General features: G+C 39.6%; 1 protein-coding gene and 1 long non-coding RNA gene across 3 annotated transcripts; one reads left to right on the top strand and one right to left on the bottom strand.

Moving 5' to 3' along the window:
• Positions 1–48,351: 48,351 nt before the first annotated feature.
• Positions 48,352–120,761, bottom strand: LOC129177428 (uncharacterized). Its single transcript, XR_008569622.1, has 3 exons — positions 120,138–120,761; positions 71,154–71,190; positions 48,352–49,374 (listed from the first exon to the last, which is right to left on the bottom strand). It is a non-coding gene; the product is annotated as an uncharacterized LOC129177428 (long non-coding RNA).
• On the top strand, positions 76,576–101,404 carry LOC129177427 (MAM and LDL-receptor class A domain-containing protein 1-like). 2 transcript variants are annotated; one of them, XM_054768548.1, is made up of 49 exons: positions 76,576–76,796; positions 76,896–76,948; positions 77,062–77,136; positions 77,934–78,148; positions 78,236–78,311; positions 79,177–79,574; positions 80,238–80,802; positions 80,895–81,091; positions 81,161–81,550; positions 82,267–82,559; positions 83,057–83,322; positions 84,185–84,247; positions 84,401–84,538; positions 84,619–84,875; positions 84,965–85,049; positions 85,141–85,200; positions 85,363–85,497; positions 85,613–85,869; positions 85,963–86,047; positions 86,146–86,385; positions 87,682–87,819; positions 87,900–88,156; positions 88,246–88,330; positions 88,423–88,482; positions 88,646–88,780; positions 88,896–89,152; positions 89,246–89,330; positions 89,429–89,668; positions 90,956–91,093; positions 91,174–91,430; positions 91,520–91,592; positions 91,697–91,756; positions 91,919–92,053; positions 92,169–92,425; positions 92,524–92,608; positions 92,707–92,928; positions 93,024–93,161; positions 94,077–94,333; positions 94,436–94,520; positions 94,648–94,866; positions 94,963–95,100; positions 95,813–96,069; positions 96,148–96,232; positions 96,308–96,826; positions 98,375–98,583; positions 98,661–98,814; positions 98,903–99,252; positions 99,341–99,470; positions 100,859–101,404. In XM_054768548.1, exons 1-49 carry the CDS (start codon positions 76,720–76,722, stop codon positions 100,999–101,001), a joined length of 9,093 nt encoding a protein of 3,030 aa, XP_054624523.1. In that variant the 5' UTR covers positions 76,576–76,719; the 3' UTR covers positions 101,002–101,404. The 2 variants fall into 2 exon arrangements, with proteins under 2 accessions (XP_054624523.1, XP_054624522.1); XM_054768547.1 differs by having other exon boundaries at positions 91,520–91,604.
• Positions 120,762–121,366: the final 605 nt, after the last annotated feature.

Here is a 121,366-nt window from a genome sequence, read left to right as displayed (position 1 = left end):
TTCTTTAGTTTTCGTTACTTACTTACATGCTAACACCAACACAATGTCAAGCCAAAATGTGCTATGTAGGGGAAAATATTGAACTCAGCTTTGTGTTACAGGAGACAAGTGTTTTGATGTGAGGCCATGTGCCACATGTAACTTCCGACAAAGAGAGAAGACAAAGAAAAAGCAAAACAATGTGCATTCTTTGAGACACTTGTCTTCCTCTAGCTCTCCAGGTGACTGGTGTGTGTGGGAGTGACAAGAGGAAAGCTCTGACTCCCTTAAAGAGTCAGTTATCTGGCACCTCCTGTTGGTTTGCCTGTGTAAATATCTAAGCCTGAATATAGGATGACTGGCCCATTTTAGACTTTTTCTCTCGGGGAAAAATGTGATCAGTTAATTACAGTTAATTACTGTAATTTCCGGTGTATAAGACTCACCGGTGTTGAAGCCGCACCCACTAAATTTAGAGAGAAACAGATTTCAACATACGGTACAGTATATAAGCCGCATTGGACTGTAAACCGCACACGTCCACATCATATTGTGGCATATTGTGGCGCGTACGAGTCCGTGAGGAACAGGTAGCTCCTTATTAGGTAGGAGCCAATCAGGAGTTACAAGGGAACGCACACCGAGCTTGTTAACTCATCGAAAATCGGAACAGTCTGACTCACGGCGTCATCTAAGAAAGAACGCTAAAATCATCACACAGCAACTTAATACGTGAAAAATAGATAAGAAATATACCAATATGAGTGTAGAGTAAAAAAACAACTATTTTAACTTCTTCCCATCATGCATTGCTTCCCATCACAGCAGTTCATTCAGTTGCAATGACGACTTGCATCCACCGGTGGGAGCCCCTGCTCCCTCTACGGCCATTGCCGTCATTGCAACTGAATGAACTGCTTTGATGGGAAGCACTGCATGATGGGAAGTTAAAAGTGGCTTATACACTGGAATTTACGGTAATAAACCAAATGTTTGAGGTGATCTGGTGATTAGATAGAAAACAAAACCCATTTTGTTGAGTGGGAAGATGGATGGATAACGCTATTATTGATGACTGGCTCAGAATGTTTTGTCTGATTAATGCTATTGATTGCTGAGTGAGGTCATTTTGCTTTTCTCAGAAAGATAAGTCTTGTTTTCCAGTTTGAGCCAGTATTGATGTGAAACACATAAATGGCACATATGTAAATAGTTATTATTTCCTTTGTTTTTCTAAGAAAAAGTCTTCCGGACATATTCGTCTCCAAGGAATGAACAAATTGTACACAGCAAATTAGTATGCAATAAAATAAAAAGAAACATAGCCATTAAGTGAAAATGTTTGTGGGTATGTGACACATCCTTGTATGCTTTTAGTCAGTGCAAAAAGTCAACATGCATTTTCATAAACGCCCTCTGTTGGCACATAGCACTGTGAGGCGCCGCACGGCCAACGACTGGCTGATCTGAATATCAAAGGATAGTTTTTTATTCAGCATGTGTTGTTGTTTCCCAGCGTCGCTCCGACCCCACAGTCGCAGTCTTCTGTCAGGATTCACACAATCCCATCGTGAAATCTAAAATGATGCTGCCCATGGGGACCGATATCAAAGGCTTCACTTTCTGTAACCACAATACATCTCAGCTGCTCCCTGCCCTCTAAACTGAGCATCTGCATTTGTCTGATGGATGCCACAATTCCTTCTAATTGACAAATTAAATATAATATGACTGCAAAAGGTTAGCCTTACATTTTTTATGCTTTTATCTCAACAATCCCCTTGATGGTAACCAGCCAGGGATTGCATAAAATCCTTTATCTATTCCAGTGTATTTCCATTAACATCACCATGGAGCAGGCTGTCCTTTACTTAAACCATTTGCATCATTTGCATTCCATAGTGAGCCTCGAATGATTCTGGATCACAGCTCAAAGGGAAGAGAGAATACTTTTACTTCACACACAATTGTACTAGGGTATAATTGTATAGTATGTTTTATTTCATTTCAACCTTACACATGCCAAAGTATTGCATTTACACAAGTCATTAAGACAGCCAGGTGCGGTCAGGGAAGGCGCCCGTCATGATGAAAAATGTAAGAAAAAGAATTGTCACAACACAAATTAAAATACTGTATTATCCTTTGTCCATTCAACTGCACTATAAATGTATTTTCTGTATTATTCCAACCGTTTTTAGTAAGTAAAAATAGCTGATTTTGCACATTTCCTGATCAAATACAGGACAGGAACCTAGGATGAGGGTGCCACCAGCGTCTCCTCTCGACATAGTGCACAAGCCCAGCCTACCGTTTGAGTGCACTGAGTTGGATCATGGCCCCGTGCCCGTTTCTGTTTGTCAGCATGTTGCCAAAAACACAATATTGCAGAAACATTTATTATACACAATGAATTTCTACAGCCCATGTTTTTAATGTAAGTGTGACATTATTATTCTTGCTAATCCGACAATATAATACAAAGTAATGTCGTACCCTGAGGCACTGCAGTACACTCCTCTTCCTGAAAGGGGTGGGCATGAGCTGTAAGGTGCTTGTCATTGCCATCCTTCCATAGAGAGGAAAAGCCAGCAAGTCAAATCCATCCAAAATATTTTTATGCTCTGTTGAATGAATGAATGCATGAATTTGACTGTCAAGATGGAGAAGTATTAGTCCAGAAGGTGATCTGGACTTTTACAACAAAATATCAGATTTTTTTTCCTAAATAAATAGATAGAAAAAATAGAAAACATTTTTTACAAGCTCACACACACACACTGCAGAAAAACTACTTAACATTTTTGTTCATTTTATATACTTTCTTGCGATATAGTTTCCGTCTGCATGTTGTTGGAAACAGATTTTTCTTTATGTGTAGCTTTACACAGGAAATCTAAAAGAACAGCGCATTTAAGTTTGATGATGGGGATCATGTGAAAATTGTGCCTTTTAGTTTGTTAGTCCTTTTTGATTCCTCCTTCCACAGACTGCCAATATCCCTTTCTGACTTTTTTCTTATGCCGTATTTTATTTTCACACAGACATAAATCAATACTCCGGATGGATCCATCATCCCATTGTTTTTTAATTTAGTTTTAAGACAATCTATCTGTCCATCTCATATCCATGCTGAGCTGCACTTCATTTTCCTGACAGCTGTGAGCTTGATTTGTACTGGCAGCCATGTCATTGATTCCTTGGCACAGGCAGAACTATGGCATCTGTCTAGGCTGCGATATCTTCACCTGTAATGAGACAGCAATGCCTTTACGCTTTTCACTTGCCTGTCATTCAGTGGTGAATGGGTGAATTATTAATTAGAAAATCAATTAAATATTAAAGCAGGACACAGTACCACCCCCGGAGTGAATTTATACAAAACTTATATAGGAACAGCATAAATGAATTGAACCTACAGCTATATTTTATTCATTGCTGCAAGCAGAATTCAAATACTCTCTTGCAATTTATCTGCGTTAAGGGTACACCTTCACTATGCACTCGACTGGAAGAAAATTGGATTCCAGGTGAAATTGCCTGAGATATTCGAGCACTGTGAATGGTTTGGGTGTTTTTTTTTTTCTTGGATGACTTTGTGAAATTACAGACATGCCATACAGACTGTATTTGAGAAAAAAAATATTCAGTTTATTAATTGAATATATCTGTTGGTCGAGATTCTTTTGTGCCCTCTGAATCTCAGTTTGAACTTTTCGGGGCAATTCTATGCTTTACACTATGTCTGTCAAATGGTTAGAATTTTCAATCAGATTAATCACAGTTTTTTAATTAATGACCAGTAATTATGATAAATCACCATTTGGAACGATGCCTATTTTTACTGTATTTTATTAACAGAAACAGGACAGGACAGGATTATATACAGTGGTGTGAAAAAGTGTTTTCCCCTTTCCTGATTTGTTATTTGTTTGCATGTTTGTCACACCTACGTGTTTCAGATCATCAAACAAATTTAAAAATTTGTCAATGGCAACACATCTGAACAAAAAATGCAGTTTTTAAATGAAAAAAATAATTTAACTGAGATTGAGATCGATCACTCTGGAAAAGGTTATAAGCCATTTCAAAATTTTGGGACTCCAGCGAACCACAGTGAGAGCCATTATCCACAAATAGCAAAAACATGGAACAATGCTGAACCTTCCCAGGAGTGGCTGGCCAACCAAAATTACCCCAACAGCGCAGCGACGACTCATCCAAGAGGTCACAAAATACACCACAACAACATCCAAAGAACTGCAGGCTTCACTTACCTCAGATAAGGCAAGTGTTCATGACTCCATCATAAGAAAGAACCGACCTGCATGGCAGAGTTCCAGGACAAAAACCACCGCTGAACAAAAAGAACATTAAAACACCTTGATGATCCCCAGGACCTTGAGGAAAATACTCTGTGGTCTGATGAGACAAACGTCAAACTTTTTGAAAAGTGAGTGTCCCATTACATCTGGCGTAAAAGTAACGCCGCATTTCAGAAAAAGAATATCATACCAACAGTAAAATAAGGTGGTGGTAGTGTGATGGTCTGGGGCTGTTTTGCTGCTTCTGGACCTGGAAGACTTGCTGTGATAAATGTAACCATGAATTCTGCTGTCTAACAAAAAAACCTGAAGGAGAATGTCCGGCCATCTGTTCGTGACCTCAAGCTGAAACGAACTTGGGTTCTGCAGCAGGACAATGATCCAAAACACACCAGCAAGTCCACCTCTGAATGGCTGAAGAAAAACAAAATGAAGACTTTGGAGTGACCTAGTTAAAGTCCTGAGCTGAATCCTACTGAGATGCTGTGGCATGACCTTAGAAAGTGGTTCATGCTGGAAAACCCTCCAATGTGGCTGAATTACAACAATTCTGCAAAGATGAGTGGGCCAAAAGTCACAGCGCTGTAAGAGACTCATTACAAGTTATCGCAAATGCTTGATTGCAGTTGTTGCTACTAAGGGTGGCCCAACCAGTTATTAGGTTTGTCAGGTGGATTTTCTTCTCCCTTAATAACAAAAAGTTTCATTTTCGGTTCAGTTGTGTTGTCATTGACTAATAATTAAAATGTGTTTGATGATCTCAAACATTTAAGTGTGACAAGCATGCAAAAAAATAGGAAATAAGGACGGGGGCAAGGACAAACAAGTGCAGTTTTCCTTTAAGTTTAGACAAGGGCTGTCAATCAGGTAAAATATTTAATCGGGATTAATCACATTTTGTCCATAGTTAACTTGTAATTAATAGCAGATAGAAAGAAGTTTGTTTCTATAATAAGGAGGGATGTAAATGTCTTTGTTATAAACACATCTAGATACACGAGTTAAGACACGATTCAAAAACTATATATTTTAAAAACAGAGCAATATAAACAGGGTACAAACGATACAAATCTATTCAATATGATTCAACCGTTACGTTTGTTGATGTAGACGTTAATCTTACATTATAAAATAAAAAAGCCAATTGTATAAAAGTGTCATTCTTAAAATGTGCAATGATTTAAAAAAAAAAAACACACAAAAATTAGAAATGAAATAACTAGTAAATATCTACATCTTTTTATGTAAAGGGATACAAATTTTGGAAACATGGGCCATAAATAGTTGGAAATCCCACAATTTTTGCATGTTCAATGTGAGCGGCGACTTGTTCCAGTTTATCCACGGTCCTTGAATGCACCATTTAACTTTGCAATGCACCTTCTCCCACAATGCACAGATAAGACTACTTACTGTATTTTCTGAGGGGGGGTTTCACCTCGTATTTGGTCTCAGATGCTGATACTATGTGGGAATGCACAAAGGTAAGGTTTGATGACCTTATTGTGTGCTAATGTGCACATTTGTTAGTGCACCTCGCTGAAAAAACAAAGTCCTGCAGACTCGTACTGGCGGATGGTGGCTCTGTATTCAATTAGTGCTTTTAATTTTGTTCCTGTCATAGTTTTGCACAATACATAATAAATAAGATGAATCTGATCTCTATAGTGTACATATGTTACGTACTTCGTGACAACTAGACACGAATAACTTTGGTCTTGAGCCATCTGCCAGGGCAGTGAAGCCACACTTACCATTCAAAACACCCTTTTCTTTGCCCATTACTACTCAATGTTTGATCCTGCTTCTGGCTTCACATCAGCCGCCACGCCGCTGCGTTTCCTCAAACTACGGTGTGGGCCAAGGGTCAAACAGGACGTGCGCACGTTAATTGCGCGTCAAAAAAATGTGTGCTGTTAAAGGAAACTTGCGTTAATGCGTTAACGGGTTAACTTTGACAGCACTAGTTTAGACTAAATAAATTGAAGGCTAATTACAACTCGGTAGCATGCTATATTTAAAGCAGCGGCCGTCTCTTGTGTCCCTGCAGTGATCCCGTAGCCTGCGCCATGCAGTTGAGCAATGTGTTGTAAACAAATAATATAATAGGGGTGCAAAGGTACTACAGGGGTCTTATTTCATCTCGACAGGGCTCTAATAATAGTAAAAACCATATTTAGAAAGACATAAAGAACTTTTACTTTGCGGAAATTCAGTTATTGCCGTCAGGTCTGTAACCAATTAACCGCGATAAATGAGGGACATCAGTACAGTGGTTAATTTGCATGACAATGTTAAAATGTTACTTAAAACATCACCTGTAGTGTTAATAAATGTTTTATTGTTTAACTGATTGATCCTGGAACATATTGATGGGCAACTTGTCTGAATATACAAAGTACCTGTCTCACATGACACTACTAACCAACAATACTGACCCAAGGCTGGATGGATGAGCCGAATAATCCGCTTTTCCATACAAATGTGCTGACTTTGCCCGGCTTGCCACGTCAGCTCAGCCCTTCTAGGGGAATGATGGAATTTGCATTTCTATTACAACACAGCAATCCTTCAGAATGTGCGTCTGACTGGCGGCGAGCTGACGCCTGCTGTCATAGAGCAGCTATAAAGTCATTTTAAAAAAATCACCATGTATGAAACATAATGAGGGAGCATAAAAGTGATTTTTATATGCAGTAAATAAGCTTGCTTTTGAATCAGTAATGAAACTGATGGGGGGGCATGTGGAATTAAATTTCATTCCCACTCAACAGGGAAAAATGTCAGTGTCTATGGAAATAAAATAGATTAAGTGTTTTTTTTTAATTTTAGAAAAGAAAGCCAGTGAAATAACACAGGCCTGAACTGTGTGCCCACTTCAGCTCCCTTTGTAATTATTAATTCCATATCTGTTAATTAGTAGCTGCACTTGTTAAATGACCTCTGAATCCTCCCGCTCTCTCCCTGCAGCTCCCGCTGCCTGGCGACACAGTGGCAGAGAGGATCAGAGCGACACAGAGAAAGATAGGGATTAGAAGAAGGGCGATGAGAGAGGACAAGGTGGACGGGTTTATAAAAAGTCAGATAAAGTGTACGACTGAGGAAAAAACACACAAGCTCTGCTTTCTCTGCAGCCAATCCCTGGTTTATGAAGGTAAAGAGAGAGTTTGGAATGGGTTTTTGCCGTTGTTGTAGCCAAACATATGTGAAAGTGAAGATAACTCTCACATGGTGCCTTACACAAAAGATTCATATAATCGATGAATGGAGAGCAGACTTGGGTATCGCATGCAGAAGGCAGCCTAATAAATTGCCAGGATGGTACAAGGGAGGATCACTGTGAGGTGGAGGGAGGATTGGCAGTACAAGTCCACTCACAGATTATTTATTGATCGCATATTCACAGCCAGAGTGAGCCGGTATGTGTCTTAAACCTCTAAGGACATTGGATGAATTCCTAGCAAACTTCAGTATGGCCTCCCTATTTAACATACAACTCTATCACATCTTTCTGTCTTTGACCGTCTAATTGGGCTGCAGCTATCAATTATTTTAGTAATCGAGTAATCTATCAAATAATTTGTTCCACTAATCAAGTGATCGGATAAAATACACTTTGTAGCCTCAATGCGTACTTTAGGGAAACTACAGTGGAACCTCAGTTAGCGTCCACCCCGGTTAGCGTGTTTTTCAGTTTGCATACATTATCCAGTTAGCGCCTCTGGCGCGCCTCTTGTATGTATGTATTTTTTATCACAAAACCTGTTAGCATCCTAAGATTGCTAACAAAATGGCAACTGGAACCAGAAGTCAGCTATGTCCCCTGACTATGATGCCATTAGCGGTTGACTCTCAATAATGTTAACAAAAAACATGTTTTTATAGTTTTACAATTATTGTTTTACATGCATAAAACAATTCTAAATGCATAAAAATTACAAGTGAAAGGGATAAAGGAACATTTAAGGTTTCTTTTACCTTCACTGAAAACATGACTGTTCCCAAAGACATTATGTGACAGTGAGATCAACACTTCCTGTTTTGTAATGAGTTCTTTAGTGAATTCAATATTGAATTCTCACTATCTTTCATGAAATGCAGGCACTTGCAAATTCCTTTGTCTCCATTTTGGGTTATTGAGGTGAGAAACATTATTGAATTCAAGAAATAAGTCGTTGCAAAACTGGAAAGTGGAGTTGAAGAGGAAGGTGTTGATCTCAACAAACAACTAATTAGCATTAACATACACACTGTAGACATAGTAACATGTTCTCCCATGCATTTTAATAAAACTTTAATTATGTGAGTCAAACATATAATATGACTTTAGCTGCCAAAATAGACTTTTACTTTGTTTCTGGTTGTTTTCTCTGTAAATTCAGTTCAGCATTGTAATGCCAGTTCCGTTATCTGTCTTTTTGAGTTTGAAATGATGCCATGTCGTTTCCTCTGGGCCACTTCCTCTCTTTGCCTCTCGTCACTGTTTTCCTTTGAAACATTTTTCTCTATTGCCACTCTCCGCTGTTCTCTGCCACACAGACAATGGCACCACAACAGCATTCTCATATGCGCTTTATTGCAGCAGCCGTACAGAAATAATGCGGATCGAATTTTACAATGAGTTACAGTCATTAAAAGAATCATCAAAGCAACAGAATACAAATCATCCATCCATCTTCTTTCCCTTATCCGAGGTTGTGTCGCAGGGGCAGCTGCCTAAGCAGGGAAGACCAGACTTAGCTATTTTGTCCAGCTCCTCCCGGCAGATCCCAAGTGATTCCCAGACCAGTTTTGAGATATAGTCTCTCCAACTTGTCCTGGGTCTTCCCAGAGACCTGCTACTGGTCGGACATGCCCTGAACACCTCCCCAGGAAGGCGTCTGGGAGGCATCCTGGCCAGATGCTCGAGCCACCTCATCTGGCTCCTCTCAATGTGGAGGAGCAGCAGTTCTACCTTACTTCTAAGAGGAGCCCAGCCACCCTACAGAGAAAACTCATCTTGGCTACTTGTACACGCGATCTTGTCCTTTAGGTCACTACCTAAATCTCATGACCATAGGTGATGGTAAGAACATAGACTGACTGGTAAACTGAGAGCTTTGCCTTTCGGCTTAGCTCCCTCTTCACCACAACGGTGCCGCACCAATCCGCCTGTCGATCTCACATTCCATCCTTCCCTCACTTGTGAACAAGATCCTGAGGTACTTAAACTCCTCCAGTTGGGGCAGGATTTCATCCTCCCGGAGATGGCACCCTTGTCCGAGCGAGAACCATGAACACGGATTTGGAGGTGCTGATTCTTATCCCGGTGCTTATTCTTATCCCGCTTCACACTCGGCAGTGTGAGTTGAAGGTCACGGCTCCACAAAGCCAACAGTATCACATCATCTGCAAAAAGCAGAGACCCGATCCTGCAGACACCAAACCGGAACCCCTCAACACCCTGGCTGCGCCTAGAAATTCTGTCCATAAAAGTAGTGAACAGAATCTGTGACAAATTGCAGCCCTGCGGGGTCCAAACCTCACTGGAAACAGGTCCAAGTTATTGCGGGCAATGCAAACAAAATTCTAACACCAGTCATACAGGGAATGAACAGCCTGAATTAGGTGGTCCGAAACCTCATTCCCGGAGTTCTGCCGAAAGAATTCCTTGAGGAACACAGTCGAATGTCTTCTCCAAGTCCACAAAACACATGTAGACTGGTTGAGCAAACTCCCATGCACCTTCAAGGACCCTGCCGACCAGGACGAAAACCAAACTGCTACTCCTGAACCCGAGATTCAACTATCCGGCGGATCCTCCTCTCCAGAACCCTTGAATAGACTTTATCAGGAAGGTTGAGAAGTGTGATCTCAAGATAGTTGGAACAAGCCCTCCGGTCCCCCATCTTATCTCTTTCTGTCCCAGTAGGGGCAACAGTTCTTTTACTCCAACCGGCAACGACAAATTGTCTATGGAGAAGAGGGATTGTGGGTTGAGAAAGGAAAATTGGGAAACACATGCAGAAATCAAGCAGAGACAAAAAATACAGGCAGCTAACACTGTCACAGAGCTTGTCTGGCGGTGGATATGCCTGTAGTAGTGACGCGATTGCGAAAGATAGCGGTGACATGGGTGATGTAGGTGACGTAGACACAAATGCGTAAATACAATGGCAGTCGAAGCAACAAGCAAGTGGTTAGCGTTGCTGAGCGGAGCCTGACACCAGAGCCTGACACCAGAAGCTGTTCATAGTCGAGTGACTCAGAACCCAACCATGATTCTTCTGAGGAGTGGCTGCTGTCTAATCGGTCAGCAGCAAGAATTCATTCCCACATCCAGCAGACCCCACAGTCACTCTGTTTGAATTTGTTTGAGCTTCTTTTCGCTGTTTTTTTGGTCAAAATCAGGTGTTTTTGCTGAAACTACCCTATGTTCTATAGGCAATATCTAAAGACCGAAAAATTAAAGAAGAGAGTCTAAAGTTTTAGATATTTTCAATGTTTATGTAGTCCTAAAACTCAATATTCTGTGGGTCTTGAAAGTTCAGCAAAAATGCCAAAACCAAAAATTCTGGCAGTGGAACTCTCTGCTCTGAGCATGGCTGGCAGTCAATGGGTTAAAAAGGGGGACCACCACCCTGGTCTGCCAATCCAGAGGCAATGCCCCCCTGTCTGCCAATCCAGAGGCACTGCCTCGATGCTGCAGAGTTGTGACAACCAAGACACACCGACCACATCCAGGGCCTTAAGGACCTCCAGGCGGATCTCATCCACACCCAGGGCCTTGCCATCGAGCTTTTTGACCACGTCCGCAACCTCAGCCCCAGAGATAGGAGAGCCCACCACAGAGTCCCCAAGCAGTGCTTCCTCATTGGAAGACGTGTCGGTGGAATTGAGGAGGTCTTCAAAGTATTCCTTCCACAGGTCCACAAAATCTCAAGTCAGGGTCAGCAGCACACCACCCCCACCATACACAATGTTGATGGTGCATTGCTTCTCCCTCCTGAGATGGCGGATCGTGGTGCAGAATGTCTTTGAAGCCGTCCAGAAGTTGTTCTCCGTGGTTCTTCTCCCATGTTTGAGTTTTTGCCTCAGCGACCACCAGAGCTGCAGACCACTTGGCCTGCCGGTACCTGTCAGCTGTCTCTGGAAATGTCTCTGTCATGGGCCAAAAAGGCCCGATAGGACTCCTTGTTCAACTTGATGGCATCCCTCACCAATAGTGTCCACCAACGGGTTCTGGGATGTCCGCCGCCTCCTTCGGAACATGGTTGAAGCTCTCCCAGAGTTGGGAGTTGAAAGTCCTTCTGACATGGACTCTGCCAGACATTCCTAGCAGACCCTCGCAATGCGTTTGGGCCTGCCAGGTCTGACCGGCATCCTCCCACACCATCAGAGCCAACTCACCATTAGGATAATGATGATAGGTTGACAGCTCCGTACTTCTCTTCACCGGAGTATCCAAAACGTGGCTGCAAGTCCGACGACATGACAACTAAGTCAATCATCAAACTGCGGCCCAGAGTGTCCTGGTGCATGGTGTGGATACCCTTATGCTTGAAATAGAATACAAGTCAAACGTTTTTCTAATCAATAAATCATTGCAGCTGTAACTACAACTAAGTGGGAAAAATTCTAATTACCCCGACCAAACCTCAAAGCAAGTGGTATTATCTTGATTAGGTTTGAAATTCCACTATGGAAAAATTTGTGTAAAAATTGATATTACATTTTTTTTGTAATAAAATGTGAATATATCTGAATGTTCTGAATTCTTTTTTCCATGACAATGTGTTGAGCACTTGTGCCATCGTGGCAATGAAGCTCAACTTCCCATACATGATGTCCTGTTCCTCTTCTTTAGACAGCAAACTAGTGGAGACGGAATCTATAGTGCATCTGCTGTTTACTTCCAAGTAGTGCACTTCATTTTGCCAAAGTTGCTTAAAGACACAATTAATCAAAACATGAATTCTGTCCTTGCAATATGAACCAAGTGGAGTGGTAACAAAACAGATCCAGTATATGGAGCTGTACCTTGAAGGTGTTTATGTCAACTCAACAGAACTCTCATATCAGCAGAACAAAACTGACACCTTATTATTTAAATAATTTGGGGATTTATGCATTTACTAACTTTGCTCGATACAAGTGACCAAAATAAATGACTTTGTGATACTCGTAAAGAGCTATGGCACAAACATTTACTCCTGCTAATGAATTGACTTGCAGTCTGATAGAAATTCACAGCACATCCCTTCATCTGTGCCCAGCAGATTCTAAGGTCTGTAGTTGGGAAGGTTCCTTTCCTGAATTCCTGCAATCATTGACTTCTTTCTCTCAAACAAATAAATACAGCATTTTATAGTTGATAGAGCACAATATGCAATGTGAAGGAGAAAAGATGTAGTGCATATCCTGGTGTCATCAAATGGTTGTACTCAGCATTAATGAAAGATGAGCATTTGCTTCACCCCCTAATGTGAACACAGAGTTTTCAGCACCATCTGCTATTTGTTTTATTCTCTTTCCATGCCTGTGTCACAATGAAGAGGCTTTCAAAAGCTTTGAAATACTAAAATGCTGTCACTGCTCCCATTGAGACACAACCAGAATTCAAATTTAGAAGGGGACAGGGTAAAAAAAACAAAACATATGTGTGGCTAGTTCTAATGTCCAAAGGATCTAAAACTTGTATTGCTACTAACAACAATAAAGTTATACATCTGGTAATGTGTGTCTCTAATATACAGTTGTCCCTCGCCTTCGAAGTTCGCTGCGTCACTCCATCATGATTTCTCAAAAATATATTAATTAATAAATCATGCTGTTTTGTACGGTTCAGTACGGCCTATTTGTAGTTTAAAAACATGCATACTGAAGCAAATATGTCATTTTTTGCTTAAATTAAGCATTTTCAAGCATAAAAATTACTAACTGAACCAAGATAAATATACAGCATATTGTATTCAGAATACATATTCGAAGACACAGTGAATTGAATGTAGTATTCTCCACTGGTCACTCGGTGTCAGTAATGTTACTCTAATGTTCCGTGAGACACACACACACACACACAGCAGACTTGATTGCCAGAACAACAGGCTTTTATTGCAGGTTTGAATTATCTCACATCCGGCACAATAATCGCTAATAGAAATATGGCCTACTGTTGCTGCAGAAAGTTGTAAGTGGCAGCATTCTGATGAAGAAGGTGAGAAACACGATTGAATTGAAGATAGAGCTCATAGCAAAACAGGAAGGTGGTGTCCGAGTGGATCTCTCTTCTCCTCCTCCATTGCTCATCGCCATCTTTGTCAACAATCAAGTCATTAGTCAAGGTAAAAGTGACATTAAATGTTCATTTATCCCTTTCATTCGTCATGTATATGCATTTTGAATTGTTTTCTGCATGTAAAACTATAAAAATGTGTTTTGTTTTAACATTGTTGGACGTCTGGAACAGATTAATTATATTTGCATCATTTCTTATGAGAAAAATTGATCGGTTACAGTACGTTTCAGTTTGAGTCAGACCTTCTGGAACACATTAATAATGCTAACTGAGGTTCCACTGTACTTCAACACATCTCGACCTAAACGGAACAAGTCAGCGTCGACTTAAGCAGGCACTAAATAATAATAATAACAACACAGTGGGCCAGTGCTTGATGAGTTGTTCGACATAGATCCGTTGGCGACATACAGTAAGCGTTGCACTGTATAACTAAGGTCTAATACATGCTTGATGGATGTCTAATACAGACTAATACATACCATCGTGTATATCAGGCATTACTACTTATCAAATTGTTCCTGCCACATGTCCAACAAACACACTGAAAATATCAGCAAAACATTTAAACCTAACAGACCGAAGGATTCATCATTGTCAATACCATCTCAGCAACAGACACACTGTTGCTGTTCACACACCTCCTGGGGTGACAGGGCTCCAAATGTGATGGATTATATTATGATAGCTGTGCTACAACGTGGTTATTTATATTAATACCGAATTGTGCACCCACACAATGCATGTTCATTGTGTAAATGTTTAACCAAAGACATGCTTCAATGAAATCTTCGAAAGACTTTGAGGAGTGGACTAATGCTATAGAAAAGCATGCTTTATTTTGTAGGAAAACATAGCTGATAAAGAGCACTATAAAATATGAGATTGTAAAAGAAAAAATAAAAATGAAAAAATGTTCCTGTCTAAACTGAAAGGACGCAACTGCTCCTTTGAGTGTAATGCGTTAGATGCTGCAACGAAAACAAGTGCATCAACAAACAACCTGCATGATGGACTCAAGGTGATTTGTGCACATGGTTTCCAGGGACAATATAAAGCTTGATTGCAGGTCAAGCCAAGCATGAAATTTGTGATTGGGATGAGCTGTCATTGTCACAGTGATTAATAACGTACTTAATGGACAATTAAGTAACATATTAAGGTGGTCGTGATGGTTTTTCTCGTCGATCACTTTCAGACAAGAGTTGAACCTGAAGAACTGAAAGTGAAAACTATAAAAGCTGTCAACACATTATTGATGATCCAAAACAAGCCAAAATGAAATATAAAGTCAATTTGTGTTAGAAGAGCAAGTACTTACAGGGATTAGCACTTCTGCAGTAACTCAAGTAACTCTAAACTAAACAGAAATGGGGTAGTGTAGAGATTGTAATATCACTACCATATTGGCTAAACTCAGTATATTTATCCCTGGAAAGAAGTCTGAAAAAGATATCCTATACAGGGGGTTCTTGGGTTACGTACAAGTTCCGTTCCTAAACAGTGATGTAAGTCGGTTTTGGTGGAAGTCTGATCTTCCACCAAAATTAACTCCAAAGTCACTCACACTGTCCACAGAACAACTCAAGAACATAAAAAGTAATAAAACACAAGAATTCCATGACAGAGTAATAAAGCTCTGGCAACATTTGCATTTCAATAATAAGACCAATAATAAGAGTCTGCAGATTTATAACAACAGGTGGTGCCAAATGACTTGAGTAAAATAGAGTCATCCAATGACACTATTCTGGAAAGGTGGCCTCCAGAAAGTGCAAATAAGTATTAACAAGACTAATGGGCATCTGTCCTTTGGCTGAAATCTTCAAAGCCAAGTAAAATGTCCTTAGCTCTTTCAACCTAAATTGAAGAGTTTGATGTTGCATTGACATCAACTAGGATTTCCCAAAACAGCGGGAGACAATCAATATGCTCCCCCGCCTCCTCCAAGAAGATGAACTTGAAACAGCAGAGAACCCACACATATAATTTCTCTCATGAGGTTCAGCTCGCAAGTTCATTAGACCAACACACCTTTTTTAATTACTCCCACTATGACCACTTTGTAACACCCACAAGGAAAGACAAAAAAAACAAGTTGTGTAGATCAGTGAAGATTCGTAAACCAATCATTCACCGAAGCACTGAATTAAGTCGACTCCACGGGACTATACCATACTGCATCAGACGATAAGAAAATGGCTTTTGCTTCTTTTTAATAGATATGTTCATGATCTGTAATGACACAGGTCGCAAGTATGGAAATGTATGGAATTTGATTTGATACATTTCCAGGACCGGAAATGTATGGAAAATGGAAACTTAAGTGTGCAAAAATATTCATGTTTCCAAGACGGTTAAATGAATGGATGTGAAAGATGTTTGTGTGAGAGCATACAGTGGGTGATGCATCCCAGAAAACATTTGGGAAGATCGACAAGTTGAATGCTGTTATCCTACTCCAAACCTTTGTATGAGCTACATTACCTAGCTATAATCTTCTAGAAATTATATGCTGACATAATGCTATACATATTCACAATATTGAAAACAAACCATTAATTCCATTTATTACGAGGGCTGCAACTAACCATTATTTTCTTAACTGATTAATCGGAAGCTTGTTGTTTCGATTAATCGAATAATCGGTTAGGCCCTAAACGGACCAATACAATAAGAACCAAACGCAGTTAGTGGTTTGGTCCGCATTATATCAGAAAATAGCAAAAATGCCCATCACTGTTTTCCCAAGGTAAAAGCTGATGTGTGTGAATATCTTGTTTTGCCTAAAATACAAAGATAATAGGTCTGCTTTCATGTACTGTATGACTAAGAGCATTTAAAATATTCACATTAAGAGGCTAAAATCAGAGGATATTGAAATCTTTTAATTAAAAAAACAATTGATTGAAGACCAAAATAGTATCATTAGACTGCAACAATTGATCAATGAATTGATCAAGTCATCGATCAACCATGCAGTCTAATAATACACATCTATTTACTGAGTCTGGAAAAAGTCTGGAATTTGAATTTTGAAATGTCAAATCCGTAGGCACCCTGATGACAGACGTCTCACAAGCCTGCTGTGACCATATACAAAAAGCAGCAAAGCAACAAATCCCTTCATTTAAATTGAGGATTACTGTTTCTATGTGTCTCGCAGATATTTTGCTGCCTGAGAACCACAGGTAACAGCAATTTCTTTGTTCACTATCTGTTCTCACTCCCACACTGCAAATGCCCATTTGAGAAATCCCTCTGCCACATGGCTAAATGTAAGCGTCGTGAAGAGAATAATCGGTAGTCACCTGCTGAGGGTTGTCAGTTGGATCTTTGAATACCTCAGGCAAAAAGACACATCAGCATAAAAGGAAGCCATTTTTACATGTACGGTATATCCCATGAATGCAAACCTGTTCTTGTTTTCCCTTTTTGAAAGAGGATCTCCACCATTTTGCTTACTGTGTCTAAAGATCAGAGTTAGTGTCGTGGCAAATAACGGAGCACAATCACGAGCGGGCACCGCGGGCCGCGGGGGGTTGGTGAGGTGTGTTTGAAAAGGAAACTATCAATTCAGAAGACACAGCAGGAGACAACAGCTACCCGCCGGCTATGAGCTCATTACAGGACACATAAAAGAACTCCTCAGAACGCATTGGAGTTGTTCTCATCAGGGATCACACTGACAAAAACTAGAAAACACCAAGGTGTCATTTGGCAGACTTAAATGCGTTCAAGACTATGATCTATTTTGATTGTGTTTATTGTTAACATGACACTGTCAGAATGATGTTTAAATGTTTTCATCACAACAATTCATAGCTATGAAATCATTAACTCGCAGTTGCTCCGGGAAAGGCCTGAGGATTTGGCCAAAAGCACTCATCTGCGCTTTTGAAATAAGTTTCATGAGGATTTCAAAAAAAAAACTTCAAGGTAATTTGTCAAGGTAATCAGTCAAGGGTTATGCCCACAACACAGCAGAGAAAAAACCTGATGATGAATCAAATTTGTCTGTGAACTTATAATTATAATTTGTCTTATCATTAGAATTAGGAGAGTTTCTGCTTTCTTTGTTTTGGGAAATGTGCCAAATCTTCACTGCCTCTGCCAGGCAGCTTGTAATACTGTTACTATTGACTCTTGGATGACTAAATCTTACCAGTAACAAAAAGGAAACAAGACATATTTGACCTTTTAAGATTTATTCTTTGAGCAAACGGCAGTCAAAATCAGTAGTGTGTGGAAGAGCCCTACGCACCCATAACAGATATGGTGTTGACAGCGATGCCGCCCTACACCATAACTCTACAATGAGGTAAATAGCACCTGGGGAGTGCTGAAAAATCCAAAATAAGAGCCAACAGCAGAAGAACACTAAGTACAGTTCTGTCCTGCTTGAGTGGTGCTAAAGAGGATGCAGTACAGTAATCCATGGTTTATCACGGTTAATTGGTTCCAGACCCAAACATAATAAGTGAATTTCCATGAAGTCGGATTCCCTATTTTGAAATGGACTAGCTTAATAGTTAGAGCAGATATAGTAGACATAATAAGAGTAAAAAAGTCATTTAAGACATACATATGACTCGTGCTTATGTATGTTGCTAGAAATGTTACTATATGTGTATAAATGTTACTGAAAATGTGTTATCTCACGGGAATTGAGTGACGGGCGGACAGGAAGCGACAACGTGGGTTCAGAGTTGAGTTTCAGCTCTGCGTGAGTAACAGCCGCAAAAGTAGCCTATGTTTTTATTAGGGATTTTTATATAATACCCTCGTATTACCCAATATAGTATACATAATAAGAGTCAATAAGTCATTTAGACATAAATAAGACAGTCAGGGATTCAGGGTTGAGTTTCAGCATGCTGTGGGTTACGGCTGCAACCGTAGCCCGTGTTTTTATTAGGGATTATTGTGCCTGTTGTCAGATAATTCAAACCTGCAATAAAAGTCTTTTGTTGCGGCGATGATTGTGTGTCTCACTGAACATTACAGTAACATTACTGACACCTAATGACCAGTGTAGAATACTACATCATTCCGAGCGTCTTCGAATGCGTCTTCCGAATGCCGTCTGTTCATTTAGCCATTTTTATGATTGAAAATGCTTAATTTAGACATGAATATGTAAAATTTGCTTCAATGTATATTTTTGACAAATACTGTAATAGCACCACACAACAGCATGATTTATTAACCACAGTATGTTCTGTTTTGTCTGTTTTATTTGTCAATGATATTTTTAATCACTACTACACTTATTATCAACTCTTCATTCCTTCGTGAGTACATAGTCTATACTCACTCATTATCCAACTATGGTCTGTTATGTCTATTTATACTTAATTTATGATGAAGTAGTTATGGTGACAAGAACTTAGACTTAGGAAACATGCATAACATTCTCATACTCAACTCTAGCTTAACAAAGGGGAGCTGGTACATACAGTAGTTGTAATTCATAAAAAGTGTGAAATTGTAAAGACGTTCCCCAGTTCTGTTTCTTCGCATGCTACAAAAATGTGCTCCTAAGAAGTAAGACGTTCACCACTTCCACAAGCAGGCTCCTTGTCAGATATACCGAGGATGACAAGTGGTTATGAAATGTAGTACTTAAGTAGTGGCGGTGTGGGAGGAAGCGAACATCACTCATGAAGCAGATACATATTTAATCTACTCTGATAATGTATTTTTATCCCACTTATGTACGACTTCCTTCCAGCTCTCTTGTAGCTTAGTTCAAAGTCAGTCTTTTAAAAAGTTGGAGATTCTACAAGTAAAATCTTCATCTCTGCCTCTCCTCTTTGCTTTGTCGGTTTGAATGAACAAAACTGCAGGAAGAGACGAACAACTGGACCAGACACTGGATTTGTTTGTGCACAACCCAAGGCTTAACAAAAACAGTCTTTATCTAAAATGTTCTTTATGGCAAAACCATGACCAAAACCAGTTAAAGTAACTGCTGAGACATGCAGAAGGGGTAGAATTAAATAAGCTCTGCTTCTTTTGACACCTGAATTGGTGTAAACGTGATGTCCGAAACGAATAAAAACCATTACCATTACCAAACCATATACTTCACCCATGGGAGACCATCATACCGTGACCATGTCTCATTGCAGCATCTGTTGCTTTGTCCCAAATGTCCACAACCATCTTGAGAACGCAGATTTTCTTAAAACACATTGCCTGCGTCTGATTTGATGTATGATGTGATGAACGCTGACATTCAGCTGAGTGGGGAGGCAGTGGAGAACAGCTCTGCATGACAAGGGCAGAAGGATGACAGAGAGAGAGAGAACAGAAAGGTTGCTGAGAGAAAATACAGATAAGAGTGGAGAGTCAGGGACTTTCGATTAGTTAGAGGTTGGCATTTAATAACAAGGAAAGAAAAACAAATGAAGGAAAGCAACTGGTCAACTGGTTTATGGCTACAGAGGAAGAGTGCCCTCTAATGGGTATTCCAGTAAGTAGTGTTATAAAGGAATGTTCCCAAGTGGGTGAAGTCTGTGCTATTAGACCTTAACTTTCCAAAATGCAGACCCTCATTTAGTTCTCTATTGGATAAAGCTTACACCATGGATCATCATAACATGGCCACAATCCATTCCAGGTGTCAGCTTCCGACTTTCAAATTAATAGGGAAACACTCTAATTAAGCCCCGTGCTTGGCAGCCAATTTCTGAGTATACCGTTCCTCTCACACAGATTCGGCTTGGATAATGCTACAGCTCAACCGTGACCCTGAACCAGGATAAGTGGTTTGAAATGAATGAACAAATAACAAAAAGGATCAAAGAATATTATCAAGAAAAAAAATACAGGGCCTGCATCTTCCCCACCCCCATTTGTGCACCACTTCACTGAACACCATATTTGATCAGGGGGTATCCATAGGAGGCTCCATTGCCCTCTCTGACAGCTCCATCTCTGGCCCTGCTGTCTCAGCAGCAAGCCCCCATCCAGACCTCATCATAACTATCATTGTTCTCACTCAGTTTGTCTGGCCCTGACTACCAAGGACTTGCCTCCATCACAACCACACAATCTCAATAAGTGTAAACAGACATAATCAGAGGGTATCTTCTACCTTTTATGATGTACCTTTTTTTCTCGTCCTAGTGTTCAGCCACAGCTTGTGGCTAAGATAAAGTAGGAAGGTAATACGTCAGACTGGAGAGTCCATGCTGGGCTAATGACAAAGACAAAATTGTAAAATTGTCCTGATACGCTTTGTACTTCCTGAAGAACAACTGTCTAAGAAAGGGGTGTCCAAAGTGCAGCCCAGGGACCATTTGCAGCCTGCAGCTTGTTTTTTTGTTGGCCTGCGGCACATTGTAGAAATTAAATTAAAACAAAACAAAAAAAAAACAGTAAAATTGGAAACAGAGCAAAATGGCAAAATGTAAAGAGAAGAAGCTGAAATGTTCATACTAATAACTAACAATAAAACAAAACGTTGTATTTAAATGTATTATAAAGTTGTTTTTTTAGCCTTTTTTAAAAAATGTAAGAATATATAAAAATATAAAAGTGATCCCCTGCATCCTTTGTTTTTTAGTACGTGGCCTTTGGTGGAAAAAAATTGGTCATCTCTGGTGTAAGAACATAAACAACAACGCTGTGCTATAACTAGATTTCCACAAAACGTCTAACATAATAACAAGGTAGATAAAGTACATTCAGAAAATGTTGTAACAAACTGTGATTAATCTTAACAGAGAACACTGCTAGCCAATGGGACAACACTTAAGTTGTACCACATCTGTATAAATCAGCTGTATAAATCACACGTTACACCACATCATAGGGAAGACTGCAGATGAGCAGTCAAAACTGAAAGGGAAGAAAAAATAACTCCGGTCTGAAAAAACAATTGTTTGTTTTCAGTATAAACAATATGGGACATTTTCATTGAAATCTGAGATTTTCAAGTAATTTTTTAAAATTCTGCAAGGGACCTTATCCAACTCACTCAAATGAAATTTTTTGAAACCAAAAAATATAAGAACACCACCAAAGACTAGCATATATGTTACCAATGGTAGTTTAAAAGAACAGATTGTACCAAAAAAGTTCCAAAGTGTGGAGGGCAAACGCAGCAAAAGCATGATCCCCCCATTTTTTGTATTTCATCCTTGGGACTTCTAATGTTGTGTGTTGAGAAGAGCGCAGGGCCCTGGAGTGGTGACGGACAGTTAAAAGCTTAGCCAAGTATGTTTGAACACAAATAAAAGGACTTTAAAATTGATTCTAGACTGTACCTGGAGCCACTGGAGAGAACAGAGAACTGTAGTGATATGGGCATATTTTGGAGCATTAGTAAGAAGGCGAGCAGCTCTAACAATGGCTCTAGCAATGTTAAAACCATATTTAGAAGGTCGTAAATAGGTTTTCTATGCTCTGACTACAAACTAAATTTATAAGCATGGATAAATTCGCCTACCAGGGTCGGGTGTGGAACAAATTAACCACGATAAACGAGGGATCACTGTAGTTACAGAGTCATGCACTGCCATTGGTTTGCATCTGTCACAATATGGGGTTTGGTGGGAGTAGATGGACTGAAAGTATGAAGACACCTGACATCGCAAAACTAAAAATCAACAGTCTAAAAACTATGACACCATAGGCAACAATGCTGTATCATTGGGGCAACATAACAAGTGCATATCATTAAATAGAGCAGCACAATCTTATCAAGCTAATTAAGAATCCCAAGCCTCAACATAGTCAAAAGAGCGATAAAATATATGGCACATTAACAAGCTTGTTATATATGAGCAAACTCTGGTAAATTCTTGTTTTTTATTAAGAGCTGCTTCCGAATCCCTACGGCGAGGTCATACAAAATTAAAAACAGTGTGAGACCATGTTGAGGAGGTCGGGGGGGGACATTAGTCTGGGCTGTCTCCTCCAGTTCCCGTGTCATGCCTGGTATTGCCTGGGACCACAATCCAATCAGACAGATGGAGGGCTGTTTGAGGAGCAGAGAGGTTGCTGCCCCCCTACCCCTACCAACACTGCTCGAAAATACTGGCACCTCTTGGATTTAATTTCATTCACAGTATGTTAAACTGAAGTGGCCGCAGAATGCACCTCTGGTCTGCTTTGGCATTTTCGAGTGTTTGACCTATTCTCATACTAAGGAAGAGTTGTGCGTGACAAAAGTCAAAAGTTTTTGAGACTTGTATTCGTTCTGGAAAGTTAACTTCAAACAATACGTACATACGCATTATTTTTCCACCTGAATGTCAAGGTCTTAAAAATTTGCAGATGACACCAAGTTTTGATGAACCACAACATTTCAGTGCTGCCTAAAAATAACAAAAACAGTCATGGGTAATCTAATGAATAGGTATTTCAAACATTACAGACCCATAAATTAGAGACAGGCCGCACGGTGGGTGAGTGGTTAGCATGTTGGCCACACAGTCAGGAGATCGGGAAGACCTGGGTTTGAATCTCCGCTTGGGCATCTGTGTGTGGAGTTTGCATGTTCTCCCTGTGTGTGGGTGGGTTTTCTCCAGGTACTCCGGTTTCCTCCCACATTCCAAAAAAAATGCATGTTAGGTTAATTGGCGACTCCAAATTGTCCATAGGTATGAATGTGAGTGTGAATGGTTGTTTGTCTATATGTGCCCTGCGATAGACTGTCAACCAGTCCAGGGTGTAGCCCAACTCTCGCCCGAAGTCAGCTGGGATAGGCTCCAGCATACCCCCGCGACCCTAACTAGGATAAGCGGCACAGAAAACGGATGGATGGATGTTTGAGGCACATAAGGCTAAAGGTAGGATACAATTTCATGATAAGCCAATCAGTGCCAGATGATGTAAATAGAAAGAACATGCATGTGAAATGTACATTATGCCACAAAGCGAGTAACTGTAATCTTATGAAACATCTCTCTACGATAGCTCCCCTCTCTCACAACCGTAAAACTGACTCAAAAATCTGAATTTGTTGATATACTTGAAGGTTTCTCAAAAATGTAATGCAAAAATTTCTTTTCCTGGTAACTAATTACATTTATGAAGGAGTAATTCCCTTACTAATTCAATTACTTTTTTTAAAGTAACCTGTAACTATAACTAATTACTTTTTTAAACTAATTTGCCCCACACAGTCTATAGCAAGGATCTCAAACTCAACTCGATTTGAGGTAGAGTCTGTTTGAGCCTGGATCGCATCAAGTATTCAGTCCAGAATCACGTTTCGGTGACTAACTTGGAGGAGGTCATTACGCAACATCACAGAGTCGTAAAAGAAGTAACGCTATAACCATCATAGAGCAACATAACATGCAATAAGTATAGGCAACACATACACGGGGAAACTACTGCTACCAGTGGAGGATAATTTGTTAACTGTAAACATGTAACTTTACCAACTGTTTATGAAAACTCCCCTCGCTGGGAGTGCTTCCCGCTTCCCGGCATGCTTCGCGGCACTTGTTTAGTAAAAAGTTGCAGAAGTTCCATGTTTAGAGTTAAATGTAGTTGTTTATTATTCGCCGTAATAGTAGTAGTTTCCCTATGTATGTTGACTTACCTGTTTTGTGCTGTCATTTCTGTGTTGGCACCGTGATTGTGACTGTGTGACAACTTCATCGTGAGCTCAGTGGTGGCTATTTCTTGTCCAATTAAAGAGCCTCTTTCGTTATGCAAGCTAAAGTGCCTCACACTGTGACTGTGGTAAGTGTTCTGTGTAGGGACTCCCCCTGTTCATTTCACTGTGTGACAAGCTCAACGAGAGTTCGAGGCTGGCTACTTCTTTCTTAAAGAGCCTCTTCCTTTAAGCAAGCTAAAGTTCCTGTCACCATGTCATGTCACCCCCAATGCCTCATGACTTTATGCTCCACGAGCAGTGCACGCTCATCATGTGCTGTTAGTACACACCCTGCCTTCATACTAGCAAGCGACCCCGACATGTTCTGGCCCAGACAAATTACTGTGTCTCTCTCCCCTCTGTTCCATCTAATTCCTACCCAATTCCCCCAAGAGGTGTCTGTCTGTCTGTTGTTTGCCACAACAGCAGCTTTCCACCTGCAGGTCATTCTTACAAGGTTCCTATGAAGGTCACAGCTGTCAGGTCATTACATTAGAGCATTGGGGCCACCAAAACAACCACGTCATCACCATTGGGGAAAGCCAGGGAAGAGATTGGATCACGATCAAGATTGGGTCTGGTTTGATATTTAAGGGTTGGAAAATCACATATGGTTACAGTTGGATGATAAAATACCATTAAAATATTTAATATAAGAATAGAGTTGTACAGGACTATGTATTGATCATTGCACATCACTGTATCTTGATACTTTTGGTATCGTTGGAAAAATATTGTGATATTATATTTGTTATTGGGATTGGGATATTATTGTAATGTGATTCCCACAGCTAGTACCTCACTCTTCATTTGGGTGGACCTCTGGTGTGATTATTGGCAAACGTAGTGCTATACTGTATTCTGATTAGAACAGGGAAAGCAGAGAAGACACCCAGTTGATTATGCTTTTCCTTTTTTCCATCCCTTCCATCCCACATGCACACATGTGCACACGCAAATTATAATATAGTGGGATAAATAAAATGGGGACAATACAGGACCTCACACCTGTCACGCCAGCTGTGCTCAAACCTGATTGTCGGCCGTTGCGTCACCGTGGATATTAACATGTTTGCCTTAGAGTCACAAACTAGTCAGAATTGTGGGTTTGAACACTTTGTCCAAGGTCATTTTCAAGAAATATTAATACAAAAATGTAATTCATAAAATAATTAATAAAACATAACCCACACAGTGGCAAGCGGTAATGAAAACAGGAAGTAGAAAAGTTACCACTTGGGATGCTCCGTTCCAATCATCCCTGAGTGAGATTGGCCGATCGATGCCGATCACAATTATTAACTGTACATTTTTCAATTTATATATGATGAGTGTTATTAGCCGAGGGCGCCATATAGCGAGGAAAAGTTAGAACAATTCCAAGGGCCGCTGACTGCCAGGGCCCCACAAAAAATAGGCCAGTATTAAAAAATAACAAGGGGGGCCTTTAATCTGAAAAAATGCCCCATAAAATCACCTTAATTTAGACAAATCATATTTCACTTACTTTTTCAAGAGAACATACTGTATATATCGCTTGTGCAACTCAGAGAGGATGAGACTTTCAATGTGGGAGTACATTGTCTGGTGGAGTGCTGGCAGGGCTATGTCGTGAAATACTGTGTACTGCAGGGCTCCAAGTGAGAGAGCAGTCGGCGGAACTCGGTGTCTTCCATGCTGAGAAAGGCTGGTCGTCTAGTCTAGTCATATATTCAGTTATTTTCCAGGTTATGTGTGTAGCCTTCTGAGTGTTACCACGTACGGGTGAGTGTTGACTATGTTCGTTGCCCTTTGACTGAGTGTTGCTGCTCCGCGAGCCTCGAAAACTCAGCATACTCTGTTAAGTGTTTGTTTTAAATTAATGGTATGATATTTTTAGAATTTTTTGTTGCATGTGTTGCAGGATGCAAAGTTTACATCACTCTCGCAAATGCCGTATAAGTTCCACACAGCAGACATGTTGGGCAGGGGGAGGGGGCACTAGCCAAGCTATTAGAGCAGGACACTACACTGCACACAGGGATCTCTGCAGGCCACAGGTGATCGTTTTTTATGTTTGACATTGAAAGGCATTGATCGGCACATGTCAGTCCTGTGCTTTTCCACGGAAATTGGCCAACACTGATCGGTGGTCGATCAATCAGAGCATCCCTAGTTACCACAGTAAAACCATTAAAACAGTTTTGGTTCGAGTCATTGACTTATTTTGCAAGCTTTAAGGTGTTATGGTTCCTGGATTTTGTAAGAGCAAAGGTGTTAAAATTACTTGCTTTCCACTCAGTCTAACAATGTACAATGTATGATCCAAAATCTAAATTATTTTCCTGCTCATTTAAGGGGCTTTTAAAATTATATTAGATCCCAGTGGGGCACCATAGTAAGTTTTTTTTAATAATGTCAAGTTTTTTGTTTTAAATGTCAAGTTGTGTACATAGTAAATCTGCATTCTTCTCCTGTTGGCCAAAACTCTTGGATTCCGCAGCCTCTCCTTCGATCACATCTACCACACATTTGGTACAACATTTAAAACATAAGTAAAGGCCCTTATAACACAATAATAACAACTTCAGTGTATGCCCAGCAGAATGGACATGGGAAAAAATTGGCCAGCCAATGAAAGCAGTGTTGTGCTTTAAACCGAAAATGTCAGACATTTTAATTGAATTAGTCCAGCTGAGTTCAAGTTGTTTCCAAGAAAGAGGCGCACATACAGAGCAGCAAGCTGCTCACATGGCTGCAGAAGAACAGAATGAGCCAGCGTCTTATCGCCACAAACAGACTGCACATTTTTAATGAATAATTAAAAGCACCAAAAACATTGGCGCACGCATCTACAACAATTCTGCTGATGCTGTTGCAGCTGTGTTTGGGGACACTTGGAGGAAAAAAAACATTCATTAAACAAGCGATCGCTGATTGTGAGTTTAACACTAAGTAGGCTGTCTTTAGGAGGAGGCCTGAGCAGTGCACTGCTACAATATGACTTGGCAGAAAACCGATAATGGTAACAAGCATGCAAAAGTTAGTTCATCCAATAGTTACAACAAAGCTTCATTATGTCCTTGCCTTTATCAGTCTGTAACTTTTGTTATCGTGGTTGTATTCTTCCTGTTTCTAACAAACATTAGATTGCACCGATTACGCCCTTCAGCTGTGGAAAAGTCGTTCAATCTCAAAGAGCTTCTACTGATCCCATGCATGCAGTGACGTGCAGTGAGGTTCATGCTTTTTGAAGCACTGACTCCTTTTTAAAAAGTTTAATACAGTTTTTAAAAATGTTAATACAGGTTGCTCATTAAGAGGATAGCAAGCAAAAGAAGAGAATAGGTCACTTTGGTTAAAAAAAAGTTTTCAAATTGTTTTCAAATACTATTCCCATGGATTCATTTTTTATTCAATGAAAAAACATTTGTTTTCTTACTTTTTAACTGTATAGGAAGTGCATTCACCCTATCCTTCTCCAGGAAAAGCTGTAATACTTTGTTGTAAAAGTCTGATCAGCTCCTGGTGAACTTGGGTATATAATCCTCCATATTGGCAGTCAAATTCATTTATACATTCATTCAGCAGAGCATAAAAACATCTTGCATTTTACTTGCTGCTAAACAGCCGGTGCTGCTGTAAAAAAAAAAGTTGGCTTTTCCTCTCTATGGAAGGAAGGCAACGACTACCACCTTCCAGCTCATGCATGCCCCCAACTCTTCAGGATGAGGCGAGTACTGCAGCACCTCCTCGTATGACATCTCTGTATTTTATTGTCCAATTAGCAAGAATAATGTCACTCTTACATTAAAGACATTAGAAAGTCATGGTGTATAATAAATGTTTTTGCAACGTTATATTATTGGCGACATGCTGACAAACAGAAACTAGGTGGCGCCATGATCCAACTCAGTGCACTCACTGAGTGCACTAAAGTGGTAGGCAGGGATTGCGCACTAGGTTGAGAAGAGATGCCCGCGGTAGCCTCACATATTGTATATTTAGGATATAAATTATTCAAGCATTCAATCTATTCATCCTTGACTGCTGTGTGAGCTTCTTTTTTCATCTGGCAGGCATTGTTTGTCCTCTCCCTGGCCTTTGGCTGCCTCATGCTTTCTGAATGCCAATTTTTCAACATTTCTTTTCATTTCTCTTTTTTTCTGGTGAAAAAGCATCCCACTGAGAGTGTGACCATGTCTGGTATCCTCAGTGTGTGTGCGAGTGAGAGAGAGGGAGCGAAATTGTACACCCTTATAGTCCTAAAAAGGCCTAAATTCTCTCACTGAGATTCATGCAGCATTCACAGAGAAAGGACATGTCCAAGAGTAAAAAAAAAATAATTGATCAGCATTAAAAAAATGTATTAGGTTATAACCACCTAGTTCACAAAATATCGTGGAACTTGATAAACACCAGCGACGTGTGGTTAGGGGAGGCAGGTGAAGCAGAGCCTCAAAATAAATATTCATATTTGTCGATGGAACTGTATTATAAAAGTATTTTCTGTGTGATTCCAATCTTTTTAAAGATTTCATTAAGTAAAAAAATGCTGAATTTACACATTTCCTGATCAAATACAGGGCACAAACCTAAGATGAGGCTGGCAGCGTCTCTTCTCGGTTTAGTGTGCAAGCCCAGCCTACCGTCCAGTTGGATCATGGCGCCTGCCAGTTTCTGTTTGTCAGCATGTCGCCAATGATATAATGTTGCAGAAACATTTATGATACACCATGACTGGTAAACGACAAATGTTTCTTCTTTTTGGAAATAAATAAAATAAAGACTACCAAAACTGAATTATTCTCTTCTCTTTCTTGTTACCCTTTTAATAAACAACCAGTATTAACATTTTAAAAAGATCCAAAGGAGTCAGTGCCTCACCAGCCGTGTTACAATTACAACTGAGAGATGAAAGTTAAAATTATTTTTGGCTATTTTATATTAGATGGCAAAAATGAGCATTCAATTGAATAATGCCGCCCAAAACGTTGCTCAGTGGATGTAGCTCAACCTCCCATAGCTGTTATCTTGTCCTTCTTTCATCCACAAACACCTACGCTTGTTGCAGCTAAGTAATGCACTCTATTTTGCCTCAATTACTTCAAAACACAATTAATTAGGGCAGCAGTACATGGCTCAGAAGGTAGAGCCCGTCGTCCAGAAACCAGAGGGGTTCAAACCCAGCTGGTCACAGCTGTCACTTCACCCACCTTGCCTCCAGTTCCGCCCACACTGGCGTATAATTGTGAATGAATGTTTAGTAGTTGTCGGAGAGGCGGTTGGCGCAAATTGGCAGCCACGTTTCTGTCAGTCTACCCCTGGGCAGTGTGACTGTGGAGGGAATGAAATAATGGGTTCTCAGTGGAAAGCGCTTTAGGTGTCTAGAAAGGTGCTTTAAAAATCCAATCAATTATTATTATTAATATACAGTACAGGGCGCATGGTGGACTAGTGGTTAGCATGTTGGCCTCACAGTCAGGAAATTTGGGGGGGGGGTTGGACATTATAGCCATCTAATTGATCTTATTTATTATGTATTGTGTAAAACTAAGACATGAATAACAAATTAAAAGCACAAAATGCATGCCGACCCACCATCCACCAGTTTATTACATCGCTGACGTGTGTGGTACAAGGCAGTGCGCTAGCATGAATTAACTTGAGACAAATGTACACATTAGCACTCAAGAAGTCATCAAAACTTACCTTTATGCATTCCCACATAGTATCAGCATAAATAGGTACAAATACAGTAGTAGTCTATCTGTGCGGCATGAGATAAAGTTAGCACACGCACAGTGGACATGCGTCAAGTGAGACGGATGTAACAGAGAGAATCCGGCCACTTTTCAAAATAAAACATAAAATTAAAAAAAAAAAAATGAAATAATGGAAATAATTTTTTCTTTCTGTGCGGCCTGGTACCAAATGACCCATTGGGGATCACTGGCATAGAACACCTGTTTACGACCTTTAAAACAATTAGGGCCCTCTAGACATGAAATAACACCTATATAGTCACCTTACTTTACACTCATATTACCCAATATAGTAGACATAATAACTGTAAATAAGCCATTTAAGACATACACTAAAAGGACTATAAATAAGACTATATAAGACTATCAGTAAGACAATAAAATTTATTCTGGATGTGTGGAAGACAGGAAGTGCATCGACAGAATTCTCAACAATTAAATGTGAGTTAACACAATTCACTGGCTTGATTATCCAGTAAATAGATGAGTTAGCTTGCTAAGTATGTTGCGACGTTGGCACAACAATTGGGTCTGATTTTTTTGGTCTTTTTTTTGCCACACACTGTTGCCACATCCTGTACACCTGAGTACTGCATCAGTAATACGACTGGAATTACACAAGCCTAGGTGGACATAAAAAAAATGTCTGCTGTTAAAGCATGTGAGGAAAATCCAACACCCCCCTCCCTTGTGTGCTCCACTCTTGAAATAAGAGGCACTCAAATGGTCAGTTTTGAAGTTCCGTGTTTTTGATTTCCTAAACAAAAACCCTCCTTCCTGATGGACATGATACCGTCTCACACCCGCCTCTACATAGATGAGCTCGCCCCGTGTATTCCTTCACCACTTCACAGAGAACAGCTTTGTAAAAAAAAAAAAAAAAAATAGTGGTGCAATGCCCACTTTTTGTCAGTCAGCTACAGACTGGCAGTAAGACTGGCTGGTAAGTTTGATCATTTTGTTTTCCCCCTCTAGTAAATAACCTGTGACCAGTCGGACAAAGACTGAACGTCCCTTGAGAATGTATTTCAAAATATGTTCACATGGTTTTCTTGGTGATTCAAAGACTCCTCTTCTGACTGCACACAAATATTTGACCTCAACCCTCCCCTTTCAGTGACTTCACACTTCAGCCACCATGGAAAACCTCGCAACCGCTTTCTTACTTTTAATTCTGCTACAGGATTCTCCAAAGAGTCCCTGTCAAAAATGCTTGAAGGATAATCAATAACAGGTAAGGACTGCGTATTTACAATTCGCCGCCTTTTGAATTTAAAAGAAAAATTTTCTGCAGTGCTGCGACAAAAACAAAGAAGACAAATTGAGACGATTTTATTCGGCAAAAGTGAATGGCAATGAGGGGGAAACAATAAGTACGACTAACAAAAGTTTACACACGTGACTGAGACTCGCTTTGTAATGCAAAACATGACATGCTCCCCACTATGTACTTATGCATATGTCGACTTGGGGAAATCCTCATCCAGACACTAGGTGGTCACAAATACCTTTATCGCTTTCTATGCATATTTAATTTAAGCTGTTGTAATTTCAATATATACAGTACATCAGAAACAACAGTTTACTGAATGTTTATGGTAAGCGTCATTTCCACTGAGGAATCATCATGGCGTTGGTGCCAATGTGATCATAATCCACTGGAAGGTGAACTTTTGATGTTTTTCACAGTTTAATTTGTCATATATATACAAAGCCGCATGCGGTGTATTTATCTGTCCTGCAATAGCTGAAGATACCAGTATGTTTTCATTATTCTCTTTACAGATGCTCCCCTTCCATCGCTCTAGCTTGTCAGCAAACAGGATGGCCACGAGCTAATCTTATCATCATAACAGTACATGTTTGTTGTGCCATTGTGATTACCTCAGAGCCTCCAGAGGACATGTGCGAAAGTACACACCAGAATAAAAATTAGGACACAGAGAAGTAACCCCATGATGATTATTTTGACTTTTTAGCACTCAGACCCGTTATACCACAGGTGTCAAACACAAGGCCCGGGGGCCAGATGTGGCCTGCCAACCCTTGGAATAATGCATGTCAATAATGCACTTCACCTTCGCCCTTCTAAATGTATTTGATCTGTCATTTTGATAGAAAAATTGCGCTGCATGCGGTTCTTCTAAACGTCAGTATTATCTAATCATGCAGCAAGATATTCCAAGCATTTTTCAAAAACAAATACTTGAAAGTCTGCTTGTCACCATGACATTCTCACTTCACTTCTCATTTCGAAGCAAGTTATCCATCAATTTGTTAGTAAAAATATAATAATCTAATGCATGGGCAACTGTTTAATAATATTATGAGGTTATGGTCATATTTAGATTCATAAAAACTGACGGTGACAAGTGGCCCTCTGAGGGCAGCCGTAACTGCGATGTGGCCCTCAATGAAAATGAGTTTGACACCCCTGCGCTAAACAAAGGGAAATGTATGAAACGTAGCACCCATAGCCTGATAAAGTACAGTTTGTTCCGAGACCTATGCAGACCTATCACATTTCATCAAAATAGTTTTTTCCTAATTAGCATAGGGCTCACTTTGTTTTGGAAGGCTGGTAAACTTACAATTTGTGGGAATTGATTTTTACATTGATTTACATTATTCCCATTGAATTACTGTGTTGATACTGATACAAAATAAAGTGACTCTCAATATAAGGTATATTTCAAGTCCTGTTTTTGTAAAAAAAAAACAAAACATGTCTTTAATCCAAAATAAAAGGCAAAGTTGTGAAATAACTGGTACACAGAAATAAAAAAAATGATATATAGGTGGTCCTCAGTTTATCGCATTTCATGGTTACGTACATGTGCCCATAAATTAATTAAATACTTAATTTTGGTCCGTAACGGGGTACTTGCTTGAGAACTACTATCATCAGCAAACTCAACTGTCCTCTCTGCAAGCAGAACCTAGCTGTGAGGTCCACACCCCCACACACAGTCAGGACTCATGTTGCATTCAGAGACATCCCCCCCAAAAATCTCAAAATTCTTAGATCATGGCATGTGCCAGTTTTTGTTTGTCACACTGTCGCTGATAATATAATGTTGCAGAAACATTTATTATACACCAATTATTATTACACATCAGTTTTCTATGCTGCTTATCCTCATTAGGGTCACAGGAGTATGCTGGAGCGTATCCCAGCTGACCTTGGGCAAGAGGCGGGGTACACCCTGGACTGGTCGCGAGCCAATCGACTTAACGTCTTTAATGTAAGTGTGACATCATTACTCTTGCTAATCGGGCAATAAAATACACAGAAATGTCATGTGGGGAGGCGCTGCAGTACTTGCTTCATCCTGAAGTGGCGAGGCCGTGCGTGAGCTGGAAGGTGCCTGTCACAGAGGGAAACCCAGCGTGGGTTTTTTTGACAGCAAGTCAAATGCATTATTTTTATGCTCTGTTGAATGAATGAATGAATTTGACATCCAGGATGGAGATGATCAGCCTTTTACAGGAAAGTACAAGAACTCTTCCTTGAGGGTGCATGCACTTCATACACAGATGAAAGGTAGGACCACAATTGTTTTTTGTAAATAAAAAAAGTAAGTATTTACTATATAGGTATTAGAAATTTAACTAAAGTGAATTATTCTCCTTTTTTTCTTGTTAACTTAATGAGCAACCTGTATAAGCAAAAAAAAAAAACTCCAAAGGAGTGCCTCACCAGCCATTAACCTCACCACACGTCATTGCCATCTCTGTACAGTATGTCAGCATGTTTCTGTTACCAAGGTATATGCCAGTACAATACTGCACACATGGCCGACTGTAACCTGCTTCTCAGTGAAGGGTAGATTTTCTCTGGCTCCGGGTGTTAATATGATAATGCCTGCATGTCTGTCATGCATTCCCCTTGAACTATGGGCCATGCTTTATCCAAGGCTGTATTATACCCACTATACTGCTTTCCCCACAAAGGACTCACACTGCCACATCATAGAATAACAGGGTGGGAAATTACAGGCTGCACTCCTCCTCTCCTATGTAACAACTTTATTCAGCTTTCGGTGAAGCACCCTGCATGGTTTTCAAACAACTGATATAGGAGATGGATTCAACTGAGCAAAATGAGCCAATAGCACAGAGAACCCAGTGCATCTCAGCCAGCGTGACAGTAACACATTATGGGGGCTGTAACCTATCAGACTATATCGACATATTCATTGCATTTGCTATATGGCACAATGGTCTATCATTCCATTTACAGACAGCCAAGATGATGAAACCTTAAAAACACAATATTACCACTTTCAAACGTTTCTTAAATGGATAGAATGCATGGAATAAACTAGGCTGTGCACAGTGTCATTGGAAACAGAACACTTACAGTTGCCGTCCAAGACTGGACGTCAAATGTTTGTGGGCGGTTTGTCAGACATTCAAAATTCATGCCTATTGAGAGTGTAGTGTCTGTTGAAAGATAAAATGTATCTAATTTGAAGCGGGACCACTGCTGGAAAAAGCAGCATGGACCAGCTCCCATCATGACCAGCATAGACCAGCATACGCTGTGTTTTTGTGCTGGTCACCAGCATAAGATGCTGGTCCACCACACCAATGTTCATTCGAAGGTACGTTACAAGTCCTGTTAACATATCTCATACATACAGTATGTTATTCAAAAATTGGCTTGTGATAATTTTCATAATAAGCTTAACATTTTCCACATAACTCCAGTCACAAAAGGGCTGCTAGCTAGCTTGACGCTAAAGTTAGCTTTGTTGTGCTAACCTCAATTCATTAGCTTATGTGTGTGTTACTGTTATGTGTAGAGCATGCAGGGATTTTTGGCCAGGCAGCAAGTGTAATGCATTGTCATATTGACCCATGTTTGAGTGGCTGTCTGAAACATGGAGGGAAATGTCCCCCTGTGTCCAAATGAACAGCACTCTTTTGCTTTTGTAACGTTAGCGTGCGTGTGTGTGTGTGGTGTGTGTGAGGTACAGTGTTAGGGGCTGAAAAAGAGCTGAAAACGAGTGACGCCGATTGTTGTTTAGCAAGCAATTTGACATGAAAACCCATAGGCCTATTATTATTCTAAGACTTGTAGTGACTTGTAGTGACTTGTAGCGACCCTTTGGATTTATTGTTGCATGCGACAACAGACACCACATTAGCCGCCTACCAAGCACGTCAGGAATTAGCACTAGGCTAACTACTATGGAGAATATTAGCCAAAGAAATGTGGATTGACTTACTGCCACCTTGGCACGCTTTTGTGGGTTTTTCACTTTTTATTTCAGTACTGAAACATTTGTCCCACGAAGTTTGCAGATCATCTGAGAAGCGAAAGCTCTTTTAAAAATGTGACCAAGTGTACTCGGTCTCCTCAAGTGTTCCAGCAAAAGCCTTCAACACAACGGGCAGGCATAATATAAAAATAACAGAAATTCACCTATAGAACTGGAGAATAACAACAGAGAATGCACTGTAGTGAATTGGAACTTCTGGGTAGGAACGTCTGGTTTAAACATCACTTGCTCCTCCTCCTCCTCCAGTCCCGGAATAAGTAAAGAAAATAAAAAAAAAAAAAACACAGTGTTATTTTTCATAACATGTGTTTTGGTGTCATGAGCACATTTAATGTAACATAACTTGTTAGGTTAGGTGTCCATGTAATAAGAGACACAAGTGTGCAGGGAAGTACCTCATACTGTGAATAAGAGCACTCTGCAGGCAGCCCTCTATGCCATGTTGTCATGAAGAATATTTTAAATTGTGTACGAAAGTGAACAGAAAAACAACCACCTCTTGCTCCCCCATTCACCTGGAGCCCTTCAATGTCTGCGTGCCATCGCCACAAAAAGCTTTCTAAAAATGGCTGTCAGAGCCTAACCATGTAGGCCATGATGATGTTAGCCATTTTCATAGAGGGAAGTAAGGGGGTACTTGGCTTTTTCAATAAACTTCGGGTGATGTGTTTTGTAATGCATTGGTTATACTTCACAGTAAAAAAAAAAAACAAACATTCTGCTCCTTCAGCAGGCCAGAGCACTTCTCCCTAAATTGCCTTTTCTCCTACTGCCATTCGTTATGCTTTCCACTCCGCTGCACAGATATCATTTATTTATTTCATGAAACAACAACCCCCGTCAAAACAAAACAACCTCTCCCACCCCACCTACAAACTGACAGCGGGACAAATAGACAGATGGGCAGCAGGATGCAAAGATGGATCAATGACAAATGGAAGAAGGCCACTATTGAGCTGGATAATTAAGATAATGAGAGAAAAAATTGACAGATCGTGGCGAGTGGTGCGATATTAACGTCCTACCGGTTGGCGCACCAGCCGAATACTTCACAGAAAGGTGGGAAAAATTGAGAGGGAAAAAGAAAGAGTGGTCTCGAGTTAGTGATTCCCCATTATGTGAAAGTCAATTTTCCCTCCTGCCTCTCTTTTATCTGGTGCCATTAGGGAGACTGTGTTTGTCTGCTGGCAGGGAAATTGGCCTGCTTTGTTTAGACTGGTGTCAGCTATAATGAAAAAGCGCCATCAACTCCAAATGGGGGCTGTATGCAGTGTCTATCTTGACACTCAGCAGATAATAACTATTGATTGCTATTCAGAGACAAGAAAAAAACGAGTGGAAGAAAGAGTAAAGGAAGACAGACAGGACGAGTGAGTATCCCGGTCAGCTCCTTGTGTCAACAGTAGATTTACAGTAGATTTTAACTGGGCGAGAAATACGCTATGATGAAGTATGTAATCAATTTGGGAGATCTCTTAAAGTAATCAGCCTTCCCATTTCTCTAAAACAGTGGTCACCAAGATCACCGGTCTCGGTCGTGAACCTGCGCAAAATATATGCTTTGTGTTCTTATTGGTTGTTGGTTTCAATATTTCAGCTTTTTCTCATTGTGCCTTTTGCTGTATTTTTTTTTAAATCATTTTAGCTGTTTTAACATTTTATTTTGCTTCTGCAGTGATGCAATGACAAATGAGCCACGGGCCACAGATGGCCCCTGAGCCGCACTTTGGGCACCCCTACTTTTGTGGCTCTTGGTCAGGGTTGGGCTTGTGGCTTTGGCTCCATGAGCAAACCCCAACTCTTATTTGGCTCGTTGACTCAGTGTAGCGGACGAGCGATGCAGATTGAAGAGAGAGGGGCTGCTCAAAGCGCTACAAAAGTCAGCCCTTAATGAGCGGCGGCGTCGTGGCTCAAAGATGTTTTTGCAGGTGTCTATGGAGTTATGTTTGTGCCTTAACTTTGGAGGTAGCAAAGGCAGATTTTGAACCCTATTAACGTACGATAATTGCTGTTGTGTCCGCAGGCACATCACTGCATGTGCTCTGTCACTCCCTCCCTCTCTCGCTCAAACTTTTTGCTAACGCGGGGGGGGGGGCGAGTAGGAGGAGGACACGAGCCGGTGTACTAGTGTACCTCAGGCCAGGTTTTGGGAACTGGGCTCCTTGCTGGGGGTTGCAGGTTGCTGCGGGTTGCTGCCTGGATAGCGGCTAGATATATGCATGTGGACAAAATGCAGACAGTGGACAAAATGCATGCCGGACCAAAGATCGACTAGTAGCTCACGTTCGACGGGTTGGCAACTTCTGCTCTAAAAGATAATAGCCTTTTCACTATTTTATTCTTATTCAAAATCAGCAGGAGGGGCCTGACCTCCATTTTTCAAGGCAGAGATGTATTTCTTTGATTTTACTTCCATATTCTGAATCCTAATTTGTCTGCGTTCCAACTTCTGCCTCTTTGCCTTCAAATTAGGCATGCTGTCTGATTGAGGAAGAGAAGTGTTCTCTTCACTGTAAATTCCACCTCACACTGCCTGCAAAAGGAAAGTCAAAGCTAATGTTTTAAGTCATCACCTCGTATGGACCGAATAAGAACCACAACTTGACGGCTGCAGGTTTGGTTCCTTCCTGTTCCACTTAAACCATGTTGGCTTTGCTTTTATCTGTGCACTCAGAATGCTAATGCTGAGACAATGCTAAGTAGCGTGCATCCTTCGTCAGTTATGCCTTGATCTGTGCCAAGAGCTCAAAGAAACAGCAAACAAAATCACCTGTCTATATTATTTATCCACTTTGTGCAGGCGGTTGGGAAATCCAGTTCTAAGTACGTCAAAAGTGATGCGGCCAATCATCAAGTTGACCCCAGGCAGGTAACACACAACAACTTGGTGCTCAGTATTAATATGGTGTGAAATTCTAAGACATTTTCTCTTTTTAGTCTATGGTGTCAGTCCTGGAATGCTAAAGCTTTTGGTGGTTTAGACCATGCTTCTTTACATGTGTATTACGGCTTCTCTGGGCCGTAAATCCCAGCACTAAATCCTGCAGATTGCTTAAGCAGCGTGTGTTCTACCTGACTTTTTCCAGTGCGACATCTACTTTGAGCTCTTGTTTTAGATGTACCTTGCCAGCGTACTGAGAAACACAATAATAACATTCATAATTGCTGCTTTTGATTCACTATTGAATCAATGTAATTATTTTTGTAATCTTATGGGTGTCTGCGATTGACTGGCGACCAGTGTACCCCGCCTCTCGACCAAAGTCAGCTGGGATAGGCTGCAGCATACCCGCGACCCTAGTGAGGCTAAGTGGCATAGAAGACGGATGGGTGGATGATATGTGTTAATCTGTTCACTTATGGTTCAGTTAGCAACTACCTCACCAAAGGTATTGATATGGACTATTTGTAGTTCATTTTCCAGTATGAACTACAAATGGGCAATAGAAACGATATACGATCAGGGTTCCTACGGATTTATATTTAAAAATGTCATACTTTTTCAAAACCTTTGCTCACCTTAAATAGATGTGTATCATTAGAGCTGCAACCACTAATCGATGAATAACTGATGAATCGATTATCCATTTAGACTATTTTGGCAGTCTTTTAACTATTTTAGGCTTTGCTCCCACGCCGATTTACATGTATATTTTGTGAGGAGATGCCACCACGAGCGGTCCACTGGGGAAATATTTTCCCACACAAGTGGTTGGGCCAGATTCCGCAGTTAACACTAGATTCCGTTAACGCAGAAATCATCGGGCCCTACACTTCCCTGCACATAGGGTTCTCTGGAGGCACCAATAGTATGAGCCACGGGTGATTGGTTTTTGTGATCGGCTTTGACAGGCATTTATCGATATATGCCAATCACACGTTTTTACGGAAATCGTCTGATACTGAGCGGTGGCCTATCGATCGGAGCATCCCGAGTTGACAATATATACAGTATAATTTAGAAATAATTTTTCAGAAAAGTTCTGCAAAGGACAAACCAAGCAAACCAACCAAGGTGGCAAATTCTCCCCAAGCGAGTCAGAGCTTTTCTTCCTGTCACTCACATACACCAGTGACCTAGAAAGATGCAGACACAACACAGACATCCGCTGGAAGAACATTCTCAATGTGCAACTTAGCAAACAGAAGGGGATGATGCTAATTTTAAGATAATGACGCACAGTCATCAAACAACTGTAACAACTCTAGCAGCTGAAAAGTAGAAAATCCTTTTTTTTTTTTACTGAAATCTACCAATTCTTTGAAACATGAGTTTCTGCCATGTGTGATCCAAATTGCACATTTAATTTACCACGAAAAATCCTTACATTTTGTCAAATATACAGTATATACTGTATACACATGCTGTGTTAATATTCTGTGCATAGGATAGATGACATGAGCACAGATCTCTAACATTTGCGTTAAGTTAATTTACCAGTTTGAATTGCACCTCAGGCTCTACCTGATTCAGCAAAAGAAATCTTGTTAAGTGCGGTCAGCTGTATTTCTCCTTGCTGCTTGCTGATCACTACAGCCGCAGGCCTTGACTTACGACATGATCGCTATGTGCAAGAGGCAGCTTTAACTCTGTATCACTACCCAAGAGAATAATTTAAGAACTGCTTGCACATCTTTCTGTCTGTCTCTGTTGAGAATACAACTTCTTCCAACAAAGTCAGGGAGTCCAGCTTCAGTCCCATCATCCCAATGTCACACACGCTGAAGCCTTCACCGCCAAAGGCAATGGCCAAGTGCAGTATATCTGAGGGCTGATTGGAGATTTTAACCACTGAAACCTCAATTCCTCAAATGCTCCCAACTGTCTAAGCCTAAAAAAATCCTGGTAAGAAGAGCTTTCTCACCCACCTGGGTAGAGATGATGCACTACTTGCTAAACACTCTCAGCCATCCCACCGCCTTTCACTTTCTTCATCAAGAAAGACTAAGAGATACACAAAATGATGTAGTACAACAAGTTGGTGTTTTGGAGTTCTGTGGATCGGCATTTTTAAAATCGCAATTCACATCAAGCTGCAAAAAACGTGCCTGTACCAACTGCTTGTGTTTAGTTTTTTTTCCTAAAAGGTCTTATATTCTGGTTGATCATTTTTTACAGTAATAATGTGTCATTTCACTGGAAAAGCCGTTTTAAAAGAGTTGTGCCTTTCAATGTTTACGCAGCAACAATAACAGCATATTCAAAAACTTTCACTCTGAATTTCATTTTTAAAAGTTTGCATTTTTACTCACAAAACCATCCATCCATCCATCTTCTATCGCCTATCTGAGATCGGGTCGCGGGGGCAACAGCCTAACCAGGGAGGCCCAGATTTTCCTCTCCCCGGCCACTTCGTCCAGCTCCTCCTGGCGGATCCCGAGGCGTTCCCAGGCCAGTTGGGAAACATAGTCTCTCCAACGTGTCCTGGGTCTTCCCACAAAACCAATGACGTAAATGTTAGAGGTTGTTTTAAAAAAATTACATACAGAGTCAGGAGCTATACTACATCCCAAGCACCTTGATTGAGTTTTGCCAATGATCTGCCAATTTGGACTTTAAATCACCATTTACAGTGGAAGCTATATAGTTCCCTGAGATCATGTAATTCAAAAATTTGCCACTAAAGTTGCAAAAAGTTGCATATTAGCATATCGTGCAAGACCTCAGTATACAGTACCTTACTAGACCTCAGGTCAGCAAGCACAAAGGGTTAACTCTGTGGGTGTTTTCTTTGGCCTTTTGTGACCTTTCTGCAACAAACTGTAACGCTCAAGGTCATCAAATCAAATGTCAACCACTAGCCATACAGTGGTGTAGTTTTTGTTATTAATTTGTTTCAAAGGATCTGTCTAAAAATGAATTGTATAAAAACAAACAACTCTTACACTTGGAAATAATTTAAATCCAATTAATCCGTTCTAGACACACCAATTCAAATGTATCTGTAGTTTTAATTTAAACAATTAATTTAAACAAAAGCGAAACTGAAACTACACTTGCAAGAACAGCAGGCCACTCTTGCTGTCCCTATGAGTAGTCTCAATTGCATCTAGGGAAGCACATATGTACGTGTATGTTGGTTACCCTTTACCCAAAGTTGAAGTCAGCAAATATTACCCTTTACAGGAATGCATTCGCCTGTTAAATTGTGGTTCTTTGTACAACAAGTGCTCATGTGGCCGATTCTGAGCACATACTCGACAAAATGAAACTACACTGCCAATACATCCACAGCCTGACGCAACGATAGGGGGCACTCCTTCATTTCAAAGATGGCCTCTTCTTCACTCTAGAACTCATGCATGGAAATTGGCCGCTTGATCCAGACACGGGATGGCGACCCAGCAGGAGTAGAACTACTTGGCAGAAATTGCAGAAAAGTGTGAGTACAGAATCAACCATGGGATCAAGGTTTCCTGCAGCTAACATAGTCCTCATGTTGCAGGCAATTGAAGTACCCTGTGGGCCTGCTCCATGTACCAGTGATTGGGATTTTGCTCTGTATGAAATTGATGCATGAAAACTGAGTCCCATCGCTTGTAATCAAGACATGTTCTGCATAATGGGGATTAAAAGGTTCTACTCTATGGCGTTCACTTCCACCAAAAACGCTGGTGGTTGGTATCTATGAATAGGAACTAGGAGGCCAATAACACAAACATTCTGAAGTAATAACTCTCATTTTTAACTCTGACATTACTGTGATCCACTAGGTAAAACAGTCACTTCACTCGGGGCACACGAAGGGGCCTATTCTCACGTTTGCATAGGTAGTGTTTGTCTACGTGTTTCCCTTATTCGTATTCTCCCATCCAGACTCCTGACACGCCCACCGAGCATTAAGCAGACTCATGCGCAAGTTGTGAATGAAGGCGGGCTTATGTGATTAATTGACAAAGGAGGCGGACTTTGCCATGATATCATTTTGGAGGTTGGGGTGTGAAAATCATGGAACATGGCGTCTTTCTAATACCTACGGATGTCATTGAAATCTGTAAAAAATATAAAGCGCACATTAACTTGAAATTTGAAAAGGTCTCATTCATTGAAGGAGAAAGTAACAGGTTTAATTGATATGTGCATTTCACCAAAAAGAATGTTTGGCTACCATGTACTCTATTGCATAGCCTCCTTGCCTGGGCTTTTGTGCGTGTGTATCGTCATGGTGACGTGAGTGTGTGTACGCTGGTGGGATGTCAATAGGAACTCCGTAGATGAAAGATTGTTTCACTTGTTATATCGTGCAGCGACCCTCAACTTATGTGTGATGTTAAGAGTTCTGGTTAGTCCAACTCTTTGTGAAACCGTGAATGAGACTGGAGGGCCTTTTTTTTGTGTGTGTGTGTGTTCGTGCGCGAGGGAGGGAGAAGGTGACAATGTGCCAGTCCTACATTTTTCTCATAGTTAGTCTGCTACGTTCTTGCTGATCTTGTTTGCCACACTTAAATGTTTCAGATCATCAAACAAATTTAAATGTTAGCCAATGACAACACAAAATGCGTTTTTTAAATGAAACTTTTTATTATTAAGGGAGAACAAAATCCAGACCTACATGGCACTGTGTGAAAAAGTGATTGCCCCCCAAACCAAATAACTGGTGAGGTCATCCTTAGCAGCAAAAGTGCAATCAAGCATTTGCGATAACTTGAAATGATGAGTCTCTTACAGCGCTGTGGAGGAATTTTGGCCAACTCATCTTTGCAGAATTGTTTTAATCGGAGGATTTTTGAGCATGGACCACCTTTTTAAAATCATGCCACAGCATCTCAATAGGATTTAGGTCAGGTCAGGACGAGGTCACTCCAAAGTCTTCATTTTGTTTTTCTTCAGCCATTCAGAGGTAGACTTGTGTTTTGGATCTTGTTCTGCTGCAGAACCCATGTTAATTTCAGCTTGCGGTCCTTCAGGATTTTTTGGTAGACAGCAGAATTCATGGTTCCATTTATCACAGCAAGTCTTCCAGGTCCTTAAGCAGCAAAACAATCCAGGACTACACTACCACCACAATATTACTGTATATATTACAATATATTACTGTTGGTATGCAAGATGTCTTCTGGCAAAATTGAGACGAGCCTTAATGTTCTTTTTGTTTAGCAGGGGTTTTTGTCTTGGAACTCTGCCATGCAGGATATTTTTGGCCAGTGTCTTTCTTGTGGTGGAGTCATGAACACTGACCTTAACTGAGGCAAGTGAGGCCTGCAGTTCTTTGAGTGTTGTTGCAATGTCTTGGATGAGTCGTCGTCACGCTCTTGGGGTAATTTTGGTTGGCCAGCCACTCCTGGGAAGGTTCCCAATTGTTCAGTTTTCGCCATTTGGGGATAATGAAACTCACTGTGGTTCGCTGGACTTCCTAAGCTTTAGAAATGGTTTTATTACGTTTTCCAGACTGATGGAGCTCAATTGCTTTCTTTCACTTTGTTTTGCATTTTGTGACTAATATTTAAATTTGTTTGATGATCTGAAACATTTAAGTGTGACAAACAAACACGCATGATAGCCATTCACACTCATATCCGCACCATCACCGAGTGGGGACTGAAGCCATGCTGCCTGCAATTGAAGTCATACAAGTCAAACACTAGACCATCAGTGACTAGTTTTTAAAATGCTGTGCATTACACGTATTTGTCACCCAATTCCACATTTCTTTCTCAGTTCCAAACTGCACCTTGCATTGTGGGTTGGATATAAGGCCAAAGAGAGATTGTGCAACCCATGCAATTTTTATGAAAATCAGTGGGGTGCAGGCCACAGTGTTTAGCTGTCACACAGCATAGCAGCAGGAGAGAGGGGAGAACATATAGGAGGAAAATGGAGGGGAATGGATACACTGATCTATTCAGCAGTTGGCTGCAATTGTTTACTGTTATTTTCAAAAATCGCCGAAATGTACAAGACCACTGTCACACTGAAATTATAAAGTAACCTAATATCTTGGTGAATACCTGATAAAATAAGGTACCTATGGAGATGGTATTATAAATTTGGGTACAGTATAGCAGATGAAGGAGAGTTACACGCACTCATTCAAGGGAGTGAAAGTCTTTAGTTATCAAATTCAAACACACACACACACATGCTAAAACCCACATATCCTTGTTAAATTGGTTTGTCAGCATCTTGCTAATGATGCAGGAAAAGCTTGTTTAATGAGTCCAAACAATGTAAAACACATTTATAAATCAATAATCCCAAAAAAATCACAAGCAATTGGACAAACAAAAGCATCCGGATCTTGGATTAATGGGATGAACATGCAGTTTTTGTCGTTTCAGATTGCATTTCCTTTCCTCCCCGCCGAGAACATTTTTTACACATCTGAGGCAATAATTGCTTGGGCCAAATTGTATTCTCAGTCCAACCCTGCGTCCTTTCACTTCTTTAATAACGTCCGTGTGTTGAACATTAATTTGAACGAATGAATTATTTTTTTTGTACTGACACAGAGGACCTGACGTAAAAGTGAGTACCTCTGCAAAGTGCTTGACAATCACAAAATAGACTTTTTTTTTTTTACCATTGAAGCCATACGGAAAACCGGATTGATAGGATTGTCACAATACGATGTGGCGATGACCCCAAGATGCAGAGACGGGAACCCAGAACAGGTAAAAGTCTTTTAATAATTAAGGTTGCAGGACAGAAAAAAGGAAACTTGCAGAAGCATGCAGCCAGGACACACACAGATGGTACGACATTGACATACAAGCAAGCAATGCTCCAACCAAGTACAGATGCCACTGGCCAAACTACATAATCCGCACACAAATTAGCGCCAGGTTCGCATAAGGAGGAATGTAAAAGCAGCAGAAAACCAGGTGGAACAAAAGAATTACAAAGTAAGAGCATGAAAACCGGAAGTAAGGAAATAAACTCTCGCTGTCATGCGGGCAGTCACGCAGGGAGTGACAAGGACAGACTAGAGGTATCCAAACTTTTTCCACCAAGGGCCACATACTGAAAAATGAAAGGATGCAAGGGCCACTTTGATATTGGTGTGAAAAAGTGTTTACCCCCCTTCCTTATTTATTTTTTTTTGCATGTTTGTCACACTAGTCGATGACAACACAACTGAACACAAAATACAGTTTTTAAATTTAAGTTTTTATTATTAAGGGAGGAAAAAAGTCCAACCCTACATGGCCGTGTGTGAAAAAGTGATTGCCCCCCGTTAAAATATAATTTAACTAAGATTAATTGAGATCTATCAGTCTGGAAAAGGTTATATAGTCATTTATAAAGCTTAAGGACTCCAGCAAACCACAGTGAGAGCTATTATCCACAAATGGCGAAAACATGGAACAGTGGTGAACCGTCCCAGGAGTAGCCGACAAACCAAAATTGCCACAAGAGCGCAGCGACGACTCATCCAAGAGGTCACAAAAGACCCCTCAATAAAATCCAAAGAACTGCAGGTCTCACTTGCCTCAGTTAAGATCATTGTTCATGACTCCACCATAAGAAAGACACAGAACAAAAACGGCCTGCATGGGAGAATTCCAAGACGAAAACCACTGCTGAACAAAACAACATTAACGTTTACCTCAATTTTGCCAGAAAACATCTTCATGATCCCCAAGACATTTGGGAAAATACTCAAATACAAAAATTGGACTTTTTGGAAGGTGTGTGTCCCATTACATCTGGTGTAAAAGTAATGCCGCATTTCAGAAAAAGAACATCATACCAACAGTAAAATATGGTGGTGTTGACTTTATTCTTATAACGTCATAACTTATGAAAACCTAATGTTCCAAAAACTACAACTTTATTCATTGTTTTGCTTGTTTCTCATACTATGACCTTAAATTTTTTTTTCTTTAATATATTTTCCTGTTAATATTAAGTTTATTCCCGCAAAATTGGCACTTTTTTCCTGTTAGAATATGACTTCTTTTTCTTAATATTAGGATTTTATTCTTTTTTTTTGCTGTGTTTTTTTTCCAACTATATCAACTTTCTTGTAAATGTTCTTCTCGTATTTTGATGACTTTTTTCACATAATATTTTGACTCTTAGAACAACTTAGAACAACCTCATGTTCTAAAAATTACAACTTTATTCGTTGTTTTGTTTGTGTCTCATAAGATTGGAATTTTTTTAAGCGTCTCTTTTCTTTACTATTTCAACTTTATGCGACTAAATTTACACAATTTTTTCCAAATGTTTGTAAAATTATGACTTTTCTCGTAATATTTTGACTTTATTCTTGCAAAATTACTGCTGATTTTTCAATTTATTTTTGCTGTTGGGTTTTTTTTAATTTTTTTTTTGTTTTCTTGTCACATTATAGTTTTAGAATGTGCCATGGGACAATCAAAAAGCCCACGGGCTGCACTTTGGACACTCCTTGGGTGAGACTTAGTAAAGAGAGTGACATCCAAAACGACTCTTTAATAGTCGTTCTAACGCAACAGAAACACAAGATCGGAATAAACAATGAACTCCATGTTCTAGCTTTATTATTTCATCGACGAGTCGAGCACGTTGGCTTTCCACAATTCCACTTGCTTTTTCGTCGTATCAATTTTAGCCTCAGGAGGGTTATTTTGAGAAATGGCTGAGCCGAGAACAAATCCTCTCTCATTGTTGTTGACTTATTCAGTTATTCGACCATGTGGCAAAATGGACGCACATTTATCCTCAAATGGAACCTTTGGCTCTGAATGATTAATTGTCAAAACTCCTTGATGGATGGTTTTAGCTGCAAAGGGCTCTTCACTGGTTCTTCAGACACCACAACAGTTCGGATATTAGGAAGACAAGTCAATGATAGCAAAATGATACTTTCAGTACTACCATTACTATTACTATTACACAGTGGTGTGAAAAAGTGTTTGCCCCCTTCCTGATTTCTTATTTTGTCCCACTTAAATGTTTCAGATCATCAAACAAATTTAAATATTAGTCAATGACAACACAACTTAACACAAAATGCAGTTTTTAAATGAAACTTTTTATTATTAAGGGAGAAAAAAAATCCAAACCTATATGGCCCTGTGTGAAAAAGTGAATCCTCCCTAAAGCTGATAACTGATTGGGCCACCCTTAGCAGCAACAACTGTAATCAAGCATTTGCGATAACTTGCTATGAGTTTCTTACAGCGCTGTGGAGGAATTTTGGCCGCTCATGTTTGCAGAATTGTTGTAATTCTGCCACACTGGAGGGTTTTCCAGCATGACCCGCCTTTATAAGGCCATGCCACAGCCTCAATGGGATTCAGGTCAGGACTTTGACTAGGCCACTCCAAAGTCTTTGTTTTGTTTTTTTTTCAGCCATTCAGAGGTGGACTTGTTGGTGTGTTTTGGATCATTGTCCTGCTGCAAAACCCAAGTTTGTTTCAGCTTGAGGGCACCACCGTATGGCCGAACTTTCAGCAGAAATCATGGTTCCATTTATCACAGCACGTCTTCCAGGTCCTGAAGCAGCAAAACAGCCACAGACCATCACACTACCACCACCATATTCTGTGGTTTGTATCATGTTCTTTTTCTGAAATGCGGCGCTACTTTTACGCCAGATGTAATGGGACATACACCTTCCAGAAAGCTCAACTTTTGTCTTTTCCCAAACGTCTTGGAGATCATCAAGATGTTTCTGGCAAAATTGAGACAAGTAATATATCTTCACTATTTTGTTCAGCAGTGGTTTTCGCCTTGGAACTCTACCATGCAGGCCGTTTTTGCCGATTATATTTGTTATGGTGGAGTCATGAACACTGACCTTAACAGAGGCCTGTAATTCTTTGGATGTTGCTGTGGGGTCTTTTGTGACCTCTTGGATGAGTCATCGCTGCGGTCTTGGGGTAATTTTGGTTGACCGGCCACTCCTGGGAAAATCGCTTTATAACCTTTTCCTCCCTGATAGATCTCACTCTCAGTTAAGTTATGTTTTAACAGGGGGACAATCACTTTTTCACACAGGGCCATGCAGGTTTGGATTTTTTTTCTATAAATGATAAAACGTTGCATTTAAAACCTGCATTTTGTGTTCAGTTGCATTGCCATTGACCAATATTTAAATTAGTTTGACGATCTGAAGCATTTACGTGTGACAAAAGAAATCAGGAAGGAGGCAAACACTTGTTCACACCACTGTGTTTTAATCATGTTTTCAATGTCAGTAAAATAACAACTGGTAGCTTGCGATAAGAAAAAGATTATTATATTGCTTAGCTGCTTTGCAGTGTTTTGTTGACTCATTGGTGTGGGTGAGTGACAGCCAAAAGAGCTTGGACTTGGAAATGTATATTCATGTCAGTCAATCGACCAGCGACTACAGAACAGCTGAATGTTTTCATGAAATCTTAAAGGCCCCCGGAAATATATCATTTTGGAAACAACTACTGTATGTACTAGTGGTTGTCCAGTTATGAACAAGTTCAATTCCTGCGGCGCATTGTGAGTTGAATTTTAATGTAAGTCGGAACTCATAGGTAAAAGTCACTCACACTGTACATAGAACACATGAAGGACATAAAACACAGTAATAAAAACACTAAATACAACAATAAAATTAAACAGTAGTAACAAAAATAAATCATAATAAATAACAATAAAAATAAATAAATAAGTAACCAATACGATGCTCAGTTATTGCTGTCGCTTTGAGGTGGCCTGAGCCAGTGATTGGATTCCAAATGCAGAGACGACACAGTCCAATGTACAGAACAAAAGTTTAATACAAAGAGTTCTCACCGGGAGTGAAAAACACATACAAAGAAAAAGGCAGTTAAACATAGTCCAAACTAAGGACAAGGCCAAGCCACTCGAAAAGGGAAAAAACACAAAGCGCTGCCAGGGAAAAAGGTCTGTCAGGAAAAAAACACTAATACAGGTAGAACCAAGGACGCTGCTGAAAAGCCAAGCAGGGAGCAATACTATGCAAAGGTACAGAAGAAAACGCCACTGCTGGAAAAGCCAAGCTGGGAAAATCTACTCACGGCACAGATAAAGCAGGTGACCAAAAAGTTACTTCACAAACAAGTAACATGCAGCATGGCTGCATAGCCAGAAGGTGAAGTCTGAGGTCCAATCTCACACCAAATGAGTCCTGCTGCCAAGCTTAAGTAGGCCAGGTGTGTGATTGCTTGCAGGTGAGCACCGGCGGCTGCACCTCTGCAGAAAGGCGGTGCCCTGCAACAAATGCCAGACAGGCCGTGAGAGGAGCCGCTTTTGTTTGTGTAATAAATAGATGATCGTCCTTGCAGCGTCCAGGTCGACATTACAATACGATCTTTATCCTTAATGGTGGTCGCTACAGTCGAGTGATTGACAGAAGTGTGGCCAATATTGACTAGTAACTAGTTCTCGAGTGAGTCTTGTGTTTACGGATAAAAATTAGCTTTTAATAAAATTATGGGAGCATGTGCCTAACCACGAAACGTCATAACACGGAACGCCGTAAAATGAGAAACATCCATCCAGTTAATTTGTTGGTATTGTATACATAACATAACTCGCCACTTCGCACTTCGAATTTTGCAGCGTCGCTCTATCACAGTTTTTCAAAAATGTATTAATAAATCATGCTGTTTCGTGGTTGAAAACGGTTTGTTATTTTTTTATGCAAATTTAAGCAAATTCGACGTATTTTTTGACTAAACTAAGCAATTTCAAGCATAAAAATTGCAAAATTAGCTAAAATACAAATATAAAGCCTTCAGAAAACGTATTCAAAGACATTGTGTTGATATGTAGTAGTCTACACTCATCACTAGATGTCAGTAGTGTTATGGTAATGTCCGGTGAGACACACAAACACCAGACTTCGGGTCTGGTGTTTGTGTCTGATCGGGACAATGTCTTTTACTGAAGGTTTGAATTGTCTCACAATAATCCCTAACACGGGCTACTGTTTCTAAAAGCTAAAACTCAACTCCACCCAACCCCCAACGTCACTTCCTGTCCGCCCCTACTGAGCTCCCCTAGCACCGGAACACATTTACAGCAACACACGAGTCTTAGTTAGGTCTTAAATGGCTTCTTTTCCTTTATTATGTCTACTATCTTGGGTAATAGGAGTGTAAAGGTGACTATAGGGGTGTTATTTAATGTCTAGACGGCTCTAATAATGTTAAAAAACGTATTTACAAGGTCGTTAACAGATTTTCTATGCTAACTATGAAAATATTCAATTTATAAATAAGGAATCCTACTTGACAACTTCACACATTCACATTCGAGTCTGGAACCAATTAATTAATTACTGTAATACTATTCAAAAAGTGTTCCTACTATTGTGAAATAATCACTCAAACCTTTTTGCTCACTAAATTCAGAAGTGAATGTGATTACATGCACACCTAGATAGATAGCTATGCTTTTTTAATCCCATGAGGGAAATTACAGAATTGTGTACTGGTTTTGCCACTGACCCGTTCCACTGCCACCAACAGTGCTGCTGTCTGTAATTGCAACGTGTCAGACAGAGCGGTGAGTGGAACCAATGCAGATGTGATTAGTCTGGCTAGGGGGTAAATGAAAACCATTATCCAGGTTTTTCCTCCTATGCCGCATCTTCATGCAAGACGCAGCAGTGGTAATTTGAATTGCTAAATCCTCACTCTCAACACTCACGCCGTGCTGGACAATCTGAGGGGAAGACAAGCTCCTTACCTGCTGAGTTTGTTTTGTTTTGTCATGTGTCCCAGAATGAACAGCATTCTGAAACAGCTGCTGTTTAACACATTGTACCCTGGGGGGTTAATGAGTTTGTAGTTTTGGTTTAAAAAGCAATAAGAAAGTAAAAAAAAAAATCAAAGCATTACTGTAGTAGTATCCTTCCCCTTCTAACATCCCAAATATGACCTCAGATTAGGTAGTGAACGACCAAGAAGGAATTTCACAGATTTGAGTCAACACTGCAAACACATTTGAGAGAATTTCAAGAAAAAGGCACGTTTCATTACAAGACCAAAACAGTCCAACTGTCAAGTAGCCAAGAAATTAGATATATTTTTTCACTGCATTTTTATTATTGTTATTTCACTGGCATTGAAGATCGGTTGTCTTATATTCAGGTCAATAGGATACACAGTAACACAATAACCAATTATTTTGTTCATCACTGTGAGCATTTTAATGCGTTTCTAATTATTTTTTATTGAGAACAGATGTCACATAATACAGTCCAGTATATTTGTCTTGGCTTTAGTTCAAAGTGAAGTCATATACTGAACATTAGGGGTCTCCAAAGTGTGGCTCTGAGGCCATTTTCGGCCATAGCCATTTTTATGCTTGAAAACCAAAGTTCTACTGTACTTCATTATGAGAGAGGTGTATTATTACAGAATATATTACACTCATTTGCTTTGTCACCTATAACACGAGGCTAAATAGTGACTTTCAATGTTATTGCAGACCTGCCAACATGTACACATTTTTCGTACTCAGCATGCAATTTGACTCTTGAATACACTTGTATGCTTCACAGCTCTCCAATTTGTTGCATTTTCCTGGTTTCAGTTTCAAGTTCAGTCGGTACAGTACAGATAAATAAATAGATATTATCAGTTCTCAATAATATTTCAAATCAAGGGGGCGGGAAAACATTTCTGTCCGCTATGGGGGCCATGAGAGAACATAATTAAGAACCACTGGTCTGTACTGACCTACAGTTGAAATGTCATCATTTTCATGACATTTCTGACAGTAGAGTCACTAAACATAATGGTGGTGATATGAAAGTAGTAATAATGTTTTACGTTATTCACAAAAGGGAGTGATCTCTTCATTGCAACGATAGAAGACACTACAGGCTTTTTGTCAGATGTTTTCTTTTCTTAAAGCTAAAAAAGGACAACAATCCCCAAATATGGATTAGTGTCTTATGCATATATTTGTACACGCAGTACGCAGTACACACACAATGTTTGCATCAGTGATTTAAGGAAAATAATTACTTCAATTTCCCTTAACGGTTATCTGTGCGTGACTTCCAGCAAATATTTCTGGGCAAGTTATTAGCACAAAAGTTCTCTGCAGTAAAGTTTGGAGTTTGCTTGCTAAATACCATCACAACACAGTGCAAACAAATATGTTATTCTCATTTAATGAGCAATGAAACATTGCATGCTTAGGAAAGCTTAATAGTACAAAAGGGGCCTATTCCAAATGATGAAAGAGACTCATTTTAACAGCAGCATGCCTGTGTGGCACAGAAAAAGAATGTGCAAACAAGAGGAAAAAATACTTTTTTTTTTTTTTAACTATTTGGACTCCATGAGAACACTGGCCCGAAACGGTGGAACCTCCAAAGTCAACAACCAGAATTTATTGGAAAAGTATGCCTCAAAAGTCAGGCCACCATCATACATGAACATCTAAATGATTAACTCCAAAACTGTGTTCTGCTTTTTTTATTTTTACTTGTTTTGTGATGCCACAACACCACTTGTGCTGCTATTCATTCCAGCGGTACATATAAGAACGCCACGAGGTAAGAGTATTGCTCTGAATACCTTCCTGCTCATGGTCCATTACATGAGGATGACGAGTTTGGCTTTTCATCTTATGATTAATTTATTTCTGTTTTTATACAGCTGTTAACTTACTTTTCTAACTTGCCCATTCATCCATCCACACATCTTCTCGCGGGGGCAGCAGGAAGACCAGACTTCCCTCTCCCCGGCTACTTCGTCCAGCTCTTCCAGGCAGATCCCAGGCCAGTTGGGAGACATAGTCTCTCCAACACGTCCTGGGTCTTCCCCAAGGCCTTCTACCGGTCGGACTTGCCCAGAACACCTCCCCAAGGAGGCGTCCGGGAGGCATCCTGACCAGATGCCCAAGTCACCTCATCTGGCCACACCAATTCGCCAGTCGATCTTGCGTTCCATCCTTCCCTCACTCGTGAACAAGACCCCGAGGTACCTAAACTCTTCCACTTGGGGCAAGATCTCATCCCCGACCCGGAGATGGCACCCTTTTCCGGGCGAGAACCATGGGCTCGGACTTGGAGGTGCTGATTCTCATTCTGCGCGTGTGCATGCGTTAAAATTTCCCTACAATGCGTAACCCTCTGCACAGTACACTCCTCCATGCTCTCTCACTTCCTCCTTCTTGTCATGTGTGATTTGTCCGTTAACATGATCCCTGCCGAGCTCTTATCAAATGCACTTCTGCCACCTTGTGGCCGTTTTTATGGCTTACAAGTGCTCTGAAGTGAAATGTATTAGTGGAGAGTTGCATCATTACCTCTTTTTGCCTCTCGCGTAAAAAAATGTTAAATACGCTGTTGGGATCGGGCGTTCAGATTATAAAACTGTATAAATATGTCTTTGGTACTGAATGAGTTAATATTTCATCTTTACGCTTCTAAAATTAATGCTCTTTTTTCCATTTTTGCTGTTGTTTTTTTTTTTAATTTTCTTGTTTTAATGTGCCCATGGCTAGTAAAAAACTAACCGCGGACCGAAAATAGACCCCGGGCCGCATTTTGGACACACTTGCCTTAAACAGTGGCTGGTCAGTTGAGGAAGGTTTTATAATGGCCACAATATGATCCTGGAAGGAATTACCTTATTGACCTGATAAAAGATGCTCAGGAATATAAGTCAGCCCCTCACTGATGTGAGTGAAGGGAGGAAAATCTCTGACTCGTTTGGCGAGAAGTCGTTTGTTGGTTTGCATATATAAATGTTATATTAGAATATACTGTAAGTCATCTTTTTCAGACTTTTTCATGGCAATACCGTCTTCTTTACTTTACCGAATTGTGTTCAACTTTGGAGGTTCCACTACACTTTTAGCTGTGCAACACAGTTACGTTTGGTAAATGGTTGAGTGCTGAATTCTGGACCCCTGTTTAAGGCAGATAAAAGCATGTCTGGATTTTAACAGTTTTTCTCCTTAATGCAAGGTTTACAAGGTTTAAGTAACGTCAACAACTCTGACCATGGTGCTTTAACGTTTCGCTAGACACTGAAAGTAATACAGCAAACAGCAATTCAATAAAAAGTGCTCCAATATATCTACATAAGCAAAAGCATAATAAGTCACACACACTGGGATGCAAACACACTGACACACACATGCTATCTAGACGTAGCAGGTAAATAAGCTAGAGAAGTAGTGCTGCATAGTGGGTAATGAGTGCTGATTGTTTGTGACGGTGCTGTATTATATATGGCTGATTTCCCAGTTGAGGAACGAGGGCTTTGCACACAGGAAAAGACAGAAAATGGGCCACATAGCTTCAACACTGCTCAGAAATAAGACAGACACAACCACAAACACCTCACTATTTAGCGTCAGACAGCAGACACGGGCAGAGAGCGATGATGTGAGTATTTTAAATATTTGGCGATGGCAATTCAAGTCTATTTGCATGGAAATGTGCACTGATACATTGGAGATGTAGGAGAAGAGGTGGCTGCTACTAAAGGGCAGGCGCAGTCAATTATTGATTCACAGGCAGTATTTACGCTGGACACTTAGCTTGGCACATTATGGAAAATTTTCCTTATTGGCCATTTCATGTGTTTCATCTACAATATATTGTTGTAATTAAGCTTTCTTTGACATTATTTTCATTTCTAACCATGTAAAATGAATAGATTTTGTTTTCGTATCGAAGTATTGTTGTTATATATGGATTACTGTATGTGTGTGCGTGCGTGTGGGTGTATATAGATATTATATATTAATTGTTAATAATTCAAATTTACATGTGTTTTTTTTGTTCAGGCAAGGCAGGTAAGGTATAGTTAGGAGGACAAGAATATAATTTTGCCATTAACCTTGCTCCAGCACACAATTGCATGGCCACTTGTTGCTAGGCAGACTTCATAGCACTCAAGCAGAACTGCCCCTGAGGCAAATGGAAAAAAAATGCAAAGTCAAATGATGTTAGTGTCGATTAATTTGGCAACTGAATAAATGCCATTAAATATAAAATACACCTTTTGAAAGAAAATGCCCCGAATGCATAGGAATATAGATGTAAAGAGATAAACGCTAACATAAACAAAGCCCAGCTACTAACTCAAATCCGTATGCTCATTTTTCCACCGCACCAATCAGAGCAGAAATATTCAACAACAAACCCCATTTCATCTGTAGACACATTGTGGGGCCACAAAGGCAGAGTAAACCATCGACTTTGTGGGTGGCGACCTAAGACTAAGATTTTGTTGATGTATTATGCCTAGTAAATTTATTACCTTTGCAAGTTGCGCCACTAAATTTGCCTTTGCAGTAATTTATCAGAGATGATGAGAAGCAGCACCTTTATCCTTTTGGGGACATGCTGCCGTGTGAATGTCTTATCTCGTCATTACTGTTTGACATATTTTCCCTTAAGGGGCCATAAAGTTACTGACTAAACATTTAGCTGAGTGATGTGCCTGAACGTGGTATATTATTTTTATGAGTCTGAACTTTTCAGATCAAAGCCTGTCATTGTCAGAGCCAAGCAAAACTAAAAGGTGGATACCTTCATATTCATGGTTCAGTGATCGCGTCCCCAGCAAATTTGTGGATTTTGGTCCAAAATATGAATTGTATTTTAATTATATATTATATATATAATATATTATATATTTTTTTAAATATTAATTATTTTTTTACATTATTTTTTTACATATACATTACATTACATTTGTAATATATATTTTATTTTACTGTATTTTTTTCTGAAAATAGTCATTTTTTTCTATAGAAAACACATTTTATTTTCCTATGCTGGAGCCTATCCCAGCTGGCTTCGGGCGACAGGCGGGGTACATCCTGGACTGGTCACCAGCCAATCGCAGGGCACATTTATTTATAATTTATCAAAAATATATATATATTTATGTATATGCATATATATATTTACATATATATATTTAATATTTGTTTAATTGTATTTATCACTGTAAATAATAATTTTTTTTTCCCTGCAGAAAACACTTAATTAAAATACATTTTTGATTCATCTTTATTTAATTTTCTTTTTCTTGATTTATTATACATGGTAGCAAAGCATATCATGTAAAGTACAATAATTATAGCATACAGGACAGCATACAGTAAAAAGTAACAACGTGACATCACTTTCTTACAATCTGGCGCCATTTTTAGGTGCATCCCACTGTAAATAGCGAGGATCGACTATAGTCCAAAGGCCCGACTATAAGACGACACTCCTTGTAAAACGACCCCTCTTTTTCAAGAACGGTTTTAGGGTAAATACATTTTCGATATGAGTGCATTACATTCATTCTTACAGTTGTATTAATTATATTGTATTTCTGATGTGCTCAACAGCTGATTGATGAATTGGCTTCATTGATCAACATTATCTCTGTTGTTGTGATCTTCTGGACACTTTTTATGAGTGAGTCCCTGTGTCGTCTCTCCAGGTGACCCACGAGGTGAAGTTTTTGGAGCCTCCTGTTGATGTTGCATGTACAAATCTCTTCACCTCGAATGTAAGATGACCCATCCTTTCAAACTGTCTTATATTCATGTACTAAGGCGAATCCTACAATGACCCAAAATCTGAGCCTCCTCAGATGTTTCACATGCCCAGGTTGTTTGGCCCAGACCATAACATGTGTCCATCCTTCATAGATGTCCTCACAAGTCTCAGCTGACAGGTTTATGCAAATATATCACCAGATGTACCACAGTTGCACTCATACTGCGATCTGTTTCTGTCATAAAGCCAGTTGTCAAACTGTCCTTGGGACTGTAAGTAGGGCAAACAAGGAGGACCTTGACCCTTGTCACCATATGCCTCTGCAGTATCAGTGGTCTAGATTCATTCATTGTAATTTCCATACGACGTCAACAACCAACACACACAATACAAGAGTCCTTGATCATTTATTTTGTATTAATTTGCTCCTTGGGCTTGGTAACTTCGACTGACCTAGAAGCATCCAGCTTGTCACTGACCGTGACACTACACCTGTCAACAGTGCCTAATTATCCTTTTCGTCACGGAATTGGCTTCTATCTTACCTTCTCCCTATTGATTTTGGTCATTTTGTACCTGAACCTAGTCATTAATCTGATTATGACAGTGTATGGGTCCAGTTCATTAGGCTGGGCCAGCTGTAACGGAGGCAGATGCCCACAGGGCCATAAGGATTTATCACGGAGCCACCGAGGCCTGAAGAACACGCCGCATAGGACAACATGGCACACAAATACACACACAGATCAAGCACTGAACCTTATTCCCAGAGAAGAGACAACATGTACAATACAAACATGTATTACTGTATTGACCCAAATATTGGAAGGTATTTTTCCATAGCAAAACTGAGAAAAAATTCAATAGTGGGATTCACTCTCTTGGGAACATTGCTGTCACTCGCAAGCTCCTTTGGACTCATAGCGGCTTATTTAGAGTTTGCAAAAATGCACAGACAGTAGTTGATGACTACTGTCTGTGCATTTTTGCACAGACACGAGGGTCCATTGTTTTGGCCACTTCATTGCATTACACGTACTGTATGTGCCTTACAGGCTGCCGTACCTGAGGGTGAACTAAGTATTGATAGATTTTGTCTTGGGGTGTGATCCAAGATGGGTGCATAAACAAACCAAGCACAGATACAACAGTTTGTTACACGCCCAAATTGCACACTAACACAAGCCAAGGCAAAATTGTAGCAAAAATTTGGGATGTTAACCGAAAAACGCGCTAAGCGGGGCGGACATTAACCGAGGTACCACTGAACTTTTTCCAGTATTTCCACCTACATTTCAATGAAAGTCCGCTTCTTCGCCCTTGTGACAGCGGCCATCGTAACAATGCAACCATGACTCTTATATGGACGCCACCTTCACCAGTCACTTTGCATTCACCTTCTGTGGTGAAGTGGAGGCGTGGAAAGGGAGTGACTTATGGCGGAGTTGCGTACAAGGGATGAGCGAGTACCCAACTATCTGTATCGGTGTCTGTTCACCCATCTAAATTATGTGTATCCGTATCTGTACTCGGACTGAGTGGTACATAAACCGGAAATGGCTGTGGTTTAACCAGAAACGGGTGGGGCTTAAAATCTACCCATTATTTTAAGTCTGAAATTGACATGGATTGTAGTGTGTATGTATGTAAGTGATCTGTAAGACTTTATTATTTAATTATTTTGTATTTATCTGTTTGAAGTTGGTGATTCATGCAAACATCCAGTGATGGCAAACAGGTAAGTAATCTGTCAGCCTTGTCCACTGTAGTTTTCCCAAAAGCATCACATTCAGTACTATAAGCAAAGTTCTCCAACTGACTTGTAACCAGCCAATCACCAGCCAAATTAGAAGCAAGCGGACAGAACAAACAAAAAAACACCGGCAGTGACCGACGCAACACAAGCCGTTTACAGCTCTGTCTTGTCAAATGCACCGCGTACGTAACAAAACAAGTTTACCAAGTAACTTTAGATACGAGCTGAGTTGAGGAAAACCTAAAAAAAAACCGTCCGGAATGGAGGCAATGACCAACACGACACAAGCCATTTTCAACTCTGTCTTGTCAAATGCACCGCGTACGCAACAAAACAAGTCTACCAACTAACTCTCAATATCAGACAAACCAAAACAGAGCGAAATAGAGAATGTGAGCTGTAGTCGAGCCAAACAAAAAGAGAGTCACTGTCTGCATTGCGTCTTTGTGTTAAGAGTGAGAGGCATGGCTCCTCTCTCTGACTGGAGCGAGTCTGTCTAGGGAGGGGCGACTGGACAATCACAGAGCGTGAAGAGTGAATACACAAGTAGTTACCCAATGAGGATTTTCCTTCATCACGATTATGGATAATGACGGGCTGTACTCGTTTCATGCTCGTACTCTGCAAAAATGCTTTAGCCGTAATGGATATTTCGAAAACGAGTATAAGGCTCATCCCGACTGTGTATGCACACTTCTACTCAAGGTGGGATCTATGAACCACAAATTGTGTGAATATTGTGTGGATGTGTGCGTACGACATCTTTTATAACTCAGGGTATTACACACATTTAGGGTTTCTGGCATACGCAGACTTTTAGTCAGAATTCCACACACATTTTTATAGATGAGGCCCCCAGAACTGCGTTTTTCTGCAAATGCTTCTTCTTAGCTACGTGATATCCCATAATTGAGCATGGTGGTCAAATAATGAGCCCAGTTTAAATCAATACAATGTGGCATCCTTGCAACAGCTTGTTTAATTTGACATTTTAAACGGACACATGTTTGCTGGTTGGGCAATAAAATGGTGACTGTTGTTCTTTTGTAGTGCACAAGATTGCTTATCGACTTGGAAATGTGCAAGGGGTCGTCTTACGTCAGTCTTCCAAGTCCTCCGGAGACTCCAGCACGTTCCCGTTTTACAATACACAAGATCCATCAAACGCAAAGTACACACATCCAAAGGAAAGCAGAATCTTGTCAACACTTGTTGTTCAACTCTTCAAAAAGCCATTTTAACCACACTGGGTCAGAAAGAATGTAAAACAGTAAAAAAAAATTGCTACAGCTCAGTAACCAGCCATTTTATTGCCCATTATATTTTAAAATCCAGCTTTTGCTAAAATGAAAACTTCTGAGCATTGGAATGGTCGTCATTTCTTTCAAACACCATTCTATTCTACACTATAAAGACGTTAAAGAAATGTTTCATTAGTCACTTAATAAGGCAATCAGTGGTGTAACATCCTTTCGGGTGAATTCACACTGCACTGTCCAATTCCAATTGTGCACTTCTATTCCATTTATGTGACTAATATGTGACAAACATCTTGTTTTCCCAGGGCATTTTTCACGTCCTTCCCTGGCCTTCCTGTTTTTTTTAATTTTTTGATAAAAACGATAAAAAATGTCTTAGTGTTCATTGTTTTTGATTGGGACATTAAATTGAGCGGTATTAAGGCTCTGCTGCATGTGACGTAATCCCTTTGGTGTTGCCAAAGCTGCAAAGAGCCAAAGAAAAAACAGAACATATGCACGGACTTCATCCTCTGACGCTGAAGTCTCGTAAAATTGAGGACATCATGCACAAAGACCGTTCAAATTCAACTTCATTCATTCAAGTTCTTCCGACTTCAGCATGGACATTCTTCCTGAAAAATATTGGTACCTAACAACCATTTGACCTCAGGTTCTTGTGTCGTTGTCTTTATGAAATCAATTTCTTTGTCCTGGTTTTTGGAAATCAAAATATGGTCACCCTACTATATTTGATATCACCGTCTTTTCATTTAAAGACCCAAGAGTTAGTTAGAGCATAGAATACCCGTCTACGACCTTCTAAATATGTTTTTAAACATTATTAGAGCCTCCAAGACATGAAATAACACCCCTATAGTCATCTTTACACTCGTATTACCCAATATAGTAGACTTAATAATAGAAAATAAGCCATTTAAGACAAATAAAATCATGCTCATTAGTATTGCTATAAATGTGTTCCCATGCTGGGGGAGCTGAGTGGGGTGCGGACAGGACATGACGTTGGGGGTTCAGAGTTGAGTTTTGGCTTAGTGTGGGCTGTGGCCGCAACAGTAGCCCCTGTTAAGGATTATCATGCCTCTTCTGAGATAATTCAACCCCACAATAAAAGCCTGTTGTTCCGGCAACCAAGTCTGATGCTGTGTGTCTCACCAAACATTACAGTAACATTACTGACACCTGGTGACCAGTGTAGAATACTACATATAATCACAGCATCTTTGAGTGTGTCTTCTATTGGCTTATATTTGTATTTTATTTCATTTGACCATTTTTATGCTTAAAAATGCTTAATTTAGGCCAAAAAAAACATAAAATCTGCTTAAATATGCATTTTGTAAACTAACATTAGGTTGTGTTCAACCATGAAACAGCTTGATTTATGAATATATTTTGAACATCCAAAGCACTAAGTGGCCACGTATCACTGCACATATCGATATTTTGTCCCACCCTATGAGAGAGTGTGTGTCAACTTTGAAGAAGCCTCTTTGATAGTTGACATTTAAACGTGACACAAAAGAAGACTGCTGTGTTGCTAGGATGCTTCTGTATGCGTCCCCTCAAAACGGAGATGTTTTCATTCTTCCCTACCTGAAGCAAATTCATTGTTATGAGAATATATGCAGATCAGTTTGTAATTAGAATACCAAACGGTTCGTTTTCCAATTCTCTAATTGCGTGCCTATGTGCATGTGCATACGCGTGTGTAAGCTTTGATTGGTCTTTCATGCGCCACTGCATTTTGGTCTGGCAACGTTTTTACTTTGCTCGAAGCTCCTTGACTTCTCTTCCCTTTCACTCATCTCTGCCTTGCTTTTTTTCCCATTTGTCTCTCTCATGTGTGGTAGCTGTGTGCCCCGGCTAATGTGAAACAGCATAGATGTGATTTCTAGAGCTCGGCTGGAGACCCGAACCTCATCACCAAGCTGGTCTCGGCTGGTTGTGTGAGCGAATCCTGGATGGTATGACTGAAACGAATTCAGCTGGAGACTGCACACCCAGTCATCAGTGCAAGTCGGTCGAGTTTGATTCCATGTGCACACAAAAGGACAATGAGAGCAGGGCTGGACAATGTGGTTACGAAATTGAGCCTGTGGAATGTGTGCTTGTAGAGCTCAGAGGTCCACACATACAGTATATGACATCACCCTCTCATATGCTACTTCTGCATTATTAATTAGCAGCCTTCTTTCCTCTGAGAGGTAAAGTGGTATTTAAGACCTTCTGGGTTTTAGCTTGCTGTGTCATCTTCTCACATCCTATCCACCACTTTCAGTAAAGCTATGGTTAAAATACAACATTTTTAAAGCCGCTATGATGTTATTACAAACAAGAATCAAATGATTACAACAAAAGATTTGCTGCATTTTCTTTCTTTTTAAGGCCCTGTGACACCTTGACGATTTAGGCAGCGCATGCCTGACGTGATCATTTTGATGGCATACGTTGAACTGCCGATGTTTTTTTTTTTCAATTTTGGGCGTATACACAGCGTATTCTTATATAGAACATTTCTATAACTTATAGACAACTTATATCAACGGATGCGTAACGTGTTGCCGGTGTTCACAATTTATGCCCAACGCCTGTCACACCTTGACGATTTAGCCAGCTCACGCCAACGTATGAAAAATTTGGCCAATACGCTGGCGTACGTCCAATAAGTTATGAGTAAGTTTTGTATAAGTTAAGAGCACTCTGAAGCACGCCGGCATACGTCATAGTACGTCCAAGTCGTCCAAAAATTTTGTGCATGCACAAAACATTTCGACGTATGACAACATATGATTAATACGTCCCGCATCCACGGGCAATAAGTTATGCGATCGTTGACGCCCGTTCACACACGTTATTTGTAAGTTACGTACAAGTCAAAATCCGTCAACATACCTTGAGACACAACTGTCTTGGCGAGTGAAGATGGAGAGGAGGAGAGGCTGTCGTGTTTGTATTTGCAGGTAAGTTTGCAGCTTGACCAGTAGAGGGCACTGTGACACTGGGAATGGAACCAACTTTTGATCACAAATCCATGAGTGGTAGCGTATGCAGCCTACACCAGAGGTCTCAGACTCGTGGCCCCCGGCTCATTCATTCATTCCTCCACTCAGCTGGGCAGAGGAGAAGCCGTGAAGCCACTGACTCCGCTCTGTCTCCGAAGAATGAATGAATGAGCGAGCGAACTAGTTAAGGCGGTGAGGCGTTGGACTTGCTGCTCGGCCGAGGTCCCGCCCTCGAGACCATATACCTCACCATGATTGGTTTGTTCGGCTGAGGTCCCGCCCTCGAGACCATATACCTCACCGTGATTGGTTCGTTCGGCCGAGGTCCCGCCCTCAAGACCATATACGTCACCATGATTGGTTCGTTCAGCTCCGCACACGACAAGTGTCTTTCATATCAAAGTTGCGGGCCACACGAATATTAATTTTTCATATTAAGACAGTGGCCGCAAACTATCGTCCCGCGGGCCGCGAGTCTGAGACCCGTGGTGTAGGCTGCATACGCTACCAATCATGGATTTGTGACTCGCTAATGCATTAATAAAGTTGATAAAAAAATCAAAAGTTGGTTCCATTCCCAGTGTCACAGTGCCCTCTACTGGTCAAGCTGCAAACTTACCTGTAAACACAAACACGACAGCCTCTCCTCCTCTCCATCTTCACTCGCCAAGAAGACAGTTCTGTCTCAAGGTATGTTGACGTATTTTGACTTGTACGTAACTTACAAATAACGTGTGTGAACGGGCGTCAACGATCGCATTACTTATTGCCCGCGGATGCGGGACGTATTAATCATACGTTGACATACGTTGAAATGTTTTGTGCATGCACAAAATTTTTGACGACTTGGACGTACTATGACGTATACCGGCGTGTTTCAGCGTGCTCTTAACTTATACAAAACTTACCCATAACTTATTGGACGTACGCCAGCGTATTGGCCAATTTTTTCATACGTTGGTGTAAGCTGGCTAAATCGTCAAGGTGTGACAGGGCCTTTAGCTATTAAAGGCTTGTCTGCTTAGTTGCAGGCCAACCACTTCCATCCTCGTCAATTTTCACCACAGCAGGCAATGGTTTTAAGAAAGAAAAAAGAAAAAAAAAAGAAAAAAATCCCACTGTTCACTCTTTTGAAGGACCACAAAGACCTTGGCTCACCAAGCATGAACAGAAGGCAACGTTACAGAGAAGAGCAGTCAACCATGTGTGATTATGGATCCTGCTGCTTTTGTTGGACAGAGCTTACAGGTCTTGCATGCCATTTTACTGATTGGCCTGTTGTTCCTGTAAATTCCAAGGATGGACTTAAGATCGGGGTTTGTTTTTTTTTTAAATGTCACAACCGACTAACCACTTATGACAACAGAACTGCATCACTCAATAATGACAATTTGATTAGTGGGTCCTCTCTGTAGCCAATGTGGAGATTAGGAATGTGGAGAATGTGCCAGGGAGAATATCTATTAGAAATATGCAACAGTACCACAAGTATTTAATTTTTTTGTTTTTACCACAGAACATGTCTAGTGACGCTTTTATTTAGACAAAATGCAGTTTAAAAAAAAATGTACACATAAAGTGGCAATTTGGTTAGTGTCATCCAGAACGTCAGTCGGACTTAAACCGGACACCCAAAAATGACAACCCAAAAACGTTTTTTTATACTTGTACATAAAATAGTTTTACATTCCAAAAAACAAGTCTGAAATGGATCTAAACACATTTAACATCACCTTTACCTTGATTGAAGACATGACTTTTGACAAAGACTGCTATGAAGCAGTGAGATCCATGCGGATTCCACCTTCGTGTTTTGCTGTGAGTTATTTCTTAAATTCACTTGTGTTTTTCACCTTATTTATCAAAGTGCTGCCACTTCCGATCTTCTTTGGCTCCATTGTGGGTTATTTCGCAGCCGTGATGAATAAGAAAAGCAGAGACTTGTGACATAACTGTGTTACTTAGCAAAGAACCATAGAGTCAACTGCTGATGACTTCATAAACGGGCGACGGAGCTGGGGGACTTCCAGGGATGTTTTGTAATAACAATGAGTTAAAAACACAATTGGACTCATTAACGCGACATTATTAACACGATAAGACATGCGCTATATTGTACGCTAACCTTCAAATATACTGTAAATGTGTACATTTTCCACATAAACCGAAAAATACGTTAACAGGGCGTAAGGTAACCAAGGTTCCACTGTACAGTCTATGTACATCTTACTATATTACAGTACATGGGGGAACGAAGACCTCAGAATCACACAACCAAGTCTGCCGAGGTTTCTTTTTCAGGCCAAACTGTGTTTGATTCATGGATGCCGTCCATAGTTTGTCATGTTGTTGTTCTTTAGACCAGTGGTCCCCAACCTTTTTGAGGAGGTCATACATTATAGCTTTCTAATTCCTCTTATTCATCATATATTTTGTAAAACTAGTACAGGAGCAACATCAAATTAAAAGCACTAAATGAATACAGACCCAACATCCATCAGTACGAGCGTGGAGTTTGTTTTTCAGAGAGAAGATTATAACATCGCTGTTTGATGATTAGTGATTAACTTCAGGCTGCGCAGCAAACAAATTCACAAATGATCACTCAATGATGTCATCAATCCTTACTTTTATGCATTCCCACATAATATCAGCATTTGGGACCAAATATGAGGTGAAAGAAACATGGGAAAAATACAGTATAGTAGTCTATCTATGCAGCGTCGGAGAAAGTGAGCACATGCACACAACTATGGTGCGTTCAAGGACTGTCGAACACAGTGGGACCTTGTCGCCGCTTACCGAAACACGTGTAAATGTAAACACATTTACATGTAAACATGTAAAAACTGTGGGATGTCTAACTCTATACAGTCATCCCTCGTTTAGCGTGGATAATTGGCTCCAGACTCGACTGTGATAAGTGAATTTGTGAAAAGTAGGTTTCAATGTTATTAAACAGAATATTTTCTTATTTAGAACATAGAAAACCTGTTTAAATACGATTTTGAACATTATTAGAACCCTCTAGACATTAATTACCACCCCTATAGTCACCTTTACACTACTATTATTCTTTGTTTAGACCACATTGTGCACACTATGGGATCACTACAGAGACATAAGACACAGCTGCCGCAAGCACAGCAATCTACCGAGCTAAGTAGTTAGCCTCTCTAATTTACTTAAGAAAGTGTTTCAAACAGAGTGGGCAAGATGGACAAAGTAAGAAGACATAAATTTACCACTTCCACACGGAATGGGAGGATAATTGTTTTTCACTTTATTATATCACACATGCCACGGCTGACTACATGCAGTGTGAAGGTCATGTAATATAACTTCATGAAGCCTGTTTGTGTGATTGTGAGAGTGAGGAAGAAATTGAATTCAGTCTTGTTTTGTTGCAGGGAAGTACGCTAAGATGAAGGCTGAAAAAATTCAGGTAGCTATCATGTAAGATTTTATTTAAGTAAAAGTTTAAAAAGATGAACTTTTGAATGAATCGAACTCAGGTCTTCCCGATCTCCAGGCTGTTACTGTGTTGGCCAACATGCTAACGACTAGACCACCGTGCGGCCCTATTTGAATAAAAATTTATAATCATTTGCATAAAATTCAATGTACTTATTTAAAAAAAAATGAAGTGTATTTTTTTATCATTGCAGCTGAAAGTTTCCCACGGACCGGTACCGGACCATGGCCCGGTGGTTGGAGATCACTTCTTTAGACAACAAACTACTTGAGACTGAATCAACAGCATCTCTGCAAGTAGTACTCTCCATTTGGCCTCACTTTGAGACATAATTAATCAACTATCAATTCCAGACATTGAAGCAGTTCTTTGATTATTATACACATCTCCAGTGGAGATGATCATAGCTGAGGCCATTTAGCAACTGTGCCCTAAATTCTTACAGCGACCCAAATATATTTTTTTCAACTGTTTTTTTTTTCTTGTAATATTCTTTTTTATTAATTAAATATCTTATATTGTTGATGTTATGGTATGAAGTAGACTACATTTACCAGCCTGAATCTTAGCATAGGCGGCAGTATTTTGCAGCCAAGGAGGGACAGCATCTTTGATTCAACAATGGAAGTGCTCATGATAGCTGACCCTAAAATAAATCACCATTTAATGGTATCTGTTAACTTCACCTTGAAGATGCCGTCATTCATTTCCTATTCCATTCTCGGAGGACTTTTGCTGATTAAGAGTTAAGTGTGCGTCGTGTTTGTGGAAGTCAAAGGTTATTCACTACGAAATCAAGCAAGCAGACAAGACGAGTACAAAGTCTCTCTCTTTCCTTGACCACCTGTATCCTTTCATCTCTAAGAGCATGGGGCTGTTGTCACGCACAAAGCTCGCAAGACGGAGGATGGCGAAAAAGAAAAACAATTAGTGGCGCTGATGGAGGCCGTGTGAGGTAATGAAATCGCGTATCTCATTGTAGCGTGTAATAGAGAGCAGTTTGAAGTTAATTGAGGGGAGATAGGACACTGGGCCACAGTCTGCCCGAGTATTGTAACAGGGCATGGAGCTTATCAGGGAGAAAATCATCCTTATCAGATTTCACAAATGAGAATTATCTTGCTTTAACAGACTTGATGGCAAGATTGGTTATTATCCTAATTAAATTCATATTCTTTTCATTCATTTCTGGAGTAGGTTAGTGGGCATGAATGAAGATCATGAAAGAAGATCCATGGTTTTTTTTTATGTTTATTCTACATTTTATATTTGTATTTCAGAATTAAAATAATTACGTCTGCCCAATTCATGCCACTTTAATGGAATTTCCATCAGTGGCAGATACTATTTGGGTTTTGAAAATAAGATGCAGAATGATTGACTCACCAGAGGCTCGGGGGGCTGAGGGACTTTTCAAAAAGACAGAGAGTGCCACCATCTGGTGAACAGGGGGAAAGGCACTTCACGAGGTAGTCACCAAAAAAAAAAAAATGCCTCAGGGTGACGAAATGTACTAATCCTTCAAAACAAGCCAAAACACTGACTTCGTGGCCTCACTTTCAACTGCTCTGACACCATCTAATTACTCAAGCTCACAGAAAAACTCACTTAATTGTGTAATAGCGCTTTCATTATTGAATCCACATTTAGCAGCTTGTTTACATACAGTACATATCATAATGCAGTTCCCGAAATAGCAAAGACAGTGCGACAATGTTCTGACAAAGGACAATTAAACATGCTAACAGTATTGATCAGGTCTGCAAGATCTAGTAGAGCGGAACCAGGGCGCCACGTTTAAGCAACAATGCAGTCAAACTCTGTGAAATGAACTAAAGCGCTGCAGGCAAAAAAAAAAAAAAAAAAAAAAACCTGCCGGATTGCACACGGTATTCAATGGTGCATGACGGGGGAAAGGACAAGTCATAAGAAAAAAGGAAATGGGAATGAAATATTTAGAAAATGCAACCAGGAGGAACACTGAACCGGATTTTGACTTTGACTTCTTTGGATCTTTGGTGCTTTCATTCACCATTTATTGGTGATATTTTATTTAAAATTCTTACTGAACGGGGTTCTTTTCAGTTAATAAAATGTCTGTGAAATACTTCTTATCAAATGTCAACGAATGTATTTTTCAAAAGTAGTCTTTGAAACAACTTTTTCACATAAATACACATACTGTATTTGCAAGGTGCATTTAGAGTACATTAATTCCTCATTTATTGTGGTTAATTGGTTCCACACCTGACTGTGATGAGTGAAATTCCGCGAAGTAGAATTCCTTATTTATAAATAGAATATATTTCTAGTTACAGCACAGAAAACCTGTTTACTTGTAGAGTCGCATGATGTAATAATGGTGCAATATGTAATAATGTAATACATATTCACATTATTATGTAATAACGCCACATTTCGTAATAATTGCTTGAACGCATTTTGTAATAAATTTTGCCGCATTTTGTAATAACTTGTAATAACTTTTGTAGTGTTTTTGGCAATATTTATTACAAAATGCGTTCAAGAATTTTATTACAAAATGCGGCAATTATTACAAAATGCAGTGTTATTGCATAATGACGTCAAAATGCATTACATTATTACATATTGCACCATTATTACATATTCCGGCTCTACAGACGTTTTTAAGATTATTGGAGCCCTCTTGATATGAAATAACACCCCTATAGTCATCTTTACACTCGTATTACCCAATATAGTAGACACAATAAGAGTAAATAAGGCATTTAAGACATAAATAAGACTCAAGCTCATGTGTTGAAGTGTGTTCCGGATGTGGGGAAGACAGGAAGTCACGTCGGGGGTTTAGAGTTGAGTTGGGTTATGGCCAAAGCGGTAGCCCATGTTAGTAGTGTTAGTGTTACTTCTATTATTATTATGTAATTTTGTGCCTGTTCCTGGAATAAAAACCTGTTTGTCTTGTGTTACATTACAGTAACATTACTGAAATCCAGTGATCAATGTATATATGTATATATATGAATACTACAAACAATCTGAATGCGTCTTATGAATGCCTTACATTTGTTTTTAATTCATTCAGCAATTGTTACCCTTGAAAATGCTTAATTTAGGGAAAAACACGTGCAATTTGGTGAATATGTATATATTCTTTTTACCAGTAGGCCATATTCAACCACAAAACAGCATGATTTAGTAATGGGCATTAATTGGAAGCGAGCAATAATTAAGAGAGGCTATTATTTCCAAAATGTAAAAACTCATCAACAACAACAACTTCTTTTTTAGCTTTAATATTGGTTTAAAGTGCATGAGAAAGTGTCAAGAAAAATGTGGCTCTCCTTGACCACATGTTTATTTATTAACAAGTATATTGTACAACACGGCAGCAACAGAATCGATGTTGTAATACTGTACACTCAGCATGACTAGAGTACTAGGGATGAGCGAGTACACCGCTATCTGTATCTGTATCTGTTCACCCATCTAAATTATCTGTATCCGTATCTGTACTTGGAGTGGGGCATAAACCGGATACATAAACAAACATAAATGGGTGGGGCTTAAATCTGTACAGTATTTTAAGTCTGAAATTGACATGCGTTGAAAAGAATCTGATCTGTAAGACTTAATTCTTTGTTAATGATCTGTGTGAAGTTGGAGATTCATGCAAACATCCAGTGATGGCAAACAGGGAAATGTTCACTGTAGTTTTCTCAAAAGCACCACGTTCAGTACTACGAGCAAAGTTTCCAACTGACTTCATACCACCAGCCAAATTACAAGCAAGCAGATAAAAAAAATATTAAAAAAACACCGGCAGTGACCGACGCAACACAAGCCATTTACACCTCTGTCTTGTCGGATGCACTGCGTACGTAACGAAACAAGTTTACCAAGTAACTTTACATATGAGCTGAGGTAAGGAAAACCTTCAAAAACAGGTCCGGAGTGGAGGCAGTGACCAACCCAGCTGTTTTCAACTCTGTCTTGTGAAATACACCGCATACGTAATGAAACAAGTCTACCAACTCCCTTTAAATATCACACAAACCACAATAGAGTGAAATAGAGAACGTGAGCTGGAGTTGAGCCGAGCAGAGAGTATTGTGTATGTGTGTGAAGAGTCTGTCTCGGGAGGGGCGGTCACTGTGTGTGACTGGCCAATCACAGAGTGTGAAGAGTGAATACATAAGTTACCCAATGAGGATTTGTCTTCATCACGATTACAGATAATGACAAGCTGTACTCGTTTCATGCTCGTACTCGGCAAAAATGCATTATCCATAACGGATGCTCATTTTAGATGAGTATCCAGTGAATGAGTGATAATGAATACCGCGGATCAGTTAATTGTAAACAACACGAAGGCAACATGCGTGTAACAAGCATAAGTTTCATACCCACAGCTGAGTAGTGCCACCAATATTTGAAAGCACATGCAGAGGTATATTTAGCTGCTGTATGGCCACTACTCATGGCACTTCAAATGCAGCTATTGCCATCTTGTGGAGTTCATAAAAACTACATCAGGAGGTTGCCTCCGGCCCACAACATTGTAGGTCAGACAACAATTTATAAGGAACAATATTGCATTTTAAAAGTCTTGATAAGATGAAAACAGTCCCAAAGACTGGTTTATCTCTAATGGGAAGAATCGCTCCAAGAAGGTGGAGCATCCCGGAACGCATCGGATCTGGAGGTGAATCAACAAGCTGATTTTCAGAGATGACGATAGCAAACAGGGACTTCATCTATGGCCTTGTCCACACACAAATGTTGTTGTTGATCTCAAACTTTTTTTTTGTAGTTACAAGACAGGCATTTATTGTGATTGCCATTCACCTGGTTCCACAGTCTTTTCCATACTCCTCGCTTTTGGCATTATGTCATTAAGCAAACGGCTGCACCCACTTCTACTTCTTGTTGTCAGGAAATACAATAGGCAGTATTTATATAACCTAACATTACATAATATCAGTCATAATGTACAGATGTCTGCTGCTGTGATAGGATTTACAGCACTACATACCAGCTGATCAGTGACGTGCATTAAGGGGAGGCCTCACCTGTCAGGATGAAAAATAAAATAACATAAAATAAATATTAATATTAGTACAATAGCATTTAACATTTTCTTCAGTAAAAATTGCTGAATTTACACAGTTCCTGATCACATGCTGGGCAGAAACCTAAGATGAGGCCGCCACGAACGTCTCTTCTTGGCTTAGTGTGCAAGTCTTGCCTAGCGTCTGAGTGCATTCGGTGAGTGCATTGAGTTGGATAATGGCGCGTGCCAGTTTCTGTCTGTCAGCATGAAACATTTATTATACGCCATGACTTTCTACAGATTCTGTAGTGTCTGTAATGTAAGGGTGACGTCATTATTCTTGCTAATCGGACAATATAGTCGTCCCTCGCCACTCGCAGCTTCACTCACTATCATGGTTTTTCAAAAATATATTAATTACTGAATCATGTCGTTTCGTGGTTGAACACCGCCTGTTATTAGTCAAAAAATGGATACAAATGTTTTGCCTAAATTGAGCATTTTCAACATAGAAAAGGATAAATTAACTAAAATACTTGTAGAAGCCATTTAGAAGACGCATTCAAAGACACTGTGAATGATATGTAGTATTCTACACTGGTCACTAGGTGTCAGTCATGTTACTGTAATGTTCAGTGAGACTCAAACGGCAGACTTGATCAGCAGGCTTTTTTTGCAGGTTTAAATTATCTCACGACAGTAACAATAATCCCTAATCCCGTTCGTCTTATTTCCGCCCCCGTGTAAATAACCTTGGCGTTTTTATTGACATCTCTTTTAATCTTGACAACCACATCAGTTCAGTGATCAAAGCAAGCTTCTTTCAGCTCAGGATTCTTGCCAAGGCGAAGCCGTACCCACCCATAAAACAATATGAAAGCGTCTTACATATGCTCATTTCCGCACGTCTGGGCTATTGTAACTCCCTTTGCTTTGGTCTTGTCCAGTCTTCCTCTCATAGACTTCAACTGGTCCAAAATGGAGCTGCTCGCCTGCTCACGGGGTTTGAACTTTATGAACACATTTCTCCTGTGCTTACTTCGCCTCCACCAGCTACCTGTTACTTTCAGGATTCATTTTAAGATTTTATTGCATGTTTTTAAATTCCTAAGTGGGCTACCCACCTCTTATTTAAGTGATTTGCTGACTTTGCACACTCCCACCAGAACATTTAGGTCTTGCAAGCAGTCTCTTTCACATTGTCCCGGGACTGAACTAAAAACAAGAGGAGACAGAGCTTTTGCAGTTGCAGGCTCTAAACTATGGAACACTCTCCCCTTGCAAATCAAAACTGCTCCTTGTGAGGAGTGTTTTAAATCAGCACTAACAACACACCTTTATTCGCTGCCTTTTAAGACAAACAGACATTTTTATCTATTGATTTTATTTTTGAACTTTTGATTGTATTAAATGTTTTAATTGTTCTTATAATTGTTCTTATTGTTGTTATTTTATTTTAATACTTGTTACATGTTGCCTATTTTGGCTATTTTATTGAATTTTTCTAGCATTTTATTTTCTTGATCTGTACAGCACTTTGGGGCAGCGTGAACTGTTTTTAAATGTGCTTTATAAATAAACCTTGACCTTGACGTAATACAAATCCCTAATAAAAACACGGGCCACTGTTTTTGCAGTAACCCACGCCAAGCTTAAACTCAACTCTGAACCCCCGACGTCAGTTCTTGTTCGCCCGCACTCAGCTCCCCTCGGGAACACACACAAGCATGAGTCTTATTTATGTCTTAAATTGTTTATTTACTCTTATTATGTCTACTACATTGGGTAATACGAGTGTAAATGTGACTATAGGGGTGTTAGTTCATGTCGTAAGGGCTCTAATAATGTTAAAAAACGTATTTAGAAGGTCATAAACAAGGCTCTTAACTATGAAATTATTCTATTCATAAATAAGGGTATTCACGTATCACGGTTAGGTCTGAAGCCAATTAACCGCAATAAACAAGGGATTACTGAACAGAAAAATATCATACGTGGAGGTGCTGTAGTACTTTCCTCATCCTGAAGGGGTGGGGGTGTGCGTGAACTGGAAGGTGCTTGTCACTGCCGTCATTCCATAGAGAAGACAAGCCAGCGTTTTTTTGTTGTTTTGTTTTGCAGCAGCACTAGCTGAAGACGAGCAAGTCAAATGCATTAAAATATGTTCATGCTCTGCTGAATGAATGAATTTGACTGTCAAATTATACTATCGTCGTATTATCTACTCAAGCTCACCAGAGGTTGATCAGGCTTTTACAACAAAGTATCAGAGGATAGGGTGCATGTACCTGATATATAAATAAAAGGTAAGAACACAAATGTTTTTCAGTTAACAAAACAAATGGGACTAAGAAGTATATGAAAACTAAATGTTTAACAAAAGCGAGAAAAAAAACAACCACACTGTTTGCAAAAGGATCTACAAGGACAATTCCATAGTCATGCACAAGCAACAATGCAACTTTAAATGGAACATCGCCTCTCTCGGAAGTATGGAACCAGGTAAAAGGATGTCCTTGAGATTTGTTAAAATGTCGTTTTTCCCCCCTCCCAAACGCTGTTTACTGAGGTGTTTGGTCGTTACATGTGATACAGTGATGCTTTCACATGAAAAGCCGTACAGCAAACAAGAGTTAATCATGGATCAGGGCATTTCTATTCCACAAAGAGTTGACGCTGCATTACTTTCATTCAATACTGGCCCTGCCTTCAATGGGTGAAGTTGATAACAAATGACCCTTTTATTTGTTTGCCTGATACATGCAGGACGTGTGAGGGCAGCTGCAGGTTTATGGATTTATAGGTATGCCATTATGTTGCCCTTTTTGATTAATCCTATGCAATAATCATATTTAAGTGTAGGCTTACATTGTAGTATACTACAGCGCTGGTTGCCACTTCTCACTCGGCTGGTGCATGGATCATTCAAACCTCTCTTGATAGTGAACGGAACGTACCTGACCGTCGAGGTCTTATCACCAGACCTGCAATCACTTTCCAGTAATCACACACACTTACGGTATTGAATGACTTCACAATTTCCCAATTTGCTTGAGTAACGCCGTACAATGAATGGGTTTTAGAGAGCAAATGAATAACAGAGTGCAACAAAACATTAACCAAGTATATATTTGAGACTTGAGTATATACTTACAGAGACTTACAGTATATACTGTACATCCAATTTCGTCTCCATTTACTTTAATGTCTCCATTGTCTTTCTTTATACGTCTCAAACAGCTTCGACGCATAAAATCTGCGTTATCTATTGAGAAATCAGCCCGGGGTCTCATGAGATTACAGCTAGATTATCTGAGTAGTTAAGCGAGTTGCCACATCGCCTTCCCAATCTTAATATATTCTATGATAATATGCCCAGTAAAGTCATTTATACTGTACATTTATAAGCAATAGATCATTTACAGCTCCTTAACAAAGAGTTTCTTTTAGCTTAGAGATTAATGTTTGTCTTTGGGGCCTCTCCCTATATTGACGCATACCGGCTGGTCTTCAGGAATGTAAAAGGTAGACGTCCCGCTTATCTCTCTCAGCACCTGCTTTTACATGATGCTGTGCTATCTTGTCGACACGTACTAAATAGCCTCCGCCGTACAGGAGTTGAGCTCTGTTTTGATACATTATCAGGTCAAACACATGGCTCGTTGTGTACTTATGCCAGGGCAATACTTGCATAAACTAGCAAAATGGCTCAACTGGATTTGTTTGAAAAAGTATTATGTGGCTTTTTGTTCATATTTGAACAGAAAATATCACAAGGTAACCTCATTAAAATTTCATTAGAGAAAATGCAGTGGCGTCCATCTGGATCTCGTTTTACACTCCAAAAACATGTTTGTGCGAACATATTTGAGACTTGTGCCGTAACTGCGTTAGTCAACTGCTGACGACATCATAGACAAGCGACGGAGCTGACTTCCGGTTCCTGTTTCCACATATTAGGAAGCTAATAGGCTCCTAACGGAAACGTTTTGTGATAAAAATACATTAAGAACACAGATGGAGTCACTCAGTGGATTAATAACATGACAAGACGTGCACCACATTCTGCGCTAACCGGAAAATGTACGCATAACGACGCAACGGTAAATGACGTAAACCGGTAAACATGCTAAAAGCGTAAAAAGGCGGTGTTTGTTTTGTGAGGAGCTGTATAAAAGGCACAGTTCATACTGCAAGATACGAATGAGTACTTGGCTAACGCAGAACAAACAGTAAACTCACAATCATTGAAGTTAAAAAAATAACAATAATGTTGTTGTGCTCCAATCATAAAATCACAACAATACAAGAAAAAAATGCACAGTTATGAGAAGAAAGGTCCCAAGAAGAAAGATGCAACATTAAGGGGGGAAAAATGGCAAAGTTACAAGAATAAAGACGTTTCCAATGTGTGTGTGTGTGTGTGTGTGTATGTATGTATATGTATATAATTAATTTTTTTTTAAAAGATAATATTCCCCAAAATGGAATCACAAATGTATGAGAGTAAAGGTTTAATGTTGCATGAATAAAGTTGTAATATTGCAAGAAAATGTTGTAAGATTACGAGAATTACCAGCCTTGTGTGTAGCTGTGTGTAAATGATCACACAAAGATAAACTTCACAAGATCCTTATCTGTACTCATTTAAAAACATTTTTCACTCCAAAAATTTTTGGAGTGCGACTATGGTTTTAAACTCAGTGGGGGAAAGTTTCTTGAACAATGATCACTTTATTTTCACAATATTTCAGCGATGTTCTCTGTGTATTCTACGTAGCACGGGTTTTCAAAGTGTGAGGTGGGACTCCCCTGGGAGGCGTAACAGCTTGAGAAAAATGAAGAAAAACGTATCTTTCAAATATTTTTCAAGCAAAAAATAAAAATATGCTCCAAAAAAATCAGTTTTTCAGGGAGGGGGCTGTGTTAGAGTATATTTTCTGAGAGGGGGCTTACTGTGCCACACTTGAAAAGCATGGTTTAGAGGTTTGGATTGGCAATAGGGGGCATTTAAAAAGTTACATTCTGGGTGTAATATTTTTGGCCTTGTCAGTTAAAATAATTATACTATTATGATAGCAGCAATTGTACAAATACTAACCTTCAGAACTTTTGTACGTTTTTTGTGAACAGATTTCCGTATTGTCTTGATAAGTGTATCTTTGACGCTTTTATGCCCGTTTGTTATTTTTTATAACCTAGCAACACTAAAGCGCTGACCTTATCTCTTGCCGCTTCCTGTAACTGTGCTGCTGCTGTTGTCAGTGGACAAACCTTTTTTTATTCCACAGCTTTAACCTGTTGTCTCCACCCACTGATGTGGCTACGTAGTCCGGCGGTGGGCTATAAATGCCCCACGCCCTCCGCTTCGTTCCCGGAGTGACACCAGCGGGTCCAACACACTGCGCTGGCAGTTAAAAGGTCACATCCATGAAACTGTGTTGCAACACACACACACACAAAAAAAAAATCACTCATCAATATTCATTCTGAAGCTCGTCAAGGTGAGCGTATTAGCAACAGAATAGCTGGAGTGAAAGGATCAGCCATGCTTGGAGGCTTCCACACAGATTTGTTAGTCACGGCGACTCTTCTCTTTCTAACTCAGACTGGCACTCAATGCAGGTAAGTCCATCAATAAGTTTCTCCCTTTTATTTAAGCTCATATGGGTTTGCAGGAAAAAGAAGTAATTTGTCAAAATGTTCTATTCTTGCCAATTTCAGGGCAGAAATTGACACGGCACCTGTTACTTTACCAGACTGGAGAAGAGATTCAGGTACGCGGTCACTGTTCTGGCTTTTGTTTTTTACAACATAGATCATTTTCGAACAACAGGGATTTAAAAAAAAAATAACATAATTTGGAATGCTATTTGTTTTTCTATTACAGAATATGTAACACAATGTGCATTTGGCTCACACAGTGAAGCGTGTGATTGGACAATGAGTCACAGCAGCGCATCAGGTAAGAAAGACTAAAAAGGTCAGGCCAAAATCCAGTTCAGTTTAATAAACTATGGCACTCCAAAGCCCATGTTTTTATTAGGGATTTTTCTTAGGGATTATTGTGCCTGTTATACAAGTAAGATGATATGTTGTTCTGGCTGTCAAGTCTGGTGGGAGTGTCTAATGGAACATTACTGACACCTAGTGACCAGTGTAGAATACAACATACCTTTAATATCTTTGAATGTGTCTTCCGAATGCCTTGTATTTATATTTTTGTTCATTTAGCCATTTTTATGCTTTAAAATGCTTAACTTGGGCAAAAAATACATACATATGCTTAAATGATACATATTTTTGTACTAATAATTGGCTGTAGTCAACCACAAAACAGCATGATTTATTAATTAATATATTTTTGAAAAACCGTGATAGTGAAGCCATGGGAAGTGGCAAGGGACCGCGAAGTGGCAAGGGATGACTTTAGTTGCATTTTAATCTACAGGCAGGCTATCTGCGTCTACCTATCACTAATTGATCTGGAACAAACTAATAATCTTTGATAATGCTGTGTTTTCCTTAGGAAAACCCTCAACAATTCAATATTCAGATAACTATTACAAAAGCAGCAGAAGTGCTTATTGTAATACCAACAATATCGATCTCGGTTTCCCTTTCCTCTATAATTAGCATTATTGTTTTAACATAAAACCTCATTTCTGCACCGTGAGTTAAAAAGAACAGTATAAAGGTCAGGGAGTGTGGACTTGAATTGAACATGGAAAGCACATGTACTGTACATTATTACCACTCCAGAGGCGGTTGCAGTGGATGTAATAGAAAGTGGTGCATTGGATCAAGGCGAAGCCTGTCTAGAGTTCTGGTACTTGGCCACATCTGATGCGTCTGCACTTCGAGCTCTAATCAAAAGCAGCACTGGCCTGGTGGAAATCTGGACCTCACCTGTAGCGACACAAGATTCTTGGCGACAGGTGTTTGTGCCACTAAACATTATTGAATCAGGGACGAAGGTAAGAAGTGGAATTTCATGATCATAGATGTTTAAATGTAAAAAGGTCCATGGGCCAAGCCAATGTAAATAATCATCGTTTAAACAGGTTCTTCTTGAAGCAGCAGTACCCTTGGAGAGTCAGGTCACATTTAACCATATTGGAGTAAGGAGAGGCTCATGTGGTAAGTACCTTGAAGTTTTTACTGTTAATGTCAGACTGGCATTAATGTATGCAAGCACACATGCATTTTAAAATGGATTGGAATTTGACCTGTTTTATGGAAACATGTTTAAAACAAATCAACTTCCCCCCCCTTTTTTTAAATCATGCTTTCAATATCAGTCAAATAACAACTGGACGATAAGTGCAATAAAACAGCAGTGCATTTAACAATGAGGCACATTGGCCCAACTAAGAATTGTACAGTAATCTTTTTTAAATGTTACCCGTTGCAACAAGATTAACGGAAGTGCAGTGTGTGTGTATATGCCTCCTATGAAATAATGTAAACACTGAATGCTAAGCCTTTTTGAGTGGTTCCCATATTCGTGTAAAATTAAAAGTTGATATGATTATTGTTATTAATTGGAATCAGGTAAATCAATTATTGATGATTCATGCAGAGTGACGGGGTGGGACTAGATAAGTTCGACATCCTCCCACTTCATTTTGAACATACAGATGACAAACTTATTTGACTCTGGTTTTATTTTATGTTTATTTGTGTTCATCTTTATCGTTTGTTCTATGTTAAATTGTTGTTCATGTTCAAAATCAAATTATTTCTTTTTAAAATCCTGCTTTTTCAGACTTAATGCTAAGGAAACAATTCAGTCTTCTATTTGGGTCAATATGGTACTTGTCAGCTACTAGTCAATTGTTCATATCGGAATTAGTTTTCTATTTCAGTAACAATCCTACATGTGAGATAGGTTATCGTAACTAAAAATGTGGCTGAGTCCATGAAAACCTTCAACTTAACACTTAGTCTTGAATCTGGTGTCGCAGCATTCAAGTGACCATCTATTGGGCTCATTCTCCCACAGGACACCAGTGTGATTCTAACACGGAATTATGGACGGACGAGTTCACCCGCTGCCTCTGCTCAGAGGGCCACCTCTCCTGCTCTCCCTCCCAGTGCCCTAAGGGTCAGATTTGCGGTCGTCAAAGAAGAGCCCCGAGGGAAATATCCAAGTCTGGGATGTGTACTATACACAGCAACACAGACTGCAGCACTTTTGATGGAGTGCTATTTCGCTTCATGACGCCCTGCAACTACATTCTGGCCAAGACCTGCTCACCTTCCGAGGCTCTGCCCACTTTTAGTGTGGAGGTGGTCAATGGGCATGATGGGAATTCATCAATACCAACTGTGCAGCGGGTCATTGTGTATGTGGGGAATGAAAGAGTGTCTCTTCTGAAACGGCAGACACATCGGGTCGTGGTGAGTAACTGCCATAAGGCCGAAATGAACAACGTCTTATTTAAAGCTGCAGTGTTGTGATATCAAAAGTAACCACTTTACTTTGGGAGACAATTGCAACGATCTTTGAAACTTTATCACGCCAGCCTTCATATTAATGAGTATTTAAAGTAGCGTTATTATGAACTAGTAGTACAAGGTGATTTCTTTCAGACAAGGGGATCATAACAATAATGAAAGTTAGCAAAATGTTATAAAATATTGACATGTGATCATATAAACATGATAACAATAGCAAATATGTTAAAGTAAGTTAAAAAGTCTTTAAAAAGTGCAGATCTCTTATTAAGAAATGAATACATTCCATATTCATACACAGCAAAAATAAAAAACAAAATTCAAAAACACTCACTAACTCTTAAAAAAATACAGTGAGCGGCAAGGATCGTCAGCTAGTATCGAGCCATTTTGTCCTGTCCTGTCTCGTTTTCCCACAAAATAACTGTCTTAAACCACTTTGCCATTTATACAAAACCCACTGATGTCAGGTGGCAACATCAGTGTGAAATGAGGGATGACTGTAATCACTTTAAATTTCGAATTTCAATTTGTGGGAATAGCTTAGTACAAATTTATCAGTTCTGAGTTCTAAGTTAGAAATATCTAACTGATACTGTCCTTTAGGTCAATGGAGTCTGGAGGAATCTTCCACTAGGCCTAAGCAGCAACACTGTCAAAATCAAGAGCAACCCGGCAGCTGTTGCACTGGAAACCAGTTTTGGTCTCTTTGTAACATATGACAGTGCTGGTGATGTACATATCACCCTGCCATCCGCTTACTCCCACACAACCTGTGGCTTATGTGGCAACTTTAACCATCGAAGAGAAGATGACTTCATGAAGCCTGACGGAACACCTGCATTTGATGCTACAGCCTTGGCTAACAGCTGGCAGAGTGGGGAGACAAACTCCACCTGTGAGACACTTCTGGTACCTCACCAGTGTGCCCCTTTGGAAGAGGCAGAGTATGCCGGCGATCAATACTGTGGAGGCCTGCTCTCTAGGACTGGACCATTTGCGACCTGCCAATCATTTCTGGGAGCAGAAAGCTACTTCAGGGGATGTGTGAACAAAATGTGCTCTGCTCACGGTGACCCGTCAGTGCTGTGTGAGACATTGCAGATGTATGCTGATATCTGCAAGGAGGCTGGAGTCACAGTGCCTACATGGTGGAACTCTACAATCTGCTGTATGTTGCTCAGTCTCTTCCATTTCCTTGGCATTTGTTGTAATAAAGCAATGACAGCTAAAGGTGCCGGTATCTCTCTCTTGACCTCACAGCTCCACAATGTGGCGAGAACAGCCATTACAACTCATGTGCTAGAGGATGCCCAGACGTGTGCTCCAATAGGGATTTAGTGGGACCTTGTGGAAGCTGCGAGGAACGGTGCGAGTGCGACTATGGTTTTAAACTCAGTGGGGGAAAGTGTGTTCTAGCAGAGGACTGTGGGTGCTGGCATGATGGAAATCATTATGAGGTAAGAGAGGTAGATGAATCAGGACTACATTACCCTACAGTAATACTCATAAATCCATTTCATTTGCAGAGAGGAGAAAGGTTTGTGGAAGGAGAGTGTGTGCAGCAGTGCCATTGCCTGGGTGGCAATAATATTCAGTGCATTAAAATGCAATGTGCCAGCAATGAGGTTTGTAAGGTTGAATCCGGGGTCAAAGGATGTTTCGCTAGCAAACCTGCCACCTGCAGCGTGTACGGCGATCCACACTATATCACCTTTGATGGGATGGCGTATGACTTTCAAGGAGGATGCAGTTACACATTGGCTACCACATGCGGAGGACAAAGCGCCGTCCATTTCACAGTGATCGGCCACAACATACATCCTCCCCTTCACAACTTTACCCGGTCCAAGCTGCAAGCCACAACTCTCCAAATTGGGGGTGTGCACATCACATTGAATCAGAGCACGGATGTCTATGTAAGTCAATGAAAAACTTCAATGACGGTTACAATTGAAACACTTAACCACTATCCTATTTGTAGTTGTCACTTGGTTCCACAATGCACCATTCCTGGTCCCCAGCACAATTTAGCCTAAGGACATAAGGTAGTTTTCAAAGCATGAGGTGGGCATGAGGAAAATGAAGAAAACATTTGTAAACCCTGCTATGTTAATGTTCAAGGCCAAATTTATAAATTTTTCAGACATAGCCTGGGATGAGCAGAAAACATAAATTATCCGCTAGGAAATATTTACCGGGGTTTAGGGGAAGCCCTTGCTCTTTTATGTTCTATCACGGAAGGCACTTTGCCAAACTTTGAAAACAACTACCATGGGGGAACAAATTGTTAAATGAGCTCCAGCGGTTCTTGTCACTCAAATATCACATCAGGCTCACTGACTTCCTGAATTTCACCAGCAATAATATCTCTCAGCTCAAGCTCATAGATAGATAGATAGATAGATAGATAGATAGATAGATAGATAGATAGATAGATAGATAGATAGTTAGATAGATAGATAGATAGATAGATAGATAGATAGATAGATAGATAGATAGATAGATAGATAGATAGTGTTACCAGCATTATTCAGTACATTTGACAGCACCACGAACAGCTTACATGAAAAGACGATACAGGCAGTTTGCAATATCAATAGAGAAATGCATTTTGTGCTCTCTCTGTCTTTAGGTAAACAACAGCCGTGTTTTGCTCCCTTATTCCACTACTGCCTCTTATGGTATGGTTTGGGTTTACAAAAATACCAGTTATGTTGTCATGGAGACAACCTTTGGACTAAAAATGATGATAGATGGGCAGAACAGGTTCTTCTTGCAAGTGGATGAGCGCTACAAATACGAACTGTGTGGCCTGTGCGGTACCTACTCGGAACAGCAGGACGATGACTTCATACAACCGAGTGGCCAAAATGCTACAGACCCATTTGAGTTTGGCGACAGCTGGAAGGTGCCCCACAATAACGAGTGAGTTATTTACTATAGGCTACAAACTTTTTCCACCAAAGGCTGCATACTGAAAAATCAAAGGGGCTGCTTTGATATTTTACATTTTGTAAACCAACCCATGTTATATACCTGTATATTTAAAGAAAAAACAGGCTACATCTGAAGTTTTTTGTTATAGATGACAAAGTGTATAAATACATTTTTCTCCTTACATTGCACTTTTTTGCTCGTTTCCATTTTTGCATAAAAACTTAATGCTTTTGCTATTCTTGATGTTTTTTTTTCATTACATTATGAATTTATTGTTTAAAAAAACATTTTATTTTAAAATATAAAAATTTTGACTATTGATGTAAAATTAACTTTTGCTCTTTTCTTCCATTTTTGCTGTTTTGTTTTTTTTTTTAGTTTTCCTCACTTTGGACACCCCAGCTATAAGTCATTATAGAAAGCAGCATGAAGGTTTTTCCAAATTATTCGCAAATTTACAGAAAATCCTCTCCTTTCTTCCCCAGGTGTGTTTCTCATCCAAATGATCCCCAACCCTGTGAGAATGAGGAAGAGAATGAGGCTTACGCTGTGTGTTATGCCATCCTCGGAGATGCCTTCAAGCCTTGCCATGAAACCATTCACCCAAGCATTTACATCAGTAGTTGTGTGTACGACTACTGTACCACAAGCGGCGACCGAGCCACCTTCTGTGAATCTCTTGAGTCCTACGCAGCAGCTTGTCAGGTTGGAGGAGTGGATCTACCTGATTGGCAGAGCGATTCTGCCTGTGGTGAGTGGTTGGGGTCCGACTTGATAATGACAGCAGTGGAGAACTTTAGTAGACTATTTCAATATTCTGTATAGCAGGGGTCCCCGGCTGAACCGGGCCTCAGATGTGATCGAAAAATCAATACACATAGACCTTTTTTTAATGACGTCTCATTCACCGTGAATGTATATGTAATAATGCGGTTTCTTTTATGTAATAATTAATTAATGAGTACAGTACACGAACAGACAAACTGCTTTCTAACTGGGGCTGCTGAAATTATGGCAGAACCTACTTTAAATATACTACGTATAGTAAATATATCACTTCCAGGCATCCTGATGCACCAAATCCCTTGTGTGTTGTGTGCATTGTTCAGTCATTTTGGATTAAAGTTAAAAGGAATGATCCAGACTTTCTATGACAGTGAAGATGTGTTTGCCATTCTCGTCCAGTCACTTGATTAAGACTGAATTTTTGTCCCTGACCACTACCAAAATAGGACTCCAACGCAAAACTGACGGTAAAAACAGGTTGCGCTTTCACTCAAGCACATTACAGTATCATCTTCTCTCTAGAAAATAAACTCCAATTGTTGAGTCAGTGTTCATTTTGTGTGTTTTGTACACCGTGTTAATTTTTGATTTTGCTTTTCTTTGTTTTATGCATTGGTACATGACAACAGCATTATTATTCACCGATCAGTGAGCTCCAAAACCACTACTTTACAGCACAGCAGTTCCACACTGTGTGATCCTAGCGTTCCTGACTGATAGAGTTAGTTTCTGTTAGTGAGGCTCAAGAAGAGCTATCCCCTTATCTATGGTGACGTAATCGTTGTCATTTTGTTCTTCTTTGGTTTGTTTCATCTTCCCCAATTCAGATGAGCCCCGAACTACAGAAGATCCTCCAGCAACAACTCCCTCTTCAACACTAGAACCAGATTGTAAGAGAGTTTAACATTTTTTCTGAGAAAGCAGTCATGCCTATTAATGTTTGGCTAATACTCGACTATTATTGAGTCAAGTATTGAATTGTTTATAGTCAGTAATGCATTTGGTAATTGATGGTGAAGTCATGATACTTTTTTGAACCGCAGTGTGTCCCATAAACTGCGACTTTGAGAAGAACCTGTGTGGGTGGCAGCAGCTCATACAGGACTCCTTTGACTGGACAAGATATTCAGGTGCCACGCCAACAAACGGAAGTGGGCCAAACCATGACCACACCACTGGGGGTAAAATCCAAATGTCACCACCACATCACATGACTGCAAGATTACATTCTGAGCACCACTGTGGATGACTGTCTTTCTAGCGGGCTTCTACCTGTACATTGAGGGCGACAGTGTAACCCATGGAGACCCAGCCCGTCTGCTGAGTCCTGAGTGCCATTACAACGCCCCAGTCTGCCTCAACTTCTGGTACCATATGTATGGTTCAGCCACAGCCATGGCCCTCAATATGTATCTGATCCAAGGAAATAAAGCCACCAAGATTTGGTCCATGAAGAACAACCAGGGACAGGACTGGCATCCAGGAAAAATTGACATCAATGTCTCCAGTCCTTTCCAGGTAAGCCTCGGACAATGTGTGGATATTCTAGTTGCCAGTCAGTTAAATTCATTTGATCTTACTTTGTTTATTCTCTTTGGCTGTGCCAGATCATCGTGGAGGGAATTCGGGGCTCTGATGCTTTGTCAGATGTGGCGATTGATGACATTTCCATCCACTTTGGTGCTTGCTCAAGTAATGTTAAACACATTTCTCATCAAATCAGTGACTGATACACCATAGCATCTCATGATGTTACAGTGTAAAACTTTATCAAACTCTTTAGGTAGCCTGGGAAGTGGAAATGAACCTCCCTTAACTGCAGAAGTCCTTCCCTCAGAACCAGGTTCGTACCAAAAAAGCTCAACTTTATTGCTCAATTAGTTCCGCCTTGAAAAAGCGGATGTGTTGTTACACATTAACATCTATGTCCAGTACTGTTCACCAATACTGCAGTTTTGATTAGTGATTACAAGTTATAATTTACCAATTTTTGTTTCTCTTGTAGTTTGCCGTTTGAACTGTAGCTTCGACAGCGGTTTTTGCAGGTGGAATCAGATGAGGACGGATGCGTTCGACTGGACATGGCAAAGCGGCTCTACGCCTACCTTAATGACTGGGCCCTCTGCTGACCACACTGGTGGTATGAAATAGCAGAAGATAAATGCTAAAAAACAGATTTTATGTTAACTGCACATGAGATCAGTCTGATGCCATTGAGAACTTAGCTAAAAAATATAATCCTTTTTCCCATTTAGATGGTCGCTATCTCTACATTGAGGCCAGTAGTGTATCCCATGGAGACACGGCCCGCCTCATCAGTTCTGAATGTTCTGCCACTGGTCCTCAGTGTCTGCAGTTCTGGTACCATATGTACGGCTCAGCCGATACTATGGGGCTCCATTTATATTTGCTACAGGGGAAAAAAGCAGATGTTATTTGGTGGAAGAGAAATGATCAAGGAAACAAATGGCACTTGGCTCAGGTGGACCTGACCGTCACAAGAGCCTTCCAGGTAAGATATTTTCATCAAACATCCAGTTCTGAATTTTCAGTCAGTAGTGTTACAAATATGCTCTATAGAAGAATCTGTTTTCCCTGCCTTAAGATCATCATTGAGGGGCGCAGGGGCTCCAATGAAGAATCGGATGTCGCCATAGACGATGTAACGCTTTACCATGGCCAATGTTCAGGTGTGGTACATGCATACTGATATATACATAGGTGTTGCTTAGTTTCAAAACTGTCAATTTATAACTCATTAAAATGATTTATTTTCCTGTCTGTTTAGAGCTAAGTGGTGTGGTGACCACATACCCTCCTAGACCTGATGGGAACGCCACAGCTCCCCCACACGTCACTTTGCCTGTAACTGCAGTTACAGAGCTTCCTGCAGTGAATGTTACTGATCAGTTCCCTGATACAGCTTGGCCACCTGTAGCAAACGCCACATTGCCTCCCATCATTGAAGCAACAACTGATTTTATTAAGAATGTTACTGAAGCTGGAAAGAACATACCACAAACCTCAGGTACAGTGATTGTACAAAAAAAGTACTGAAGGATCTTTGAATTATTTTTTTGGATTTGAAGTTTTACATTTATTAATGTCAGTATTTTTTTTAAAAGGCAAAAAAAAGTTATTCATATATTTAAAGACAAATCTTTGTTATTAGTGTCAACATTTCCGCTTTTTCACATGATGCCTTTTTGCTGTATTGATCCATTTTTATTGTTTTTTTTTGTTGTTTATTTTATTTCTACAATGTACTATTGGCCACACCCTGGAGGCCCCTGGTTTAAGTATTTCACCGAGAAGGCAAAGTCTTAACCAACGACAGAAGACTTTCTCCATGCTCTCTTCTTAGGACTACAGTCATCTCTCGTTTATCACCGTTAATCGGTTCCAGTACCGGCGGTGATCAGTGAATTTCCACGAAGAAGGATTCCTTATTTATAAATAGAATATTTTCAAAGTTAGAGCATAGAAAACATGTTTACGGCCTTCTAAATATGTTTTTTAACATTATTAGAGCCCTCTAGACATGAAATAGCAGAGCAAAAATCACCTTTACACTCGTATTACCCAATATAGTCGACATAATAAGAGAAAATAAGACATACAGTATAAGACAATATAGACTCACACGCACATCAGCGTGGAAAGGTCTGCTTATTATAAATGACTTTAAGCTTATATTTTGGTAAAGTCGCATGCAAATTCCCCAGTTCCTTGCTGTTCTGGGCTTGTTTTCATAGAGCTAGTCCCTTGTTTCTCTCACGAGGCCTGGTAACAATGACACACATACTCCTAACAACGGTTTGTTTCATTTGATACGCTGACGACACGCTTATGTGGTAATAATACTTACAGTACATACTTGTACATTATAATTACACACATACTGTATACTTAGTTCTTACACACAACCGCTAACCTGTGAAAATACTGAGACCTGTTCGATGAGGATGATGAAGATGCTATGTTAGATACGCAAACCCAGGCCTTTGTCTTTAAATGCGTGAGTACAGTTTGTCTTCTGAATGTCTTACATTTGTATTTTAGTTCATGTAAGCATTTTTAAGTTTTAAAATGCTTAATTTAGGCCAACCATCGATCAATATGATCGATAATTACAAAAATCCCAAAATGTACACCACCAGTCAAAACTGTGGACAAACTTGTTCATGTTATTAAATAAGAAAATGTCTCCAAACCTTTGACTGCTTGTGTACGACAATTGGATTTCTTTAATACATGGCTATTAGCAAACACAGACTGGCTATATCCTGCACTGCACCTGATGTTGTTCATTGTTTCACCACAGTGTGTCCCATTAACTGCGACTTTGAGAAGAACCTGTGTGGGTGGCAGCAGCTCATACAGGACTCCTTTGACTGGACAAGATATTCAGGTGCCACGCCAACAAACGGAAGTGGGCCAAACCATGACCACACCACTGGGGGTAAAATCCAAATGTCACCACCACATCACATGAATGCAAGATTACATTCTGAGCACCACTGTGGATGACTGTCTTTCTAGCGGGCTTCTACCTGTACATTGAGGGCGACAGTGTAACCCATGGAGACCCAGCCCGTCTGCTGAGTCCTGAGTGCCATTACAACGGCCCAGGCTGCCTCAACTTCTGGTACCATATGTATGGTTCAGCCACAGCCATGGCCCTCAATGTGTATCTGATCCAAGGAAATAAAGCTACCAAGATTTGGTCCATGAAGAACAACCAGGGACAGGACTGGCATCCAGGAAAAATTGACATCAATGTCTCCAGTCCTTTCCAGGTAAGCCTCGGACAATGTGTGGATATTCTAGTTGCCAGTCAGTTAAATTCATTTGATCTTACTTTGTTTATTCTCTTTGGCTGTGCCAGATCACTGTGGAGGGAATCCGGGGCTCTGATGCTCTGTCAGATGTGGCGATTGATGACATTTCCATCCACTTTGGCACTTGCTCAAGTAATCTTAAAAACATTTATCAATAAATCAATGAATGATACACCATAGCATCTCATGATGTTACAGTGTAAAATTTTTGTCAAACTCTTTAGGTAGCCTGGGAAGTGGAAATGAACCTCCCTCCACTGCAGAAGTACTTCCCTCAGAACCAGGTTCGTACCAAAAAAGCTCAACTTTATTGCTCAATTAGTTCCGCCTTGAAAAAGCGGATGTGTTGTTATACATTAACATCTATGTCCAGTACTGTACACCGATCCTGCAGTTTTGATTAGTAATTACGAGTTATAATTTACCAATTTTTTGTTTCTCTTGTAGTTTGCCGTTTGAACTGTAGCTTCGACAGCGGTTTTTGCAGATGGAATCAGATGAGGACGGATGCGTTCGACTGGACATGGCAAAGCGGCTCTACGCCTACCTTAATGACTGGGCCCTCTGCTGACCACACTGGTGGTATGAAATAGCAGAAAATAAATGCTAAAAAACAGATTTTATGTTAACTGCACATGAGATCAGTCTGATGCCATGGAGAACTTAGCTAAAAAATATAATCCTTTTTCCCATTTAGATGGTCGCTATCTCTACATTGAGGCCAGTAGTGTTTCCCATGGAGACACGGCCCGCCTCATCAGTTCTGAATGTTCTGCCACTGGTCCTCAGTGTCTGCAGTTCTGGTACCATATGTACGGCTCAGCCGATACTATGGGGCTCCATTTATATTTGCTACAGGGGAAAAAAGCAGATGCCATTTGGTGGAAGAGGAATGATCAAGGAAACAAATGGCATTTGGCTCAGGTGGACCTGACCGTCACAAGAGCCTTCCAGGTAAGATATTTTCATCAAACATCCAGTTCTGAATTTTCAGTCAGTAGTGTTACAAATATGCTCTATAGAAGAATCTGTTTTCCCTGCCTTAAGATCATCATTGAGGGGCGCAGGGGCTCCAATGAAGAATCGGATGTCGCCATAGACGATGTAACGCTTTACCATGGCCAATGTTCAGGTGTGGTACATGCATACTGATATATACATAGGTGTTGCTTAGTTTCAAAACCGTCAATTTATAATTCATTAAAATGATCTATTTCCCTGTCTTTTTAGGGCTAAGTGGTGTGGTGACCACATACCCTCCTAGACCTGATGGGAACGCCACAGCTCCCCCACATGTCACGTTGCCTGTAACTGCAGTTACAGAGCTTCCTGCAGTGAATGTTACTGTTCAGTTCCCTGATACAGCTTGGCCACCTGTAGCAAACGCCACATTGCCTCCCATCATTGAAGCAACAACTGATTTTATTAAGAATGTTACTGAAGCTGGAAAGAACATACCACAAAACTCAGGTACAGTGATTGTACAAAAAAAGTACTGAAGGATCTTTGAATTATTTTTTTGGATTTGAAGTTTTACATTTATTAATGTCAGTATTTTTTTTAAAAGGCAAAAAAAGTTATTCATATATTTAAAGACAAATCTTTGTTATTAGTGTCAACATTTCCGCTTTTTCACATGATGCCCTTTTGCTGTATTGATCCATTTTTATTGGGGTTTTTTTTGTTTATTTTATTTCTACAATGTACTATTGGCCACACCCTTGAGGCCCCTGGTTTAAGTATTTCACCGAGAAGGCAAAGTCTTAATCAACGACAGAAGACTTTCTCCATGCTCTCTTCTTAGGACTACAGTCATCTCTCGTTTATCACCGTTAATCGGTTCCAGTACCGACGGTGATAAGTGAATTTCCACAAAGAAGGATTCCTTATTTATAAATAGAATATTTTCATAGTTAGAGCATAGAAAACATGTTTACGGCCTTCTAAATACGTTTTTTAACATTATTAGAGCCCTCTAGACATGAAATAGCAGAGCAAAAATCACCTTTACACTCGTATTACCCAATATGGTCGACATAATAAGAGAAAATAAGACATATAAGACAATATAGACTCACACGCACATCAGCGTTGCAGGTCTGATTATTATAAACGACTTTAAGCTTATATTTTGGTAAAATCGCATGCAAATTCCCCAGTTCCTTGCTGTTCTGGGCTTGTTTTCATTGAGCTAGTCCCTTGTTTCTCTCACGAGGCCTGGTAACAATGGCAAACATACTCCTAGCAACGGTTTGTTTCATTTGATACGCTGACGACACACTTATGTGGTAATAATACTTACAGTACATACTTGTACATTATAGTTACACACATACTGTATACTCAGTTCTTACACACAACCGCTAACCTGTGAAAATACTGAGACCTGTTCGATGATGATGATGAAGATGCTATGTTAGATACGCAAACCCAGGCCTTTGTCTTTAAATGCGTGAGTACAGTTTGTCTTCTGAATGCCTTACATTTGCATTTTAGTTCATGTAAGCATTTTTAAGTTTTAAAATGCTTAATTTAGTCCAACGATCGATCAATACAATCGATAATTACAAAAATCCCAAAAATACACCACCAGTCAAAACTGTGGACAAACTTGTTCATGTTATTAAATAAGAAAATGTCTCCAAACCTTTGACTGCTTGTGTACGACAATTGGATTTCTTCAATACATGGCTATTAGCAAACACAGACTGGCTATATCCTGCACTGCACGTGATGTTGTTCATTGTTTCACCACAGTGTGTCCCATTAACTGCGACTTTGAGAAGAACCTGTGTGGGTGGCAGCAGCTCATACAGGACTCCTTTGACTGGACAAGATATTCAGGTGCCACGCCAACAAACGGAAGTGGGCCAAACCATGACCACACCACTGGGGGTAAAATCCAAATGTCACCACCACATCACATGACTGCAAGATTACCTTCTGAGCACCACTGTGGATGACTGTCTTTCTAGCGGGCTTCTACCTGTACATTGAGGGCGACAGTGTAACCCATGGAGACCCAGCCCGTCTGCTGAGTCCTGAGTGCCATTACAACGGCCCAGTCTGCCTCAACTTCTGGTACCATATGTATGGTTCAGCCACAGCCATGGCCCTCAATGTGTATCTGATCCAAGGAAATAAAGCTACCAAGATTTGGTCCATGAAGAACAACCAGGGACAGGACTGGCATCCAGGAAAAATTGACATCAATGTCTCCAGTCCTTTCCAGGTAAGCCTCAGACAATGTGTGGATATTCTAGTTGCCAGTCAGTTAAATTGATTTGATCTTACTTTGTTTATTCTCTTTGGCTGTGCCAGATCACTGTGGAGGGAATCCGGGGCTCTGATGCTCTGTCAGATGTGGCGATTGATGACATTTCCATCCACTTTGGTGCTTGCTCAAGTAATCTTAAAAACATTTATCAATAAATCAATGAATGATACATCATAGCATCTCATGATGTTACAGTGTAAAATTTTTATCAAACTCTTTAGGTAGCCTGGGAAGTGGAAATGAACCTCCCTCAACTGCAGAAGTCCTTCCCTCAGAACCAGGTTCGTACCAAAAAAGCTAAACTTTATTGCTCAATTAGTTCCGCCTTGAAAAAGCGGATGTGTTGTTATACATTAACATCTATGTCCAGTCCTGTACACCGATCCTGCAGTTTTGATTCGTAATTACGAGTTATAATTTACCAATTTTTGTTTCTCTTGCAGTTTGCCGTTTGAACTGTAGCTTCGACAGCGGTTTTTGCAGGTGGAATCAGATGAGGACGGATGCGTTCGACTGGACATGGCAAAGCGGCTCTACGCCTACCTTAATGACTGGGCCCTCTGCTGACCACACTGGTGGTATGAAATAGCAGAAAATAAATGCTAAAAGACAAATTTTATGTTAACTGCACATGAGATCAGTCTGATGCCATCGAGAACTTAGCTAAAAAATATAATCCTTTTTCCCATTTAGATGGTCGCTATCTCTACATTGAGGCCAGTCGTGTATCCCATGGAGACACGGCCCGCCTCATCAGTTCTGAATGTTCTGCCACTGGTCCTCAGTGTCTGCAGTTCTGGTACCATATGTACGGCTCAGCCGATACTATGGGGCTCCATTTATATTTGCTACAGGGGAAAAAAGCAGATGTTATTTGGTGGAAGAGGAATGATCAAGGAAACAAATGGCACTTGGCTCAGGTGGACCTGACCGTCATAAGAGCCTTCCAGGTAAGATATTTTCATCAAACATCCAGTTCTGAATTTTCAGTCAGTAGTGTTACAAATAAGGTGTATAGAAGAACATATTTTCCCTATTTTCCCTTAAGATCATCATTGAGGGGCGCAGGGGCTCCAATGAAGAATCGGATGTCGCCATAGACGATGTAACGCTTTACCATGGCCAATGTTCAGGTGTGGTACATGCATACTGATATATACATAGGTGTTGCTTAGTTTCAAAACTGTCAATTTATAACTCATTAAAATGATCTATTTTCCTGTCTGTTTAGAGCTAAGTGGTGTGGTGACCACATACCCTCCTAGACCTGATGGGAACACCACAGCTCCCCCACACGTCACTTTGCCTGTAACTGCAGTTACAGAGCTTCCTGCAGTGAATGTTACTGATCAGTTCCCTGTTACAGCTTGGCCACCTGTAGCAAACGCCACATTGCCTCCCATCATTGAAGCAACAACTGATTTCATTGCACAGGACAAACCACAACAGTCAGGTACAGTGATTGTTCTACAACTGTAGTGAAGAATTGTTTTATTGTTTTAGATTTGAGGGTTTAGAGTTACTAATGTCATATTTTTGAATTTCCAGAGTGCCAGCTCAGTTGTAATTTTGAAAAAGATTTATGTCAGTGGAGTCAACTGCTTGCTGATGCTTTTGACTGGACAAGACACAGTGGCCGAACTGCCTCCATTAAGACGGGGCCTTCTTCAGATCACACCACAGGACGTAATTAACCTTCTAACACACCATAATAAAAGCAGCTCATGTTGTTAACAACAGAGAGTTATAACAGACAGACACTTTCAAGCACACCCTAAGATACAAACTTCCTCATTTTTGGATGTTGATTTGTTTACTTTGATTAGAGTAGGGGTGTCACAATACACTCAGCTCATGGGACGATACAATACATGATACAATACACGATTCACGGTTCATGAGAACAAGATGAGATGATATTTTAATGTTACTTTTAAGAAAACTACAATGAAACAGACTTTTTTTCATTTAACTGAGTCACAAAACAATGCACATACATTTTAAAATGTTTTATAACTTTGCATGCATGGCCTAAGCATGATGCTTTTAACTGTTTAACTTTGTCCACAAATTGAAACAAAAACTAAAAATTAAAAAAGTTCAAAGAATGATGGAAGCTGCTACTACTAATCATTTATCCTACTACTACTACTACTACTACTTATGTCAATTTGCAGTTATGTAAAGACTAGGGATGTCCGATATTGGCTTTTTTGCCGATATTGTCCAACTCTCAATTTCTGATTCCGATATCAATACCGATATGTGTAACATCACATATCTCCTTTCGTGGAATTAACACATTGTGGTGACCTACAATATTATTTTCGACATTCACCAAGTGTACTTGAATCTTTTGTCATTTTGTCGAAGCTGTTTTAAAATTTGTCTGCTTAAGGAGACATTTGTCAAATACAAATTACGTTTTCACCAGCTTTGATGTAAATTAATCATGTTTAATCATATGCTACTAATACTATAGAATGTACTTAATATAACTAATCAAACTCTTTCGTGATGTAGATGTGAAGTTGATGTGATGTGCAATGTGAATTTATCTATCTATCTATCTATCTATCTATCTATCTATCTATCTATCAGATGGCCACTATCTGTATACTGAAGCCAACGGTGTATCCCATGGAGACACGGCCCGTCTCATCAGTTCTAAATGTTCTGCCACCGGTCCACAGTGTCTGCAGTTCTGGTACCATATGTACGGCTCGGCGGATACTATGGGCCTCCATGTATATTTGCTACAGGGAAAAAAAGCTGATGCTATTTGGTGGAAGAGGAATGATCAAGGAAACCACTGGCGCTTGGCTCAGGTGGACCTGACCGTCACAAGACCCTTCCAGGTCATTTTATGTAAACATTTTCTAGTCAATGATGTCACAGTGGTGAAATGATAATGACTATTTTTAAAGCTTTAACTTTGCTTTTTGCTTTTCCTGAATTAGATCATCATTGAGGGGCGCAGGGGCTCCAATGAAGAATCTGATGTTGCCATAGACGATGTAACGCTTTACCATGGCCAATGTTCAGGTGGGAAAGATGCACAGAATGCAACGCTGGCATTTTATAAATCAATAAAATTAAATGTCTATCTTTATTTTTTACAACACTGGCATTTTATAAATTATTATAATTAAATGTCTGTCTTTATTTTTAGAGCTGAGCAATGTGACAACACACCCTCCCATACCTGATGAGAACGCCACTGTTCCTGCAGTTACACAGCTTCCTGCAGTGAATGTTACTGATCCAACCTATGTTACAGCTGGGCCACCTGTTGCAAATGTCACATTACCTCCCATCATTGAAACAACAACTGATTCTATTATGGATGGCAATGTTACTGTAGCTGAACAGAACAAGCCATCACACTCAGGTACAGCGATTGTTCTACGACAGTACTCCCCCCCCACACACACACACATTCATTTTTTTGATAAACTGTCAATCATATAGTATTTCTGACTTTCAGTGTGTCAGCTCAACTGTAATTTTGACCAAGATCTGTGCCAGTGGAGTCAACTACTTACGGATGTGTTTGACTGGACGAGGCACAGTGGCCCAACTCCTACAATTATGACAGGGCCCTCTTCAGATCACACAACAGAAAGTAAGTAACCTTGCCACACACCCTCATAAAGTTGCAAACCCGTACAATTCCAGAATTCCAGAAGCAGTCGATGATGGTAACTCAGACACACTTTTAGCTACCAACTTCCTTGCTTTCATATGGTTAATTGTTCCATTCCCAGGACACAATGACGTTCGACTGTGAGAATGCATTGTTTTATTTTAAAACTACACTAGAATGTTCCAAGCAATTTTTATTTGTCTGGACTGTATATTTTTGTTAAAATAAACTGCTCAAAAAATAAAGGGAACACTTTATCACAATCACATACTTCTGTGAAATAAAACTGTCCACTTACAAAGCAACACAGATTGACAATCAATTTCGCATGCTGTTGTGCAAATGAAATAGACAACAGGTGGACAGCAAGACACCCCCAATAATAATAATAATAATAATAATAATATTAACAATAATAATAAATGTGATTTTGTTGTCAGCACAGTCAACTATGTAAAGAACAAAGTATTTAATAAGAATACTTAATTCATTCAGATCGAGGATGTGTTATTTTAGTGTTCCATTTATTTTTTTGAGCAGTGTATATTATGCTGTTTTTACTGAAATGAAATTTGCTGTGATGAGATATACCATGAAAACAGAACAGAAATCTAGTCCGAACACTAAATGTGAAAACTTATTATAGTATTAATAATGAGCTAACTAATCAACTAATCAAACTCTTACGCAGATGGCCACTATCTTTACATTGAAGCCAACAGCGCGTCACATGGAGACACGGCTCGTCTCATCAGTTCTAAGTGTTCCGCCTCCGGTCCAAAGTGTCTGCAGTTCTGGTACCACATGTACGGCTCTGCCGATACAATGGGCCTCCATGTCTATTTGCTGCAGGACAAAACAGCTGATGCAATTTTGATGATGAGGAACAATCAAGGAAATGTGTGGCGTCAAGCTCAGGTTGACATCACCACAGCTGGACATTTTCAGGTGGGGAAAATCTCAGTGTTGAACCTGCATGTTTTGACAGAAATAATGACAGGACATAATATTTGTTCTTAATAACAGATCCTTTTCGAGGGACGACGAGGTTCTAATGATCGGTCAGATGTGGCCATAGATGATATATCACTATATCGTGGGCGCTGTGCAGGTAATCAGATACTTCAACTGACAGTCTCCTCTCATTACAACCAGTGTATCTGATTCAGGCTGATCTATTTTGCAGACCTGACTAATCCAACCCTCCCTCCTCCCATAACAACTGATTTGGTTACAGACATAATCTCAAACATTACACAACCACAAAATACAAACTCTACGTCAACAACAACAGACACAACTGGCTCAAACACACAGACCACCACAAGACCTAAGACCCCAAACCCGAATGCCTCAACAACAACGCCTGCAGCTCCCGTCACAATTGGACCTCAGACCACCGCTACAGCTTTCCCATCATCAACCGACCACCAAGTAGATGAAGGAACAGAAGAACCAGGACCTGAACCAACAGCCGAGGAAATAACGACAGCGATTACATATCCCAAAACCTCAGCTAGACCCCTACCCACTGGATCCCACCCACAAACATCAGTGAAACCAGAAACTCCACCAGGAACAGTTACACAACCTCCAACAACAGCAACACCACAAGCAGCAACAACCAATGAACAACAATCAGCAAGTACTGTTAAACCACAGCATCCAAATGGAACTCAAGCAGCAACAACCACTGCTGGATCAAGTACGTAAGACATTCCTGTCGACACAACACCCAAGATACTTAAAAAAAAGAAATGCCCTACAGATAGCAATCAAAAGTAGCAACAATAAAAAATTAAGAATAAAACTGTAACAAAGTATAATATACCTCTGAAACATAATCCACTAAATTCCCAGGGCATTCAATCAATCACAGCTGGACTGTTCAGGTTGTTCAGGTTGTCTTTCCCCTCTCATCTCAAAGACTATGTGGGACACACACCAGTCAGACTAGATAGGACAGCTCTAGTCTAGTTCATGCTGAAAGACTAGGTGGGACACACACCAGTCAGACTAAATAGGACAGGTCTAGTCTGTGGATAAATAGATTGGATCTTTCACCTGGCTCTCCGACTAGACCTGTTGTATCTAGTCTGACTGGTGTGTGTCCCACCTAGCCTTTCAGCATGAACTGATGAAGCCTGCTGTTGTGAAGCCTGTGTTTGTGTTTGTTGGGTCCTACATTATGTGACAAAAACTATTTTTTAAATTTATTATGTACTGTCTAAAACCAAGGCATATTTTATATGACTGGTTTCAAACAGGGCCGCACGGTGGTCTAGTGGTTAGCATGTTGGCCACACAGTCACAGTCTGGAGATCGGGAAGATCTGGGTTTGAATCTCCCCTGGGCATGTCTCTGTGTGGAGTTTGCATGTTCTCCCCGTGCGTGCGTGGGTTTCCTCCGGGTACTCCGGTTTCCTCCCACATTCCAAAAACATGCATGTTAGGTTAATCGGTGACTCTAAATTGTCCGTAGGTATGAATGTGAGTGCGAATGGTTGTTTGTCTATATGTGCCCTGCCATTGGCTGGCGACCAGTCCAGGGTGTACCCTGCCTCTTGCCCGAAGTCAGCTGAGATAGGCTGTAGCATACCCCCACGACCCTAATGAGAAGAAGCGGCATAGAAAATGGATGGATGGATGGATGGTTTCAAACAGACGGCAAGGAGGACTCCACAATGTAGATTTCTTTATTCTCAACCTCAGACAAAACAAGCCATGGTCTCATACAGTTAATCTGAATCTTGTAGAAAACCCCTAGTTTATAATTTCATTTCCATTTCATTTTTTGATTACCATTTATATTGTTAATCAGGTACACTTTCATTTTTTAATTTGACTTTCACTTTCACAATCTACCTGAAACTGATGCCATATTTCTTGTATATGTTTACTTTTGTCTATATAAAAAAAAAATAAATTAACTTTCAGCTGACCTTCCGGTCTCTTCAGCAACACAAACTCGGCGTAACACTTCCTGTATCCGGTACTTCAAGTACGAGTGATTACTGTAGAGGGTATTTTGTAATATCACAATTTTTCATTCATACAGAGGAGGCATACTTTAAATGTATTGAAATTACATTTAAAGTATCATTTGACTATGTGATTGCCGGGCGCAGTGTGCTGGTTTTTGGTAATCAAAATATGGTCACCCTATTGTACAGTACGAGATCTATAATATTCTTAAGTCTTGTCCCTGTTGCTGCTAAATTGAGAAGTGCATAATGTTATATTTCTTTCCCCAGCGCCCCCCTGTCCACAGCATAGTCATTACTCCGCTTGTATCTCCGCCTGTGGCCCAACCTGTAGATATGTCAATGGCCCACCAGGCTGTAATGACACTGAAGATTGTGAGCCGGGATGTGTGTGTGATGATGGCTATGTGCTGAGACGGGGAGTTTGTGTACCTGTCCAGCAATGTGGATGTGTGGACAGAGATGGCAATAAATACAGCGTACGTGACAATTCCAAATAACTTTGCACCAGTTAAGTTAGTATCACTGCTATTGTGACGGCTTTCTCTTGTTTCAGTTTGGTCAAGAGTGGTACACCAGCCACTGCAGCCACAAATGTCAATGTCAGAGACAAGATGGCCTCGGGGAGATTGACTGTGATGAAGATGAGTGTGATAATAATGCTGTTTGCCTCCAAAGTGAAGAAGGGCATTACTACTGCCAGAAAACAGGTACCATAAATGGCAACAATGTGACTAAACTGGTTGTGCCTCTGCTATTTCTAATCTGTGTAACTGTTGCATTCACATCGGCCAACAGGCTTTGATAGGTGTTTGATAAATGGAGATCCACAGTACAGAACTTTTGATAACATGAAGCATGACTTTGAGGGTGAGCACTCATATGTGCTGGTCCGAACCAAAAATTTGCCCAGTAATCTCCCGGACGTCTACATAGAGGGCAACAATACACCCATTAAAGATGATGAGGACAATAGCAGTGAAGAAGAAGATGATGGTGATGATGACGACGATGAAAATGATGGTGACGACGATGAGAATGATGGTGACAATAACAGCAATGAGGATGATGAACACCACAGATTACAAGGGCTCACAGTGAAAGTGTACAATCATACAGTGGAGTTCAAGAAGGGTCAGAAGTTATTTGTAAGTTTCAAGGACTTTTAAAACTACGTATTTATTGAATTCTTAGATACTTGTTTGTCCAGTGGTTCATGATTCTGCTTCTCTATAGGTGGATGGACAGAGAACCAAGACTCCTGTTTCACCATCACTTGGTTTGAAGATTCAGAAGCATTCCTCTCACATCTATGTCAATACTGACTTTGGTCTCGCAGTGAAGTTTGATGGACGCAGCGATGCAGGTAACCAATAGTTACCTCATAGTAGCTTTTCAAACTTCATAAACCATTGACATTTAAAGTACAACCTCGATTGGCGTCCACCCCCTTTAGCGTGATTTCCAGCAAACGTAGAAAATTTTGCCTCTATTTGCTTACATTTTCAGGTTAGTGTACAGAGTATATGGTGCGCGTCTTGTCGTGTTATTAATACACTCCAATACAATACAGTTGCGAGTCCAACTGTGTTTTTAATGTATTTTTATCACAAATGTCCTTGTTAGCATTGTTAGCTTACTAACAAAATGGCAACCGGAGCCGGAAGTCAGCTACTGTATGTCGCTCGTCGATGATTTCATCAGCGGTTAACAAAAAACATCTTTTTATAGTTTTACATGCATAAAACAATTCTAAATGCATATACATGATTAATGAAAGGGATACATGAACATTTAAGGTTACTTTTACCTTCATAGAAGACGTGACTGTTCCCACAGGCATCGTGTGGCAGCAAGATCAACGCCTTCCTTTTCAACACCACCTTCCTGTTTTGTCATGAGTTATTGCTTGAATCCAACATAGTTTCTCACCTGCTTGGTCAATATCCTGGCAATTGCAACTTTCTCTGGCTCCATTTTGCATTACTGAGGTGAGAAACACTATTGAATTCAAGAAATAACTCCAAACAAATGCCAAAACAAGAAGGTGTTGATGTCGCTGCCACATCGTGTCACTGGGAACAGTCACATCTTCAATGAAGGTAAAAGTAATCTTAAATATTCATTTACTCTTTTGATTGATAATTTTTATGCATTTAGATTTGTTTTCTGCGTATAAAGCTATAATTGTAAAACTACGTAAACCTGGTTTGTGTTAATATTTTGGCTTCCTGGAACAGATTAATTAGATTTACACTATCTCTTATCGGTTAGTATCCGTTTCGGTTAGGAGCTTCTGGAACGAATGAATGACACTAACGAAGATTCCACTGTACTTTGATATTGGCAGTTGGCGCCACTAGAAAATCTAGGCTCAGGCTGTCTAGACAATACGGATGGATAGTTTTGCATTTACCAGACAGTGTAGCACCTGCATCTTTTTTGGCCTGATTGCGTAATGTGGGCAAAGTGTGTGGCTGGTCCATTAGGTTCTAGTACGCCTTTGAAGAATAACGACAGAAGGCATGAACAACAGTCATCAACACCCAGCATTTCACATTGCAGTTTCAGATAATACAGCCACACTATGTATTGACTTTGCTTATAGACCTAGTCAAGTTGTGGGATGTGTTAAAACCAAAAGACCTATTTTAGGAAACAAGATTGGAAACAAACAAAACTATGAAATATCACAGTGGATCTGCAGTAAATGAAATGTTTACCAGAAAATGACATTAGACTGTATTCCCACAGAAATAACTCTACCACGTGTATACAAACGAAAGGTGGGGGGTCTCTGCGGAAACTTTGACGGCAGAATGCTGAATGACCGCATGAGGCCTGACGGCACCATGGCCAAGACTGTTCAAGAATTTGGAGACAGCTGGAGAGTGTGACTATAAATTGGATGAAACAAACAGCATTCAATAACGAACTCTTGACCTCCCATACAACACAGCTTGATAACAATATCTGCATTCATATGTGACATGTTTTTTCAGTATCCCAAACACTATATGCAAAATCTAAATAGCCAATTGCTTTGTTCACAGCTAACGTCTTTATATTTTGTTGAGAAATGTGTGTACTTTGCTCAGCTGTTGCTATAACTTAATGACAATTGCTATGTGCAGTATTTAAAGAGAATGTCATACATGATTCCTTAATTTATGGTAACCCAGCATTCATTACATGCAGCGTATTCAAGCTAAAAACAGAACATGGAAATTCACAATCAAATGATTTATTGCATCTTACTTTTGGAAATAAGTGATCACCATGTACTGAATGTAACTCCAACATAGCTCCAATAATTGGTGAGTCCTTTTCACTTGATTTAGTTGTTATTGAGTCTGTGTTGCATACCTAATCTCTATTAAACACTTGTAAAGCACATTTCAACATGGTACATGGCATTTCAATCAATATAACCCAAACATGTTGACAATTTTATGTATTAGTATATACAATGTTAACATTATGAACTATGTGTAATTACTAGGGGTGTAACAGTACGCCATAATCACGGTCCGATACGCACCACTGTTTTAATGGTTTGGTTTATTTTCAGTATTGAAAGGGAACAAAATGCAAAAAAATAAAACTGCTTAGCTTTTGCATAAAACATGTATTTTGCATAAAACATTGCATGATTATTAAAATTAAATATAAAAACTGCAAACTGCTGTCAGGTAAATCTTCAATAAATAAAATATTAAATAACGTCTAATAGTTTCTAACCATCCTTAGAAGAAAGTACAATGATGCAGGCAAGTGCAACAGTAACCATTTGAACTATCGGAATTATTATTTTAATAGTTCCTAGCTTGTATCCCCCCATAATGACCGCACATTTAGGGTGACCGAACCTCCCGTTTTCATGTCCTGTCCTGGCCGTCCTGTTTTTTTTTTGGTTTGGTTTAAAAAGTAATGAAAATGTCCTGACTGAAAAAAATACCCTCTAAAAACAAGTTTTTAAAACATTGATACAAGATATTTTTAATAAGCTAACAAATCTGCCAATGGAACAAGTCAAAATTACAGTTGGCGTCTCTGGGCCTGCTGGTGTGTGGCCCCTGTCTGCCTTTGTGGGGTGTGGTCTCTCTCCGTTCTCGGGGGTTGGCTGGTCTTTTTTTTGGGGGGGGGGGACAAGGGAAGAGTGTCCTACACTTTTCCCTGATCTGTTGAGTACATAAGGGCATTTAGATCAACAATACTATCTGCCGTAATGGCTGGACAGGACAAATAAAAGTGTGTACTCTTTTTACCATATTCTATTAATAGGGTGACTTCCCTGTGGAGCATTATGTCTTTGTCACTTCATGCAGGAATCTACAGCGTGAGAAAGGAGCTGAGCTCATTTGCCTATGATTAACACTGTAATTATAATTATAATTATAATTATAACTAGATGATGCAACTAGATGATGCAATGTAGGTAGACAGGTAGTCTTCTCAGTTAAACCATTGCCCCAATTAGTCGACAGGTGGTGGTGATTGGAGGACAGTGACATAGTATAACTGCATACAACATGCATACTTGTCACTTGAAACTATGACCTTTGGATTGGGAACTAAGTGTGCTTACGACCTAAGCCATGTTACTGCTGTAGCTTCAGCAGACTGATTCTGTAATGGTATATGTAAAACGAAATTTCACCGGCAGAGGGCGTCATTTAAACGGCCCATTCATTTTGGAGGAGCGTGGCTGGGAGGAACCGCTTCCTTGATCTGCACCTGTGTGGTGTTATGTTGCTGGACTTCTGTGCTAACCACAATGTGTCCATAACAAACGCTATGTTTGAACATGAGGATGTCCACAAGTGTAACTGGCACCATGACACACTACTGTATGATCGACTATTACTAAACTATTTCAAAACTATTAAATAAGAATAATGTCTTTAAATAACAATGATATTCATAAACCCTCCACTAATCATATATCAAATGATACAATGAAAAGCCTAATACATAAGATTGTGTCGATGTCCAAGCAACATATTACTGCTCAACATTTTACTCCTCCTCGTCCTCCATGAACTGAAGATTCATTTACAGCAGTAGTCACCAACCTTTTTGAGTCCAATATCCCCGGTCTCGACCGTTAACCTGCGCAAGGTCTACCCGCCCCCCCAACAAGGGGTGTGTGTATATGCTTTGTGTTATTATTGGTTGTTGGTTTTAAAATTTCAGCTTTTTCTCACTGTGCCTTTTGCTGTGTTTTTATAATTTTTGCCGTTTTTAAAATACATTTTTGTTTCTGCAATGATGCAATGTCAAATGAGCCATGGGCCGCAGATGGCACTTTGGGCACCCCTACACCACTACTTTTGTGGCTCTTGGCTCTTAGCAAATGACAACTCTTATTTGGCTTGTTGGCCCAGTGTAGTGGACGAGAGGAGAGAGGGGCTGGTCGAAACACTACAATAGTCAGCCCTTAACAAGCGGCGTCGTCGCGGCTCAAAGATTTTTTTGGAGGTGCATGTCTATGAAGTTATATTTGTGCCTTAACTTTGAGGTAGCAAAGGCAGATTTTGAGCCCTATTAACATGCAATAATTACTGTTGCGTGCACAGGCACATCGGTGTACTAGTGTGCCTCCAGCTGGGTCTCGGGGACTGGGCTCCTTGCTGGGGAATGCGGGTTGGTGTCTGGACAGTGCTTAAATATTGATACTAATAACTAATTAAAACACAAAGATATGTCTTCAAATACAGTATATGTCTAATTTTAAATTATAAATATCAAAGAACAGCTGCACAGCCCTGACATAAACGGACAAAGACAAGTAGATAAGACAATAAAATAGTGAGCTGGCATTGTTCAACTACAAGCTGGTACTATTAATGCTGACACTCCTAATTAAAATCCAGCACTTCATGAAATGCTACAAATGTTTGACAGACAGTAGGAATTGCCTGTGAGAAAATCCATGTGACAAACACCAATTCCACAAATTTACAGAGTGAACGATGACATATTGATATTATGATATAATATTATTATATATTATAACAGTGGTTTATTTGGTCTCAAAAATGTTGACAATAATATGGTTTAGCATCACTGAACAATCGTTGGACAGTTGGCTTTAAAATTTTGCTGAAGTGTCCATGTCACTCTTTTTCTTGAAATGACCAAAACCATCTAGAACTGTTACGTTTCATTAATCAAATGAAAAAATGTATGTCTTCATTTGAAAATCTTTTAGGCCAGACCATCTCACCAGGTAATCTCCAACACCTCTACTTCACAGATTCTATACCTTTGTAACAATGCATTAGTTGAGCATCACCCCTAGTGTCCATTGAACAATCATTGGACAATTTCCTTTAAAATGTCTCACCTGGTAATCGCCAACACCTCTACTTCACACGATCTGTATCTTTGTAACAAGGCTTTACAACAGAGGATCAAATTTTCTAAAGTAACCAACTACATTTCCTTAACAGTCTTTGCCAATATGCTATAAAATGCCTAAATCTAGTGATTGCACTTGGACATATTATTGCAGCTAACCACACAATTTGCTAAAGTGTCTATGACAGTCTTTTTTCTTGAATGAATAAAACAAGCTTGAACTATTGTGTTTCATTTATTCAAATTGAAAAAGTAAAATGGATTTATGTCTTTTTCTTTGTAAATGTTTTAGGCACAACCAGCTCACCAGGTAATTGCCAACACCTCTACTTCAAACATTTGATACCTTTGTAACAATGTTTTACAACAGAGGATCAAATGTTCTCAAGTAACCAACTACATTTACTTAACAGTCTTTGCCAATATGCTATAAATGTCTTAATGTCATGATTGCACTTGGACATATTACTGCAGCTAACCACACAACTTGCTTTGTCTTTTTTTCTTGAATGAACAAAACAAACTTGAATTAATGTGTTTCATTCATTCAAAATAAAAAAGTCACACGTATTTATGTTTTAATTTCTAAATCTTTCAGGCACAACCGGCTCACCAGGTAATTGCAAACACCTATCCTTCACACATTCTATACCTTTGTAACAATGCTTACAACAGAGGATCAAACGTTCTCAGGTAACCAACTGGTTCCACTCAACAATATTTGGTCAATATGTTTTAAAATGTCTAAATCTAGTGATTGCACTTGGACATATTGTTGCAACTAACCACACAATTTGCTGAAGTGTCCATGTCAGCCTTTTTTTTTTTTAATGAATAAAACAAACTTGAACTATTGTGTTTCATTCATTCATCCATCCATTTTCTATACCGCTTCTTCCTCATTAGGGTTGCGGGGGCATGCTGGAGCCTATCCCAGCTGACTTCGGGCGACAGGCGGGGTACACCCTGGACTGGTCGCCAGCCAATACATATAGCACATATAGACAAACAACCATTCACACCTATGGACAATTTAGAGTCGCCAATTAACCTCACCTGCATGTTTTTGGAATGTGGGAGGAAGCCGGAGTACCCGGAGAAAACCCACGCGCACACGGGGAGAACATGCAAACTCCACACAGAAATGCCCAGGGGAGAATCGAACCCAGGTCTTCCCGATCCAAGCTGTTACTGTGTTGGCCAATGTGCTAACCACTAGACCATTCGTTCATTCAAACTGAAAAAACTAACATGGATTTATGTCTTAATTTGTGAATCTTTTAGGCACGACCTGCTCACCAGGTAATCACCAGCACTTATACTTCATACATTCTATACCTTTTTAACGAGGCTTTAGAACAGAGGATCAAATGTTCTCAAGTAAACTATATTTACTTAACAGTCTTTGCCAATATGCTGTAAAATGTCTAAATGTCGTGATTGCACTTGGACATTTTATTGCTAACCACACAATTTGCTGAAGTGTGGATTGGATTTGTGTCTTCATTTGTCAATCCTTTAGGCACGACAAGCTCAGCAGGTAATCTCCAGCACCTCTACTTCACACATTCTATACCTTTGGAACAATGCTTTAGTTTAGCATCATCCCTAGTGTTCACTGCACAATTTCTGGACAATTGGCTTTAAAATGTGTAAATTTGGTGATTGCACTTCAACACTGCACTGTGATTTCATTTTTCATCCCACCACAAAGTGAAGTGAAGTGAAGAACAGTTTTATGTTTTCTGTTTTACATCTTTCAGGGCGTAACAATTCATCAGGTAATCTTCCATACCACTACTCCACGGATTATTTATTTCGTAACAATGATCTACAAGACAATTTCTGGATAGTTCCTCACAAATCAGAGCAACATTATTCTGTATATACACTATCAAGACACATTATTACTGTTTACTATTTTATCACCATAAATTTCAAATTGTTCTTGGGGGTTTTTCTAGCTAATCCAAGGTTTGAAAAAATCCTGACACCAGCTAATATCCACCGCACAATTTACAAACAATCTCAAATCCATTTGCTGTACTTTCCTGCAAAATGTTTCATAAACCAGGTTCAGTATTTTACAAAGATGATCTAGAAATTATGTTCTGCGTAAATATTATTGATCCATGCATGGTTTATGTTTGCCCTACAGCTGTCAAGTACAATGTACAACGCAGTAAAACGCCTTTGATGAAGCAAATCAACTTATCACCACTTTTCACCACTAGGTGTCAGCAATACACCATCTACAATAACCTGTCTGGCAACACAAATAACAGTCACAATACAATAATAGAATAATAATGAAATACAACAACACGAGGTAAAGTGCATGTTTTTGCAATGGCACAAGTAAGTACAAATAAAAGATCTTGAAGGGATTAGATATGTTGCTTCAAGCAGAAATCATTTTATTATTTCATGATTGAAGCTTGCATAATTAATTTTCTATTCACTATCAATGCGTCCAAAGTGCAGCTCAGGGGACAATTGTGCTCCATGGTTGCTTTTTTATTTGACCACGGCAGAAATAAAATTAAATCCAAGAAAAGGAAAATCTGGAGAAAGAAAAAGTCACGAGAAAAAGTAACGAGAAAAGGCAGAAATCTTACTACTATATTATATCTATAGTAGGTTTAGAATATCTAGTAATAACACAAAGCTTTGTTTTTAAAAATATTGTGTACAGTATAACCTTTTTAAGCCTGTTTAACAGAATTGAAAGAAATATATAAAAACAAAATTTATAGTAGTCCCCCCCCCAACAGTATTCTTTCTTCGCCTTTCCCAACAGTGCTCACACACTTCAAAGCTCTAGTAAACATGAGCAATAATGCGAACGCTACAAAAGCTTTCTAACCATCCTTAGAAGAAAGTACAACGATGCAGGCAAGTGCAACAGTAACCATTTGAACTGTCGGAATTATTATTTTAATAGTTCCTAGCTTGTAGCCCCCCCCATAATGACCGCACATTTAGGGTGACCGAACCTCCTGTTTTCATGTCCTGTCCTGGCCGTCCTGTTTTTTGTTTTTTTTTGTTTGGTTTTAAAAGTGATGGAAATGTCCCGACTGAAAAAATACCCTCTAAAAACAATTTTTTTAAAAATTGACACAAGATATTTTTAATAAGCTAACAAATCCAGGCCCGTAACCAGGGGGGGTTCGGGGGGTTCGAACGAACCCCCCCACGGGCCACAAAGGTCCGCTTGGTTTAAAAAAAAAAAAATTGAAATCAAGTCTCAGGCACATTCCCCAGGCACATTTATACTCGCAAGCTTGATGTCATTTTGATGATGTCGAAAATATGCATCAGAAAAATGGAGGCCCCCCCGTCCGTCCAAAAGGTCCGTTCACTGTAATTATTGCACCCCCCCAAAAAATATCTGGTTACGGGCCTGAAATCTGCCAATGGAACAAGTCTAAATTACAGTTGGCGTCTCTCCCATATGACACAGCTTGATAACATGTAGTTTTTTGTCTATCCCAAACACTATATCCAAAATCTGAACAATCAATTGCTTTGTTCACAGCTAACGTCTTTATATTTTATTGAGAAATGTGTGTACTTTGCTCAACTGTTGCTATAACTTAATGACAAATGCTATGTGCAGTATTTAAAGGGAATGTCATACATGATCCCATAATTTATGGTAACCCAGCATTCATTACATGCAGCGTAGTCAATCTAAAAACAGAACGTGGAAATTCACAATCAAATGATTTATTGCATCTTACTTTTGGAAATAAGTGATCACCATGTACTGAAGGTGCATTTGAGTGGACATAGGTTTTGCATGAACCAGTCCTGTTTGTAGTTTGTTCTATTTAGAAGGGACTTCAGCATTTTGCTGGTGTTGTTGGGTCTCTGTAAAGATGACTGCAATTGCACTTCAACACTGCACTGTGATTTCATTTTTCATCCCACCACAAAGTGAAGTGAAGTGAAGAACAGTTTTATGTTTTCTGTTTTACATCTTTCAGGGCGTAACAATTCATCAGGTAATCTTCCATACCACTACTCCACGGATTATTTATTTCGTAACAATGATCTACAAGACAATTTCTGGATAGTTCCTCACAAATCAGAGCAACATTATTCTGTATATACACTATCAAGACACATTATTACTGTTTACTATTTTATCACCATAAATTTCAAATTGTTCTTGGGGGTTTTTCTAGCTAATCCAAGGTTTGAAAAAATCCTGACACCAGCTAATATCCACCGCACAATTTACAAACAATCTCAAATCCATTTGCTGTACTTTCCTGCAAAATGTTTCATAAACCAGGTTCAGTATTTTACAAAGATGATCTAGAAATTATGTTCTGCGTAAATATTATTGATCCATGCATGGTTTATGTTTGCCCTACAGCTGTCAAGTACAATGTACAACGCAGTAAAACGCCTTTGATGAAGCAAATCAACTTATCACCACTTTTCACCACTAGGTGTCAGCAATACACCATCTACAATAACCTGTCTGGCAACACAAATAACAGTCACAATACAATAATAGAATAATAATGAAATACAACAACACGAGGTAAAGTGCATGTTTTTGCAATGGCACAAGTAAGTACAAATAAAAGATCTTGAAGGGATTAGATATGTTGCTTCAAGCAGAAATCATTTTATTATTTCATGATTGAAGCTTGCATAATTAATTTTCTATTCACTATCAATGCGTCCAAAGTGCAGCTCAGGGGACAATTGTGCTCCATGGTTGCTTTTTTATTTGACCACGGCAGAAATAAAATTAAATCCAAGAAAAGGAAAATCTGGAGAAAGAAAAAGTCACGAGAAAAAGTAACGAGAAAAGGCAGAAATCTTACTACTATATTATATCTATAGTAGGTTTAGAATATCTAGTAATAACACAAAGCTTTGTTTTTAAAAATATTGTGTACAGTATAACCTTTTTAAGCCTGTTTAACAGAATTGAAAGAAATATATAAAAACAAAATTTATAGTAGTCCCCCCCCCAACAGTATTCTTTCTTCGCCTTTCCCAACAGTGCTCACACACTTCAAAGCTCTAGTAAACATGAGCAATAATGCGAACGCTACAAAAGCTTTCTAACCATCCTTAGAAGAAAGTACAACGATGCAGGCAAGTGCAACAGTAACCATTTGAACTGTCGGAATTATTATTTTAATAGTTCCTAGCTTGTAGCCCCCCCCATAATGACCGCACATTTAGGGTGACCGAACCTCCTGTTTTCATGTCCTGTCCTGGCCGTCCTGTTTTTTGTTTTTTTTTGTTTGGTTTTAAAAGTGATGGAAATGTCCCGACTGAAAAAATACCCTCTAAAAACAATTTTTTTAAAAATTGACACAAGATATTTTTAATAAGCTAACAAATCCAGGCCCGTAACCAGGGGGGGTTCGGGGGGTTCGAACGAACCCCCCCACGGGCCACAAAGGTCCGCTTGGTTTAAAAAAAAAAAAATTGAAATCAAGTCTCAGGCACATTCCCCAGGCACATTTATACTCGCAAGCTTGATGTCATTTTGATGATGTCGAAAATATGCATCAGAAAAATGGAGGCCCCCCCGTCCGTCCAAAAGGTCCGTTCACTGTAATTATTGCACCCCCCCAAAAAATATCTGGTTACGGGCCTGAAATCTGCCAATGGAACAAGTCTAAATTACAGTTGGCGTCTCTCCCATATGACACAGCTTGATAACATGTAGTTTTTTGTCTATCCCAAACACTATATCCAAAATCTGAACAATCAATTGCTTTGTTCACAGCTAACGTCTTTATATTTTATTGAGAAATGTGTGTACTTTGCTCAACTGTTGCTATAACTTAATGACAAATGCTATGTGCAGTATTTAAAGGGAATGTCATACATGATCCCATAATTTATGGTAACCCAGCATTCATTACATGCAGCGTAGTCAATCTAAAAACAGAACGTGGAAATTCACAATCAAATGATTTATTGCATCTTACTTTTGGAAATAAGTGATCACCATGTACTGAAGGTGCATTTGAGTGGACATAGGTTTTGCATGAACCAGTCCTGTTTGTAGTTTGTTCTATTTAGAAGGGACTTCAGCATTTTGCTGGTGTTGTTGGGTCTCTGTAAAGATGCCCCACTCAAATGAGTATATTTAAAATGAAAGTTGTGACTCCTGCGTTTGCAGGTAGCCAAGCAACATTCCTTCCAATCAGAAGCCGAGGGTGTGTCAAGGACAACATGAAGAAAACATAAACATTATTTGACAACAGGGAATTAACTTAATAACTTGTACCCACATAAAGATAGTGTCAGATTGCAATGACAAAGGCCACGATCAGCCGTCACACAAAGATGGATCATTTTTGGGGGCATTTCTTTCTGTTGGTATTCATAACTCCAATAATTGGTGAGTCCTTTTCACTTGATTTAGTTGTTATTGAGTCTGTGTTGCATACCTAATCTCTATTAAACACTTGTAAAGCACATTTCAACATGGTACATGGCATTTCAATCAATATAACCCAAACATGTTGACAATTTTACGTATTAATATGTACAATGTTAACATTATGAACTATGTGTAATTACTAGGGGTGTAACAGTACGCCATAATCACGGTCCGATATGCACCACTGTTTTAATGGTTTGGTTTATTTTCAGTATTGAAAGGGAACAAAATGCAAAAAAATAAAACTGCTTAGCTTTTGCATAAAACATGTATTTTGCATAAAACATTGCATGATTATTAAAATTAAATATAAAAAACTGCAAACTGCTGTCAGGTAAATCTTCAATAAATAAAATATTAAATCATGTCTAATAGTTTCTAACCATCCTTAGAAGAAAGTACAATGATGCAGGCAAGTGCAACAGTAACCATTTGAACTGTCGGAATTATTATTTTAATAGTTCCTAGCTTGTAGCCCCCCCATAATGACCGCACATTTAGGGTGACCGAACCTCCTGTTTTCATGTCCTGTCCTGGCCGTCCTGTTTTTTGTTTTTTTTGGGTCTGGTTTTAAAAATCTGCCAATGGAACAAGTCAAAATTACAGTTGGCGTCTCTGGGCCTGCTGGTGTGTGGCCCCTGTCTGCCTTTGTGGGGTGTGGTCTCTCTCCGTTCTCGGGGGTTGGCTGGTCTTTTTTTTGGGGGGGGGGGCGGACAAGGGAAGAGTGTCCTACACTTTTCCCTGATCTGTTGAGTACGTAAGGGCATTTAGATCAACAATACTATCTGCCGTAATGCCTGGACAGGACAAATAAAAGTGTGTACTCTTTTTACCATATTCTATTAATAGGGTGACTTCCTTGTGGAGCATTATGTCTTTGTCACTTCATGCAGGAATCTACAGCGTGAGAAAGGAGCTGAGATCATTTGCCTATGATTAACACTGTAATTATAATTATAATTGTAATTATAATTATAACTAGATGATGCAATGTAGGTAGACATTGCGTGTGAATGCTGAAAAGCTGAAGCGAAACTGAAATGCTTTAAAAAAGGTCCGAAAATCAAAATTTAGAATGAACATGGGCGACGTTTGGAAGCTGAAGCTCCACTGAAATGCTGTGGAAAAATGATCAAATCTAGAATGAAAGTAAGAGATGTTTGGCCGCTTGAGCTCAACTCTGGATTTCAACCAGTGTACTCTGGGTCAGGAACCAAGCACTCTACCAGCTGAGCTACACAACGTTTACAATCTCACCAGAATGGGTGTAGTAGCACAACATATTATTGCTCAAATCTATATAAACGGTAAAGCCAATTGTAAAAATAACCATGTTACGGCAAGCAATAAAGTTTGCAGTTGGAGTTTGCATGTTCTCCCCGTGCGTGCGTGGGTTTTCTCCGGGTACTCTGTTTTCCTCCCACATTCCAAAAACATGCATGTTCACAGACATTTGCCGATGTAGTCCTGTATGTTTCTGTTGTTCTGTTGTTGTTGTCACAATTGTTGTTGCTGCTGTTGTCCATGTCTCTGTCTTTTTTTTTGTCCCCCTCTTATCCCCGCACCCTCGCTCTGTTTTCTTTTCTCTTCTTCTCTGTCCCCTCCTGCTCCGGTCCAGCGGCTCCAAATTTGCATAATAACATGCATCAAAGTCAAATAAATTCTGTATAACAGGGGAAGTGTACATGTATATCACACTTCTCCCTGGCAGAGTAAATCTGTTGAGCACTTGAGGGCATTTAGATCTACAATTCTATCTGCCTTAAAGGCTGGACAGGACAGGGGTAAAAAAAAACAAAAAAAAAACATGCATGTTAAGTTAATTGGACCCCGCCTGTCGCCCAAAGTCAGCTGGGATAGGCTCCAGCATGCCCCCCCGAAGCTAATGAGGAGAAGCGGCATAGAAAATGACGGATAATGACAGAAAAATGATGGATAACAGTGGTTTATTTGGTCTCTAAAATGTTGACAATAATATGGTTTAGCATCACTGAACAATCTTTGGACAATTGGCTTTAAAATGTCTAAATTTGTTGATTGCACTTCAACACATTTTTCAAGACATCTAACCACATTTTGCTGAAGTGTCCATGTCACTCTTATTTTTGAAATGACCAAAACCGTCTTGAACTGTTACGTTTCATTAATCAAATGAAAAAATAATATGGATTTATGTCTTCATTTGAAAATCTTTTAGGCCAGACCATCTCACCAGGTAATCTCCAACACCTCTACTTCACAGATTCTATACCTTTGTAACAATGCATTAGTTGAGCATCACCCCTAGTGTCCACTGAACAATCATTGGACAATTTCCTTTAAAATGTCTAAATTTGGTGATTGCACTTCAACACATTTGTGCATTTAACTACACAGCTTGCTGAATTGTCCATGTCAGTCTTTTTCTTGAAATAACCAAAACCGTCTTGAATTGTTATGTTTTATTCATCAATTGAAAAAACTAACATGAATTTATGTCTTAATTTGTAAATCTTTTAGGCACTACCGGCTCACCAGGTAATCGCCAACACCTCTACTTCACACAATCTATATCTTTGTAACAAGGCTTTACAACAGAGTATCAAACTACTTTTACTTAACATTCTTTGCCAATATGCTATAAAATGTCTACATCTAGTGATTGCACTTGGACATATTATTGCAACTAACCACACAATTTGCTGAAGTGCCCATGTCAGTCATTTTCTTGAAATAACCAAAACCGTCTTGAATTGTTATGTTTTATTCATCAATTGAAAAAACTAACATAGATTTATGTCTTAATTTGTAAATCTTTTAGGCACTACCGGCCCACCAGGTAATCGCCAACACCTCTACTTCACATAATCTATATCTTTGTAACAAGGCTTTACAACAGAGTATCAAACTACTTTTACTTAACAGTCTTTGCCAATATGCTATAAAATGTCTACATCTAGTGATTGCACTTGGACATATTATTGCAACTAACCACACAATTTGCTGAAGTGCCCATGTCAGTCATTTTCTTGAAATAACCAAAACCGTCTTGAATTGTTATGTTTTATTCATCAATTGAAAAAACTAACATAGATTTATGTCCTAATTTGTAAATCTTTTAGGCACTACCGGCACACCAGGTAATCGCCAACACCTCTACTTCACACAATCTATATCTTTGTAACAAGGCTTTACAACAGAGTATCAAACTACTTTTACTTAACATTCTTTGCCAATATGCTATAAAATGTCTACATCTAGTGATTGCACTTGGACATATTATTGCAACTAACCACACAATTTGCTGAAGTGCCCATGTCAGTCATTTTCCTGAATGAACAAAACAAACTTGAATGAATGTGTTTCATGTGTTTTTTTAAATGTGTTTTCATTCATTCAAAAAGTAACATGTATTTATGTTTTAATTTGTAAATCTTTCAGGCACGACTAGCTCACCAGGTAATTGCTAACACCTCTACGTCACACATTCGCTACCTTTGTAACAATGTTTTGCAACAGAGGATCAAATGTTCTCAAGTAACCAACTGCAACCACTCAACAATCTTTGCCCATATGCTTAAAATAGGGATAAAACGAGTATCTGTTACGAATAATGCATTTTTACCGAGTATGAGCATGAAACGAGTACAGCTCGTCATTATCCTTAATTGTGATGAAGGAAAATCATCATTGGGTAACTACTTAGATATTCACTCTTCACGTTCTGTGATTGGCCAGTCACACAGACAGAATTGAAAACGGCCCGTTTGGTGTCTTAATTTGTACATTTTTTAGGCACGACCGTCTCACCAGGTAATCGCGAACACCTCTACTTAACACAATCTATACCTTTGTAACAAGGCTTAAGAACAGAGGATCAAATGTTCTAAAGTAAACAACTACATTTACTTAACAGTCTCTGCCGACATGTTATAAAATGTCTACATCTAGTGATCGCACTTGGACATATTGTTGCAGCTAACCACACAATTTGCTGAAATGTCCATGTTAGTCTTTTTTCTTGAATGAATAAAACAAACTTGAACTATTGCTTTTCATTTATTCAAATTGAAAAATTAACATCGATTTATGTCTTCATTTGTAAATCTTTTAGGCATGACCATCTCACCAGGTAATTGCCAACATTTATACTTCACACATTCTTTACCTTTTTAACAAGGCTTTAGAACAGAGGGTCAAATGTTCCCAAGTATCCAACTACATTTACTTAACAGTCTTTGCCAATATGCTATAAAATGTCTCAATCTCGTAATTGCACTTGGACATATTATTGCAACTAACCACAAAATTTGCTAAGGTGCCCATGTCAGTGTTTTTTCCTGAATGAACAAAACAAACTTGAATGAATGTGTTTCATTCATTCAAATTTAAAAAGCTACATGCATTTATGTCTTAATTTGTACATCTTTTAGGCACGACCGGCTCACCAGGTAATTGCAAACACCTATCCTTCACACATTCTATACCTTTATAACAATGCTTACAACAGAGGATCAAATGTTGTCAGGTAACCAAATGCTTCCACTCAACAATATTTTGTCAATATGCTTTAAAATGTCTAAATTTAGTGATTGCACTTGGACATATTGCTTTATAATAATAAATAATGAAAACACAAAGATATGTCTTCCACTATACTATGTCTCACGTTTTCTTTTTTTTAATTTTAATGTCAAAGAATAGCTGCACAGCCCTGACAGAAACAGACAAAGACAAGTAGATAAGACAATAAAATAGTGAGCTGGCATTGTTCAACTACAAGCTGGAAGTATTAATGCTGACGCCCCTAATGAAAAACCAGCATTTTAAGAAATGTTACAAACATTTGACAGACATTACAAATTGCCTGTGAGAAAATCCATGTGACAAACACCAATTCTGCAACTTTACAGAGTGAAAGATGACATACAGTCAAACCTGTCTTTCGCGGCCACTAAAGGGAAACGGCAAAAGTGGCCTCTATAGGCAGGTGGCCGTTATAGACAGGTTGGCGGCCATTTTGAATTTGTGCACGCACATATTAACATGTCTGTGATTAGAAGCTTGTTGTGTTTGCAGATACGTTTAATTATACTCTTACATGTTGACCAGTAGAGGGCACTGTGGGACTGCGGATAAAAGTTGTAAAGAACAACTAGGCTTGTTATTCTACACCACCCACAGAACAAAGCTGTGCTACCATATATACGGCAGAGTGTCATTACAGCTTTAGTTACAACTTGAGTCGGTATTTTGGCCGCTATATGAGGTCAGATAATGACCAAGGGATACAAAATGGGTGGCCGCTGGCCGCATTTGACAGGTGACTGCTATACACAGGGTCTATAACACGTACATTTTCTGCGGGGGATTTGTCAGTGGCCGCTATAGGCAGGTGGCCGTTATATACAGGTGGCCGCTTGACAGGTTTGACTGTATTAATATTCTAATATATTATTATTATTATTATTATTATTATTATTATTATTATTATTATTATTATTATAACAGTGGTTTACTTGGTTTCCAGAATGTTGACAATAATATAGTTAAGCATTGCCCCTATTGTCCAATGAACAATCTTGGGACAATTGGCTTTACATTTCCTAAATTTGGTGAAATGCACTTTTTTGCATTTAACCACACAGTTTGCTGAAGTGTCCATGTCACTCTTATTCTTGAAATGACCAAAATCACCTAGAAATTATGTTCTGCAAAATATTATTGATCCATGCATGGTTTATGTTTGACCTACAGCTGTCAAGTACAATGTACAACTTTTCACTCAAAAGTAAAAAGGCAGTAAAATGCAATTTATGAAACAAATCAACTTATCACCACTTTTCACCACTAGGTGTCAGCAATACACCATCTACAATAACCTGTCTGGCAACACAAATAACAGTCATAATACGATAATAGAATAATAATTAAATACAACAACACGAGGTAAAGTACATGTTTTTGCAATGGCACAAGTAAGTACAAATAAAAGATCTCTGAAGGGATTAGATATGTTGCTTCAAGCAGAAATCATTTTATTTCATGATTGAAGCTTGCATAATTAATTTTCTCTTCACTATCAATGCGTCCAAAGTGCAGCTCAGGGGACAATTGTGCTCCATGGTAGATTTTTTATTTGACCACGGCAGAAATAAAATTAAATCCTAGAAAAGGAAAAACTGGAAAAAGAAAAAGTCACAAAATAACGAGAAAAGGCTGAAATCTTACTACTATATTATATCTATAGTAGGTTTAGAATATCTAATAATTACGGAGCCCCGGAGGGGACATGGAAATATGATTTGTTAAAAAAAAAAAAAGTTTCAGAACAGCCAATAGATACTTGTTTTACTGAGGAGTTGGCAATATTGATGTCAATCGCCATAATACAGAAGAAGAAGAAGACATTTCTAGACGGTCCCTGTGTTCCGGTCTCGCTGCCGGCTTCTCCTCGAGATCAATATAAGTCAGACTGCACAGAAGACGGCTCGTTTTGATAAAAACTGGGTCGTAGCTGTTTGTCTGTGTTGCCACGGTGGGGAATAGGTAAGGTTTGCTGTGTTAGAACCATTCACTTGGGAGTTATTGATCCCGGAAGTTTGAATATGTGAATATGTTTCCAGCTTTACCACAGTCTCTTTTGCATTCCCTCGAAAAACTGTGCAAAACAGTTTTGCCTTATCTCGCAAAAGTTTTGCGTTATCTCGCACAATTTCATTCCTTTTTTTTTTTACCCATCATATTTTTTTTCTTCAAGTCCCCTAAAATAATATAATAATAATAATAATAAAATAATAACACAAAGCTTTGTTTTTAAATATATTGTGTAGAGTATAACCTTTTAAACCTGTTTTACAAAATTGTAAGAAATATATAAAAGCAAATAGTAGTCCCCCCCCCCCATCAACAGTATTCTTTCTTTGCCTTTCCCAACAGTGCTCACACACTTCAAAGCTCTAGTGAACGTGAGCAATGCTGCGAACGCTACACAAGCTTTCCAAGATGTAAGTACATGAAACAACGTGCATAGAGCTACACTATTACAGTTCACAACATGTTTGCGCTCATAATCGAATGCCCTCTCTCCTGCAGTTCTTCAGTGACTTGATTCAAAGGTTCTGTCCAAACTGCACCGTTACCATTCGGAATCTGACGCTGACCACAGTCTGACTGGCACTGGGAGTTCTACAGCATTGACACTTACTGCTACCGTTTTCTTCCTGGGAGATGAAGAGCTGCACACCAAATATCAATATAATCGATACCAGGGTAGTATCGGTTTGGGATCAATACTAATATTGTTAGGGTCTGTTATGGTTCGGCTTCATTTGGTATTTCATTAGATCCCTTCACTCCCTGAGTGGGCAGCGCCACGAGGCACACCTGTAGCCACTCTGCCATCAAGGGTTCTTAAGCCACATGGCTGCAGGAGGAGGACGTGGGATTGTTACTACTGCTCTGCATGTTGCCCGTGAACCACCGGTGCGTTTGTTGCTGTTCTTTCGACCTTAAGGCTGCTGTGTTTGTTTAGAGCCTGTCCCACGTCCTCCTTGCCTCTTGTGATGCCGTCCTGCTCACCAGTGAGTTTTGCCTTTTTCCGCGGTGCCTTTTGTTTTACTACCTTAGTTGCACCGTTCTACATCAGTTTGGACTCTGGACTTTTGTATTTCTTTTGTTACTTGGTTCCTGCTCCACTACATTAAAGACGGTATTTTTGACCTGAACTGTGTCTGGCTCTGCATTTTGGGATCTCCACCCGACTGTCCATAACAAATATGATGAGGTCTATATTTTTCAGTTGTCTTCTATCTTTATTTTCACAAATATCTGTTTTTTTTGTTGTGTTGTTCAAATATACAGGGTCAGGCAAAATGATCTGACACATTTGTAGGTTAAATAAAAGGCAAATAAAGTAAAGAAACAAAAAAGTGTTTTTATTTTTGAAAAGTACATATAATGCCATTTTGCTTTGTTTCTTTATAATGCCATTGTTTTTCGTTTCTTTTTCAGTTGCTGCCATGAATTGGACTGGTGAGCATCGCGCTTTCATTGTGGAAACGTTTATCAAAACAAACGAATCTGTAACTGCAACACAACGAGCGTTCCGTTTGCACTTCAATCTTGGTAGACATGATCCCGTACCAGCTCGAAACACCATCTTGTTATGGGTTACCAACTTCAGAGCTACTGGATCTGCATTGAGTGTGTGGACAATATTGGATCCCATTTGACTGATTTAATTTTTAAAACATAATTAAACAGAATGGCATTATATGTACTTTTCGAAAATAAAAACACTTTCTTGTTTCTTTACTTTATTTGCCTTTTATTTAAGCTACAAATGTGTCACATCATTTTGCCTGACCCTGTATATAGAATACAGTCGCCATTTCGTGCTTCAAATTTTGTGGCTTCAGTCTCACGGTTTTTCAAAAATATATGAATTAATAAATGCTGTTTTGTAGTTGAAGATCGCCTATTAGTAGTACAAAAAAATGCACATTGAACAAATTTAACATAAAAATGGCAAAATGAAGTAAAATTCTAATGTAATGCTTTCAGAAGATGCATTCAAAGACAGTGCGAATTATATGTACTGTAGTATTCGACACTACAGTAGTCACTAGGCGTCAGTAATGTTACTGTAAAGTTCAGTGAGACACCCAATACTTGATCACCGGAACAACAGGCTTTTATTGCGGGTTTGGATGATCTCACAACAGGCACAATAGTCCCTAATAAAAATCTCAAATAAAAATACGGGCTACTGTTGCGGCCGTGACGCGTGCGGGGTTTCCGCTACATGTAATGGATGGTGGCGGGGCGCCACAGCTCAATAAAAGCCACCACACCTTGGAAATGACTTTTTTCTTTTACATGAAAGTTAATAGTGTATGAATGGGCATATACAGTATGCTATATCAGCCCATTGTTGAAAGCTTTTTAATACGTTGCCTTGACAACAGCTGTGTTTCCTTTTACATAATCCTTTTCATTTCTCATATACAGTATCTGTAACGTTGTGTAGCAAATACTAACTGGACATAATACACCAAGTCCCCAAGTCGAATTGTTCTTAAGTCGGGGAAAAGGTAATATTACCAATGATATAGGTACTACATGTACGTGTATACATATACAGTATATGTGTATGTATGTAAATATGAGTTTGGATGCAGTAGTAATATTAAACAAGGATAATTAATGAAAAAAACAATAATAAAAATGATATAATAACACGTAATGATAAATGTTATTTACCTTTGAAGAGGAGTGGTCGAGCAGGAGGAGGAATTATTGAAGAAAGGACAAATCTTCGTCGTCCTCTCTTTGTAATGATAGTGGATGCCATTGGTACAGAAGTCTTCACATGTTCCATAATTCAAACCTTGCCTTTGTAAATTGTTCCTATGGTTGAGCGATTCACTCCATAAGCACGCGCTACATTAGCCATTTTCTCGCCACCGTCCAACTTCCTGATGATGGCCACCTTCGTTTCCATAGAAATTGCTTGACGTTTCCTGCCACTACTTCTAGAACTTGCACTCGATTTATCAGCCATGATAACGGATAACAAACGTCTATGTAAAGTATCGAATGGGGTACAAACGGCGTGCTACAAAACAGATACAAATAATTATACTACTCAACTTACACTGCAGTAGTCGCTCCCTATGTTGTCGCCCGTGTCCATGTTGGCCAGTTAGCTTCCCCGGCTAACAAGCAAGGCCCTTTCTTTGGCAATAACGAGCAACCTACCTTGATGATTTATTATAATGTGTTAACTATTTCATTTGAGTCGACTGTGATGCTCAAATGTTGTACAATTCACCACAAAAGGCAAATACTAGACACATTCATCAGTACACGAATCCACCACTTCTATAACAGGCCTCCGCTTGTTGCAGTACCACTTGTTCACCACACCAATTAGATAACAGGAGGTGTCATTAGAAGTCAGAGGGGCGCTGTATCACTCATTAAAAAAGGACACACAGGCTTTTTTTCAGCTTTGTGCCCATTAAAATTAAAGCGGCGTTGTTGTTTGATTTTTGGGAGGTGGGGAGGTTCATAAAATCTATTTATTTTTGATTAGACAAGGGACTGTACACATTTAAAGCAAAATGGTTGGAGTCAGACTTGGTAAAAGTATGTCATTAATTAGATGCATTTTTAACTGAAAAAAATGTTTGGCACTTTAAATTCAAATAGAATGTGGCTGACAAGTGAATCCTTTTTATTCCGGCTGTTCACTGTCAGGGTTTCTCATAGCGAGTCCATAGCATGATTGGTTTTTACATCGAATGTCCTGCTGACACAATCCTGGTTGGGAATCACATCCATACTCACGGCAGAATTGTGTACCATTACACTGCCAAAACGTTCAATTCAAGTTGGCTATATTTAACCTTTTGAAGGACACTTTGTAAACGCAAGTACTTTCGGTGTCTTGAAAACATCTTCCCAGTAAATCTGTTAATTTGTCAGAC

The sequence above is a fragment of the Dunckerocampus dactyliophorus genome, chromosome 2, assembly GCF_027744805.1.
Source record: "Dunckerocampus dactyliophorus isolate RoL2022-P2 chromosome 2, RoL_Ddac_1.1, whole genome shotgun sequence".
Taxonomy (NCBI): domain Eukaryota; kingdom Metazoa; phylum Chordata; class Actinopteri; order Syngnathiformes; family Syngnathidae; genus Dunckerocampus; species Dunckerocampus dactyliophorus.
Note: the sequence above shows the minus strand (reverse complement) of the source record. Positions and strands in the feature narration are given on the sequence as shown.

What these genes read in the sequence shown, in the direction of transcription:
- LOC129177427 (XM_054768547.1), top strand. Translation starts at nt 76,720, where the DNA reads ATGCTTGGAGGCTTCCACACAGATTTGTTAGTCACGGCGACTCTTCTC. An exon ending in AGTCCTTCCCTCAGAACCAG is followed by an intron (nt 85,201 to 85,362) that starts GTTCGTACCAAA and finishes TTTCTCTTGTAG; the next exon opens with TTTGCCGTTTGAACTGTAGC. An exon ending in CCGTCACAAGAGCCTTCCAG is followed by an intron (nt 89,153 to 89,245) that starts GTAAGATATTTT and finishes CCCTGCCTTAAG; the next exon opens with ATCATCATTGAGGGGCGCAG.